Source organism: Jaculus jaculus, chromosome 6 (assembly GCF_020740685.1).
Source record: "Jaculus jaculus isolate mJacJac1 chromosome 6, mJacJac1.mat.Y.cur, whole genome shotgun sequence".
Lineage (NCBI taxonomy): Eukaryota > Metazoa > Chordata > Mammalia > Rodentia > Dipodidae > Jaculus > Jaculus jaculus.
The window spans coordinates 31,567,960-31,709,718 of NC_059107.1; the positions used below are offsets into that span (position 1 = coordinate 31,567,960).

The following is a 141,759-nucleotide window of genomic DNA, read 5'->3' on the forward strand; positions in this document are numbered from 1 at the left end:
GGAGAAAACAATCTTACTCGTTTTCAGCACCGCGGACAGCGCACGCAAGCGAGGCTGTCTAATATTTCTGGTGCTGAAAATGGCGCAAGGGCACTTTAACTTCAGAGTTTACAAACTCTAGTCTACATTTATCATCTCATCCCTCTGCTCCCCCGCCTCGACGGCCACTCCCTCTGCCCTTCAAGGGGAATGTCATTGGCTACATGATATAGAGGAAGCAACTGAGACTTAGGGAGGTTTGCAAGACAGGAAAACTGGAAAGAACCAGCCTTGATTTACAATGTGTCCCCCCGCCCCCTGGATAGGAGCAGAAGCTATGCACAGGAGAGGAGGCTGTAGCTGGTCAGGTGAGGACTGATGATAACTGTACGGTGGCAGCCAGCGTTTGCTGGGATGGAATGAAGGAGACTCCATACCTATTTAGATGTAAATTCAATAGCTTTGGTCAGGAGCTGGGGTGTGGATGTCAAGGGAGAGAAGATTCTGCTGCCCTCCTGAGGTTCTGCCTTAGGAAGTTAGATGGATGGAGGAGATGCCTTGGATGAGCCCTGGAAGAAAGGCAAGGCTTGTAGAAGGACCATCCTGTGACATGAAGTGTCCAGAGCTGCTGGAGGCAGACTAGGATGCCCATCAACAAGGAACTGATGGGAGAGGTCGTGGACGGAAGTCAGCCTATGGAGGGAAAGTATTAACCAAACGGGAGACTAGAAGGTCCTAGGATCTCCCCAGGAACATTAGGCTGGTATGCAAACAGGAGGAGAGACAGTAGCAAGTAAGCATATTTCTCAAGAGGTCTGAGCCCTTAGAAAGAAAAAGAGGGATGTGACCACTGAACATGCCTGTGCGTGCTAGTCATCCCAGCACTCAGGAAGTGGAGGGAGACAGGGGCATCAGGATCTCAAGGCCAGAATGGGCCACAGAAGACCCTGCCAGAAAATCTCAAAGCAGCAGGGCATGGTGGTGCTCGCCTTTAATCCCAGTATTTGGGAGGCAGAGGTAAGAGGATAGCCATGAGTTCAAGGCCATTCTGAGACTACATAGTGAATTCTAGGTCAGCCTGTGCTAGAGTGAGACCCTCCCAAAACAAAAACAAACAAACACATACAAAAAAACCTCAAAGCAAGAAAAGTGAGATAAGTAGAGATAGAAGTGGCCCATGACAGATACCAGTAAGAAACATCAGGAGGGCTGGACAGATGGCTTAGTGGTCAAGGCGTTTGTCTTTAAAGCCAAAGAATCCTGGTTTGATTCTCCAGGACCTACATAAGCCAGATGCACATGGTGGCGCATGAATCTGGAGTTCGTTTACAGTGGCTGAAGGCTCTGAGATGCCCATTCTCTCCCCCTCTCTCTCCCTCTTTCTCTCTCTCTCCCTCTTTCTCTCTCTCTCTCTCTCTCTTTTTCTCTCTCTCTCTTTCTCTCTCTCTCTCTCTCGCGCGTGCGCGCGTGCGCGCGCGCGCGCGCGCGCGTGTGTGTGTGTGTGTGTGTGTGTGTGTGTTAGAAGAAACATCAGGATGCCAGAGGCAGAGATGGAATACAGATTCGGGGGTGGCACACAACAAAGCCTGAGATGGAAAACATGTGGTTTTTTGTGAGGTGCAAGGATGCCAGTAGGAGAGTAAAGAAGTGACCCAGGGATGGATGGATTGCTTAGTGGTTAAGGCATTTTCCTGCAAAGTCAAAGGACTCAGGTTCAATTCCCCAGGACCCACATTAGCCAGGTGCGCAAGAGGGTGCACACGTGTCTGGAGTTCATTTACAGTGGCTGGAGGCCTTGGCATGCCCATTCTCTCTCTCGCTCTCTTTCTCTGTCAAATATATATATATTTTAAGAAAAGAGGTGAGGCCGGGCGTGGTGGCACATGCCTTTAATCCCAGCACTTGGAAGGCAGAGGTAGGAGGATTGCTGAGTTTGAGGCCACCCTGAGACTCCACAGAGAATTCCAGGTCAGCCTGGGCTAGAGCGAGACCCTACCTCGAAAAACCAAAATAAATAAATAAATAAATAAATAAATAAATAAATAAATAAATAAAGGGGGGGTGACCCAGGGAGGGAAGGCAGCCAATGAGAGGTTGTTGCTAAGCCACCTACCACAGCAGATGAGTGAGGCTTAATTCTGAAGGGAGGTCTTAGAAAATAGGGTAACTGTATATTTCTGAATTCCTTTGACCAAAGGCAAGGGATGTGAAGTATACATATTGCAATACCTGGCTGTCCCTGGGGGTGGAGTGGAGCTGCGTGTTAATTCCTAGGCTCTTCCGAGCCGCATGCAGAGGGCAAAATGGTCCCAGTAGCCTGAGTGTCTCTCTGACAAAGGCTGAGGTCGTGGCTACTAAGAGTCCAGCTAGCAACGCAGAAATGACTAGACATCTGAAAGGAAAGACATCCGAGCTCTGGCCACATCTGCCATGAGGGTTCACTCATGACCACTTCCCATCTGTGTCCTCTGACCACTCTTATTCCAAAAGGACTTGCTGATAAAACATTAAAAAAACAATTTCCAGACAGCAAAACACTTGCGAACACAAGGGAGGTGAAGACAGGCAGGGAAGCAGCCGAAACACCGAAACATGCTCTGTGTTGGTTTAACCAGTTGCTAGCTGTGTAGCCTTCCTTGACTGAGGTCCCTGAATCTCACCTCCACATGTACGGCTCAAATGCGCTCAGATGTCTGCAAAGGCGAGGCATCATGTAGTGTTTGTAGAGATGTCACTGTTACACCAAGCCCAGCGCCCACATCCTTTTTTCCTCTTGGCACTTCCATTTCCTTAAGGAACTACCTCCCTGCCAGTCTATGGAGGTGGGCAGTGAGCCAGGTCCAGCTAATCACTTTCCATTTGGGGGAGTGGCAGTGGAACAGGGGACCGAACCCAAAGCAAGTGACTATCATACATTCCTGGAACCCTGGGGGTTGCTGGATTGACCACGGATCGCCTGGAATGGCTGGAGGGTTAGGTGTGTCTGTGAAAGGTCTGCTTATGCCCAGGACTCGGGCTCTCCCTGTGACAACCAACATGGTCACCCGTACCCATGTGAGCGTGTGCGTGTACCTCAGGCTGGCCTGCCGCCGGGAAGCCATCCACATCCTTATGCACCAGAAGATAAACAAGCGCCTGCAGCTTCTTGGCGGGTGCCCAGGCCGGGGGTGGAATAAACAATCCCAGTGACTTTCTGAAAAGCAAGCGTGTGTGGCAACAGGCACCATGGAGACAAGCAGACTGTTCCAGAGCAGAGACAGCAGCCAGCCCCCAGTGCCACCCCACAAGGGCCTGGTGTGCACATGCTCCCAAGCACACACAGTGTGTCCCTCGTGCTTCCCTCCCCCACCCTATTTCATTTTACAAGACCACTTTACACCCAGGCCCAAACACCCTTGGGGGCCAGCCATATATTCCCACCCAGTTTTACTTGAAGCTAAATGTTTCGGAGACAGGTTAAGACTTCTCATTCTCTAGCATCCACAGTCCCTGTCCCCTTCTGCTTTAGGTTGGATTTCAGCAGATCGCAACCTCTAGGGATGGTGTGTGGGCAATGTGTGGGGACATCATGTGGTGGACAGTGGCACACAGATCCAACTTCCTTAGTTTTCACATAAAATCAGAGGGTTTCAGGGATCCACCTGTGGTTCACACTTAGGTGCTCATCAAGAAACATCCAGGCCACAGCTGGGCGTAGTGGCACATGCCTTTACTCCCAGCACTTGGGAGGCAGAGGTAGGAGGATCATTGTGAGTTCAAGGCCACCCTGAGACTACATAGTGCCTGGGCCAGAGTGAGACCCCTACCTCAAAAAGAAAGAAAGAAAGAAAGAGAGAGAGAGAGAGAGAGAGAGAGAGAGAGAGAGAGAAAGAAAGAAAGAGAGAGAGAAAGAAAGAGAGAAAGGAAGGTCACTGGAGATCAGTGATGGAGCATGTGTTGTTTAGCATGCCTGGGGCCCTGGGTTCCATCCCCAGAACCTAAAAAAAAAAACAATAAATGAACAAACTAAAATATTGAAAAAAAAAAAAAGAAAGAAAGAAAGAAAGGTCCAAGCCACGTTCAGATGCTCTATTCTCACCTCTCCTCATGTACATTAGGCAAAGTCGAGGAGAAGATAATAATGCTATTGCTCCCTAAGTCTCCTGTAGTCTTCGTTGTCTATTAAATCCTTTTTTTTAAAAAAAATTCATTTATTTACTTATTTGAAAGAGAGAGAGTCAGATATAGAGAGAGAACGGGCAAGCCAGAGCCTCCAGCCATTGCAAACGAACTCCAGACGTATGCACCACCTTGTGCAACTGGCTCACATGGGTACTGGGGAATTGAACTTGGGTCCTTTGGCTTTGCTGGCAAGAGCCTTAACTGCTAAGTCACATCTCCAGCCTTACTGAATTAAAAAAAAAGATGGGCTGCAGGGATTATTAGCCCACTCAGATATGCACACATAGGCAGCACTCCCTATTTCCTAGAACATTTGGCCCAGATACTTAACACCCTTGAAGCCACCTCCTGAGAGTCCCTGGCACGGGGCATATAAGAACACAGCCAGCTGGACATGGTGGCACAAGCCTATAATACCAGCTACTCGGGAGTCTGAGGCAGGTTGAGAGTTTGAGGCCAGCTTAGACTATACAACTTAGAAAACTTCTCAAGACTATTTCAAGATAAAAACAATAATAAATAATAAATAATAAATTTTTTCTAAAGTCTGGGATAATTCAGTAGCAAAGTGCTCGTGTCGCATACACACGGCCCTGGGTTCAGTGCCCAATACACTGAAACATAAATAAAATAAAACAAAGGCTGGCGGGATGGCTTCGTGGTTAAGGCGTTTGCCTGCAAAGCCAAAGGACCCAGGTTCAATTCCCCGGGACCCAGGATAACCAGATGCACAAGGGGGCGCGTGCATCTGGAGTTCGTTTGCAGTGGCTGGAGGCCCTGGCGTGCCCATGCTCTCTCTCTCCCTCTTTCTCTGTCAAATAAATAAATGTATTTACACTCTTATTATACATAATAAATAAATAAATAATGTAAAATAAAATAAAAAACACAATGCCCACATAGACACTCTCCCCCTCACTCTCTACAGCTCCCAACCCCCAAGCAGCTGTAGACTGGGGTGGCCTAGGATTTGGATGGGTGACTCAGGCTGAATCACAGCCCAGCTGCTCCTTGGCAGCCCCTCCCCCTTCTGTCCAGAGAGCCTATTTCAAAGGCGGGTGGGCCTTGGGGTGGGAGACAGGGGGCAGGTTGGGGGGGGACAAGATGGCATAGGATCTGTGAAGCTAACATAGACACAAGAGGGTCTCACAGGAAGTCCTTTTCATGACCCCCTCATTTTGGCAGGAAAAGTGAACTTTCTTTCTGGAAATGAGCTAGGAGCTCCTTCACTAATCCCAGAACTCATTTTGCCTCCCTCCCCACCCCCCGCAACTTCTTGGGCCTAATAATAATAACAACAACAATCACCATGTTAATGATTCCACTTGATCACTCATAATTAGCCACACCCGCTCTGCAGTTTACAAAGCACTTTTTCATCAGGAGCTGAGGAACCCCAGGCTCTGAGCAAGGTTGTACGAACCAACCAATGTCACAGTTAGTGAAGTGACAGCCCCAGAGCAAATGCTCCAACCTGGGGAAGGTCAGCGTGTCAGCAAGGTGAGGATGCGGTGGGAGCATGTGGTGGCTGTGGGGAAGGTGTGGCCGAGACGGTGAAAAAGCATGGTTGGGCCACGGCTGGGGCATTGACAGGCACTGCAGAAACAGGACTGGCAGCTTGGTGTGTGGCAGAATTGTTAAAACCTGTTTTTCCTTTACCATCCTGCAATTAATCAGTTAGGGAATAATTTTATGTTTTCAACTCTTTCACTGTTCGCACCAGTATCCCAAGGCTAACAAATCCAGAGCACAGAGTTTCTGGGGAGAATGCTTTAGTTGTAAGAATTTTGTTTTCTGAAGCCTCAATTTCTCCATCGGAAAAACAAATGGGTTCAGGCCTCAGACACAGAATGCTATGAAGATGCTCAAATGCATTCACCCATCATGCCCTTTAGAAGCTGTTCACAAAGGGCTGCTGTTTTTTTTTTTTTTTTTTTAACATTTTGTTTTACTCTTTAACAAATATCTGTGGGTGCTGGGCAAAGGGCAGAGTGGGCTTCTGGGAGCCTGGAGGTGGTGCTGGGGGCGGGGAGGGAACTGGGTGACATCTCCTCCTTTTCCCCTGCCTGGGCTCTGTCTGGTCTCCCCCCCCCCCCATCCTCAGCCCAGAGCCCGTTTCTAGGCAACAGGATGGATGCAGAGATGGTTAGGAGGGGAGAGAGCTATAAATAGGGAAGGGAGAAAACAAAAATAAAGTTCCAGAGAAAGCCCTGAAGCCACAATTCAGGGGTGGGTGTGGGGAGACAGCCGAACTGTGGTGACACAAGGGACAGCCCCCAGCCCTCCGTGAGGAGGAGAGGGCAGTTTTCCAGCTGGCTGCCCAGCAAGAGTCCCCAGAGCGCCGATGCCAGTGAACAGGGTGAGGTGGTGAGAAGAGACAGAACGCTCCGGAGAGGAAGGGTTTCAAAACGCAGACTTGAGTGAGGGCCGCTGCCCAGGCAGAAAGGACGCAGGCAAAGAAGGAGAAACTGGAAGGGTGGAGCTGGGTGCCCCAGGGGATCTTGGGAGGCCTGGAGGGTGTCAGCCCCACGGAGAGGAGCCACACATATAGGCAGGTGTTTCCTCTCCCCCTCCTCTCCTGCTCAGGCACCTGACCTGACCTTATTTTATCATTACTCATCACCCCTCCCAATAACCTTCTATCACATTGCTCTCTTCTATGCTTCTCTCTCTCTCTTTTGTTGTTTTGGTTTTTCAGGGTAGGGTCTCCCCCTAGCTCAGGCTGACCTGCAATTCACTATGTAGTCTTAGGGTGGCCTTGTATTCAGTAGGATCCTCCTACCTTTGCCTCCCAAGTGCTAGGATTAAAAGCATGTGCCACCACGCCTGGTTTTTTTTTTAATGCTTTTCTTAAAGCTGGGCATTATCTTAAATCTCCTCCTTTCTTTCTTGTTCTCTTTTTGAGGCTGTTATGGTTTCGCTGTGTTGCTCAAATTAGTCTCAAATGTATATTCCTCCTGCCTCAGCCTCCTGATCGCTGAGACGACGGGAGAGTACCCACACTGGGCTTTGCTGATTATTCTGTGATTACTGAACAGTGAGCTTTCGGATATTGGCCTGGACTGTTCCCTGAAACCCCTCACCTCTAAGAACAGAGCAGGTAGGCAGTGCCTCCTGTTGGGTGACTAAATGAATGTACCCATCACAGGTGGGGATTATGCATGTACACAGAAACATACACAGCACATATGTGACATGGCTAGATGTAAGTGTACACGTAGATCAAAGTCACGTGCCTCCAATAGCACTCCCAGTCTCCATGACACTGTGTATCTGTCATCTCCACGTGTGCCGGCTGTCAATGTTTTTTCATTTATTTGTCTCTCCTCAGCGCCATTGAAAGTTGGTTTTGGAAATTCCAATGGTGTTGGGAGTTGGAGTTGGGCTCGGGGTTCAATGTGCGCAGGGCAGGCAGCTCTGACTTTCTGAGTTCCATTCCCACCTCTGCAGGTTGGGCATTAACAAAGAAAATCTTGAGAGTGGCTTCTGGTGAAATTAATGAAGGTAAGTGTTGTATGCCTGGAATATGCTGGGCACTTGGGGAAAGGGCTTTGTCCCTGTGAGCTGAGTGGGCTTACATGCACAAACAGACCCAGCCATCGGAGGCAGGACTGGCATCTTCTACTGACTTCTGGGCCTGTGCCTGGAAAGTATTTAAAGCGACCCTGGTGGGTGAGACCATTAGTAGCGGAGCAGAACCATTCTCAGTGGGGCCGGGTGCAGAGCTTGGCACCTGGGAAGGAGGAATAAATCTTCCCACAGGCCAGATGGTGAGCCTGGTTTTGGCATCCCAAAATGGGGCTTAGGAACTGGAGATAATGGCTCATTGGTAGAACCACTAAATAAATAATGATAATAATGGGAGCTGGGCGTGGTAGTGCACGCCTTTAATCCCAGCACTTAGGAAGCAGAGGTAGGATTGCTGTGAGTTCAAGGCCACCCTGAGACAAAATAGTGAGTTCCAGGTCATCCTGGGCTAGAGCGAGACCCTACCTCAAAAAACCAAAAATAAACAAATAAATAGAATTTTAAAAAATAAAACAAATAATAATGATGATGCATTATTGGTTGTTCAATCATAGGTCACACCTTTTTTTAAATTGTTTTTTTATGGCACAGAAAGAGAGAGAGAATTGTTGTGCCAGGGCCTCCAGCCACTGCAATCAAACTCCAGATACATGCACCACCTTGTGCACATGTGCGACCTTGTGCACTTGCATCGCCTTGGCACCTGGCTTATGTGGGACCTGGAGAGTCAAACATAGGTCCTTAGGTTTTTTAGGTAAATGCCTTAACCTCCAAGCCATCTCTCCAGCCCTGGTATTTAAAAAAAAATTTTTTTTTAATTCATTGACTTATTTATTCACGGGGCGGGGGTGGTGCACCAGGGCCTCTAGCCACTGAGAACGAACTCTAGACACATGCACCACCTTGTCATCTGGCTTACATGGGTACTGGGAAATGGAACCTAGGTCCTCAGGCTTTGCAGGAAAGCACCTTAACAGCTAAGCCATCTCTCTAGCCCCTGATTTTGTTTATATATATATATATATATTTATTTATTTATATTTCGAGGTAGAGTGTCCTTCTAGCCCAGGCTGACTTGGAATTCACTATGTAGTCTCAGGGTGGCCTCTAGCTCAGTGATCTTCCTACCTCTTGTCTCCCGAGTGCTGGGATTAAAGGCATGTGCCACCACACCCAGCCTGTTTTTGTTTTTGTTTTTTTTTTTTTTAATTGGTTTTTCGAGGTAGGGTCTCATTCTAGACCGGGCTGACCTGGAATTAACTATGTAGCACATCACTACGCTCAGCTTTTTTTTTTTTTTGAGACAAGGTTTGCTGTGTCATTCTAGCTGGCATGGAACTCACAATGGTCCTCCTGCCTCTGCCTTCTGAGTACTGGAATTACAGGTATGTACCACCATGCCCAGCTACAAACTTTTTTTTTTGTTTTGTTTTGTTTTTCGAGGTAAGATCTTGCTGTATCCCAGGCTGACCTGAAATTCACTATGTAATCTCAGGCTGGCCTCAAACGTACAGCTATCCGCCTACCTCAGCCTCCAGAGTGCCACCATGGCCTGGCTACAATTTCTTATCACATATGCATCAGCCGAATGCAGGCTGCCCTGGTCCTCAGGAGGCAGAGGTAGGAGAACTGCCATGAGTTCAAGGCCACCCTGAGACTACATAGTGAATTCTAGATAAGCCTGAGCTAGAGCGAGATCCTACCTCAAAAAATTTTATTTAATTTTATTTGCATTGTGTGTGTGGTCTGTGTATGAATGCACCAGGGTCCTTTGCCACTGCAAATGAACACCAGATTCTTGTACCACTTTTTGCATCTGGTTTTGTATGGATGCTAGGAATTGAATCCCAGGCTAGCAGACTTTGCAAACAAGTACGTTTAACCACTGAGCCATCTCCTCAGCCCCTTTTCTCTCTCCCTTTAAAAAAATTATTTGCATGTGTGTGTGTGTGTGCAAACACACTGTGCACCAGGTCTCTTGCTACTGCAAGTGAACACTAGAGGCTTGTGCCAGGCTTCATGTGTGTGGCTGGGAAATTGAACCCAGATTGGCAAGCTTTGCAGGCAAGAGCCTTTAACAGCTGGGCCATCTCCCTAGCTCTCTCTCTATCATTTAGAGGCTAGGAAGTTCATTAAGATGGTTGAAGTGAATAGGGATGGTGGCCACCGGAAAAGGTATTCAAATTTAGTTAATTTTAAATCCTATTAAACACAGCTAGAGGCCAAATTCAGCCTGAGAGCCATAAATTTGTAATCCCTAGAGGATTGTGGGTTGAAGCGTCTTTTTTTTTTCTTTTTTTCTTTCTTTCTGGTTTTTCGAGGTAGGGTCTCACTGTAGCCCAGGCTGACCTGGGATTCACTATGTAGTCTCAGGGGAGCCTTGAACTCATGGAGATCCTCCTACTTCTGTCTCCTAAGTGCTGGGATTAAAGGTGTGTTCCAAGTCAGGCTGGTTGTAGTGTCTTAATTCACCCAAAAAGGATTCACTCTCAGTGACCCAAGCCTACCCGGTTGTTCTGCACACGTGTGCACGTGCACATACACTCATCAGCCAGATACTTTCCTTTATGTTTCTAAACATAAAAGCTCCTTCACTTCAGGCCAAGATAACCCAAGAACACTGGTCTCCCCCAGAGTTCAAGCCCTTTCCAGGGCCTCCGACGACTCAGAAAAGGAGGCATTAATAACTTAAGGATTTGGGCTGGAGAGAGGGCCCAGCAGTTAAGGCACTTGCCAGACCAGGTTCGATTCCCTAGAACCCATGTAAACCAGATATACATGGTGGCACAGGTGTCTGGAGTTCGTTTACAGTGGCTGGAGGTCCTGGCGCCCTCATTCTCAATCTCTCTCTCTCTCTCTCTCTCAGAAGTGAATAAATAAAATGTTTTAAAAAATAACAAGTTTTAAATAGAGCGAGGTTCGGAACCGCGGCCCCATCCAGGCAGAACAGTGGGCGGGGTCTTGAGCAGGTGAGGTTGCAAAGCCCAAGGTGTCTAGTGCACGCGTAGGGGGCGGAATCCTACGGGAATGGGGCGGGGTCTACTACGAAAGGGGGTGCTGCATAACTGGGGGTGGAGCCAGTGAGCGATTTTGCAGTGTCCTGGGCGGGGCCTCCATGCAGAGCCAGTTGTATCTCGCTGCCCACTTCTTCCTCTTCCAGGCGGTGATGAGGGCCCCCTAGTCCCTATCCTGATGGGTTCCTGGACCGTTTCCTACTTTTCTGTCGACCTTTGCCCCCTTCGGCTGAGATCTCAAACTTTCAGTGGCCCTTCCCTCGAGGGTGGAGTACCATACGCCACAGTTCTGGCAAACTGCCCTCCCCCCTCCCCCCCGTGGGGTTTCCCTGCGATGGGTCGAGTGTAGGTGCACATTTTGGAGTGGGAGAGGTCTGTCAGTGCTTGGCGTCTTTCTGGGCCCGCGAGGCTGGTTTGCGAAGGCTTCTCCGCGGGCGCCTCTTGCATCTGCGGCAGCGCGCCAGGTCTGCAAGAGCTAGCTGCACAGTCCCAGGAGCGCGCGCGCCCGCCCGCGTGTGCGTGCGCATCCGCGCGTTCGCGATGCCGGGGCGGGCGGGCGGGCTGTGCGCTTCCCTGGGTCCTACGCCCGCCAGAAGCGCCCTGTGGCCAGCAGGTGGCGCCGTTAGCCCGCTGCCCGTCTCCTTCAGGTCCCAGTGCAGGGGCGGGGGGGGGGGGGGAGGGAAGGGACACTGACCCCCCCCACTATGTTCAGGGGCGGGAGCGGAGTAAGAGATCGGGAGGGGACGTGCCAGATGGGGTATATTGGACCTGGCCTGAGTGTGCCAGACCCCAAAGAGCAGAGGGACCGTCTGGGACCCGCAAGCCCATCTGCAGTCGCCGCCTGGCGCCCAGCCCAGCCCTGCCCTTGCGGCGCTGGCTACAGACAGATTGGCTTTATTCATGGACACGCGGGGGGCAGCCGGGCCCGCCCGCCCGGGACACGCTCACACGAGGGATGGGGGAAACTCTCCATGCCACAATCACAACACACGACGCCCGCGCTCGGATTGGGCGGGCTGAGGGAGGAAGGGGACATGGCACAACCTGGCTCCTAGTTTGGGGTTTAAAAGAAAAAAAAAAAAAAGAAGTTTTTTGGAGGTCGAAGTGGGGCTGCCCGGGAACCCCTTGCAGAGCTTTGGTTGGGGTTGGGGGAAGGAGCCGTCGCTTTCCCGTCTTCATTTAAAAATATAGAACATGGTGTGTGTGTGGGGGGGCGGGCAACTCTGGTGGGACAGGGCTCCCAGCCTGGGTCCAGTCCACGCCCCAGGGTTGGACGCGGGCAGTTCGGACAGACAAATGGGCAGACACTAACACAGGCTCTGAGGAGGCACCTCGCTGCCAAAGGAAGATCTCGTGTTTGGGGTGAAGGGTAGGTCGGCCCTGGCTCTGGTGGTGGGGCTGGGGGCGGGGAGGGCGGGACAGGGAAGGGATTGTGCTGCTGGTGGGGGGACCCTCCTGGGTCCTTACGCCTCTGGTTCATATTCCTGATAGTCCTCCTGCATCAGAGGGAGGGGATGTAGAGAAGAGTAAAAGGGAGGAGGGGTTGGAGATCAAAATCAAGGTGCTGGCAGATTTCCCCCCCCCACCCACCAAGAAGGAATAAGGCATGTCCCACGCTCTGGATAGAGACCCACAGTTGGGGCCAGCTTGAGATATTCCTGGGCAGCCGGTGCCTGGGGCCACAAGCCCTAGGCGCTATCTGTCCTCTCCTTAGAGCCTGGGTTCTAGAAGGGGCAAGCTTATGCCCCCCCCACCACCAACCTTCCCATGCCAAGGACCTCTCACCTCAGCTAGGTTGGCAGCCATCTTCCCAGAGGGAGGGCTGTGCTCACCCTCCCCAGCTCCGCAGTCCCCCTCACCTGGGGTGTTTCCTCATAACTTTCTCCTTCTGGCTCCATCAGGGGTTCTATCAGTGGTTCTTCACCAGCTTCTTGGGCCACTTCCTCAGGCTGTGGGCAGAGAAGGACAGGACAATGAGGGCAGCTGGACGCTGCGGAAAAATCCAACGCTGATAAACTTCTGTCTGGAAGACTGGGACCCACCAGGGTGGGTTGGCAGTGCAAGGAGAAAGTGTAAATAGTTTAGTTGGAGTGTCTTTGAAGTGAGAAGGAGGTGGGCTGGAGAGATGACCCCGCAGTAAGGCCCTTGCCTGCAAAGTCTAACGACTTAGGTTCGATTCCCCAGTGCCCACATAAAGCCAGCCACACAAAGTGATGCATGCATCTGGAGTGTGCTTGCCGTGGCTAATGGCCCTAGCATGCCCATTCATATTCTCCCTCTCTCCCTCCCTGCCTCTTCTCTCTGCTTGCAAATAATTTTTTGTTTTTTGAGGTAGGGTCTCACTCTGGCTCAGGCTGACCTGGAATTCCCTATGTAGTCTCAGGGTGGCCTCAAACTCATGGCGATCCTCCTACTTCTGCCTCCCGAGTGCTGGGATTAAAGGCATGTGCCACCACACCTGGTGCAAATAAAATTTAAAAAGTGAGATGGAGGTGTGAAAGGGGAGTTCCTTCCCAATCACTGGGTGATGCCATGAAAGTGAGGGATGTGCTGGGTACTTGTGCAGCTGCCTGCATGTCCATCACTAGGACTGGATGGAGGCGTGAGAAAGCACCTTTGAGTCACCTGTTTAGGTGCAGACGGACTCCACTGGTTGCAGGTCCTGAGAGAGGACTCTGGAGGCTCCCTCTAGGGCTAGAGGGAGATGGAGGCTCAGGGACAGAACTGGTGAGGGGTTCTGAGCCATTTCTCGCTGCCTTCCACCCAACCCTTCCCCAGGGCTCAGCTTGGCCTGGTTTCTTCCATGGAGCTATTTTAAGATAAGCTGGAAGCAACAGCTCATGGTGTTGCTTAGATGTGTGTGTGAGCTAAGACTCTCCCCTCCCCCCTGCATCTGCTGCCCAGATGGGCACAGACCAATGAACATGCTCATGGAGGGGGGCTGCCAGACACATGGCTGGCCACCTGCGAATAAGAACACGGATGTGCTTACACAAGCATACACAATAACCCAGAGTGCATGCCTGGTCATACCTGAGACATGCTTGGAATTCTGGAGCAACGGCACTGGGATGTTGGCCTCAGCCCTGTCCAGATAGCTGTCTATGTGGTGCCCTATGGACACAGGAATTTTTAGCTTCTAATCTGACTCACTTCCTTTCCTCCATTGTGAAGATCATTTGGGTCCAGCAGAGACTGAGAAATGTTAGCTTGCCCCCAAGTCATACAGCTATGACCAGAGCCCAGGGATGAAACTGTTAAAAAAAAAAAAAAAAGTCCCATCTTGAGACCTGGTGGTGTAACTTAGTGGTAGGGCATGTGCCTAGCATGCTCAAGGCCTTGGCATATTAAACACCCAACTTGAGCCCCTTGTTTGAAAACAAATGACTCAGGGCAGCAGAAGGGCTGTGTGCATGTGGTCTAATCACACAGTGGTGCCCAGCAGAGATGGAGAAAGACAGCATTAATAGCAGCAAGCTTGAATTTCACATTGAGTGAGAAAAGCCAGGTACAGATGAGATTCTACTATTTATATCATTTATGTGAAGTTAAAAAAAAAAAACAAAACAACAAGCCAGCTGGGAATGGTGGCGCATGCCTTTAGTCCCAGCACTCGGGAGGCAGAGGTAGGAGGATCGCTGTGAGTTCGAGGCCAGCCTGAGAGTACATGGTGAATTCCAGGTCAGCCTGGGCTAGAGTGAGACCCTACCTTGGTGGGGGTGGGGGACGAAGTTTTAAAAGAAAAAGAAAAGCATCAAGTCAAGTTGCCATGCTGGAAGTAAGGAGGCGGGTACTATTGGAGGGAAATTAGTGAGGTACTCAGGATGCCACAGGATGCGAATGTTTGGGAAACACTCAGGCCAGGAAATAGTGCACCCTCTGTCTCACCCTAGCCCTGGTCCTAGGAGGAGGAACTTGGAAGGAGGCACAATGTGGGGACTCTGGAAGCTGGTGTTTTGTGTTGAGCTGGCATGGAGGAGTTTCATTTCTGAAATGTCTTTCTTTTTTGTTTTTTGGTACTGGTGGTGGTGGGCTTAAGACATGGTCTGCTGTAGCTCTGGCTTCAAATTCCCTATGTAGCTGAGGACAACCTTGGGCTTCTGATCTTCTGGCCTCACCTCTCAAGGGCTAGTAAGAGTAGAGGTGGGTGTGCCACCATGGCCAGGTCCTTTCTGACATTTCAAAGAGCTGCAGGCTTCTTGTGCGTGTATGCGCATGCGTGTGTGTGTGTGTGTGTGTGTGTGTGTGTGTGTGTGGTATATGTACCTCTGTGTACCTATGCACCACCCGACATGCTCTCCAGAGCAAAAATTTGCCCTTCTCCCTGTTTCTATTTGAGCGGGAGTCTCTTAGTGATCCTGGAGCTTGTTGGAGGTGAGGGTGCCCTCCAACGATTCTCAGGTCTCTGCTTCCTGGGGCTTGCAGGTGCATATGGCCAAAACCAGCTGTTTATATGGGTCCTGGGGATTAAACTCTAGTGGACTTCCAGGAACTCTTGCAAATTCTCAGGCCTCCTCAGGACCGTATGCCTGCACTGGAAGTGCCGTTTACTGCTGTGCCATCTTTCTAGCTTCCATGGCTGTTGTACTTCAGTAAAACATTCACTGAAGGGACAGCCAGGGGTGGAGCCCAGCAGCAGACGTCAGGCTTAGTCTACTCGAGGCCCTGCAATTCCTTGCTAGAGCGATGGCTCGGTGGGTAAAGGTGCTTGTTTGCAAAGCTTGACAACACCGTGTTCAATTCCTCAGCATCTATGTAAAGCCAGACGTACATGGTGCATCTGTGGTGTATGCACCTGGAGTTTGTTTATAGTGGCAAGAGGCCATGGTGTGTGCCCAGACTTTCTCTCTCTACCCACCCCCTCTCTCTGTCAAATAAATAAATATTAAATATTTTGTAAATTTTTTTATTTATTTGAGAAAGAGGCAGAGAGAATGGGTGCACCAGCGCCTCTAGCCACTGCAAATGAACTCCAGACTCATGCATTGCCTGTGCATCTGGCTTATGTGGGTTCTGGGGTATCGAACCTGGGTTCCCTGGCTTTGCAGGCAAGTGACTTAACCACTAAGCCATCTATTGATCCCTAAATATATATTTTTATATATTAAATCTCAGCTTGACCACTGGCTTTCTATTTGGCACCAGGCAAGTCACTTTACCACTTGACCCAGCTGCAACCTGGGGTGGGAGATGAGGGTGGTGTTGTGAGCTTTGCAAGGATCACCAGGGATGAGAACCAGGCTGGAAGGAGGAGGCTATCCCTAAAGAGCTGCTGGGGGATTCTAACCCTGACCTGCATCTTAAGGGGTCCACATGTATCCGCAGAAGAAAGGCAGCTGGGGATAAGTGGCTCTTTACAAAGGCTGTCACAGTCAGCCTCCAGGGTGACATGACATAGCCTGACCTACTTTCCTGTACCCCAGCACCCAGCACAGGGCCTGGCCTGTGTTAGCATCAAGTGACTCCAGTGACATGGACCCGAGCTGAGGTGGGAAGCAAATAGGAATTGGGATTTTGGGAACCTCCTCGGAGAAGCCCTCCAAGCTCAAGTGGTCCTTCACTCCTCAGCTGCCCCATCTCCTGTGTGATCTCATTTTACCACATTGAGCCTCAGTTTTTCCACCTGTAAAACGGGCTGGTTACATGGTATCTCCCTCAAAGCAACACTGTGAAAATTTAATGAGCATTCATTATAAAAAGTACAGGGACCAATGAGTGTAAAGGATTACTGGTACATAATTATAGGAAATGGGAAGTTGCATGGATGCAGAGATGACTTGAACCAGACTTTCAACTCTGTGAAAAATGTTTGCAGCGGGGCTGAAGAGATGTCTTAGTGGTCAAGTTGCTTGCCTGCAAAGCCAAAGGCCCAGGTACCATTCTTCAATGCCCATGTAAAGCCAGAGGCATGGAGTGGCACATGCACCTGGAATTCGTTTGTAGTGGCTAGAGGCTGTGACATGCCCATTCTCTCCCTCCCTCTGTTCCTCTCTTTCCCACCCCCCTTGCAAATAAATAAAAAATAAAGGTCGGGCATGATGGCACACACCTTTAATCCCAGCACTCAGGAGGCAGAGATAGGAGAACTGCCATGAGTCTAAGGCCAGCCTGGGACTACAGAGTGAGTACCAGGTCAGCCTGGGGCAGAGTGAGACTCTGCCTTGAAAAAAAAATCCAAAAAACAAAAATAATAAATGTCTGCAATGGAGAGTGGTCTGGGGGTCTCACCTGCCTGATGGATACTTCCACAGAATGCACATTGATGACCAAATCAAATATGAAAAGCCACCACACTACACACACCTGTGGACAGACACAGGGCATCCACAGGAGGGACGTCTTGTACATACATGCACGTACAGGTTCACAGGGCACACTGTCATGGCAATACACTTCCACGTACACCTACGGTCATGTGGTTCCCTGGGGCAGAACTGGGCTGCTAGCCTGTTCATTTGGCACAGACTCTGACTGGGCAACCATTCATTACGTGCAATCCAGCCTCTATCTATCTCAGTGGTTCTCGGAGTGGTCCCTGCATTCCCATCACCTGCTGAACTCTCTCTCATCTCGTCACATCTGTCTTTATCCTTGCTGTCCTTTTCTTTTCTCAATTTATTTATTTGCAAGGGCCGGGGAGAATGGGCTCGCCAGGGCTTCTTGCCACTGCAAATGGACTCCAGATGAATGCGCCACTTTGTGCACCTGGCTTTATGTGGGTACTGGGGAATCGAATCTAGGCCATCAGGCTTTGCAAGAAAGTGTCTTAATCACTGAGCCATCTCTCCAGTCCTGTATGTCCTAGCACATCCCATACTGCCTCTCCTTCATCTGCTGGGTGTCAGCGGAAATGGCACCTCTTCAGAGAAGCCCTCTCAGCTCAAATAGCCCTCTCACTCCTCAACTATCCCAGCCCTTGTGTTCACGTCACCCAGCTTAAAATCGTTGTGTTGATTGACTGGCTTTGGGCTATGTTCTCCCACTACCTCAGGCGCATGAGTGCAGAAACCCATTCACCTGGATTCTTCACTGAATGGTGGGGACATTCAGTCAATGAGAATAAATGAATGAATAACCAGTGACATGGACAGATGTGGCCAAGGTGACAATGACAAGTGGGTTGCACACAGACAGCCAGATCGGGGTCTCTGTCACATGCACACCTGCCCACAGCCTGAGTTCTAGCACAGCCGTGTAGGATGGGAAACAAGGAGGCTTGAGCCTCAGGCTGGCAGAGATTCGGGCCGGGGTGGGGGAGGACTGAGGTGCGTGAGCACGTGTGTGCGTGCGTGCGTGCGTGCATGTGCCTGATGTGTGTGCATGTGCCAATGTGCTGGAGGATCACTCACCTTCAAGTCGGTGGGGAATTCCTCTTTCTTCACCAGCCCTGTGGCGGCTGCAATGTTCCCAGCCCCGGAGAACACGGCTCCTCCCAGATGTGATGCCTGCTCCTTGGTTTTCTCGGCCACTGGAGCAGGGAAGGATGTGAGGAGGGGGTTCCAGGCCCGGGGCGAAGGAGGCATAGGTGGCCCTACACAGTTCCCAGGGTCTGCCCTTCACAAGGAGCAGCCCGTATAGAAACCTCAGGCGTACCCCCACCCCAGTAAGGCACTAGGCTAGGGATGGGCTGGTACCTGAGGCCACACCTTGTACCACCCCTTCTCTGGTCTTGTTTCCTGCAGGGAAAAATAATGAGTATATTTAGGGGGTCTGAGCAAGAGGGAATGGGGGGTATGGAACAGAGGCACCCAGAAGGCAATGGTTTTCCTTGCCCCATTATACCTCCCTGCCCCCCCCACCGACATCCCACAACTCCCACCCCCATGCCTAACCACACTTAGCCCCGACACCTTTTTCTATTTCCTCCTGACCCACAACACCCACACCCTCCGATGCGGGCTGAGTGGCCTCGTTTATGCCCCATTCTGGGAGGAGGGAGTTGTTCCTTCGTCACAGATGAGGATCGAGTTTAGCTAAGGGCTCTACAAGCAGTAAGTGGCTGACTGGATATTCATGGTTGGAACTTTCCGACAAAACTCTTGTTACCATTCTGTCGAAGATGTTAGCCAGCGTGGGAGGTGGTGGGGCTGGGAGCATCCGAGTTGTGTTTGCAGGCTGCCCTCAGTGAGCCCCTACCTGGGTACAGTTGCCTTATGCTACTGCCCATTGCTACTAGCTTCAGTCTCTCCTGCTGATCAAGGTGGAGGATCTTTGGTACGGGTGGGTCGAAGGGTAATGTGCAGATTAAGACGGGCAATCATGGCCTGGAGAGGTGGCTCAGTGATTAAAAGCACTTGCTTGCAAAGCCGATGGCCTGGGTTTGATTTCCCAGTGCCCATGTAAAGCTTCCCTCTCTCCGCCCTCCTTCTCTGCTTCCTCCCCCCTCCCCTCTCCTTCTTTCTCTCTGTTTCTCCTTCAAATAAATAAAGAAATAAAGGTTTGTTTGTTTTTTTTTTTTTTGAAGTAGCATGTCTCTGTAATCCAGCCTGACTCACTCTGTAGTCCCAGGCAAGTCTCAAATTCATAGAACTCCTCCTACCTCTGCTAGTGAAAAAAAAAAAAATTAAGACAGGTACTCATGACATTGACTGAGCCTTCATCAAAATGCCAGAGGGTGGGGGAAGCACTGGGAGAAGCAAGAAGGCCTGACTTACAGGAGTCTCTAGGGCAGGGGTCTGCTCTCATGTGGAAGATTAGCAACCTAGGCAATGGTTGATGGGCTCAGAAATGGGCATCAGGGCAGGCCAAAGCCCATGTAGAAAGAGGTGGGTGGATAGGCTGGTTAGAGGTGAGAGTGATGCCAGGGTGGTGCCCAGAGCTAAGGCTAGCCAGAACCTAGAGGCATAGGGAGCAGGAGCCAGTAGGCTTTGTGCCACCTATTCATGCCTTCAAAAACCCTTGTTTGCCTGTGCTTCTTGTAAGGCCCTAAGCCAATGGCTGGGTCATAGTCTGAGGGTGTAAGAGAGGAGCTGGCTCAGTCCCTTGACCTCAAGTACTGGGGAGAGGATGCCTGGCCTCCATAGGCTGCATGAGTGAGGGACAGCGCCCAGACCTCAAGGAAGATGGATATTCTCAAAAGAAATTAGGCTATCTGGGCATGGTGGCACATGCCTTTAATCCCAGCACTCGGGAGGCAGAGATAGGAGGATCGGTGTGAGTTCAAGGCTACCCCCAGACTACACAGTGAATTCCAGGTCAGCCTGGGCTAGAGGGAGACCCTATCTCAAACAACAACAAATTAGGGAGGCCTACAGCCATACCACCCTGAATGTACCCACTCCTGTTTGCTCTACTAAGTTAAGCAAGGTCAGGTCTGGTTAGTACTTGGATGGGAGAAATTAAGGAGGAGGAGACAGGGAGTATGCTCCAGGCAGGTTGTGTGCCAGGAGCATTGACTATGGTGCGAAATCTTGCCGAAAATTTAAACTGACACACACTGGCTCCTGGTGAGGCGTTAACACATAGGTTCCTGCGAGTGGAGGGGGAGAAGGGGGTCAGAAAGTACCAATCTTAGGGGAGGGGCAGCATGACATGGAGGTGTCAAGTCCATTAGCAGAGAGACAATGGAGTGCCAGAGGTGAATAGGTATGAGAGGAATGAAGGAGGGCGCAGCAGAGTTCAGAGCCCTGGGAGATGTAGGATCAAGCTGCCCTTCCCTGAGCTCCATCACTACTAACCTCACACCAGCCACCATGGTGTGGCATCCACAAACTCCCAGCAGACAGACATCCCTGCAATTTGTTCTGTGCCTCCAGGCCTGAGGGACCTTTCTTGTTTATATATACATACATACATACATATATATGTGTGTGCGTGTATATATATGTATATATATACATACACACACACATACATACACACACATACATATATATATTATTTATTTATTTTTATTTTTTGGTTTTTCGAGGTAGGGTCTCACTCTAGGTCAGGCTGACCTGGAATTCACTATGTTGTCTCGGGGTAGCCTCGAACTCAGTAATCCTCCTTCCTCTGCCTCTCAAGTTCTGGGATTAAAGGCATGCACCACCACGCCTGGCTTTTTTTTTTTAAATTTTGTTTATTTTTATTTATTTGGAAGTGATAGACAGAGAAAGAGAGAGAATGGGCACGCCAGGGCCTCCAGCCACTGCAAATGAACTCCAGCCGCATGCGCCCCCCTTGTGCATCTGGCTAATGTGGGTCCTGGGGAATTGAGCCTCGAACCAGGGTCCTTAGGCTTCACAGGCAAGCGCTTAACCGCTAAGCCATCTCTCCAGCCCCTGGCTTTTTGTTTTCATTTTTTAGTTGTTGTTTTTTTTTTTTTTGGTTTTTCGAGGTAGGGTCTCATTCTGGTCCAGGCTGACCTGGAATTAACTCTGTCATCTCAGGGTGGCCTTGAACTCATGGCAATCCTTCTACCTCTGCCTCCTGAGTGCTGGGATTAAAGGTGTGCGCCACCACGCCCGGCTCTCTCTCTCTCTTTTTTTTTTTTTTGAGGTAGAATCTCACTCTGGTCCAGGCTTTTTTTTTTTCCTCAATATTTTATTTATCTGAGAGAGACAGTATGGGCACACCAGGACCTCCTGACACTGCTAACGAACTCCAGACACATAAGCCTGCTTTATGCACCTGGCTTTTACGTGGATTCTAGAATATCAAACCTGGACTGTCAGGCTTTGCAAGGAAGCACCTTTAACCACTGAGCCATCTCCTCAGCACCCCTGAGAAAACATTCTAAACTGGAGTCAGATCCTTTGCTTACCATCTCCCACGGCCTGGCCTGCGAAGGTCCTCTGGCGAACCGGCTCTTGCCCACTAATCTGAGTTCATCTTTTACCACAGCTTCCTGCCTTCCTCTCTCCAGTCCATCCCAGGGCTTCTATGCCTTCTGGTTTTTATTTATTTATTTTTTGCCTCCCTCATCCCCTATCTGGCTCCTTTGTATTGAAGGCTCCACCTAAAACGTCCCCTAAATAATGCTCCCCACTGCATGTTAGATCCCACGGTTGAGATGTGAGCTCATCAGTCATCAGCATCCATGCAGTGCCTAGCACCTAGTAGATGGCCACTAACGTGATTTTGAAACGATCACACTCCAGATCGGCTATGACCTTGGGCACACACACTATGGAGCGCCACTCATACCCCTACACGGCCATCTGAGTCCAAAAGCCCAGCTGTAAGCCTCCCATTCCAGTCCTTGCTTTATGCAAATGACCCGACAAGCTCTTTAAATCACACTGGGAGTGAGAGATTTCTAACCACCTGGCCTTTGTCGTGACAGGGCGGCTGGCAGCTGCAAGGATGGGGAAGCTGAAGGGGAACCCACAGGCACTGGCAGGAGGGGCCCTGCAGGTTGCTGGGAAGACCGTTAATGAACCGGAGGGTGGGGCTTCCCAGTCGTGTAAAGCAGGGTTCAAACCCCAGCTTCAGGTCTCAGCTGATGAGCTATGTGACCTTGCACAGGGCAGTTTCCCTAGGATCCCAGTTTCTCTAATCTGTATAATGGGCTTCCCAGTTAAGGTTCCCCTCCAGGTCACTATTAATGATGACAGAGTTAAGAAAAAAAAAAGAAAAAAAAAGAGAGACTGGTTATCTACACTACAACTATATTGCTTGGTCCCTGGTCTTTAACTGAACCTTGTCTTTACAGATCCCGCCCCACCCCGTTTGCATATATCTTTGATCTGACCCAGGCTTCCACTGGCTGGCTACCTCGTCCCCAGTGACCCTTACTGACCCTGCCCATCTGCTGGCTCATATTCTTCTGCCCAGACCTCTCCCCACCCCACAATTGCCTCTGAGAACCCACTCTTGGTACCCTGGGAGGACACCCAGCCCTATAACCCCAGACGTCCCGCCCCTCGCCCACCAACGTAGAGGACGCCCTCCTTGGTCTTCTCCGCGGCCTCGGTGACCCCTTGCTTGGTTTTCTCCGCTGCAGCCACAACGCCCTCTTTGGCCATGGACAGGCCCTTCATGAACACGTCCATCCCGGCGGCGGCCTGGGGAGGGCGAACATATGGGTGCCTTGGCGCTTGGCTTCTCACCCCGGCTCCTCCCGAGGGACGCGGTGGTCCCTCCCTTGACCTCCAAGACCCCCGGGCACTTTTCGGGGCCCGGAGCCCCCTCCAAGGCGATCCCCACTCCCCCCCGCGGTGCGAGGTCTCAGGGCCGCATCGAAGTGAGTCCTAACGTCCTTGAAACCCAGGGATGCGGGAGGGGCCACCGCCTCGGTTATCAGGAGCCCTGCAACCTGCAATCCCGCCTAACCGTGTGCGGGGCTTGGCGCGCGAAGGAGACCCCGGGGGTCTTGCCTCTACCTACACACGCCAAGTCACACGGTCTGCGCACAACCATCACCGACACGCTCGCGTGCACACACAGGACAAGCAGGCGTTCAGATGCGCACCGACACTCGGACACACATGGGTGCGGACGCACGTCCACACGGCCACCCAGGCAGCGGCAAAATAATAATAATAAATAAAAGAGAGACAGACACAGGCGCCCTCGGGGTGCACACAGTCCCACAGCCCGTAACCGGTCCTCTGTTTTCCACCTCCATCCCCACAACCTGCCCCAGTGCGGTGTCCGCTCCCTGGCGCTTCCCATCCCAGGTCCCCCCCATGTCTTTTCCCCCATCGCCGGCGCGCCTTACCTGGATTGGGGGCCCGGCGAGGGATGGAGCGACTCCTGAGGCTGCGGCGACGGACAGCAGACGCCGGGGCTCGGCTGCGCGGGGTCGGGGAGAGCACGGGGCCAGGGGAGGATCCGGCCGGGTCAGGCGCTCGAGTCACGGACCCAGAGCAGGGGCGCAGCGGTGCCGGGGCCTTGGATGCGCTGCCACCACCGAGGATGCTCCTCGCGCTCTCGGGCTCCGGCTCCGGCTCCGGCTCTGCGGCAGCTCTGAGCTCAGCGTCACCCCCCCCTCCAACCCCCACCCCCGGCGATCGCACCGCCCCCTCGGCATGACTGACAGGAGGCGGGGAGGGTGACGTCTCCCCGGAGCCCGCGGGCCTCTGACGCGCAGCTGGGCACCCAGGGGCTCCAGCCTCCTGGAGTGTTTTCGGGAGTGGGGGAGGCGTGCAGTGCGGCGTGCTAAGAGTAGAGGAGAAATAATGCTGGAGTTCAGCTCGGTTCGAATCCTAGCTGTGCTTCTTAGGAACTATGGGGACTTTTGAACCGCTCGGCTTTCTCTTGCTGATGCCAGTTTCCTCTCCAGTAAAACGCACGGGTTCGGTGCGCCGGGTATCGAGTCCTTGGGCAGGTGGGTGCAGCTTTGAGCGTGGAGACAGTGGGAAAGAGCAAGCAAGGTCCCTGCTCTAAGGGAGGGTAGAGTGTGCACACAAACGCGCGCCCACTCAGAGATGGAAAGTGTGCCAGAGAGTAAGTGATAACGCTTCAACCACAGCAGTCGTTTCAGCCTGCGAGAAGTGCTAAAGAGATAATAAGATGCTGGGGGTGCGGGTCACCAGGGGAGAATGCACGTGACAGAGTGGTCAGGGAAGCAAAGAGCTGATTTGGAGCAGACCCCAGAGAAGCAGCGAGGCCTAGACAGTGGGACCTGCCCCAACAAAGGCCCCAGCAGGACCTCAACTAAGGAACAGTCAGAAACCACGGAATCTCCACAGCCAGGATGGGGAGGCAAGACTACTTCTTAAGGATTTATTTATTCATATGCAAAGAGGGAGGGAGGGGAAGGACGCACCAGAACAAACTTCAGATGCATGTGCCATTTTGTTTTCGTGGGCACTGGGGAATCGAACCCCAGCCATCAGGCTTTGCAAGCAGCAGCATTTAACCCCTGAGCCATCTCTTTCAGTTCAAGACCACTCTTAGTCTTGATTATCCTTCTAGCTCAGACTGACCTGGAATTCACTATGTAGGCTCAGGCTGGCCTCCAACTCACAGTGATCCGCCTACCTCAGCCTCCTCAGTGCTGGGATCAAAGGCGTGTGCCACCACACTCAAGGCAAATGCCTTAACGGCTAAGCTATCTCTCCACTTTTTTGCAAAGTGAGAGAGAATATGAATGGGCACACCAGGGTCTTTTGCCACTGCAAATGAATTTCAGACTCATGCACCACTGTGTACATCTGGTTTTACGTTGGTACTGAGGAATTGAACCCTGGCTGGCAGCTTTTACAAGCAAGTACCCTTAACAGCCCAAGACCACTTAAAAAAAAAGTTTTTTTAATAAAAAAAAAAAAAGAAAGAAATGTCAGTGACAGGTGACTAGGTGAGGGGGAGCCAGCAGCCAGACAGCTGAGCCTGTACAAAGAACATTCACAGACCTCCGGTAGGGCTGTCCATTGGCAGAGTGTTGTTGGCAGGCACTTTGGCAACGTTTACCAAAGCATAGAGCGCTCTGCTTTTGGACTTTCCAGTTCCCCTTCCAGGAACCCATCCTGCGGATGACCCCTCACGTGTGTGCACACAGACGCTTGTGCTGGGTGTGCCACACAACAGCCTGGTTGACTGAAGAACATGCTGGCCATCCAATTGTCCTCTGTAGGGGGTTGGCTATTTCATTATGGCACATCCACCCAGTGGCATGAGTGCCATGGTTAGGGACCACGAGCCAGATGTCTGTGTGTCAACACGAGACCCTGTCAAGATATGGTGCTAGGGGCTGGGGAGATGGCTCAGCAGCTGAAGGCTCCGGCTTGCCAAGCCTGAAGGCCTGGGTTCGATTTCCAAGTATCCACATAAGGCCAGATGTACAAAGTGGTTCATGCTTCTGGAGTTTGCAGGGGAAAGAAGCCCAGGTGTGTCCATTCTCTCCCTCCTCCTCCCTTCTCTGCTTGCAAATGTCTAAATAAAAATCTTTTTAAAGAGTCGGGAGTGGTGGCGCACACCTTTAATCCCAGCACTTAGGAGGCAGAGGTAGGAGGACTGCTACAAATTCAAGGCCACCCTGAGACTACATCGTGGATTCCAGGTCAGCCTGGGCTAGAGTGAAACCCTACCTCGAAAAACAAACAAAAACCTCTTTTTTAAATGTTGTGGCTTTTTTTGGTTGTTGTTTATTTTTATTTATTTGAGAGCGACAGACAAAGAGACAGATAAATAGAGAATGGGCATGCCAGGGACTCCAGCCACTACAAATGAACTCCAGATGCATGTGCCACCTTGTGCATCTGGGGCTTGGAGAATCTAGCCTTGAACCAGGGTCCTTAGGCTTCACAGGCAAGCATTTAACCACTAAGCCATGTTTTGTTTTGTTTTGTTTTTTTTTTCTGGTTCTGGGACGTAGAGGTAGGAGGATTGTCGTGAGTTTGAGGCCACCCTGAGACTACATAGTTAATTCCAGGTCAGCTTGGACCAGAGTGAGACCCTATCTCAAAAAAAAAAAACAAAAACAAAAACAAAAAACAAAAACAAAAACAAAAACCCAAACAAACAAAAGGCAAACAACAATGTAGACATAGTGAGAAAAGCAGAGTGCTGAGGTAGAGAGAGAAGTAGAATGCTGAGGTGTCGAACAAGTCAAATTTGATAGCCAGAAAACTATGTCACCTATTTATATAGTTCATGACATAGGTAAGAACATAATTTTCTATGTATCAAATATATATTTTGGGCTGGAGAGGTGGCTTAGTGATTAAGGCACTTCCCTGCCAAGCCAAAGGACCTCGGTTCGATTCCCCAGGACCCATGTAAGCCAGATGCACAAGGTGGCGCATGCGTCTGGAGTTCCTTTGAAGTGGCTGAAGGCCCTGGAGCACCATTCTCTCCTCCTGCCTCTCTCTCTAATAAATAAAAAAAAGTAAAAATATATTTTATGTTGATGTATAAGAATGTAACACATCCCCATCACATACTCTGTATTATACAGATACCTCTTTTTAAATTATTTGAGTGTGTGTGTGTGTTTCTGTGTGTGTGTGCATGTGCATGCACGCAAGTGCGCCAGGGTGTCTTGCCATAGTAAACAAATCCTGTCCATATTTACATGGGTGGCCAGGAATTGAGTCTGGGCCAGCAGACTTTGTAATCAAGCACCTTTAGCTGCTGAGCCACCTCCCCAGCCCCGTAGACAGCTTCCATACATTTACATCCACACAGGTGATGCTCTCTATTCAGGGCTTCTGCATCCTCAGATTCAGCCAACTACTGACTGATAATATTCAGTAAAAAACCACACAAGTAGGAAGGGGAGTCGTTGGGAAGAAGGGATTTAGTGGAAGCGTGAGGGAGTGAGAGGGTAAGGGAAGGTGAATATGATCAAAATCCATTATATACATGTATGAATCTTTCAAAAATAAACTAAAAAATAAAATTTGATTTTGATAATGTTGATCTTAATGTTATATCTATTAGTTACAATAATATTTAGCCTATATATGTTTAAAAAATTGTAGTGACAATTTTCATACATGTACATAGTGTATTTTCACTATGTAGTCTCAGGCTGGCCTCAAATTCACAGCAATCCTCCTACCTCTGACTCCCCAGTGCTGGGAGTTAAGGTGTTTTGGCACCACACCTGGTAACATAGTATATTTTCATCATAATTCCCTCCTGTTACCTTTTGTCCCCCACTCTCTTCCACTGAATCCCTTCTTTCCAGTTAGTCCTTCTTGTGCTTTGATGTCTTTTTCAATTTTCTTTTCTTTTTTGAAGAAGGGTCTAGTCTAGGCTGACCTGGAATCCACTATGTAGTCTCAGGGTGGCCTTGAATTTACAGCAGTCCTCCTACCTCTGCCTCCCAAGTGCTGGGATTAAAGGCGTGCGCCACCATGCCCGGCTTTTGATGTCTTTTTCTCCCCCTCCTCCACCATCCATGATGGAATGTTGATGGGCCCAATGCTGTACAAGGCTTGCGTAGATGGTGGCAATGGCCGTGACGTCATGAACACAATGGCCACACCGTGTCCAGACGATGACAGCACTCCACAGCATCCTTTCTGTCTTCTGTCCCTTACGTATCTACTCCCTCTTTCGCAATGTTTCCTGAGCCTTGGAGGGTGTGACAGACATGTCTCATTTTTCTCAGCCCTTTGATGAGTATTGACTCTCCCCAGTAGTTATTGCCATCTCCAAAAAGAAGCTTCTCTCACTAAAGATAAGGGCAGGGCTAATCTATGGGCATAAACAGAAATATTCAGAGGACAATTTGATGGGCACAACATATTCACTTAGTCAAACAACAGTAGTAGCTTTCATCCTGTAGCCTATAATTTTATTTATTTAAGATTAAAAAAAATTTTTAAGTGAGAGAGAATTGCCACCCCAGGGTCTCAGCCACTGCAATGGAACACCAGATGCTTGCGCCACCTGGTGGGCATGTCTGACCTTGTATTTGCTTCATCTTTGTGTATCTGGCTTACGTGGGATCTGGAGAGTCAAACGGGGTCCTTAGGCTTGGCAGGCAAGAGCCTTAACCACTAAGCCATCTCTCCAGCCCCCCACCAGTATATTTTATCTATTTGAAGCAGATACAGAGAAAAAGTATGGTCATGTCAGGGCCACTGTGAACAAACTCCAGATGCATGCACCATTTTGCACATCTGGTTTTATGTGAGTACTGGGGAATCAAACTCAGGCCAGCAGGCTTTTGCAAAGAGCACCTTTAACTGATATGCCATATCCCTAGCCCAAGCTTATAATTATTTTTTAAAATATTTTATTCATTTAAATTTATTTAATTGAGAGTGACAGAGAGAGAAGGAGGCAGATATAGAGAGAGAGAGAATGGGCACGCCAGGGCCTCCAGCCACCGCAAACGAACTCCAGACACGTGCGCCCCCTTGTGCATCTGGCTAACGTGGGTCCTGGAGAATCGAGCCTCAAACCGGGGTCTTTAGGCTTCACAGGCAAGTGCTTAACCACTAAGCCATTTCTCCAGCCCCCAAGCCTATAATTCTAAGAAGTACTTTTAATATATCAAAGAAAAGATTACTTTATTAAAACTATAAAAGGGCTGGAGAGATAGCTCAGCAGTAAAGGCACTTGCCTGTGAAGCCTAATGAGCCAGGTTTGATTTCGCAACACCTACATAAAGCCAGATGCACAAAGTGATGCATGTGTCTGCAGTTTGTTTGCAGCGGCTGGAAGCCCTGATGTGCCCATTCTCTCTCTCTCTCTTCTCTCCATCTCTCTCCCTGCTTGCAAATAAATATTTTTAAAAAATAAGAAAAGCACATGTTCAAATAGTTTACATTCAGTTCAATTTATATGATGCAAGTAAATTGGCCTTGGCCAGTGCCAGCCTGAAGCCAGAAAGGTGGGGATCTGTGTTGATGAGGGAGGGAGAGGTGGGGGCAGCCCCTTCTAGTTACCGTGGGCAGCAGTGACTCAACTCTGGACAGCCCAGCGCCAACAGGGCAGGCTGACTGTCCATGCTGTGCCCATGTGTCAGTTGAGCCTTCACGGCTGTGGGGCAGTGGATGTGGGTATCCCTGCAGGATGGTGGTCTCTTTGGCACATTCCCCTCCTTCCCAGAGACTTGCTTTTGCCTGGTCCTAAGTGCCTCGGCTGCTTAAATAAGCTAATGATTTCTGTGTCTTAGAATCCTCCAACCTGAAGGATGGGTTAGAGGTCTGGGTAGATGGCTCAGTGCTTGCTGTACAACCATGGGAACCTGAGCTTAATCCCCAACACAGAAAGTTGGGTTCGGGACTGGACAGATGGCTCAGCAGTTAAGGCACTTGCCTGCAAAGCCTAACATCTTGGGGTTGATCCCCCAGTGCCCATGTAAAAGCCAGATGCACAAAGTGGTACATGCATCTGGAGTTCATTTGCAGTGGCTGGAAGCTTGGCATGCTCATTCTCTCCCTCACCTTGGAAATAAATACTTAAAAAAGATTTTGTTTATTTACTCGAGAGAGAGAGAGAATAGGCACACCATGGGCCTCTAGCCACTGCAAACAAACTCCAGACGCATGTGCCACCATGTGCATGTGGCCTACGTAGGACCTGTAGAATTGAACTGGGGTCCTCAGGCTTCATAGGCATGTGCCTTAACTGCTAAGCCATCTCTCTAGCCTGGAAATAAATACTAAAACAGGAGCTCCAGGTTCAGTGAGAGATTCTGTCTCAGGAAACAAATCAGTAAAACCTATGGTGTGTTGGGGGTGATAAATGCATATGGGGGTGAAGAAGAGGAAGGGGAAGCTGTGGTGGCAGGGGAGGCAGGTGGAGCAGGATGTGGAAGGGGGGGGGGTCAGCAGGAGAGGGACTGACGGAGTGGGGCCAGGGAGGGGCATGTGGGAGAGGAGAGCAGGAGATGCTGGGAAGCTTAGACCTGAACACAAGGCATGGGTATTGTTTTTGTATCTCTTCAGTAAGTGTGTAGGTGTGTGTGTGGTGTATGCACACGTGTTTTCCCCTCTGGCCTCTGTGCATGCCCTTCCTACCTGCTTGCAAATAGATAAAATATTAAAATGTTAAAGTATTTTTATTTATTTGCAAGCAGAAGGAGAGAGAGACGAAGAAAGTTCTGATATTTCCTTCTTAGCACTTAACACAACTCATTGCTCTATTCATCTAACATAAATACTGACTGTTGGCATTGCTTTTTCTGAGGAGATTCCACAAAAGTCTATTTACCCAACAGGGAACCAATAATGGACCAAAGAAAGAGGAGTTGGCCGGGTGTGGTGGCGCACACCTTTAATCCCAGCACTGGCAGGCAGAGGTAGGAGGATCACAGTGAGTTCAAGGCCACCCTGAGACTACATAGTGAATTCCAGGTCAGCCTGAGCCAGAGTGAGACCCTACCTCGAAAAACCAAAAAAAAAAAAAAAAGAAAGAAAGAAAGAGGAGTTGGCTTTTTGTTGTTGTTGTTGTTATCTGTTTTTTTCTTGTTTGTTTGTTTGGTTTGTTTTTTGAGGTAGGGTCTCACTCTAGCCCAGGCTGACCTGGAATTCACTCTATAGTCTCAGGGTGGCCTCAAATTTGTGGCGATCCTCCTACCTTTGCCTTCCAAGTGCTGGGATTAAAGGCGTGCTCCATCATGCTCAACAGGAGTTGGCTTTTAAGGCCTTTCCTTAGTCACCCCGGTCCCAAACTCCAGGGGGACTGCTCTATACTGGAAGGATGGCAGAGTTATCCCAATGTAGGAGGGGGCCAGGACTCCAATGCAGCTGATCTTGCTGCCTGCTCCCATTCCTCATCAAAAGAAATCCACAAGCTGGGGCATGGTGGCGCATGCCTTTAATCCTAGCCATTGGGAGGCAGAGGTAGGAGGATTGCTGTGAGTTTGAGGCCACCCTGAGACTCCATAGTGAATTCCAGGTCAGCCTGGGCTACTAACACTCTGCCTTGAAAAACCAGAAAGCTAGAAAAAGCCACTCTGCATGCAGTTCAATGGGAGAGAGAAATCACCAGTGAAGATACTCAATAGTGGACACTGAAAGCCTTAAATTTGGCCAGCCAGGCCAAATGAGCCAACAGATGCAATAGTGGCATGTCTGTCATGGTGGAAACCAACTGCCCTCTAATTGGACAGGAGGGACGCTCCATGGGAGGGAATACACCCCTGATACTGAAAACTTAAAACAGGGGTAGTCATGAGCCCTAGGGGTATAATGTCTGCTGCTGTCTGGCTAAATGTATATACTATGCTCACCAAACTGCCCAGTAAGCAGTTCTCTTAATGTTCATACTCTTATATTAATGCTACTCTAACTTTTGGTTAGAGAAGCTTCTTTTTTCAGATGACAGTGACCTTGGGATGACTCAGAAGGTACCATGGTGCTGAGAAAAAGTGACAGAGGAGTGCTCAGCACTGAAATATCTCTATCTTACCTTCCAAGGCTCAGGGTCCATTGCGGAAGAGGTGATAGAAAGAATGTAAGAGCCAAAGGAAGGATAGGACTCCTTACAACATGCTCCTCCAGACACAAAATGGCCTGGATATCCATGACCTCACAGTGCCTGACACTACCTACACAAGACCATCATAATAGGATGAAAAGATGATGACATCAAAATAGAGAGACTGATTGAGAGGGGGAGGAGATACGAAGGAGAGTGGAGTTTCTAAGGGAAAAGTGGGGGAGGGAGGGAATTATCATTGCACATTGTCTACAGTTTTGGAAGTTGTCAATAAAAAAATCAATTATTTTAAAAAAGCTGGGTGTGGTGGCATACGCCTTTGATCCAGCATTCAGGAGGCAGAAGTAGGAGGATTGCTGTGAGTTCAAGGCCACCCTGAGACTACATAGTGAATTCCAGGTCAGCCTGAGCTAGAGTGAGACCCTACCTTAAAAAAACAAAAAACAAAAAACCCAAAAAACACACACACAAAAAGGAAATTCATAGGGCTGGAGGGATGGCCCAGTGGTTAAGGCACTTGCCTGCAAAGCCCCAAGGGTTCAATTCCCCAGTATCCACATAAAGCCAGATGCACAAAGTGGTGCATACATCTGGAGTTCATTTGCAGTGGCTAGATACCTTGGTGTGCCCATTCTCATTCTTTCTCTCTGCTTGCAAATCAATTAATTAATTTTTTTTTTTAAAAAGGGGAAATTCACAAGCTGGGCTTGGCGGCGCATGTCTTTAATCCCAGCACTTGGGAGGCAGAGGTAGGAGGATCGTGGTGCGTTCGAGGCCACCCTGAGACTACATAGTGAATTCCAGGTCAGCCTGGGCTACAGTGAGACCCTAGCTTGAAAAACCAAAAAAGGAAATTCACAATGTCTCCCCCCAGCCTGGGCCTCCCCTGGAGCTACCTCTGAACAAGTATCCTGCTCTGCCATTGGAGTGTGCTATATTCCCTGATTTGAATCTGGGCCCATGGAGCTTGTGAGAACACAGCCTGCCTGGGGCTGGGCCAAGTTGCAGGCGCACATCTTAAAATGCTGGCTGCTTCTCCTTCCTGTCTCTAGGGATGGAAGCTGGGGAACCCAGCCACCACACTGTGAGGAGGCCAAGCGGCCCCAGAGAGGCCATGCAGAGTGGGAGGTTCTGGCTGACAGCCAGCATCAAATGTCCCCTGTGAGTGACAGATGCCTCCAGCCCCAAGCTGTGAGCCAGCTCAGCCAGTCTTGCTTTGGAACAGAAATGTGCACCTGCCCAGTGCTGCCCAAATGGCAGATCTGTGAGCATACTAAATGATAGTTTAGGGTGGTGTGTGTGCAACTGGTAAGTGGAACAGCGAGCTCTCTTTTCCTTTTCAATGCCTTGTAAACTCATCGTCTTTTCTGCACCTCCTCTATCCTTCCTTCAGCCATCATTTTAACTTTCTAGTGGGTGGCCACCCACTTACTAGGGCCTCAGGCTCCTACAGGTGTGAGAATCTGGCTGTGGTGGCTAAATGTAATTGTCAACCTGATTGGATTAAGAAACCCCTACGGCATCAGCGAGTCACACTGTCGCAGGTTTTAAGAGTGAAGGAGCCTCTCTCTCAGCTCTGGCTGGACTTAGCTTAGGGGTTAGCGTGCCGGGGACACTCAACAGTCCCTGCAACGCCTGTTGTAGTTAATATCTCGCTGCTTGCACAAAGACCGGACCCAAAGCAGTCTGTGAAGGAGAGGGTTTAATTTGGCTTACAGACTCAAGGGAAAACTCCATGGTGGCAGAGGAAAAGGTAGCACGTGCAGAGAGTGGACATCACCTCCTGGCCAACATCAGGTGGACAATAGCAGCAGGAGAGTGTGCCAAACACTGGCAAGAGGAAGCTGGCTATGATACTCATAAGCCTCCCTGAAACCCCCCCCCCCAAAAAAAACACACTTCCTCCAGCAAGGCTCTAATTCATAAATTGCCATCAGGTGGGAATCAAACATTTAGCCCATGTAAGTTTATGGGGGACACCTGAATCAGACCACCACAACTCCCCTAGCCAATGGCCCTTTGGAGTCCATTGTCTTATAACCTGCAAAGAATTGACAGGTGTATACAAAGCAAGTTAAGCAAAGTTTTTTTGGGTTTTTTTGGCCTAGTGATTAAGGTCTTTGCCTGCAAAGCCTAAGGACCGTGGTTCGATTCCCCAGAACCCACATAAGCCAGATGCCCAAGGTGGGGCACTTGACCCTGGAGTTCATTTGCAGTGGCTAGAGGCCCTGACGTGCCCATTCTATCTGCCTCTTTCTCTCACAAAAAAATAAATAATTTTAGAAACTAGAGCAGGAAGTTCCCAAGCTGAGGAGCCCCCAGTGGGTAACCTACTTGGTGACTGGGCCAGGGGTTTTCATACCCCACAGGGATGTAAAATAGGCATCAGGTCACCATGAATTAGATTGGATACTGAGTGTGTATGTGGGGGGTTCCACTCTGGGGGGGTGTAAATTAGGCACCAAGTCAGGGTGGACTGGGTTTGGCTATGTGTGTGTGTGGGGGGCTCCTGATGAAAAAAGGCAAAGGGCTCGAGGGTTGGCGGTCAGCGGACACCTTAGTGAGTCATAGTGAGTCAGGGCTTTCTGGAATTCTGTCCTTGGACTCTTGTCTGACTTTGATATTAATGATATTCTTTTTGGATTTGTAGCCCTACCTACTTATAATATGGGAGCTGACTTACTCCTAATTCCTAGAAACACTTTTGAGTGTGGCCATGAAGTTTCCACAGAAGATTAGGTGGGGGTCCACTCTGAATCTAGGTGTCATCATTCCATGGGCTGAAGACAAGGGCATTCTCCCCTCTGCTTCCTGATCCATGGACGATGTCAGCAAGCAGCCTTCCTGACCTGGTTTCCCCATCATGATGGACTAGAACCCCTCCACCACGACCGAAAAAGAAATCCTTCCCCTTAAATTGCTTCTTGACTGGTATTTTGGTCACAACAGTGAAAAAGTAATATGTCGCACTTCTCCCCCTCCCCCACAACTGTGCCCATATGTCCTGTGAAGCTTTTTTTTTTTTTCTCTTTTCACTTAGGGTGATGCAAACACATGTCTATTCACTCCAGATGGGGTACAGACAATAGACCAAAGCACAATTACACCAAAATCTAATTTTGGTGAACCAGCAAGTTTATTGGGGTTACTTACAGAGCACGGGTAACACGTCTATGATATCACGTGGGTTGCTATCCACATTGCACCCCACACTGTGCAGTCCCCAGGATCTCTTTGATAGTTCCAGTAAGTTCTGTGGCCAAAGACACTTGACACATCTGTAGAATAATGTTGACAATCTCACTGAATGAAATATTGCCACTGAATTGAATGTTTTTCTGCTTCTTCCTGTCTCTTGCTGGCTCCTTGAGAGCTTTGAGGATCAGGGCAGAAGCAGAAGGCAGCACTTCAATCTGAGTCTGTCTGTTCTGAACGGTCAGCTTCACTGTCATCCTCAGACTCTTCCAATCACCGGTTGCCTTGGCGAAGTCATCACCAGCCTTTTTTGGAGACAGACCCAGGGGACCAATCTTGGGGGGGTTGGCCAGGGCAGATGGAGTGCTGACCTCGCCTCTGGTGCACCTCAGGAACACCACTTTGATCTCGTTGGGGTCGAACTTGGGTGGTATGGTGGAGGCAGCTGCTGTCTCAGATGATCCCGGATTTGGGACCACCGAAAAAAGTTGCACCTTAGCCTTCTCCGAGCCAAAAGATGAAAGCTCTGTTTTATTCTTTTAAAAAGTAACTGATGCCTGGGTGCATGTGTGTGAGCAGATGTGCGTATGTGAGTGTGCATATGTGTGGCGGCCAGAGAACAACCTTAGCCTTAGCCTCAAAACCAAACAAACAAACAAAAATCTCAGGTGCTTCCAGAGGTCAGATAATTGCAGCTGCGTGGCACTGAGGGGCCAAATGAAGGAGGGCAATGGAACCAGATGGCCTTGGTGTTATGGTAGTGTGACTGCTTCTGCCATCTGTGGGGTCAGTCTGCTTTAAATTCAGTGCACCCCCTCAGCAGGCCCCACTTTCCCTAAGGGCAAGTGCCACTCTGAGTTCCCACTACAAGAGGCTGGGTTTGCCTTGCCACAGCTGCCCCTAAGCCTGCATGCACCCGGAAGCATTTTGATTAAGCCCCCATCCCACTCACTGGCTCCTCCCCTTCTCTGTCCTGCCCACGTGGAGCTCGGTGCTTGTGGGTTAAAAGCCAGCAGCTGTGGGCCCTTTAGGTCCCTGTGAAGTCTCAGACTTGTCATGGCTGCCTCTAGCCTTGTGAGTTCTCCTGCCTGGCTGTTTTGTAGGTTTTTTTGTGGGGTGGGGGCAGCCAGGGCTTGCAACCCACCCTGCTTCCTTTTCTTGGTACAGGTTAACAAAACTGAGGGTGGAACAGAAAACCGGGAAGAGGAGGAAAAGAGAGCCGAGGAAGCGGAGGCAGCGGTGGGGATGCCCACGGGAGAGGAGGCTGGGGGTGCTTCTGGGCCCCTGCAGCCTCCCAGGAAGAAAATGCATAGGGAATGCTCACTGGAGGTCAGGCTGGAGTTGCACCCCTTGCAGGACAGGTAGGGAGGGCCAACTGCCCTGGCCAGCTTTTGTGCTGTGTGAAGGTTTAAACCTTAATGCTCCCTCCTCCACACCACCTCCCCAGCCCATCAGGATGACTGAGCTCAGGCACTTTTGGGTGGGGGGGTTGCACCCTAAATCTTTCAAAAAATATATTTGGGCTGGAGAGATGGCTTAACGGTTAAGGTGCCTGCCTGTGAAGCCTGAGGACCTAAGTTTGATTCTCCTGTACCCATGGAGCCAGATGCACAAGGTGGCGCATGCATCCGGAATTTGCTTACAGTGGCCAGAGGCCCTGGCACACCCATCTTCTATTTGCTGCTCTGTCTCCCAAATAAATTTAAAAAAATTGTTTTTTGAGGCAGGGTTTCACTCTGGCCCAGGCTGACCTGGAATTCACTTGGTATTCTCAGGGTGGCTTCGAATTCATGGAAATCCTTCGACTTCTCCCTCCCAAGTGCTAGGATCAAAGGCATGTGCCACCACACCCGGCCAAATAAATAATAATTTTTTTTAAAAAGTTAAGAAAATTTCTAGTTGGGCTGGAGAGATGGCTTAGCAGTTAAGGAGTTTGCCTGTGAAACCTAAAGACCCAGGTTCAATTCTCCAGAACCCATAGAAGCCAGATGCACATGGTGGCATATGTGTCTAGAGTTTGTTTGCAATGTCTAGAGGCTCTGGTGCACCCGTTCTCTCTCATAAATAAATAAATAAATTTCTTTAAATTTATATTTGTGAGGAGAGAGAGGGAATGGGTGCACTAGGACCTCTTGCCACTGCAAAGAAACTCCATATACACGCACCACTTTGTGCATCTGGCTTTCCATGGGTTCTGGGTCCAAGCTAGTACTTTTAATGGCTGAGCCTTCTCTCCAGCCCCCAAATCTTACTTCCTACTTTACCACCTTATTAGCCCAAGTGTTGCGTGGGGGAGGATGTCTGTGGAGGTTAGCTTCCTCTCTCCTCCCTCCCCAGGTGGGCTCTGTGGTTCTTCAAGAGTGACCAGAGCCGGGCCTGGAAGGACAATTTGCACCTGGTCACCAAGGTTAACACTGTGGAAGACTTCTGGGCGTGAGTGTCTGCTCTCAGGGAGCTGGAGTTGTGGCTCTGAGCTGGGGTTAAGAGCAACATGGGCCTTCCCCAAGGACCTCTTCAGTGTTTGCAAAGGGATGGGGGTTGCTGGGTATCAGCCAGGGCCACAGTCACCCTCTTGAAGGCTTCTCAGGCTTAGGGAGAGCCTGGGGCCTGGGGGAGGCAGGTATGAACCCTGTCCCTCTATGGCTTTGTGACTCTAGCTGGGTTCCGTCCTCTCTGAGAACCTGGCTCGGACACAGTGAGGATGAGTCTGTCTGCCTCAGCCTGTGAGTGATCCAGGGAGGAAAGCTGGGGGACTCCTGGGGAAGTGGCCCACAAGATTGCCCACCCCCACTCTGCCCCAGGTGAAGTCTCCACGAGGCTTGGGCAGTTGGGGCAAGCAGGCTCTAGAAGGGATCCTAGGCAATAGCACCCAGGAGCAGAGGCTCTGGGTGTCAGGAACCAAGCTGGGGCAGGTGTGTCTAGTGAGGGATTGGAGGGGTGTGCCCAGCTGGACCAGGACCTACTCTTTCCATGTGGTGTGTTTCCAGGATGTACAGACATATCCAGCTAGCCAGTAAGCTCTCTTCCGGATGTGATTATGCCTTATTCAAGGTAAACTCTGTTCTCATGTCCTCACAAAGGGTCAGGGATGGATTTCCCAGGCTTCTCCATCACAGAAAACTGGGGTGGGCACATGGACAGGTTGGGGTGTTGTTCAAATCATACTGCAGCCTAGATCAAGCATGTCAGGCCGGAGTGTTTTTTAATATTTTTCTTTATTTGAGAGACAAAGAAAGAGGCAGATAGAGAATGGGCACTCCAGGGTCTCTAGCCATTGTAAAACTCCAGATGCATGTACCACCTTGTGCATCTGGCTTATCTGAGTGCAAGGGAGTTGACCCCTGCATCCTTAGACTTCACACTCAAGCACCTTAACCATTCAGCCATCTTTCCAGCCCCCGCTAAGTGTTTTTTCTTTTTGTTTTTTTGAGGCAGGGTCTCACTCTAGCACGGGGTGACCTGGCATTCACTGTGCAGTCTCAGGGTGGCCTTGAACATGCAGTGATCCTCCTACTTTTATCTTCCTAATGCTGGGATTAAAGGTGTGTGCCACCACTACCAGACAGAGTATTTTCTTTTTCTTTTTTTTTATATTTTATTTGACATAGAGAGAGGGAGAGGGCAAGAGAAAATGGGCACGCCAGGGCCTCCAGCCACTGCAAACGAACACCAGACGTGTGCACCCCCTTGTGCATCTGGCTAACATGGGTCTTGGAGAATTGAACCTGGGTCCTTTAGCTTTGCAGGCAAACACCTTAACCGCTAAGCCACCCCTCCACCCCCCCCCCCCAGTGTTTTCTTGAAGGCTGCTTGAGCCTGGTGGGGAGACAGCCTCAAAGGTGCCCAGCTTCCTGGCCTGGGTTCCTTATTGACAAGCACAGGCAACAGAATTAGCCAGGGGACACACTTTTTCATGTACAGCTCCATCCTAGAGGTGTAGCCGTCAGCATTTAGAGATTTCCCCACTTACCTTCTGCCCAGCAAGGTTTGAAGACAGCCAAGCCTGACAACCTGGCCCCAAAGGCTCCCTGAAACCCTGCCCTTTGAATTTTTTTCTCTCAAGGAACTTAGCTCAGCAAAAGCTGACCAGCATACAGATAAGGCCTAAGAGGCAGTGAATAGTGAGGCATAGGCCTGTGAGGGGCTTGGAAGGGGCCTGTCTGGGAGGCCAAGTGGTGGCATCTGTTTATGTGGAGGGGGCACAGGCAAGACAGAAGCTGGCCTTAGGTCTAGGCACAGAGCAGGTGAACCTTTGTGCAAAGGGAGTATGGTTCCCTTTAAACAAGGGGAGGTGGTTGATCTGCTACCCTACCTCACAGGACGGCATCGAGCCCATGTGGGAAGACAGCAGGAACAAGCGGGGTGGCCGCTGGCTGGTCAGTCTTGCCAAGCAGCAGCGCCACAGCGAGCTGGACCATCTGTGGCTGGAGACAGTGAGTGGCGAAGCCAGGGATGTGGAGGGGAAGAGGCCCGGGCTGTATGTGGGGCCTCTAGGAGACAGTAGTCTCAAGGCCTGTGGGGAGTGCCCTGCACCCCAGCTAGAGTTCTTAACCCCTTTTTTGAATCCAGCTGCTGTGTCTGATTGGCGAGAGTTTTGAGGAACACAGCAGGGAGGTGTGTGGGGCTGTTATCAACATCCGCACGAAAGGGGACAAGATTGCCCTGTGGACAAGCGAGGCAGAGAACCAGGCTGGAGTGCTATATATTGGGTGAGAGCTTCTCTGGAGGGGCTTTTAAAAAAATAGTTAATTAATTTAAGAGATGGGGAGGGCTGAAGGGATGGCTTAGCAGTTAAGGCATTTGCCTGCAAAACTAAAGGACCCAGGTTCGATTCCCCAGGACCCAGGCTAGCCAGATGCACAAGGGGTGCATGCATCTGGAGTTTGTTTGCAGTGGCTGGAGGCCTTGGCACACCTGTTGTCTCTCTCCTCCCTTCTTTCTCTATCAAATTAATAAATAAAAACTTTAAAAAAAAAAGAGGAGAGAGAGACAGTGGGAAAGAGGCACACACACACACACAATATGAATGGGTGCGCCAGGGCCTCTAACCACTGAAAATGAATTCCAGACACATGCACCACCTTGTACATCTGGCTTACATGGGTCCTGGGGAATAGAGCCTAGGTCCTCAGCATTCACAGGAAAGCATCTTAACTGCTAAGCCATCCCTCCAGCCCTTAAAACAAACAAACAAATAAAAACAAACCTCTTTATTTATTTGGGGGAGAGAGAGGCAGAGAAAGAGATAATGGGTGCACCAAGATCTGCAGACACATGCACGACCTTGTGCATCTGGCTTATATGGATACTACGGAATCAAACCTGGGTCCTTAGTGGCTTCATAGGCAAATGCCTTAACTGCTAAGCCATCTCTCCAGCCCTAGATGGGCTTTTAAGGTAGCTTGGCCTGAAAGGGAAACTCTTGGAACCCCCGCACTGCCTTTCCCTTCTTCCCTACCCACCTGTACAAATGAGACAGGAGTCTAGATCTCAAACTACTTTTAGCAGCAGACGTCTCTGCACGGAAGCGTCCTACTCTGGGTTTCTTCAGGTCAGACATATAAAACAAGCCGGAACTAGGGGGAGAGTTTGGCAGGCAAAGGACCTGAGCCTAGGTTATGTCCAGAACCCTGCTGACTACATGTGTGTTTTCCTCCCCCTCTGTCCTCAGGCGTGTATACAAAAAGCGCTTGGGCCTTTCCATGAAGACCATCATTGGGTACCAGGCCCATGCAGACAGTGCCACCAAGAGTAACTCCTTAGCCAAGAACAAGTTTGTGGTGTGATGCAAACCTTGGCCGCCACTCTACACTATCTGGGACAGCGCTACTGATCCTGGGCAGGGAGGGCGGGGGACAGGCAATCTGGTTCTTACCTGCCAAAACGTGTGCCTTTCTGTCCTCCCCTCCCTTCCCTTCTTTCTTCTAGGTGTCCCACTCATGGGTTCAAGCCACCTTCCTGGGATCATAGAGTGCACCACTGGGCCTGGACTTCAAAGCTCACTTTAACATGAATTGGGCCCAGGTTGAGATGGAACCAGCTGAGGCCTGATCTCTGCTTGTGACCGTGGGGCAAAGTCCTGAGTTTTCTTGTCTCACCTGGGAGGTGGTGGCAAGATGAGGGAGGACAGGAGAGTCCTGTGGTCCAAGACTATTTTTCTGGGCCGCTCCCAAGGACACAAGGTGGCTGGCCTGAGATAGTCTTTTGTGTTGGGGGAGGGGCTCCAGGCTAGATACTGAGAGTGGGAGTTGCCAGATGGATGTTTGAAACCTCTGAGCCTCCACTCTTAGAACCAGAATGTCTCCACTTTCAAACTCTGATTGCCATTTTATAATTAAGTCTCTGTTTCCCAGAAGTGACCCAGGGCCGCCTATCTCAATTACAAATGAACTGTCATTTCTCTGAAATGGTCCAAATCATTAATTATCTAATTATCATTTCCCTGAAGTGACCCACACCCCAAGATAAGGCAAAAAGCCCTGCAACCAAAGAATTCTAATGACCTGAAACCCCCTTCCCCCTTGATAAGATCCCTCTAGTCTGTAAAGGGAAGTTGCTTCTGACCTGCCTGGCCAGAGCTCTTCTCAAGCTTTCTCTGAATAAAAATCTGTCTCAGCTATTAAGTTTAGTCTTCCCTCTCACCTCATTTTCTGCTTTTTCCCTATTAGGCACTCAATAGATCTGTGATCTAGGCACCCACTCTGTATCCTGTCCCTTCCCTAGACCAGCTGTGGCCAAATCCTGGAGTGGGGCTCCCTGTGTTCATTCCAAAGACTGAAAGGTTCGAGGGAAAAGTGGCATTTGTATAAGGGTGGGGACTGAGCCAGCGCAGCCTCTCACCTTGAGGACAGGCTGAGAGGTCAGTCATGTCTGTGCCTCTCCAGCCTCAAGAGCAGACTAAGGTGGACAGGACAAACAGATCTAAACGGGGAGGGTGGGGGGAGGGCAAGGCTGGGGGTCCTCTACCATCCAGGAGATCTGAGCTCAGAGGTGGGGGACATGTACAACGGAAGGAACTGAGAGCAACCGGCCCCGGTGCTCAAGACCCAGGTCCTGATCTGGCCTGAGCTTGGTAGAGCGGAACTTGTGTTAAATGAAAACACATCTGCTTCGACTCCGCTGTAACTAGAGGGGCTGCACGTGTCAACGCGGGTCGTCCTCTTCCCTAGGGATGGGCAGTGCAGGTGCTCAGCCCGGAGAGGCCGGAGTCCCACACGCCTCCCGCAGGCGCTCGCGCGGGGCTCGAGGCCGCAGGAAGCTCGCTGCGGCAGCTCGGAGGCGGGCTTCAGCGGGCTCTGGGACGGGCTGGGGGCGGAGTCTGGGGCGAGGCTCCAAGGGGACTGAACCAGGCGGAGGCGGAGCTCCGGGAAGAGAAGTCAATCTAGGGGCGGAGCCTTAAGGAAACAGAGCCAATCAGAGACGGCTGAAAGAGGACTTAGCGTGGGGGGCGGAGTCTGAGGCGGAGGTTTGAACCAATCGGAGGAGGGGCCCCAGGAGGATGCGTCAGGGTGAGGGCGGAGCCTGGGCGGAGCTCCGGGGCACTGAAGCGGGGCGGAGGCGGGGCTCCAGGGTTCCGGGCGGGGCGGGGCGGTGCAAGCGCCCGGGGCGGTCCCAGCGGGCGGGCCGGCCGGGGGGCCGGCGCTCTGTGTGGCCGCGGCCTTGAAGCCGCAGCCACCGGGCTAGGCCCGGGGCGGCTTTAGCCCAGGGCGGCCCGCGGAGGGCTGAGCCGGGGCTTTCAGCTCCGGTTCTCCACCGGCGGGCGGGCGGGCGGGCGGCCGGCCGCTCACCATGCCCGGCAAGCACCAGCAGTTCCAGGAACCCGAGGTCGGCTGCTGCGGGAAATACTTCCTGTTTGGCTTCAACATCATCTTCTGGGTGAGCGCGGGGTCTGCTGGGGCTGGGGGGGGGGCGAGAAGGAGATCTAGTCCCCTAGTAGGGGGGGACATTCTCTGTTCCGCGAGCTTTAGTTTCGCTACTGTCTTCTGACTCTTTCCACCACCACGCCTAGTCCCAGGACCACCTCCCTGGAGCCCAGATTGCTGGGGGGAGGGGTCCCCAGTTACGGTGGTGTGGGGGTGGGGGAGCCTGTGCAACCCCGAGTTCCGGCCTAGGGGGAGGCGTTTGTTTCAAGCTCGCCAGGGAATGCTAGTAGTGGGTCGTCTTGTCCCCCCTCCCTCTTCAGCCTCTCTCTCCCGGTGATTTAACGGTGTGTGTGTGTGGGGGGGGGAGGTGGGCGGTGAAAGTCGGTCCCGTCCAGCAACCTGGGTGTGGTGCCTGGTCCTAGGCTGCAGGAAAGTAGGTTGGGTTTTTAACCTCGCTTGCCCCGCGGGTACTTGAAGGGTTGCAGGCTGGGCCAAGCAATTCTAGTTGAGAGCTGGGAGCTATCCCTTGGGAACAGAAATCAACATTCCACAGCTGACAGAACCAAGGCTTCCGGTGGGACTGTCCTTGTTCTGGGACGGGATCCCCCGGTGCCCCTCCCTGGGTGGCATCCGTGTCCCTGGCCCTGCCAAGTCATTCTTCTCCCTCCCCCCATCCCGTCTCCGAAGCTGCGGCGGGCCCCTGCAATCTCTGTTTCCCAAGGCTTTGAAAGGTTCAGGAAGATTCGGCCCTCTCCTCCACGCCTGCGCGGCTGGATTGCCCCCTGTGGTGGGTGTCCTTGGGGCTTAGCCGTTCTCTGGTTTGGAGGGTGCAGGCAGCTGCTGTTGGAACACTGGCCAGGGACGCAGGAGGCTTGGGTGTAGCTGGATTAGCTGTGGGACTTTTGGGCAAGTTACCATAACTCTCTCAGCCTCAGCCTGGGAGGGAGTTTGCCCTTCAGCATTGTTACTTTAAATGAGTTCTTTTTTTGTTTGTTTTGTTATGTTACACAGGGCCTCAGTATAGTTCTGAATCCAGAGGCCATGTTCTTGTCTGGGCCTCCAGAGGGCCAGGATTACTTGTGTGAGCCACCATACCCTGTTCTCCCAATTTACCGTTAACCACAGTGTACAGGTGAGGGACTGAAGGACTAGGCACTGAAGTGAAGTCATTTGCCTAGGGTCTCACAGCCTGGGTGACACGATTGGCAGTGGGCAGAACAGCCAGCAGAGGGTAACCCTGAGTGGCAAGGGGCTTGGCTTTGTTGTGGGGACCTGGGCAGGAGAGTGAGGGTGTGAGGGGTAGGGCTTGGAGATGGGGTGGAAAGGGTAAAGAAAGTTCCCAGGAAAGTTCTCAGTTGCAAGTTCGGATCCAGGTACTCAAGGAAGGCACCTATGCCATAGGCTCAGAGAGTGCTCTGTTCCGATGTCAAATAGACTCCGGTGTTGCTCTCTGCTTGGAACCTTCTGGTGGTATCTCATTGTCCCTTAGATGTAGCCCACATTTCTTTCTCCCTGTGGCCTCTGGCCTTGGCATCCTCCAGGCTATCCCCTATGCTGCAAACCATGGTCTTACTGGAGGGTTTTTGCCTTAAGGTTGGGTGTTCAGCCTGGAATTCTCTGCTTCCTCCCTCTCCTCCTGGACACTCAAACATCAGCTGAACCCTCACCACCACCAGAAGCCAAGCTGGTATCTAACATTTCTGGTTTTTTTGTTTGTTTGCTTTTCGTGGTAGGGTCTCACTCTGGCCCAGGCTGACCTGGGATTCACACTGTAGTCTCAGGGTGGCCTCGAACTCTCGGTGATCCTCCTACCTCTACCTCCCAATTGCTAGGATTAAAGGCGTGCACCACCACGCCCGGTACATTTCCGTTTTGTCTGTTCCTCTATGAAGTGTAAGTGCCACCAGGGCCCAGAAAGCATCTGTCCTATTCATTAGTGTGTTCCCAGTGCTTAACACAGTGCTTGGTACACCAAGGTGTGCGAAACAGGAGGATGGATGTGGGGGTCTAGAACCAGGGTTGGAATAGGAGGAGGAAGAGGAGGAAGGGCGGGAGGTCAAGGTTAGAATGGGTGTAGTGGAGAGCATCACAGGGTGGGGCAGGGGGAGGCTGAGTATGGTAGGAAGCAGGTTATCAAGGAGTGGGGAAGACCTTTCGCAGGAAAGGGAGGATGTTTCCAGAGAGTACACAGGGCCTGGGAGATTGCTTAGCTATTAAAGGTGCTTGCTTGCAAAGCCTGTTAGCCCATGTTTGAGTCTTCAGTGCCTACTTAAGGCCAGATGCATAAGGTGATGTATGTGTCTGGAATTCATGTGCAGCAGTAAAAGGATCTTCAGATGAGTTTTGGCGTGTGTTCAGGGTGGTATGGCTGTCGACCCTATTCTATTTTTCTCTCCGCTCCCCACGTAAAAAAAAAAAAAAAATTAAAAATCTCTCAGGCTGGAGAGATGGCTCAGCAATTAAGGTGTTTGCTTGCAAAGCCTGACAGGCTGGATTTGATTCCTTGGTACTCTTGTAAAGTCAGATGCACAAAATGGTGCATGCATCTGAAGTTCCTTTGCAGTGGCAAGAGGCTCTCTCTTTCTCCTTGCAAATAAATAAATAAATAAAAATTAAAAAACATATATGTTTTAAAAAATTAGCCAGGTGTTGTTGCGCACACTTTTTATCCCAGCACTCAGGAGGCAGAGGTAGAAGGATTGCCATGATTTAGAGGCCATCCTGAGACCACAGACTGAGCTCCAGGTCAGCCTGGGCTAGTATGAGACCCTAGCTTGAAAAAACAAAACCAAAAATAAAAAAATTCTCCAGAGAGAATATAGCAGCAGACAGAACCCAGGACCAGGGAAGGGCAGGGTGAATGGATGGAGTTGTTAGCATGTCTCTCCACTATGGGGATATCTTTATTTTAATTTATTTTTTGGTTTTGGAGGTAGGATCTTGGTCTAGCCCAGGTTGACCTGGAATTCACTAAGTAGCCCCAGGGTGGCCTTGAACTCACAAAGATCCTCCTACCTCTGCATTAAAGGTGTGCACTACCACATCCAGTTTAGGGATATCTTTCTTAAAGACTACATGTTTAGGGACCTGCCCAGGATCAGGCATGAGAGAGTCACTGGCCTTGATACTCCACTCCTCCAGCAAGGAGTTGAGGCAGGATGGTAAGAAAGGTGAAGGTGGTCCAGGGGTTATGGACAGTCCAGTTGAGGAGTCTGTAGCTGGTGTCGAGCAGTGTGGAGCACAGGCCTGCAATCCCTGCCCTTGGGAAGCAGAGACAGAATCAGAGGTGCCATCAGCTATATGTATATGTAGCCTGGACTACACAAGACCCTGTCTCTAAAAACAAAAGCAGCCAAACACCCACCACCCATGCTCATATAAGCAACCCAAATTAAGCTCATTGAGTCAAAAAATAAATAAATAAAAACTAAAAAAAAAAACCTACTCCCCCCAAATCCCATGAAAGTATAAGGGGGCCAAGTTGGGAGGAAGAAGAGGTTTCAGCAGGAATGAGAGGGGATGGAAAAAGGTAATGAAAGGGTGAATATGATCAAAATATATACATGAAGGAAATTGTCAAAATAGTTTTTAATTTTTTTATTTATTTGCAAGAAGAGAGAAAAAGAGAAGAGAGGTGAGAAAGAGAGGACACCAGGGCTACTTGCCACTTCGGACAACTGGCTCTACGTGGGCACTGGGGGATCAAATTCCGAACCATTAGGCCGTGCAAGCAAGTGCCGTTAACTATTGAGCCACCCCTCCAGGCAGAGGCAGAACTGTGGTCAGGTGTTTTCTCGGCCAGGCCAGGAGCCCTCATCAGGTTGCTGCTCTGTGTTGAGATTCCTTGTCACTCGGGGTCACTGGCTGTCAGCTGTGGAGGTGGATCTGGCAGATGGAGATTAAGCTGGTGGGGTGAGGGCTGAAGGTGCCAGTGCTGTGGCAGAACCCATGTTCAGCACGGGCAAGGCTGTGGGTTCCATCCCAGCATCACAAGGAAGAAAAAGGAAAGATGGCGGCTGGCCAGGAGGGTGTTGAGGGCAGGGTGGTGACAGCAGTCCCTGGGCAGCGGGGAGGGCTGGACTCCGATTGAGCCCGAGAGGAGTGTCTCAGTGCCTGGAACTCCAGTGCAGGCGTAGAATGCTGCTGCTGGGTAAGTGTCTCAGCCACTTGGCTCCAATTTGAAGGTCCAGAAAGGGGCCCCCGACCTCCATCCTGAGGCATGGCCCTTTGGGGACTGGGAAGGTAAGTGAGCGTCCTGGTGTTGCTGGCTAGCCCTGAGCCCTTGCTACTTTTGCAGGTGCTGGGAGCCCTGTTCCTTGCCATCGGCCTCTGGGCCTGGGGTGAGAAGGTAAGCTGGTAAGGCTGAGCGTGGGCCGCCTAAGGGGTGAGGTGATGGGAGGGTCAGCGCCTCATGCCCGCTCTGTTCCCCTGGCACAGGGTGTTCTCTCCAACATCTCAGCATTGACGGATCTGGGAGGCCTCGACCCCGTGTGGCTGTTTGTGGTGGTTGGGGCCATCATGTCAGTGTTGGGCTTTGCCGGCTGCATTGGGGCCCTCCGGGAGAACACCTTTCTGCTCAAGTTTGTAAGTACCTCCTCCCTAGATCCACTAGGGGCTCCACCCTCCCCTGCTCTTCACTTCTTACAACATGGTCAGTGCTTAGTAATGTAGCTTTAGTGTGCCATCTGCATCATCATTATATATATATATATATATATGCACACACACATACATACACACATATATATACGTACATATATACACACACACATGTATATATATATACATACATACACACATATACATACATACATATATACACACCCACACACGTATGTATGATATTTTGCTTTATTTATTTGAGAGAGAATAAGTTGGGGGGAGAGAATATGGACATGCCAGGGCCTCTAGCCACTGCAAACGAACTCCAGGCTTATGCACCATCTTGTGCATCTGGCTTGCTTGGGTACTGGTAAATTGAGCCTGGGTCCTTAGGCTTTGCAGGCAAAGTGCCTTAACTGCTAAGCTGTCTCTCCAACTCCATCATTGGATTTTTTTAAAAAAAATTATTTACACTTTGCATACAGAGAGAGGCAGAAGAGAGAGAATGAGAATGGGCATGTCAGAACCTGTAGCCACTGTAAACAAACTCTAGGTGCAGTCACCATTTTATGCATCCAGCTTTTATGTGGTACTGGGGAATCGAACCTGGGTTGTTAGGCTTTTTGGGCAAGCGCCTTAACCACTGAGCCATCTCTCCAGCCCCATCATTTGATTTTGTTAGGATCTTTTCTATTGTAAATGACCAAAGCACAGTGTCTTATGTGACAAAAGCCTGTAGGCATTGCTGGTATATTTGGATCCAGGGGCTGCTACTGTGTCACTTGGCCAGATCACAGTTTCCCTGTGTGGCAGGATGCTCAGGAAAAGGTGCTGCATTGTGCTGGGCGTGGTGCCACATGCCTTTAATCCCAGCAGAGGCAAGATGTAGGAGGATCGCTGTGAGTTCGAGGCCACCCTCAGACTACATAGTGAATTCCAGTTCAGCCTGAGCTAGAGTGAAACCCTACCTCGAAAAGCCAAAAAAAAAAAACCTAAAAAGGTGTTGTATTGCTCTCTACCTTCCAGGAGCTCCTACTGGAGGCCACACCCTTTTCTCTCACCTCTTCTTCCCCGGGCACTTTAAATTGCATCTCCTTGGCTCTTATTGGCTGTCTCTGTGTCAGTCATTGTGGTCTGGGAGGAGGTCGTGTTCTGATTGGTAGGCTGATGGCACCTACTCAGTCTTGTATCTGGGAATGGGGAGTAAACCTGGGACTCAAGTACCATGGTGGGAAGGGGGGTTCTAAGAAAGCGGGTGTGGTGACCAGCAAGGGATGGCCTGGTGAGATTGCATACTGCCTTTTGCTAGCATAAAACAGTAGTCAGGGGCAGGAGGAGTGCTCAGTGGTGGTTGCCTCACATGCACAGGGCCTGGGTTCCAGCCTGCAGAGGTTGGGGACTGAGGACTCTGCACTCCTGTGGGTTTTGGTTGAGGTAGCAGGGGTGCAGGAGGGGGAGTTCTTTCCTATCTTCAGCCCCCACTGTCGGTATGCCCCCAATCCAGTTCTCTGTGTTCCTCGGCCTCATCTTCTTCTTGGAGTTGGCGACAGGGATCCTGGCCTTCGTCTTCAAGGACTGGATTCGAGACCAGCTCAACCTCTTCATCAACAACAATGTCAAAGCCTACCGGGACGACATTGACCTCCAGAACCTTATTGACTTTGCTCAGGAATATGTGAGTACTCCATATGGGCCACATACAGGAGGAGGGGCCTGACAGGTGCATAAAGAGGAAGTAACTTCTCAGTGTGCTAGGTCTAGCCCTGCCCTACCCAAGACAGCAGATACCAAGAAACCTAGGAGAGCCCATGCTCCAGGAGATGCCAGCTCCTGCCAATCTCCCTGGGTCCCTCTGTGCCAAGCCTGGTAGGGACACAGGCTTATAAAACAGTAGCCAGAGTCTCCTAGCCCAAGGCTATACTTCAGTGGAGGAATTGTAACAAAAACACAAACTTTGGGCTGGAGAGATGGCTTAGCAGTTAAGCACTTGGCCTGTGAAGCTTAAGGATCCCGGTTCGAGGCTCGATTCCCCAGGACCCATGTGAGCCAGATGCACAAGGGGGCATGCATGCATGCATCTGGAGTTTGTTTGCAGTGGCTGGAGGCCCTGGCGTGCCCATTCTCTATTTGTCTGCATCTTTGTCTGTCTGTCTGTCTGTCTGTCTGTCTGTCTTGCTCTCAAATAAACAAAAATAAACAGCAACAAAAAAAATTTAAACAAAAGCAAAAAAAAAAAAAAAAAAAAAAGCCTGTGAACTTCCCTGCTATTGAACCTGGGCCTAGAGTATCTGCCAGGGCTATGTTGCTTCTGCCCTTTCACTGGGAAAAGGGGTTCTGTTTGCCACTGTCTCTGACATTTTGTACATTGGTGCACCTGCCAGCATTCTACTCTTTGTTAAGGCTTTACAGCAGGGACGTGTTCTGAGAGATGCATTTCTGTCTTTCAGGCTTGTACACATCACTGCATGTGCTTATTCAACCTTCAGTGGATGAGACCAGTCAGTCATTCAATGTGGTCTCTTCTCGCCACTGAGAGACAAGAGATTCAGTATACAAGAGATGGAGGAGACTGTTGCCACCTAGCACACCATACTGTCTTATAATAATCTTTTTTTTTTTTTTTTTCAGGTAGGGTCCTGGAACTCACTCTGTAGTTCCAGGCTTCTATCTCTGCCTCCCAAGTGCCCAGCCCTTTTTTGTCTTAAATATTTTTTATTTATTTGAGAGAGAGAGAGAAAGGGGCAGACAGAGAGTACATGTGCCTACCAGGGCCTCCAGCCACTACAAACAAACTCCAGATACATCTGCCATCTAGTGCTTATGGCTTATGTGGGACCTGGAGAATTGAACCTGGGTCCTTAGGCTTTGCAGGCAAGTGCCTTAACCACTAAGCAATCTTTCCAGCCCTCCCCACTTTTGTTTTTTTCAGACAGGGTCTTGCTTTGTTGTCCATGCTGAGGCTGACCTCAGATTCCCAGGCTCAGGCGGTTCAGTCTCAGCCCTTTAGCTATTGATGTGTGCCACTGTATCTGCTTAATTTTTTTTTGCTGGGCATGGTGGCACACCCCTTTAATTCCAGCACTCAGGAAGAGAAGTAGGAGGATTTCTCTGAGTTCAAGGCCAGCATGGAACTAGAGTGAGATCCAGGTCAACCTGAGCTAGGGTGAGACCCTACCTCAAAAAAAAATTTTTTTAAAGATTTATTTTATTTTATTTGCAAGGAGTGAGAGAGAGAGAGGAGAGAGACAGAGAGAGAATGGGCATGCCAGGGCCTCTAGCCACTGCAGACAAACTCCAGATGCATGTGCCACCTTGTGCATCTGGCTTACATGGGTACTGGGGAATTGAACCTGGATCCTTAGGCTTTGCAGGCAAATGCCTTAACTGCTAAGCCATCTCTTCAGCACCCCCCCCCAGTAATTTTTAAAAATTTTTTATTAGCATTTTCCATGATTATAAAAAAAATCCTATGGTAATTCCCTCCCTCCCTCCCCCACACTTTCCCCTTTAAAATTCCATTCTCCATCATATTACCTCCCATCTCAATCATTGTACTTACATATATACAATACCAACCTATTAAGTACCCTCCTCCCTTCCTTTCTCTTCCCTTTATGTCTCCTTGTTAACTTACTGGCCTCTGCTACTACATATTTTCCTTCTCATGTAGAAGCCCAATCATCTGTAGCTAGGATCCATATATGAGAGAGAACATGTGGTGCTTGGCTTTCTGGGCCTGGGTTACCTCACTTAGTAGAATCCTTTTCAGGTCCATCCATTTTTCTGCAAGTTTCGTAACTTCATTTTTCTTTACCGCTGAGTAGATCTCCATTGTATAAATGTGCCACATCTTCATTATCCACTCATGAGTTGAGGGACATCTAGGCTGGTTCCATTTCCCAGCTATTATAAATTAAGCAGTAATAAACATGGTTGAGTATAGTATAGTATACTATATAGTATATAAGTATAGTATAATAAGTGCACGTACTTCTAAGGAAATGAGATGATTCCTTCGGATATATGCCTAGGACTGCTATAGCTGGGTCATATGGTAGATCAATCTTTAGCTGTTTTAGGAACCTCCACACTGATTTCTACAATGGCTGGACCAGATTGCAAACGCCTTAACTCCTAAGCCATCTCTTCCGCCCCCCCCCCCCAGTAATTTTTTAAAACAAGTAACAGGCCTCTATGGCTGATTTAAAAATATAGTTGGAAGCTGGGCGTGGTGGTGCACGTGTTTAATCCCAGCACTCGGGAGGCAGAGGTAGGAGGATCGCCATGAGTTCAAGGCCACCCTGAGATGACAGAGTTAATTCCAGTCAGCCTGGACCAGAGTGAGACCCTACCTCGAAAAACAAAACAAAACAAAACAAAAATATATATATATATAGTTGGAGGCTGGAGAGATCGATGGCTTAGCGGTTAAGGTGCTTGCTGCGGAAGCCTAAGGATGCATATTCGAATCTCCAGGTCCCACATAGCCAGATGCACAATGCTGCAGAGGTGCAATGTCGCACATGAGCACAAGGGGGCGCACAGTTCTAGAGTTCGTTCACAGTGGCTGAAAGGCCCTGGCATGCCCATTCTCTCTCTCTCTCTCTTTCTTTGCCACTTTCTTTCTCTGTCTTTCTTTCAAAAGGAAAAAAGAAAAAAAAGTGCAGTTGAACTGGAGAGATGGTTTAGTGGTTAAGGCACTTGCCTGCAAAGTGAAGGGACCCAGGTTCGATCCCTCAGTACACACACAAGCCAGACAAGGTGGCACATCTGTCTGAAATTTGTGGCTGAGGGTCCTGGTGTGCCCATTTTCAAGTATTGTATAGCACTGTGTGTGGTGCCTCACATCTTTCATCCCAGGACTCAGGAGGCTGGGGTAAAAGGATCACCCTGAGTTCGAGGCCAGTCTGGAATGGAGTAAGATCTAGGTCAAACTGGGCTAGAGTGACATTACACCTTGCTTAAAAACATATATATAGCCGAGCATGGTGGCGCACACCTTTAATCCCAGCACTCGGGAGGCAGAGGTAGGAGGATTGCCATGAGTTCAAGGCCACCCTAAGACCACATAGGGAATTCCAGGTCAGCCTGGACTAGAGTGGGTCTCTACCTCAAAAAACCAAAAAAAAAAAAAAAAAAAGGAAAGGAAAAATATAGTATAATAAGTGCAGAACCAGTAACTTGGTTACACACGTGCACTGCGTGTTATCTGTACGTGTCTGTGCTGTGCTTGCGTATGACCAGCAGCTCAGTATGTCTCCACACACATTTGAGTAATATGATGGGCCAAGATGACATCAGACGGTGATAGGATTTTTGCACCCAGCATAATCTCTTTTGGGGGATGGTGGGTTAAAGCAGGGTCTCCCTCTAACTCGGGCTGTCCTCGAACTCATGGCAGTCCTCCTGCTTCATCCTCTGGAGTGCTGGGATTGTAGGTGTGAGCTACCACCCCTGGCTACCGCAGCATAACCTGAAGAGACAGCCACCATTGCCTGGAGCAGTGCTGTGCTCTGCTGTGCATGGTTGATCGGTCATAGCCTGAGGCTCCCACAGCACATCTGCTCTCATGCAAATCTAGCAGCCAGAAGTTCCCACCTGCATGTTCCTGTCCGCTCATCCACCCAGGGTCATGCCCAGTCACCCTCACACAGTCACATACCCCGATGCCATCACCGCCAAGAGTCGGCTCTGGTACCCAGTGGTCAGCCTGAGCCAGTATCTTCCCAGAGGAGGTGTTGACCCAGGGCAGAGACAGTTGTATAGCCCAGGGTGCCCGTCTGCTGCTTTTCTCCATGCAACAAAGTTATGGTAGGCCTACATGTGGCAGACCCTGAGCCAAGTGTGGGGGCAGGAGAGAGGAAGGGAGAGAAACTCAGTGATCTAAAATAGTGAATCTGGGCTGGAGAGATGGCTTAGCAGTTAAGGCGCTTGCCTGTGAAGCCCAAGGGCCCATGTTCTACTCTCTACATCCCACCTAAGCCAGATGCATGAAGTTGAGGCAAGGGCAAGGCCACACATGCCCACTAGGTGGCAAAAGCATCCAGAATTTGATTTCAGTGGCTGAGGCTCTGGCATGCCAATTTTCTCTCTCTGTCCCCCCTCTCCAAAATAAAAATGAATAAATAAAAAAAAATAGTGACACCCAGCACTCACAGGTAAGATGATTGCCTGAGTTCAAGGCCCCCCCGGAGATGGCATAGTGAATTCCAGGTCAGCCTGGACTACAGTAAGACACTTGAAAAAAAACAAAAAAAGAGCAAAACCTGTCCTCTTAGAGATGGCAGTGGGACCGAGGGCAGGATGGAAGTAGCAGTGATAAACAGACAAAACAGGAAGGAGTGGGGTTGGGGGAGGGATGTGAATCAGCAAGGTCTGACATGAGCAAGGTGGAAGAGGGAAGGAGAAGGCAAGCCTGTGTGGGGACCTTGAAGTGTCCCCGTGCAGGAGGAGGAGTGGTGACATGGGAAGTAGGGGCTCTCCTACAGGGACAGCAGGTGCCAGGGCAGGTGCCGGCTCATCTGTGTTCAGGACCTGCACCCAGCCACGTTGTCACACCTTGCGCCCTGGTTTTGCTCACAGGGCTTATGTTTGCTGCTGAGCCGTCCATCATCCACACGGCGCACACCGGCGCGTCCCCCAGCCGGCACCGCCGACTTCGCCGCCATGGCCCTTAGTTAAGGCTCGTGCTCCTGTCTTAGGGGTGGATTGTGAACACCTTTGGTCATACAGGCTCACACTTGTCACTGCTGTGCCCGGGGAGGCAGGCCGCAGACATTTAGGAAGTAGTGCGGGGTGGCGGACAGGGAGAGCTGGGTAGGATTCCCCTCTTGTCTGTCTGAAGAAGTTGTGCAAAGTGTCTGGAACAGATGTGGAGAAGCCCAGTGCAGGTGCAGGGTTCTGGAATGTCTGTCCTCACTCCTGTTCCCCAGGGAGGTCCAGAGGAAGCCACAGTCCTCAAGCCTTGAACTGATGCCTGCACCTCTCTGCCTCTCTTTTTTTCCAGCCTGTCTGATTGGGGGCAAGCGGAGGGCCCTCTCCTGGCTCTGCTCCCAGCCAGCCCTCTCCCCTGTAGCCTTGGAAACGGGGTGAGCAAGGCTTCAGTAGCTGCCGGCCATGGGCCCCCGCTCACCTGGCCTTCTCCCTTCCCTCCCCCAGTGGTCTTGCTGTGGAGCCCGAGGGCCCAATGACTGGAACCTCAATATCTATTTCAACTGCACTGACTTGAACCCAAGCCGGGAGCGCTGCGGGGTGCCTTTCTCCTGCTGTGTCAGGGATCCTGCGGTGAGTGGGGCCCAGGAAGGAGGCTGGATTCCTGCGCTGGCTGGACGGGGTCCCGGGTGGCATTTGCAGCCATGCGCCCTGGAGACTGGGAGAGGGCCATTGCAGTGTCCACCGTCCATGTCTCTTAATGGCTCATTCCCCCTTCAGGAAGATGTCCTCAACACTCAGTGTGGCTATGACATCCGGCTGAAACTGGTAAGAGGATGGCTGCCGTGTTGAGGGTAGCATGGGACACTGTGGTGCCATGGGGGTTTCTCCTAAGCTCCTGTGGAAGTCTGTAGGTAGGAACCGTCCCAGTCTGAGCTTGGTGGGACACGCTTAGTCCTTCCCCTGAATCTTTTCCTCGAGTGCATGGAAAGAGACAGTAAGCTCATAGATACACCGATATAGTCATGTGACAATTTAAGCTGAGACCGTGGAAGCAGTATATTTAATGCCAGGCGTGGTGGCACACACCTTTAATCCCAGCACTCAGGAGGCAGAGGTAGGAGGATTGCCCTGAGTTTGAGACCAGCCTGACAGAGGGAGAGCAAAAGTGGTGAGGTGGGGAGAATGGGTGCACCAGGGTCATTAGCTGCTGCAGATGAACTGCAGCTGCATGTGCCACTTTGCATGTCTGGTTTTACGTGGTTACTGGGCCGATAGGCTTTGCAAGCAAGTCTCTTTAGCTGCTGAGCCATCTCCCCGGCTCATCAGCTGAGAATTTGGAAGGTGACAGAATAGGGCATGGTTTCTGAGGGGAAGGTCTCTTCAGAGGAGGCATCCAGGCTGAAACCCATGAGCAAGCCCTGCATAGGCTGTAGGAGGCACAATTCCAGGGACTAGGTGCCCGTGAAGGGCTCTGGGGTGGAAGTGAGCTTGGCAAGCTGAAGGAGGGAAAGAGGCGGGCCTGAGTGGAAGCCCACGGTGACGCAGTGGCCCACCCGGTGCGCCCACAGGAGCTGGAACAGCAGGGCTCCATCCACACCAAAGGCTGCGTGGGCCAGTTTGAGAAATGGCTGCAAGACAACCTGATCGTGGTGGCCGGGGTCTTGGTGGGCGTCGCGCTGCTCCAGGTATGGCACAGCCCTTTGCCCGCCCTTTGCCCGAGGCCTGCTACCTCTTCTCACCTGCCCTTTGCCTTACAGATCTTTGGCATCTGCCTGGCCCAGAACCTCGTGAGTGACATCAAGGCAGTGAAGGCCAACTGGTGAGGCTTCCGGGGGCCATGGCCACACGCCTGGCCTAAGGGGGGCCTCCCGGGACCCTCTGTCTTGCTCATGACGGGCAAGGCCAGCGAGGCATCTGCTTTCCCCTGAGCCCCGAGGCTTCAAGAGCTTGGTGCTCGTGTCCCCTTGAGGAAAGCACTGTGGCTCTGCCGGAGCTGTCACGGAGCTCTGTGCGTGGGGTGGGTGTAAGTGCACTGGGAGCCACTGTCCTGCTGCTGTGGCATGTTGGGGCCTCCAGGGCACCAGGGAGGGTACAGCCAGGTAGGGCGGGAGGTGCTGCCATGAAGAGCCTGTGTCCCCTGGTCCACCCTGTGTGGCTGTGGGATGCACTCGGGGACTGCTGTTGTCCCGTTGTGTCGTGTGTCCCCCCCCCCGGTCCACCGTTACTCTGCCTGCCTCTTGCAGCTTTAGAGTTCTCGTCCTTACTAGACGTGACATTGGGCCTGCCAGGAGCCCTCCTTGACCCCAGGATCCTGGACTCTGAAATGGGTCCAAGACTTCTCTCTCTTGCTTGCCTCTCAGGATCACACACGGTGATGGCTACAAACTACTCAATAAACAACACTTTGCAAACCACTGACTTATATGCCCACCGTCTGGAAGGGTCTGTCAGCTGTGAGCCTGAACAGAGCTCTCCAGTGAGGGCCCTGGCCTGGACCCAGCCTCCCAACAGGGTCTCATAGGCCTGGGTAGCTTCTGCACTTGAGACAGCCTTTCAACTTAAAAGTCCATCTCTCCTGCTTTGAAGAATGATTTGACAGGCCACACCAGCTCTTCAGTGGCAGCGGCATCCATGACGGGTCCTGCCTGCTCTATTCTCACCTAAGTGTCCTACCTGACCCCCAGGAATGGGGAGTTGGCCTCCCCCATCTCGTGGATCATTCCCTGCAAATACTGTGAGGCTGTTGCGACATACACAAGAAGAATGAAGTGCCGAACCCCACCTCTTAAAAGGGTCTATCCTGGGAGGGGCACAGCTCTGCTGGGGACTGAATTGAGTGCCGGAATACCCAAGAGAGGTGGGTGGGACATCAGGAAGATTGTGCAAAGGAAGCTGCTGTTAAGTCCTTGGCTGGGCACTCCGCCTTGGAATGGAGATCAAACCCCGCATGGCCTGCAGGGATGTCTTGTGGCCACCAGAGGGCGCACCAGCACCACATTCTCTGCGGCTGGCTTCCTGCCTCACAGGCTCTTCACCCTAAAGCATGCTACTCACCTCGCTTCTTGTACTTTGGGACAACTTGAAAACTTCTAACAAAGCAAACAGCTCAGGCATGGGCAGCATGGCTATCCACAGGGGATGTGTGTGGAATAGTCTTGCCCTGTCCTCCCTGTGCTGAATGAATGGACGGGCGGGCTTGGTTCAGAGCTGTCATCTGATGCCTGCGGGGTCCAGTGAGGTCTGTGAATGAAATGGAGTAGTGACGCTTGTCCCATACCTGAACGCTGTTACTGCAGACTGGCTAGGGAAAGACGTAGTTTTGTGACAAGAGGAGTGGATTGTAATCTGGCTGATATCGGTAACTTGCCTTTGAGTATAGTAGGGTGCTGTGGGAATTATGCCCAAATGAATCCCTATCTGAAGGTGCCAAGGCTGTTGTAGCTCATTGCTGTGATGTGGGGATGCAGGTGTGATGTCAGGAATCTATAGGTGATTGTGAGGCGAATGGACTTTTAAGTTGGTGGCAACTAAGTAGGATTTAATCTGCAAGCTGAACAAAGCTTTGGCTCCCGCTCCATCCACAGAGGCTCTGGCTGCTTGCCCATCTAGGGGTGCTGGGAGCGGCATGCTCTGCAGCCCTGCGCCCTGGCACTGGCTGCACAGTGTCCTGGGCTCCTGACAGTGCCCGCCATGGGTGGTTTACACACCGCAATAAATGTAGCTCAAAACATTATCCTGTGTTTCTCATTTCATATGTTTTTGCTTTTAGTTTCTCCCTCAAACCTCACAGCACCTTTGTGAAGTATGGAGAGGAACAGATTCAGGGTGGGGGGGAGGTTGCCTAGAGTGCACAGCCACAAAGAGGCACCCAGACCCTACCTGCCTCTTGGGCTTGCTTCCACATGGGCCAGTCCATCTTTGAGGCTTGTTACATTGGAGCAATCAACAAACTAGGGTTGCAAGATTAACTTCATTTTTAAAACATTTTTATTTATTTATTTACTTGACAGAGAGAGAGGGGGACAGAGAGAGAGAGAAAAAAATGGGCATGCCAGGGCCCCCAGCCACTGCAAACGACCTCCAGATGCGTGCGCCCCCTTGTGCATCTGGCTAACGTGGGTCCTGGGGAATCGAACCTGGGTCCTTTGGCTTTGCAAGCAAACGCCTTAACTGCTAAGCCATCCCTCCAGCCCAACTTTATTTTTTTAATATTAAATATTTTTATTTGAGAAGGAAGGACAGGAAGATAGAGAACGGGCACACCAGAGCCTCTGGCTACTGCAGATGAACTCAAGATGCATGCGCCACTTTGTGCATCTGGCTTTACATGGGTACTGGGGGATTGAACCTGGGTCCTTAGGCTTTGCAGGCAAGCTCCTTAACCACTGAGCCATCTCTTCAGCCCAACTCAGACATTTTTTTCTTTTTAAAATTATTAACATTTTGTATGGATGCATCATGTGTTGATACCCTCTTTCCCCTTGTCCCAGTCCCCATTCCACTGGGGACCCTCCTCAGTGGGGTTGCAGGCATTCCCTATGGAGTTGTGGTTTATGCGTTGTGGGAGCAGCAGTTTTTGACTCAACTTCCTACTTGAACCCCTAGTGGGCAGATCTCTGCTACAAGGGGAGTGTCACTGGAGGGCGGATCTTGATTCTAGCCCAAAGGTGTGGAGAGAGTAGTTTGAGGTCTGGCTGTTCACGGTGGTGGTGCTGGCTGGTTGTATGTCTCTGCTTGGCTCTATGAAAGGGAGCCAGCTTCATCCACCACAGCACTGATGGACCTTCTGGATTTGTAGGCCTGAAATAAACCCCATCCTCCCATAGACTGGCTGGACATTCCCAGCAGTGTGGAGCTGACTCCAACACTATCCTTTTGCACACTCATCCATCCACTCACCTACTTGCCCCCAATCCACTGCCACCCACTCGGGATGCCCTGGCCAGAGGCAACACACTGGGACCATGTGTATTTTGGAGAAGGCAGGGAGCAGGTGTTGGTGAGCCAGCAAAGGCTGTGATGACACTGCTGTGGCAAAATGCCCGAGTAAGGAGAATTCTCTCAGCTCACAGTTTCAGAGGGTTCTTTCCTTGGTTTGGCCCCATTCTATGGACCATTGTTGAGCACTATATCTTCTTTTTAATTTTTAATTTTATTTTTCGAGGTAGGGCCTTGCTGTAGGTCAGGCTGACCTGGAATTAACTCATCTCAGGGTGGCCTTGAACTCACAGCGATCCTCCTACCTCTGCCTCCCATCTTGATGGGAGGAAATGGAGGAAAGTTTCTCACCTCCCAGCAGCTAGAAAGCAAGAAGAAGAGGTGAGGTCTAACTCTCAAGAAAGGACATGCTTCCTCCAGTTGGGTCCCACTTTCCTGTTTTCATCACCACCTAGTAAGTTAGGAATTGAAGGTCAGGCAGGGCCCACAGAGTATAGTCATTTCCCAAAAGTCCTACCTTCAACTTCACTTGGGACCAAACCGTCAATGTGTGAGTCTTTGGGCTGACATTTCAGATCCAAACTTTAACATACTGCTAAGTGTGGTTTGAGCCTGCATAGACCAACTTCCTAGTGCCGAGGGGCCCTTATCCACAGAGGCACCTCTCCATACTAGCAGAAAAACACATGGAGACAGGGAAAGTTGCCTCCTGCTATCCCTGTAGGTGGGTCCATGAACGATAGGGAACAATGAACAAGGCTGCCCTCCTGACAGCCAACCTCAGTGTCCCTCAGGAGGAGCAGCCAGCGTCTGTCCATCAGACTGGCAGGACAATTATCTGTGGCGCCAGGCTACCCAGTGAGAACTGGAGTGAGGATCCTGGAGGGGTCAAGAGAGCCTAAGCGGACGGACAAGCTCCTACACCTCTGATGAGGTTGGCTTCAAAGGGTCCTGCATGTGCCTTGGCAGCAGCTGCTCCACACGACCAGCAGAGGGCAGCAAAGTACAGTCAATGCGGCATAGCCAATCAACTCTAGCCAGGAGGTCATTGCGGGGTGACTGCCCATTAGGGCGTGCCAGTATTTCAGAGACATAGAGGCTCACCTTATTAGAGCTGGACCACATGCGCCTCTGTTTTTTTTCTTTTTTCTCGAAGTAGGGTTTTACTCTAGTCCAGGCTGACCCGGAATTCACTATGAAGTCTCAGGGTAGCCTCGAACTCACAAACTCACAGTGATCCTCCTACCTCGGCCTCCTAAGTGCTGGGATTAAAGGCGTGCGCCACCACGCCTGGCTCCACATACACCTCTTGATACCACATGTACCTCAGTTCATTTAGCCGCATTGTCTGAGCTCGTACCACGTGCCAGATGCTGCTAAGGAAGCTCTTCCAATAGGGAAAAAGCACAAAGACCCTCTGCACCCCCACAGAGCTAGCCAGACCAGGGACCCACAGACGGCAAAGAGCAAATAAGGAAGGATTTTAGGCATTTGAGCTTTATAACCACTCAGTTTTGCCTTCATGGCAGAAAGCAGCTTGAGACAGGATGTAAACAAATACGTGTGGATGGGTTCCAGGGGCATGTTCTCTCAAGATGCTAAAACTGGGCTGGAGAGATGGCTTGATGGCTAAGGCGCTTAATAGCAAAAGCCAAAGGACCCAGGTTCGATTCCCCAGTACCCACGTAAAGCCGGATGCACAAGGTTGCGTATGTGTCTGCAGTTTGTTTGCAGTGGCTAGAGGCCCCGGCATGCACATTCTCTATCTGTCTCTTTATCTCTCCCTCTCTAATAAATAAGTAAATAAATAAAATATTTTCAAAAAGATGCTGAAACTGAAATTTCATCTAGTTTTCAGTCATCATAAACCGTCATCCTTTATGATATATGTTTATTGGGTGGGAGAGAGGGCTCAGGGGTTAAAGGTGCTTGCTTGCAAAGCTTGATGACTTGCGTTCAATTCCCAAGTACCCATGTTAAAAGTCAGATGCACAAAATGGCACATGTGATTGGAGTTTGTTTACAGTGGCAGGAGGCCCTGGAGTAACCATACTCTGTCTAAAATAAATGAAATATTATATAATTTCATTTTAAAAATATATATTTTTTGGTTTTTGGAGGTAGAGTCTCACTCTAGCTAAGGCTGACCTGGAATTCACTATGGAGTCTCAGGGTGGCCTTGAACTCACAGTGATCCTCCTACTTCTGCCTCCCCAGTGCTGGGATTAAAGGCATGCACCACTATGCCCAGTTGAAAAATATTTTTTATTTATTTGCAATGGAGGGGGGCAGAGAGGGAAGAGAGAATGGGCATGCATGCCAGGGCTTCCAGCCACAGCAATCAAACTCCACATGCATGTGCCACTCTGGCTTTACATGGGTACTGGTGAGTTAAACTTGGGCTGTTAAGTTTTGCAGGCAAGTGTCTTAACCACTGAGCCATCTCTCCAGCCCAGTTTTATATATTTTTAAATATCTATTTGCATGTACATGGGCACATCAGGGCCCCTTGCTGCTGTGAATGAATGCCAAATGCTTTGGCTACTTTTCTGCATCAGGCGTATGTGGGTGGCATGGGAATTGAACTTGGGGCAGCAGGCGTTACAAGCATCTGTAACCACTGAGCCATCTTTCCAGTCCCCATCATCCTGTTTTGGTTCTCTACCATTAAAACAGAGGCAGGGCTGGAGAGATGGCTTAGCAGTTAAGTGCTTGCCTGTGAAGCCTAAGGACCCCGGTTCGAGGCTCGGTTCCCCAGGTCCCACGTTAGCCAGATGCACAAGGGGGCGCACGCGTCTGGAGTTCGTTTGCAGAGGCTGGAAGCCCTGGCGCGCCCATTCTCTCTCTCTCCCTCTATCTGTCTTTCTCTCTGTGTCTGTCGCTCTCAAATAAATAATAATAAAAAAAAAAAAAAAAACAGAGGCAACTGGGCTGGAGAGATGGGTGAGTGGTTAAGGCACTTGCCTGCGAAGCCTAGGACCTGTGTTTGACCCTCCAGACCTCACATAAGCCAGACGCACAGGGTGATGCAATTGCACAAAGTGACGCAAGCACGCCACGCAAGGCTGCACGTGTGCACGAGGCGGCACATGCGTCTGGAGTCCGATTACAGTGCGTGGAGGCCCTGGCATGCCCATCCTCTCCCTGTTTTCTCTCTCTTCCTCTCTATCCCTACTCTTTTCTTTTCTTTTCTTTTTGTTTTTGAGTTGGGGTCTCACTCTAGCTCAGAGCTGACCTGGAATTCACTATGCAGTCTCAGGGTGGCCTTGAACTCACAGCAATCCTCCTACCTCTGCCTCCATGCCCAGCTCTTTATCTCTAATAAACAAATAAAAAATTCAGACCAGGTATCATGGTGCACACCTTTAATCCCAGAACTCAGGATGCTGAGGTAGGAGGATTGTTGTGAATTTGAGGTCACTCTGAGACTGCATAGTGAATTCCAGGTCAGCCTGGGCTAGAGTAAGACCCTACCTTAGAAAACCAAAAACAAACAAACAAATAAATAAAAAAAATTAGGGCTGGTATGGTGGTTTGATTCAGGTATCCTCCATAAACTTAGGGTTCTGAATGCTAGGTCTGCAGCTGATGGCAATTTGGGAATTAAAGCGTCCTGGAGGCAGTGTATTGTTGGGGGCCACCTTGTGCATCTGGCTTATGTGGGTCCTGGGTCCTTTGGCTTTGCAGGCAAGAGCCTTAGCCACTAAGCCATCTCTCCAGCCCTACACCTAATCTTTTCTGTTTGTTTTGGTTTTTTTTTCCAGGTAGGGTCTCACTCTAGCTCAGGCTGACCTGGAATTCACTATGTAGTCTCAGGGTGGCCTTGAACTCACAGCAATCCTCCTACCCCTGCCTCCTCAGTGCTGGGATTAAAGGCATGCGCCACCACGCCCAGCACCTACACCTAATCTTTTGAGGCACGTTCTTTAACTGAGCCCATAGCTCACTGTTTTGGTTAGACAAGCTAGCCAGACAACATTTCTGCCTTCCCAGCGCTGGAATCCTAGGCACGTACACACCGCTGTGCTTTTATGTGGATGCCAGGGACCCAAACCGAATCCTCATGCTTGGGCAGCAAGGGTTTTGAACCCAGCCCCATGGTGGAATGTTATCATACCTGTGCACATTGCATGTGTAAAGCTCAGCATATATTTCCTCATTTCTTTATAGTAAAAATGTTCAAAATCCTTTCTTTTAGAGATCTCCCACCCCACCCCGCCGACCTAGAATTCACTATGTAGTCTCAGGCTGGCTGGCCTCAAACTCACAGCGATCCTCCTACCTCAGCCTCCTAAGTGCTGGAATAAAAAGCGTGCACAACCACGCCCAGATTAGAGTTTTTTAAAAATATCTTCATTTATTTGCAAGCAGAAAGAGACAGACAGAAGAGAGATAGAGAGAATGAGCGTGCAGGGGCCTCGAGATGCACGTGCCATTTTATGCATCTGGCTTTATGTTGGGTCCCGGAGAACTGAACCCTGGTCGTTAGGCTTTGCTGGCAAGCACCTTAACTGCTGAGCCATCTCTCTAGCCTTCTAGAGTTTTGAAATGTACATTCTTATCTTCTCTCCTTACCCTGCTGTGCAGAACTTCCTGTTCCTAACTAACTCAGGACCCATCAATCAGCCTTCCCCATCACCCTTCCCTGGATGATTCCTGAACTCTGGGAGCCACCATTCTCCTCTCAGCTTCCAGGAGATTAGCTTTGTGGTTTTCAGCTTCCATTCATGAGTGAGGCCATGTGGTACTTGCCTTTTGGAGTCTGGCTTATTTCGTTTAACAAAATTTCCAGCTTAATCCATGTTGTTGTAAGTGATAGGATTTCATTTTTCCCCTTCTAGGTAAGCAAATACCTTAATTTTTTTTTTTGTTTATTTATTTGGGAGTGACAGAGAAAGAGGCAGATAGAGGGAGGCAGAGGTAGGAGGATCGCCATGAGTTTGAGGCCACCCTGAGACTCCATAGTGAATTCCAGATCAGCCTGGGCTAGAGTAAGACCCACCTCGAAAAACCAAAAAAAAAAAAAAAAAATATATTTAAAAATAAAATAAAAGAACTCCAGATGTATGCGCCACCTTGTGCATCTGGCTTACGTGAGTCCTGGGGGAATTGAACCTGCATCCTTTGGTTTTGCCAGCAAGTGCATTAACCACTAAACCATCTCTCCATCTCCAGACCTTTTACATTGTTTTTTTCGAGGTAGGGTCTCACTTTAGCTCTGGCTGACAGACCTTTTACTTTTTTGTTTTGTTTTGTTTTTGTTTTTCAAGGTAGGGTCTCACTCTAGCCCAGGCTGACCTGGAATTCACTCTGTAGTCTCAGGGTGGCCTCGAACGCATAGCGATCCTCCTACCTCTGCCTCCCAAGTGCTGGGATTAAAGGCGTGAGCCACCACGCCTGGCCCTTTTACATTTTTAAATGTCACATTCATATTATGCACCGCAAGAAAAAAAAATTTTAAAAATATTTTAAGACTATTGGGGGACATGGTCAAGCCTTTCTTGGGGTTCTGCCTGGAGCAGCCACTGCTGCCTCCTTGGGCAGGAGGATGAGGACGCCGGTAGGGGTGGTCAAATCTCAGAAGTGGCCCTAGCAGTCCTTCACTGGATCAGCCTGGTGGCAGAGGTAAACGGTGTCTCATTTCCGCTCCTCAGCCTGACGTTGGCTCGGCAGGCAACATGATCAAATTTGGATTCCTCAGAATATGTGCAGTCCACACAATTAACCCAGGGGCTGTTGCCATGGTAATGTCTCCCAGGTCCCCTTTGTAGTGATATGATGTTGCAGTCAGCTTCACATTGCTGGCAGAAAACACCCAACCAAGAGCAGCTTGTGGGAGGAAAGGGTTTATTTTGGCTTATAGACTCGAGGGGGAAGCTCCATGATGTCAGGGGAAAATGTGGCATGAGCAGAGGGTGGACATCACCTCCTGGCCAACATCAGATGGACAACAGCAGCAGGAGGGTGTGCCAAACACTGGCAAGGGGAAGCTGGCTATAAGACCCACAAGTCCACCCCCAACAATGCACTGCCTCCAGGAGGCTCCAATTCCCAAACTGCCACCAGTCAGTAACCTAGCCTTCAGAACACGCAAGTTTAGGGGGGACTCCTGAATCAAACAACCACATGTGGCGAGATGGAGACACCAACCTCCTGCATATAGAGGGGTCTGTGCTGTGGCCCAAGTATCACTGGAGGTTGCCTTAGGCACCTGGAGGCCTGGCCACACCCACATGTATGGGTCATGCTTGCAGGAGTGATGCTGTTTGAGAATTAGCTGTCTAAATTGGCTTCCTACCCAGAACAGAGCCAGCTCTTCTCAGGCTGTGTCAGTCCACTTCTGCTGGATCTGATCCGTGAGACATGGCCCTGGAATCCTGCTGGGCACCTGGGACTCAGGAGCAGTGCCAACATGGTCTCTGTCCTCAAGGGGTTCACAGTCAGGCGGGAAACACAGACATATCACTGGTCTTTAAAAGTAACTTACGTGAGTCGGGTAGATGGCTCAGCGGTTAGAGGTGCTTGCTACAAAGTCCTCTGGCCCAGGTTTGATTCCCCAGCACCCTCATAAAGCCACATGAACAAAGTGACGTATGCATCTGAAGTTTGCAGCTACAAGAGGCCCTGGCATGCCCATCCTCCAATACCCTCCCCCACATTGTTGTCTTTCCCTTTCTGCTCCCAAATGAATGAATGAATGAAGAAATAAATAAAGATTAAAAGTGAGCTATGGGCCAGGCATAGTGGTGTACACCTTTAATCCCAGCATTCAGGAGACAGAGGTGGAGGATCACTGTGAGTTCGAGGCCAGCACGGGACTACAGAGTGAGTTTCAGGTCAGTCTGGGCTAGAGTGAGACCCTACTTTAGAAAAAAGGGAGATGGCTTAGTGGTCAAAAGAGTTCTATTGCAAAGCCTGCCAGCCCAGGTTCAACTTCCCAGTGCCCACATAAAGCCAGATGCACAAAGTCTGGAGTTCATTTGTAGTGGCAAAGGGCCCTGGTGTGCCTGCTTTTTTTTTTTTTCTCTTTCTCTCTCAGATAAATAAATAAATAAAAATGTTTAAAAGTAAATAAGTGACTTATGTGTTCAAATAGACAGTGTACAGCTGGCTAAAAACTAAAAGCTCATGCTGGGCATGGTGGCACACGCCTTTAATCCCAGCATTTGGGAGCAGAGGTAGGAGGATGGCTGTGAGTTCAAGGCCACCCTGAGACAAGAGAGTGAATTCCAGGTCAGCCTGGGCTAGAGCGAGACCCTACCTCGAAAAACCAAAAACACAAACAAACTCATAGCTCATGGCAGTAACCCTCCCCCCACCCCTTCACCCTGTGTTCCCTACGGTCACTGGTGCTGTTTGCGCATCCTGGTGACAGCCTGTGCATTAGAAAGCACATCTAAGGAAACAAGCAGACCGGACCCAAAGCGTCGCTCCCGGTTCTTGCTGACCTGCAGCTCCGGGAGATAATTAACCCTCAGAATGTGTACCTCTGCAGCCGCCTGCTTGTCTTCGGCAACAGCAAACTGATAATGATTGCACGAACTTGTAGGTACCACAGGGCTCCGCACGGCACTTTCCTTATAGTCACTGACGCACTTGTCACAACTCAAGGGGACAGCTTCCTGCGTGTCCCACATTGCAGGTGAGAAAGCCCCACTGTGACAGGGCAGCTCTGTTGCTATTAGGGTCCCCCGAAATGCGCCCGATGGTTTCCAGGCAGCGATCATCTTATTTCTCTGTGTTTAGACACCGGATCCTTGTAGTTATGATAAGCTCTTGGGAGGGAATCACTGGGTGAAAGGGAATATATATATATATTCATGGCTTTTATTTACCTGGCCAGATTGCCTTCTGGAGAGGTCATACCCACTTATAGTCCCGCGGATAATGTAAGGTGGCACCCTGCCCTGCTCTCCGTGGCCTTTACCCATCCTTTCCGTCTTTGCCAATACGATGGGACCAAGCCAGCCTCTTTGCGGTTCTCCTTGGCGTCCTCCTCCTGTGACAGCAGCTCCAATGTCTTTTCATACACATGTGGAATCCAGCTCAGCCGGAACTATACAGATGGGAGGTGGGAGCTCAAGGCTGCCCCGGTGTTTCTGTCTGGAAGGGGGTCCAGGGTTGCTGTAAGACCCTTGGTATGTGTGGGGTGGTTGCAGGGGGCGGGTAAGAACAGGTAGAGGATCCCTGAAAGCCTTTCTTTCCAGCAGCATCACATGCTCTGGAGTCCCTACTGCCCCAGCCCGACCACCCCACCAGGCTGTTTCTCTGTGTGCCTTCACAGCCCGAGCAGTTCCAGGCAGAGAGGGGGTGTCGCCCGCCCGGCCTGCAGAACCTCCAATAAGGTAGCCCAGGTCGCCTCTTCACAACCCTCCTCCATCCCTTCTACCCAGCAGGCCACCAGCCGGGAGCGTACATCCTCATTAACACGGTTCAATGACCAGGGCTGGTAATTGATCTCCCTCTGGCCCAGGGTGGACAGCGGCTAATGGGGATGAATGGGGCAGGAGGCGCTACTGGGATGATCACTCTCAGGCCCTCCCAGAGGCAGGCAGGAGATGGAGACGTGGAGCAGGTCGGAGACGCTGCCACCGTCTATAGCTGCCTCTGCCCCCACCCGGGCCCTGGTGATCAGAGTTGACCCCGGAATTCAGCTGCCACCTGCCCTGGGGATAAGAGCCAGCACTGGCAGTGGGACTCCAGTTCCAAGAAGGCACTGGGAAGGCTGTGAGGCAGCCAGGGTCTCGGTTAGTCATGGTTGGGGGAACACCCTCTAAATCTGGACAGGGCAAACCTTGGGTCAAGGAGCTGTGACAAGATTCTCCTGTTCAGCCAGTCAACGCACATTCATGTGTTTATTAAATGCTTACTGTGCAAGGCTCTGGGTGGACATGAGGAGGCCGAGGTAGTCAAGACCGTCTCTTACGGGAGGAGGAAGATAGATAGTGATAAATACTCAAAGATGTGAATGGGGTTGTGTGGCGGGGAGGGCGGCTGACTGCTGATGCTATTTAAGAAGGGACCCAGGGCTGGAGAGATGTCTTAGTGGTTAAGGCGTTTGCCTGCAAAACCAAAGGATCCCAGTTCGATTCTCTAGGACCCATGTGAGCCAGATGCACAAGGGGGTATCGTTTTGCAGTGGCTGGAGGCCCTAGCGTGCTCATTTTCTCTCTCTCTGTCTCTCTCTACCCCTTTGTCTCTCAAATAAATAAATAAAATATATTTTAAAAATAAAGAAGGGACCCAGGGGCTGGAGAGATGGATGAGCGGTTAAGGCGCTTGCCTGCGAAGCCTAAGGACCCATGTTCAACTCTCCAAATCCCACATAAGCCAGACGCACAGAGGTGAGGCAAGTGCAAGGTCATACGTGCCCATTAGGCCCTGGTGTGCCCCCACTTCTCTCTCTCAAATTAAAAAAGAAAAAGGGACCCGGGAGGTGTCTCCTAGGAGACCGCATTCATGCTGAGGCTGTTGTAGTCACCTTCTAGTTGCTGGGACAAAGCAGTGACTGAAAGCAGCAGCTCATGGGAGGAAAGTTTTTGTTTGTTTGTTTGTTTTGTTTCTTTGAGGTAGGGTCTCGCCCAGGCTGACTGGAATTCACCATGCAGTCTCAGGGTGGCCTTGAACTCATGGTGATCCTCCTACCTCTGCCTCCTGAGTGCTGGGATTAAAGTTGTGGACCACCACAACCCGGATTTTTATTTTTATTATTATTTTTTTTTGGTGGGAGGAGAGTCTTAATTTTGGCAGGAGGAAGCACGGTGTGAGCAGAGGCTGAACATCCCCTCTGCCATAGCAGGTGGAAAACAGCAGCAGGAGAGCGAGCCAAGGGGAGCTGGCTATAGCACCCCTAAGCCTGCCCCCAACAACATGCCTCCTCCAGCAAGGCTCCACCCCCCCCCCCAAATTGCCAACAGTTGGAAACCAAGCATTCGGATCACCCGAGTTTATGGAAGACATCTGGTTCACACCACCACAGACTTGGATGGTGAGGAAGACGAAATCCCAGGCGAAGGGAACAACAGCCAGTTCATTACCTGAGATAGCAAAGGGCTTGGTGCGTTTGAGGAAAAGGAAGGCATACCGTGGCGGAAATGTGGCTCATGAAGAAGACAAACTGAGAAACTGGATGACAGAAAGCAAGGAGACTCATGGCCAAGACCACAGGCCTACATACTAGGTCTGGGGGTGGGGGACATGATCGGGGCAGTATCCTTCTCTTGATGTGACGCTGACCAATCACCAAGGTGGAGTAAGGTCTTGTTTGGGCTCACTGGGACTGATGACCCTGGGGAGGCCAGCCTTGGGAGATGGCCACAGTGCCTGTATTGGGCAAGAAGAGGCTCCCAGGGGGATTTAGAGTCAGCCTTAGAGATACAAAAGACTCCTCTTTGGTCCCCCAAGGAAAGCCACGCAGTCCTTCTGCATGCACGACACACTGGCCTGCTTTGCCCATCTCCTGGCTGACTTGTGAGTCCAACTTGGATAGTCCTTCTAGCAACTTAGAAACCCTACCAATGCGCATTAAAGAGACATGATAAGGCTTGCTGCTGAAGCAGGAGGCAGCCAGCCTGGCAGGCAAGCAGGAGCATTCTAGAATTCTTTCAGGGTTTCAGACATAAAACCCACGTATGTTTTTTTATGGGCAATTTAAGCAATTTTCAGGGGTAATGCTGACTGTTCTCTTGATTTTTGCCATATGTGCTGATTTCGTTATTGCATACCCGAGTTAGATGTTAGTGTTATGGGTCCTGTGGGGCTGTGGTGTACAAGACCCTGTGGGCAAGTGTTCAAAAACCAGGGGAGGGTATCGTATGAAAGGACCATAGAAGACTAGTCCCCTCCTCCGAAGGTATGCTGACATTCCTATGGCCTTGTTTAGACTGCCCCCTTGACCCACAATGTACCTCCTCATTGATGCCTGGTCCATTTCTTTGCCTTTATTTTTATTTTCTTTTAAAATCATTTCTCTCTCTCTCTCTCTCTCTCTCTCTGTGTGTGTGTGTGTGTGTGTGTGTATGTATGTGTGTGAAAGAGAAAGGCAGAGAGAGAGGGAGAGAGGACACACCAAGGCCTCCTCCTGCTGCAAATAATTCCAGACACATGCACTACTTTGTGCATTTGGCTTTACAGGGGTACTGGGGGATTGAACCAAGGCCATCAGACTTTGCAAGCTAGCACCTTTAACCACTGACTAACCTTTTTTTTTTTTTTTTTTTTTGGTTTTTGAGGTAGGGTTCCACTCTAGTCCAGGCTGACCTGGAATTCACTACGTAGTCTCAAGGTGGCCTCAAACTCACAGTAATCCTCCTATCTCAGCCTCCCAAGTGCTGGTATTAAAGATGTGTGCCACCATGTCCAGCTTCTAGCCTGATTTCTTTTTTCTTTTTTTTTTTTTTCGAGGTAGGGTCTCACTCTGGCTCAGGCTGACCTGGAATTCATTCACTATGTAGTCTCAGGGTGGCCTCGAACTCACGGCGATCCTCCTACCTCTGCCTCCCAAGTGCTGGGATTAAAGGCTTGTGCCACCACGCCCGGCCTAGCCTGATTTCTTAAAAAATATTTTATTTATATGTTTGTGTGTGTGTGAGAGAGAGAGAGAGAGAGAATGGGCCAGGCCTTCTAGCCACTGCAAATGAACTCCAGATGCATGATGCGCAACCTTGTACATCTGGCTGTGGGTACTGGGAAATCAAATCTGGATCCTTTGGCTTTGCAAGCAAGTCCTTTAACCACTAAGCCATCTCTCCAGCCCTTTTTTTTTTTATTATTGTAGAGCGAGAAAGAGAGAGGGAGGGAGAGAGAATTGGTACATCAGGGCATCAGCCACTGAAATTGAACTCCAGATGCTTGCACCACCTAGTGGGCATGTGCAACCTTGCACTTGCCTCACCTTTGTGAATGTGGTTTACGTGGAGTCTGGAAGGAACATGGGTCCTTAGCTTTGCAAGCACGTGTCTTAAGTGCTAAGCCATCTCTTGGCCCTGTTTCTATTTTTTTTTTTTTTAAGATAGTGTCTCACTCTAGTCCTGGACTGTCAGGCTTTGCATAAAAGTGCCTTTATCTGCTGAGTCAGCTTTCCAAAAAGCCCTGCCTTTTGTTTTTAAGAACTCTTGAGATAAGATTTCATGATGTAACTCAGGATGGCCTGGAATTTATGATCCTCCTGCCTCAGCCTAGAAGTACTAGGACTATAGGTGTGTGCCACCATGTTCAGCCTTACTTACGTTCTTGAAGGTCCTGGTGTCAGCCAGCTTCCTTTTGCTGTGCCAAAGTACTTGAAAGTATCATCAGCTTGGAGGAGGAAAGCTTCATTCCGGCTCATGGTCTCAGAGGTCTCAGTCCATGGCCAACTGGCTCCGTTGTTTTGGTTTGGAGGTGATGCAGAACATCTGGGTGGCAGGAGCATGTGATGAAGGAAACTGCTTGTGTTATGCCAGCCAGGAAGAAGACAGGGACAGGAACGACCCAGACAGAGACAGCTCAGAGGCTAAAGGCACTTGCTTGCAAAGCCAGATGACCCAGGTTTGATTCCCCAATACCCACATAAAGCCTAATGCACAAAAATGATGCATGAACCTGGGGTTTATTTGCAGTGGCAGGAGGCTCTGGAACACCCATTCTGCCTCCCACTCCCCCATTTTCTCTCCCAAAGTAAATAAATATAAAAATAAATTTTATTTTAAAAAAGAAGTGGTTCTTAGCCAGGCGTGATGGCGCATGCCTTTAATCCCAGCAATTGGGAGGCAGAGGTAGGAGGATTACTGTGAGTTTGAGGCCATCCTGAGACTACATATACTGAATTCCAGGTCAGCCTGAGCTAGAGTGAGACCCTACCTCGAAAAACAAAACAAAAAAAAAGTGGGGCGGGGGAGTTCTAGCCTGGAGTGGAGACTGATGCCAGCATTTGGGAGATTGAGGTAGGAGGATCACTGTAAGTTTGAGGCCATCCTGGAGCTACAGAGTGAGTTCCAGGTCAGCCTGGACTAGAGTCCCTTCTCCAGTAAGCTCTATCCTCCAATGGATGAATCCACCAGTGAGGCTAGAACTTCATTACTCAATTACCTCTCAGCAGTACCACTAGCTAGGGGCATATTTCAAAAAAAAATTTTTTTTTAATTTTTATTAACATTTTCCATGATTATAAAATATATCCCATGGTAATTCCCTCCCTCCAAAAAAATTTTTAAATATATTTTATTTACTTATTTGAGAGAGAGGAAGAGGCAGAGAGAGAGAAAGAGAGAGGGAGAGAATGGGCATGCCAGGGCTTCCAGCCATTGCAGACCAACTCCAGATGCATGCGCCCCCCCTTGTGCATCTGGCTTATGTGGGTCCTGGAGAGTTGAACCTGGATCCTTTGACTTTGCAGGCAAACACCTTAACTGCTAAGGCATCTCTCCAGCCCTAAGGGCACATTTTATAGCTAAACCAAATGCCCTGCTTAAATGTTTCTTTTCTCATGGTCTCTGATCCTCCATGCTCCTTTTTTAAAAAAATTATTTTATTTATTTATTTGAAAGCAACAGACAGACAGAAAGAGAAAGAGGCAGGCAGACAGACAGACAGACACACACACACACACAGAGAGAAAGAGAAAGAGAGAGAGAGAGAGAGAGAGAGAGAGAGAGAGAGAGAGAGAGGGAGAATGGACACACCAGGCCTCCAGCCGCTACAAATGAACTCCAGACACGTGCGCCCCCTTGTGCATCCAGCTTATGTGGGTACTGGGGAATCGAGCCTCCAACCAGGGTCCTTAGGCCTCACAGGCAAGTGCTTAACCACTAAGCCATCTCTCCAGCCCGCTCTTTTCTTTTTAAATAAATGTCATTTATTTATTTGTGTGTATGCCTTGGCCCTGAGTCTTTTGTCACTGCAAATGAATGCCCATCCAATTTTACATGGGGTGGCTGGGGACTTGAGCCTAGGCTTGCAGGCTTTGCAAGCAAGTGCCTTTAACTGCTGAGCCATCTCCACAGCTTCTAATTGCTCTTTAAAAAAATTTTTTTTTAGAGAGAGCGAGCAAGTGAGCGAGTGAGCATGCCAGGGCCTCAACCACTGCAGTCAAACTCCAGACGCCTGTGCCACCTACTGTGCATATGCAACCTTGCACATGCCTCACCTTTGTGCATCTGGCTTACGTGGGATCTGGAGTGTCGAACGTGGGTCCTTAGGCTTCTCAGGCAAGTGCCTTAACCACTAAGCCATCTCTCCAGCCCTGCTCTTTTTTTTTTTTTTACACTCTGCATACCCTTGCCTAGAGAGGGAACTATCGTACAGTTGGCCCTCTATATCTTGCATCTGTGTTCAACCAATCACGATCAAAAGTGTTTCAAAAATGCATCTGTAATGAACATGTACAGACTTTTCCCTGTCATGATTCTCTAAACAATGCAGCGTAACAACTGTTTACACAGCACTTGTTAAGTATAACACGTAATCTGGAGATGATCTGCAGCATACAGGGGGATGTGCCCAGGCTGTCTGCAAATACTGGGAGAGACAATAGCACCTGCAGAGTTTGATATTCATGGGTGCTGTGGTTTGAGTGTGAAATGTCCCCCACAGACCTGTGCTGGAATACTTGGTCCTCAGTTGGTGGTGCTGTTTTGGGAGAGTGTGGAGCCTTTGGGAAATCAAGCCTAGCTGATAAGACATAGGCCACTAAGGTGTGGGTCTTTTTTTTTTTTTTCCTTTTGTTCTTCAGTTTTTCAAGGTAGGGTTTCATAGTAGCCCAGGCTGACCTGGAATTGTAGACTCAGGGTGGCCTCGAACTCACAGTGATGCTCCTATCTCTGCCTCCCGAGTGCTGGGATTAAAGGCATGCGCCACCACGCCCAGGCTAGGGGTGAGTCTTGAAGATGCTAGGTGCTTCTGGTTTCAGTGAGAAGTCGATGCTTCCTGGCCAGCCATGATGAGAGGATCCCCCAGCATATATTCCAGCCACCACTCAATCAACTACTCCTGCAGCCTCGCCTCTCCATCACAGGGCCCCATACCCCCTGGAACCATGTTCCAGAATAAATGCTTCTTTCCCTTTAATCCCAGCACTTGGGAGGTGGGGGCAGGAGAATCATGAGTCTAACACCGGTTTTGACTACATAAGTAGTCTGACGTCAGTCTAGGCTACCTGAGACACTGCCTCAGAAAACAAAAATAACCGTGACCACCCCCAAATCCTTTCAGGGGCTGAGAAGATGATTCAGTGGTCAAGGGTGCTTGCTTGCAAAGCCTGCAGCCCTGGGTTCAATTCCCAATGTACACGTAAGTCAGATGCAAAAAGTGGCAATAGAATCTGCTGTTCAGGCTGGAGAGTTGGCTTAGCTGTTAAGGCGTTTGCCTGCAAAGCCAAAGGATCCCAGTTCGACTCTCTGGGACCCACATAAGCCACATGCACAAAGGGGCGTATGCATCTGGAGTTGGTTTGCAGTGGCTGGAGGCCCTGGCATGCCCGTTCTCTCTCTCTTTCTGCCTCTTCTCTCTCTCTTTCTCTTCCCCTCTTTCCATCTCTCAAATAAATAAATAAAATTTATTTAAAAAAAGAATCTGCTGTTCATTTGTAGCAGCAAGAGAACCTGGTACACATGCATGTATGCACAAACACATACATCTTTAAAAACATTTAGTTATTTGAGAGAGAGGCAGATAGATAGATAGAATGGGCACACCAGAACCTGTAGCCATTGCAAAAGAACTTCAGTCCTGAGACTATAGAGTGAATTCCAGGTCAGCCTGGGCCAGAGTGAGACCACTCCCTCAAAAAACCAAAAAAAAAAAAGAACTTCAGATGCATGTGTCTCTGGGGAATCAAACTGGGATCCTTTGATTTTGCAGGCAAATGCCTTAACCTGGAGAGATGGCTCAGCCATTAAGGCCTAAGGACCCTGGTTCAAATTCCCAATACCCAGATAAAGCCAGATGCACAAGGTGATGCATGTTTTGGAGTCTGTTTGCAGTGGCTAGAGACCCTGGCACACCCATTTCTCTCTCTCTCTGTCTCTAAATAAATAAATAAAGTATTTAGAAAAAAGAGAAAGCATTTGCTGAATTTCATTGTTATGATTTTAAATGAGAATTTCTTAGCAATTAGAAATAAAAGAATTAACTTGATAAAAGGCATCACTAGACATGCAGGACAAAAATCTGGTGAAAGGCAACTATCAGGCTCGCAAAATGAGCTTTATTTCTTTTTTTTGGTTTTATGAGGTAGGGTCTCACTTTAGCTCAGGCTGACCTGGAATTCTCTATGCAGTCTCAGGGTGGCCTTGAACTCACAGTGATCCTCCTACCTCTGCCTCCCGAGTGCTGGGATTAAAGACGTGCGCCACCACGCCTGGCTAGCTTTATTTCTTTATTGTTAAAATCGTTTTGTTTGTTTACTCAAGAGAGAAAGAGGCAGATATTGACAGAGAGAAGGAGAGAGAGAATGGGCACAGTAGGGCCTCCTGCTATTGCAAGCAAACTCCAGATACATGTGCCACTTTGTGCATCTGGCTTTATGTGGGTACTGGGGACTCAAACCTAGGCTTATCAGGTTTACAAACAAGCACCTTTAACTGCTGAGCCCAACTCCAGGCTTTATTTATGTATTTATTTATTTACTTTTGGTTTTTCAAGGTAGGGTCTCATTCTGGCCCAGGCTGACCTGAAATTCACTATGTAGTCTCAGGGTGGCCTCAAACTCACGGTGATCCTCCTACCTCTGCCTCCCGAGTGCTAGGATTAAAGGAGTGCACCACCATGCCTGGCTCCAAGCTTTATTTTTTAAAACATTGTTTTTTATGTGTGTGTGTGTGTGTGTGTGTGCCACTTTCTTGGCCCTAAGGAAACCCCAAGAGAGAGGAACAATCTGGTACTTAGGAGTAACCAGTGCAGAGAAAGTCCCAGGCTTGGGGAGTGGAGATGAAGATTTGGGTCCTGACTGGTCACTAGCCCATTTTCATCTCTTAAAGGGGAGTACTATCATCCTCGTTTTAGTTATTGTCACTGAGCCAGGCACTATCCCCAGTACTGGGAAGATGGGGGAAGAGAGAGGTGCTTGGACCTAATGGAAGGAAGGGAGACCATTAATTGTCACTCTGGCAGATGAGGAAGTCTCAGTGTCTTGGAGTCCAGCTTGGGCATTGTCTATACCTTGGTCAAAAAACCTTGGTCTAGGGCTAAAGATATGGCTTAGTGGTTAAGCGCTTGCCTGTGAAGCCCAAGGACCCCAGTTCAAGGCTCAATTCCCCAGGACCCACGTTAGCCAGATGCACAAGGAGGCACATGCATCTGGAGTTCGTTTGCAGTGACTGGAGGCCCTGGCATGCCCATTCTCTCTCTCTCTCTCTGCCTCTTTCTCTGTCACTCTCAAGTAAATAAATAAAAACAAACAAACAAACAAAAAAACCCTTGGGCTAGAAATGGACTTGGCTACCTTAAGCAACATTCACTGGAAGAAAAGGACAAAAGTTAAAGCAGCACTGGGGATTTCAGTCTGTTTCTTTAAATTTTTTTTTTTTTTTTTTTTTTCGAGGTAGGGTCTCACTCTAGCCCAGGCTGACCTGGAATTCGCTATGTAGTCTCAGACTGTCCTTGAACTCACGGTGATCCTCCTACCTCTGCCTCCCGAGTGCTGGGATTAAAGGTGTGTGCCACCACGCCTGGTTTAAGTCTGTTTCTTATCTTACAGATCTGTTATAAGTTTGTGGTAGTGTGAGTATGAAATGTCTCCCACAGCATCATGTGTTTGTGATGAAGCCTCCTAACTTGGTCCCCAGTTGGTGGAGCCTTTGGGAGGTGGAGCCTTGCTGGAGGAGGTGTGTCACTGGGGAGGGCCTTGGGAGTTTCTAATCCAGCTTGCTAGGTGTTCACAGCTAGTTTGTTCATCCTGCTACCTTCCGGCTGATGTGACCAGATGTGACACCCTGCTGTGTGCTCTGCCACGCTTTTCCTGCCTTTGTGAAACTTCCCCTTAAAATTGCAAGCCAGAATAAATCTTTCCTTCCATCAGCTGCTTATGATTGGGTCATTTGTTCCGGCAACGAGAAGGTAACTGCTTCAAAGTTGAAAATGCTGTAAAGTGGGGAATGCACCAACTACCTCAACCATATGGAACATCACAGCTCAGCCTAGTATGCTACCCTGAGAAGTGTCGGCGGGCAAATCGTTAACACAAAGCCTATTTAAAATAAAGTGCCGAACATCACAAGTCATTTATTGAACATTACACTGAAAGTGAAAAACAGTATGTTTGCATGGATGTGCTGTCACACCATTGTGAAGCTGAAAAAAAATTTTTAAAAATGTAAGTTAAGTTATTGCCGCTGAGGACCATCTTCCTTGACAAGTTAAGTAAAAGTCTCAGGCTGGAGAAATGGCTTAACACTTAAGTCTCTAGCCTACAAAGCCAAAGGACCCGGTATCCATGTAAACCAGATGTACAAGGTGGCACACGTGTCTGGAATTCTTTTGCAGTGCCTGGAGGCCCTGGTGATGTGATGAGAAATTCTGCTGAAGACTGGAAATCGTAGAGAGGGTCAGCCTGGCCTCCCGGTCCTGGGTCATTACCCACTCAGGTGGAGAGGAGGACTGTGTGACTGACACCTGCCAGGGTGGCCTGGGGTGGGGAAGAAGCCCTTTGTTGCTCCTCTCTGACTGAGGGAAGGATGCAGAGAAGAAGAAATCCCCAGGAGTCCCCTCATTGGGCAAGGGTGGAGAACTGGCATCAAGCAAGCCCGCCACCTCAGGTCAGATGTGCAGAAAACCTCAATGTGAAGTCTGAGGCAGAAGCCACGGAAAGTTCAGCAAGGAGATGGTCAGCCAGAACTCACCAAGAGACTGGTGCCCCAGAAAGGCTTTAGGTCCACCTGCTCTTGCTCTGACCCAGCATCTGAACATGGAGGGGTTCCAGACACATTTAGGAATGCACACTAACTGAACAAAATGGTACGGCGTCCCACCAGGAATTGAGAGTCAGGTGGCTCAGGCAAGCCAAACAAGGCTTTGTTGGTCATGGAGGCTTTTGGCAAGGGTTATAGGAATGTGTGTGGGGGGGGGACCTGGTGGAGAGGGGATATCTGCCTATACAGTCATGGGCCGGAGGCTTCCTGAAGAGGGCTGGGCTGGGAAGGCCAAGATACACAGGCAGGGCGTAGCAGTTACCTTCTTGTGTGGCTGGGACAAAGTGCAACTGCCAGGCCAGAAGCAGCTTATAGAGAAAAGAGTTTATTTTACCCTACAGTTTCAAGAAGTTTCCTCCTGGCGGGACAAGCATGGCAGAGCAGATCGCAAGGTGTTGCATCTTGTCACATCAGCTGAGAAGCAGCAGCAAGAGTGAGCTAACACTGGTAAGTGAGCTGGTTATACAATCCTAAGGCCTGCCCCCAGTGACACTTCCTCCAGCAAGGCTGCCCCTCCCAAAGGCTCCACCAGCTCGTTATTGAGCATGAGGATTAATCCCAAACATGTGAGCCTATGGGGGACATTCGAAAGGATTTTAAAAAATTTGTTCATTTATTAATTTATTATATGATTAATTAATATATAACTTATTAATTAAGTTACTTTGAGAGAGAGAATGGGCAAACTAGGGCCTCAAGCCACTGCCAAAGAACTCCAGACCACATGCAGCACGATGTGCCTCTGGCTTACTTGGGTACTGGGGAATCAAACCTGGGTCCTTAGGCTTCACAGGCAAGTGCCTTAAACCACTGTAACCTCTAAGCAGTCTCTCCAGCCCCCTGGGGGGACATTTTTATATCCAAGCTGCCACACCGTGGGTAGGGAGGAGGGCATTCTCGGGTGATCATGGCTTTTGAGTGTGCCCTGCAGACCTTGGGAGGAGCAAGGGGCTGGGCGGACAGGTGCATACGGTCCCACTGCTGAGTTGGGGATGTGCGTGTCAGTGAAGATAGGGAGACTGACCGTGGTGTGTGGAGCAGCTCTTGGCTGGAATGAAGGGGGTGGAGGATGCGGGAGGGGTGGAGTTGGAGGCTAGAAGGGGTGGGATGGGGGGGGGAACGCAGGTCTCAGTGGAGGACACCCCAAGGTTACCTTGGCCCGTGGCTGGAGCGGCTGGCAGGGATGACAACAGCGAACCAGCAGCCTCTCCGAGTTTTATTATCATTCAAATGAGGATGTGGAGAGGTATTTCATTTGATTGGTAGAATAATAGGAGCCATTTATCTACGTTCTCTCAACCTTTCATATCTGTTTCACTATTTTATGGGATCGCATACATCATAGTAAAGGCAAAAATGTATTTTTTTTTTTCCCCTTGACTTGGGGCTGGTGGTGTGGGGTGGGGGGCGTGGAGCAGGGAAGGAAGGAGGCGTTCATAGTGGCTGGCTGGAGCTGAAGGAAATGAAATCCAAAGAGACTATTACTGGTGACAGACAGGTACATGTGAAAGGGAATAAGAAACTCCCCGGTGCGGTAAGGATGAGGAGTTTTAAATGGAAGCTCTAACAGCCTGTAGCTCTGGGTCCTGAGAGAGACAGAGGACTGGGAAGGGGGGGGGGTGGCGAGGTGAGGGAGGGAGAGGGGCTGGGGCTTGTTGGGGAGGGGGTGGTGGGAAGGGGAAGCCAGGAGGGTCTTTGAGAGTGACAGTGGCAAAGGGCTCTGGCACAGCTGCTGCTGGAATTCCGTGTCTTTCTTTGCTTTTGATAAATGACACGTGTCATACAAAGATCTAGTCTTCTTTTAAAAACACTGTAGTGAGGCCCCTCCCATGGTCACCTCCCCTCCGAACCATTCCAGCTCCCAACCCTTCCCCGCTGCAGATTCTCTTTCCTCTTGATTTTATATTCATGCAGATACTTTATAAGTGGCAGTAGTGTTTTGTGGGTTATTTCCCCCCTTTTTTTTGTGTGTGTGTGTGTGTTGTTGTTGAGGTAGGGTCTCACTCTAGTCCAGGCTGACCTGACATTCACTATGTAGTCTCAGGCTGGCCTCATCCTATCTCTGCCTCCTGTGTGCTGGCTGCCCTCCCCTTTCCTTTTTTTTTTAAAGATTTATTTTTATTTATTTGTTTATTAGAGACAGAGAGAAGGATCGAGAGAGAGAGAGAGAGAGAGAGAGAGAGAGAGAGAGAGGGAGGGAGAGAGAGAGAGAGAGAGAATGGGCACACCAGGGCTTCTAGCCACTGCAAACGAACTCCAGATGCATGTGCCACCATGCGCATCTGGATTACATGGGACCTGGAGAACCAAACCTAGGTCCTCAGGCTTTGCAGGCATGCGCCTTAGCCGCTAAGCCATCTCTCCAGCCCTGCCACCCCCTTTCTTAAAGATGTACTCTATCATTCAACCTTTTGGTTTTCCTCACTCATTATAGTTTCAGGTTCTGTGTAGGTAAACGTGGGTCTTGGTGGTTCCTGGAACTGCCACATGGTGCTTCTGGGAATACCGTGTCCCCTCAATGAATTTAATGAATACTTGAGTCACTTCCAGTTTTTCACAAGTACAAATTCAACTCACGGCACATCTATGTCCTCTTTTCAGGTATAAGGACAAGGCTTTCTTTTCTTTTCTCTTTTTTGGTTTTCTGAGGTAGTGTCTCACTCTAGCTCAGGCTGACCTGGAATTCACTATGGAGTCTCAGGGTGGCCTTGAACTCACTGCGATCCTCCTACCTCTGCCTCCCAAGTGCCTGGCTTAGGACAAGGCTTTCTTGAGAGCAGGTGAGAAGTGAACTTGCTGGCAATGTGTACATGCATACACATACATGCATGCACACACATACACACACACAGCTGCAGATGACACTGTCTGATCGCAGTCCAAAGTTGATTCCACTGGGTGGCTCCAGCCAGCTTCCCTGCTTGGAAGCACTGTAAGAGGTTCTTGCTCACAGGTGTCTTGGGGCCACAGATGGCTGGCAGCAAAGACCTGGTTGATTAGGGTGTCAGAGCAGAGCAGAGGACCGGGTCTGAGTAGCGGCCTTGAGCTCCATCAGGTAGGTGTCATGTGATTCTAGTGGGGCCGATAAAAAGCAAATGGGCATAACCTGGGTGTGGGAGTGGAGCCTAGCCTAGGTTAGACCGTGTGTAAGAGTCAGAGACCCACTGTGTGGCCAGCTGAGGAGTCATCCAGCATGGCCTGTGGTAGGAAGTAAGCAAAACCTATTCCTGCCAACATAAGGCAGGGGTATGCAAAGCTTGGGCATTTAGGGGTCTCCAGTACCCTGGCTTCCTGATGGCAGTGCAGAGACCAGGAAGGTCTGCTAAACACAGGAGGCTGAACCCTGAGGTCTACAGGGTGTGGGACTGAGGGTCAATGCTTGGGTCTTGGCTAGTGGCCACTGGGGAATATCCTGTAGGAGATGTAGGGTGGGGCATTGGGCTGGTGGGAACTAGGCTTTCTTTCTGAGGAGACACTTAAAGCTTCCAGAACTCTCTAGGGAGTCAAGTTCAAGTTGTTGCCACTTCTCTTCCTCCACATTGTGGTCATTGGTACCTTCCTGTTCCTCCTCCTCCTTCTCTTCCTCTCCCTCCTTCTCTTCTTCCTTCCTCCTCTTTTTGTTTCACAGCCTCATTGAAATGTAAATGTGATACAGATATAATACAATTCTCCCATTTATACACAACGAACAGCTTTAGTATAGTCACAGATATGAACCACTGTGATCACGGTCAATTTAGATCATTTTCATCTCCTCTGAAAGAGGCCCTTATAGCTGAGCTTGAAGGCACATGCCTGCAATCCTAGCACCTGAAAGATGGGGAAAGGGGATTCAGGAGTTCAAGGCCAGCCTTGGCTACAATAGTAAGTTCGAAGCCAACCTGCTACATGGGGTGGTCTGTGGGAGGCTCTTAGGTCATGGCAGGCATGTCCTCCAAGGCTGGTCCTCTTTGCTCCCTGTTGGCTTCTGGCTCTGCCATGGTGTGTTGCCCATGCCAGAGGTTCAGAGCAATGGGGCCACCCAATCTTGAGTTGGAATTTCCAGAAGTCAGAGCTAAACAAATTGATTTCTTTATAAATTAATTGCCTCAGATATCTTATTGAATCAGATTAATATACTCCCCAATTGCTAATCTACTTTCTTTTTAAAATATTTATTTAAGAGAGAGAGAGAGAATGGGTATACCAGGGCCCCTACCACTGTAAATGAACTCCTTATGCACGTGCCACTTTGTACATCTGGCTTCACATGGGCACTAGGGAATTGAACCTGGGTCATTAGGCTTTGCAAGCAAGCACCTTCAACCACTGTGCCATCTCTCCAGCCACATCTACTTTTTTTTTTTTTTTTAATGAAAAAGAGAGCAAGTGAGCTATAGAGAGTGAGAGAGAGAGAGAGATTTGGTGGTCCAGGGCCTCCAGCCATCGCAATTGAACTCCAGAAGTGTGTGCCTCTTTGTGTGCATGTGTGACCATGCATGCTTGCATCACTTTGTGCATCTGGCTTTGTGGGACCTGGAGAGTTGAACATGGGTTCTTAGGCTTCTCAGTCAAGAGCCTTAACTGCTAAGCCATCTCTCCAGTTCACATCTGACTTAAAAAATATATATATTTATTTGAGAGGGGAGGGAGAGAATGGGCACACCAGGGTTTCTAGCCATTGCAAATGAACTCCAGATGCATGCGCTACCTTGTGCATCCTGCTTTACATGAGTACTAGGGAATCAAACAAGGGTCATTAAGCTTTGCAGGCAAGCCCCTTAACCACGGAGCCATCTTTCCAGCCCAGTTCACTACATTAAAAAATTTTAAACTTTTTTAATTTGAGAGAAAGAAAGAGGGAGAGAGAGGGAGAGAGACAAAGAGAGGGAGAGAGAGAGAGAGAGAGAGAGAGAGAGAGAGAGAGAGAGAGAGAGAAAGAAAGAAAGAAAGAAAGAAAGAAAGAAAGAAAACTAGCTAGCGCACCAGGGCCTCAGGCCACTGCAAACAAACTCCAGACACATGCACCACCTTGTGCATCTGGCTTACTTGGGTCCTGGGCAATTGAACCTGGGTCCTTTGGCTTTGCAGGCAAATGCCATAATTGCCAAGTCATCTCTTTAGCCTTAAAACCTTTAATTTTATATTTATTTATTTATTTATTTATTACAGAGACAGAGAGAGGGAGATAGGAGGGAGAGAGAATGGGCATGCCAGGGCTTCTAGCCACTGTAAACTAGCTCCAGAAGTATGCACCACTTTGTGCATCTGGCTTATATGGGTTCTGGGGAGTCAAACCTGAGACCTTAGGCTTTGCAGGCAAGCACCTTAACCACTAGGCAATCTCTCTAGCCCTCACTACATTTTTTTTTTTTTTTTTGAGGCAGGGTCTCTCTTTAGCTCAGGCTGACCTGGAATTCACTCTGTAGTCTCAGGGCGGCCTCGAACTCATGGCGAGCCTCCTACCTCCTGCCTCCTGGGTGCTGGAATTAAAAGCATGCACCTCCATGCCCGGCTCTCACTACATTTTAAAATTGCTATAGGAGCTTAAAAGGCCAACAGTTCTGTCTGGATGCAAAAGAGAGAAGAGCATTGAGGACAAGTGGAGTAGTGGGTCTCACTGGAGCTCTCTTGTGCTATGGGAGCATGGGGGTCCCCTGTTCCCTAGAACAAATCTCAGGGAGGTACTGGGGGACCGTAAGTCCCTTAGGTATGGCTTCTCAAGGGCCCGGGTGCATTAGACTTGCCACCTGCTTTTGTGTGTGTACGTGTGGTGGGGGAAGGTTCTGGGGTTGAACCGCAGACATCACACACTCTAGACAAGAACTCCATCGCTGAGCTGCATCCCCGGTGGTCCGTTTTCACTTTCTGTTTTGAGACAGGGTCTTGCCAACTGGCACAGGCTGGCCTTGAACTCACACTATAACCCAGGCAGGCCTTGAATTTCTAATCCTCCCACTTCAGCTGCCAGAGTAGCTGAGATGCAGGCCTGTACCACCAGGCTTGTCTCTGTATTGCTGTTGTTTTGTTTTGAGACAGGGTCTCCCTCTAGTTCAGGCTGACTTGGAACTCTAGCACAGGGCAGCTTCAGACTCATGGCAATCCAGCGGCCCTCCTACTGAAATATCATGGGATTATAAATTTGAGTCATCACACCTGGATGCACTTGTTTTTCTTTTCTTTTCTTTTCTTTTTTCTTTCTTTCTTTGTTTGTTTCTTTCTTTTTTGGTTTTTTGAGGCAGGGTCTCACTGTAGCTCAGGCTGACCTGGAATTCACTATGTAGTCTCAGGGTGGCCTTGAACTCATGATGATCCTCCTACCTCTGCCTCCTGAGTGCTGGGATTAAAGGCTTGTGCCACCATGCCCGGCTTTGTTATTCTTTTTTTTTTTTTTTAAATATTTTTCTTTATTTGTGAGGACATAGGTAGATGGATGGATGGATAGATACATAGATAGGTAGGTAAGTAGGTAGAAGTGTGCATCAGGGTCTCCTGACACTACAGATGAATACCAGATGTGTGTGCCACTCTGTGCATCTGCCTTTACCTGGGTATTGGGGAATGGAACCCAGGCCACCAGGCCTTGTAAACAAGCATCCTTAATCCCTGAACCATCTCTCCAGACCCCACACTTGCTGTTCATAATAGTCTGTAGCATCACCTGAAAGGAATACTTGCAATTTCATTTTTCAACTTTTGTGTGGGCCATTTCCTTCCTCCTCCTCCTTGAATGTCATTGTCCAAGGGACCGAGTCTGTCTGCTCACTGTGGCCTTCAGCCCCAGGGCTGAGTCCGGCACAGCACAGACACAAGTGATTGGAGGTGCCCCTGCACCGGGAGTGGGGCCTCACCTTGGTACAAGAAGGGGCAGGTAGTGGAGTGTGACGGCTCCCATATGCAATCCCAGCACCTGGGGAGGCTGAGGCAAGAGCATCTCCAGAGGCTAAAGCCAGCCTGGACTATGTAGTGGGGCCAAGGTCAGGTCAGGACGAGCCACAGAGTGGAGCTCTCTTTAAAAAACAAAACAAAACAAAAGCCCCCTAAGGCCGGGCATGGTGGCGCATGCTTTTAGTCCTTTTAATCCCAGCACTCGGGAGGCAGAGGTAGGAGGATCGCTGTGAGTTCGAGGCCACCCTGAGACTGCATAGTGAATTCCAAGTTAGCCTGGGCTAGAGTGAAACCCTACCTCGAAAAGCCAAAAAAAAAAAAACCAAAAAAAACCCCACAAATTATATATATGTGTGTGTGTGTGTGTACACACACATACACATAATGTGAGGTGTGATAGTGTGTAATTCCAGCATTTGGGAGGCAGAGGTAGAAGGATTGCTGTGAGTTCATGGCCAGGCTGAGACTTCATAGTAAATTCCAACTCAGCCTGGGCTAGACTGAGACCCTACCTGGAAAAAACAAGAACAATAAAAAAGTATCATCAAAACCAAAAACCCAAGCCGGACGTGGTGGCGCACGTCTTTAATCCCTTTAATCCCAGCACTCGGGAGGCAGAGGTAGGAGGACCGCTGTGAGTTCGAGGCCACCCTGAGACTGCATAGTGAATTCCAAGTTAGCCTGGGCTAGAGCGAGACCCTACCGGGAAAAACCAACCAACCAACAAAACCCGCCAAACACAGCCCCCTGTTCCCTGGACCCAAAACAAAAGCGCGGCAGGACGGGCTGGATTTCTGACTCAGCCGCCGGGAGGGGAGGCTGTGTCGCAGGCCCCGCCCCGCCGCAGCAGCCCCTCGCTGGGCTGGGTCTCCTGATTCCCCGCAGGATCCCCGCAGGATCCCCGCAGGACCCCGCAGCCCGCGTCCTCCGCGCCCCCCGCCCACTCTGCGCCGCGTCCTCTCGGCGCTGCTGCAATTCACCGCGTCGGTCCGCAGAGCCAGCGCGCCGCAGCGTCAAGAAGACCCGCTGCTCCGGCCCCCTCCCGCAGCGGCCGCCCCAGGGTCCTGCGGGACCCGCTGGCTGGCATTCAGCTGGCTCTGGAGCCCGGAGGTTTGGGATGTCCTAGAGAGGTGTCTGTACCGCGCTGATTCCAGGGACAGGCCATCTGGTCAGGGCCTGTTCTTCCAAGGGTGACCCTGAGTCCCGCACACCCGTGGAGGCGGGTCTGCTCCCCCCTCTCTTGAATTCCAGCAGCAGAGGGCGCCATGCAGCCTGGTGGATTTGTATACTCCGCAACCCCCGCCCCACCCTCGCCCCCACACCCTACCCTCAGCCCCAAGGAGGGTGGATTCGTTTTTCTTTTCTTTTCTTGGAGGTAGGGTCTCACTCTAGCTCAGGCTGACCTGGAAGTCCCTATGGAGTCTCAGGATGGCCTCGAACTCATGGCCTCTGCCTCCCAAGTGCTGGGATTAAAGGCGTGTGCCAACACACCAGGGTGGAGGGGAGGGGACGACAGTGGATTTAGAGTAAAACCAGAGTTACATTTGAAACCAGGGGTGTTCCTAGCCATATCCGAAAAGCTGGCTGATACTGATGGCCTTCCACGAGGCAAACCTGGTTGACAGCCCCATTAAGAATAGGCTTGAGGGGAGTGGGGGAGGGAGGGAATTACCATGGGATATTTTTTTATAATCATGGAAAATGCTAATAAAAATTAAAAAAAAAAAAAAAGAATAGGCTTGAGTCTCAACTGAGCCCCAGCCCTGCCTGCTTCCGCCCTCACCTAGTGACTTTGGGTTTGAGACCTTTGCGTGGGGCACAGTGGAGGTCTGGATGTCTGTCCTGTGGCATTCTGTGGGGCAAGAATTCTCTCTCTCTCTTTTTTTCCCCCCTCTGCAATTTGGATATTGCTTTATTGTAATGCCAAGCACAGTGTCTGGCATATAAAGGTGTGAATAAATACATATTCAACACATAGCTGAATAATGGGGGCTAGAGAGGTGGTTCAGTGGTTAAAGGCGCTTGTTTACAAAGCCTGATGGCCCAGGTTTGATGATTCTCCAGTACCCATGTAAGGCCAGATGCACAAAGTGGCACATGGAGTTCATTTTCAGGGGCAAGAGGCCCTGTTGTATGTTTTCTCTCTGCTTAATAGATGTATATTATCTCCAAATAGCTGAAAAGCCGGACATAGTCACTCATGCTTTTAATCCCAGCACTTGGGAGGTAGATCACCGTGAGTTTGAGGCCACCCTGAGACTACATAGTGAATTCCAGGTCAGTCTGAACTAGAGCGAGACCCTACCTCGAAAATTAAAAAACAAAATGACAACAACAAAAACAAACAAACAAGCAAAAAAACCCACAAAAAACCAACCCCCCTCAAAAAAAAAAAAACCCAAACAGCTGAATGAATGAATGGTAATGACTGCCCAGAGTTTTGAAGCTGTTGGGATTTTGCTGTTTGAAGAGGAGCTGGGATTGCAGCTTGCTACTTACTTTGTTATCTAATCACAGGAGCAGTAAAAATCAGGTTGGGGACCCAGTTCACACCCCAAGATCAGACTTTAAAAAGGGAGGGTGGACGGTGTTTGAAGAGTTGTCCCGTCCATCCCCACGCCTGGGGCCAGGCCTTCCTGGGCTGAGGAGCTTTCTAAAACCACTTGTCACCCTTCCAATGGTGGCTAAGTCCTGTGGGTTTACCTAGCCATTCACCATATTTTACAATAAGTTTAGAAGGAAGAAAAAGTATGAAATGACAGCTTATTTGCTCAAGCAAAATCCATTTATTAAGTACTGCACTTGTTTAAGAAAACACACACACATAACAGCTATTGACAAAATATAAGAAAATAAATTAAAGCAGCAACTCTTTAAAAGGACCCTGTCCAATAATTTGATTTTCCCCCTTTCTTCCCTTAAAGGCCAGAGCAACACAATCAATCTTGCTGTTCCATAGGCCGTCTTCTTACAGCTTTTTCTTACGTGAAATAAAATAAAAAAAGGAAAGAAAACACAGCCATCTGAGTCCCATTACCCCTCTCATCATGTGCACCACTGGGCTCCTCTGTGTCTTTTGCCCCAAGTTTCTTCTCATCAAAAGTCCAGCCCTCACGGAAAGAATGTAAGAGCCAAAGGAAGGGTAGGACTCCTTACAACGTGCTCCCTCCAGACACAAAATGGCCTGGATATCCATGACCTCACTGTGCCTGACACTACCTACACAAGACCCTCATAAGAGGAGGAAAAGATCATGACATCAAAATGAAAGAGAGACTGAGATGGGGAGGGGATATGACGGAGAGTGGAATTTCAAAGGGGAAAGTAGGGGGGGTAGGGAGGATATTACCATGGGATACTTTTTATAATCACAGAAAATGTTAATAAAAATTGAGAGGAAAAAAAAGTCCAGCCCTCATTCTGCCTTACTCCAGTGAAGACCTTGGGATAGGCCATCACATCTCAGGCTCAGGCCTCCTCCTGCCAAATGTCATGATTCACAGACCTCGTGGGGACCCTGTCATCCCAGCCACAGCCAGGTGGGTAATTTTAAAAATTAAATTAATAGGGCTGGAGAGATGGCTTAGTGGTTAAGCGCTTGCCTGTGAAGCCTAAGGACCCCGGTTCGAGGCTCGGTTCCCCAGGTCCCACGTTAGCCAGATGCACAAGGGGGCGCATGCGTCTGGAGTTCATTTGCAGAGGCTGGAGGCCCTGGCACGCCCATTCTCTCTCCCTCTCCCTCTATCTGTCTTTCTCTCTGTGTCTGTCGCTCTCAAATAAATAAATAAAAAATTTAAAAAGTTAAATTAATAAATTTAATTAATTTATTAAATTAATAAATTAACTTGCGTGTGTGTGTGTGCATGTGCACATGCATGCTGGGATCTCTTACCACTGCAAACAAATGTCCATCTGGCTTTAAATGGGTGGTTGGGGATTAGAACCCAGGCTGCAGGCTTTGCAAGCAAGCAAGGGTCTTCAGTTGCTGAGCCATCTCACCAGCTGTGATTTTCTTTTCTTTCTTTCTTTCTTTCTTTTTTTTTAACAGATTTCTCATCCGGATGGTCGCTTGCAAACAATTAATGTTTTTCATGAGAATTCAGAGCCAAGAGCAGACACACTTCATAAATGCAAGGGGATCCTCTGTACAGCACCTTGCTTCAACCTACATAGGATCTCAGATGGAGGGAACTCCTACCTCCCCCTCTTTACAAGACCCTCCTCCCAAAAGCTTGCCCTGGTATCAGTGCCATTCTCTCTGGTCCACTGCTCACATAGGGTACCTCCCCCCACAGCAGTGGTCCTTTGAATACCCTTCCCACATCCATATCTGATACTGTTTATAGGGGAATAAACCAGATTTCCATGCAGGACCTGTGTTTAGATCCAAGGTCTTGTGTGTCCTTGATCAAATTAATGCATCCCTGTAAGTTTCTCTATCCAGAGAGTAAGGTCAATAACACCCAGGGGTTGTTGTGAGGATTGAACGAGCAGCCAAGTGTAGCAATAATAATAATATTTTATAATTGAGCATTAGCTCAGTGCCTGATCCCAAGTTATATTTCTTTTCTGACATTGTTGGATGAAATCTTCAGTCCATATTACTCTTGGCCTTATTTTTTCTTTATTTCAAACTTTTTTTATTGATAACCTCCATAAATATAAACAATATTTCTTGATCATAATCCCCTCCCACCAGTCTCCCTTTCCCCCTCTCAAATCCTCCCTTCCTCTCTCTCTTTCTCTTTAAAATTTTTTTGTTTATTTTTATTTATTTGTTTGAGAGCAACAGACAGAGAGAGAAAGAGAGAGAGAGAGAGAGAGAGGGAGAGAGAGAGAGAGAATGGGCATGCCAGGGCTTCTAGCCACTGCAAATGAACTCCAGATGCGTGCGCCCCCTTGTGCATTTGGTTAACGTGGGTCCTGGGGAATCGAGCCTTGAACTGGGATCCTTAGGCTTCACAGGCAAGTGCTTAACCGCTTAGCCATCTCTGTAGCCCTCTCTCTCTCTTTTTCAAGGTAGGGTCTCACTCTAGCTCAAGCTGACTTGGAAACCACTCTATAGCCCCAGGTTGGCCTTGAACTCATGGTGATCCTCCTACCTCAGCCTCCTGAGGGCTGGGACTAAAGGCATGTACCACCATGCCCCACTTGCTTTCTCCTTTATTTTATTTTTTTATATTTTGGTTTTTCGAGGTAGGGCCTCACTCTAGCCCAGGCTGACCTGGAATTCAATATATAGTCTCAGGGTGGTCTTGAGCTCACAGTGATCCTCCTACCTTTGCTTTCCAAGTGCTGGGATTAAAGGCGTGTGCCACAATGCCCAGCTTGCTTTCTCCTTCTTATATAGTTCAGGATCCCCAGCCCATGGAATGGTGATGAGCAGGATGGGTTTTCTCATCTCAATTAATTGAATCTAGACTATTCCAAACAGATATGCCAAGAGATTTGTTTCCATGGTGATTCCAAATACTGTCAAATTGACGAGCAGAGATTAACCATCACATACCTTAACCCCCAGTGGATTTTGAGGGCCCCAAATATAATCATCCTTTTTTCCCTTTTGGTTTTTCAAGGTAGGGTCTCACTCTGGTCCAGGCTGATCTAGAATTCACTATGTAGTCTCAGGGTGGCCTCGAATTCATGGAGATCCTCTTACTTCATGCACTTGTTTACAAAGCCAAAGGACCAAGGTTTGATTCCTCAGGACCCACATTAGCCAGATGCACAAGGGGGCGCATGTGTCTGGAGTTCATTTGCAGTGGCTGGAGGCCTTGGTGCATCCATTCTCTCTCTCTCTCCTCTTTCTCTCTCTCTCTCTGTCTCTCACTCTCAAATATATAAATTAAAATAAAATAAATATTACTGATTTGAGAGTGAGAGGGGGTGGGGGAGAAGGTCCTCTTACTCCTCAGAGGATCCTGAAGTCTACTACTTTTTATTTTATTTTTTGGTTTTTCAAGGTAGGGTCTCACTCTGGCCCAGGCTGACCTGGAATTCACTATGTAGTCTCAGGGTGGCCTCAAACTCACAGCGATCCTCCTACCTCTGCCTCCCAAGTGCTGGGAGTAAAGGCATATGCCACCATATCTGGCAGGTCTACTATTTTTATTTCCTTCTTTATTTGTGTGTGCATGTGCGTGTGTGTGCAGGTGCTTATGTGTGTGGACATGTGTGTGTGCAGGTGCCTGTGCTCTTGTGTGTGCATGTGTGTGGAGGTGGGAGGCTGATGTCAGATGTCTTTCTAAATTGCTCACTGCCTTATTTATTCACTTATACTATTTATATGTTTGATACAGGGTCTATCACCAATTTTGGAGCTCACTGATTAGGCTATTTTAGCTGACCAGCAAGCTCTAGGCATTCTCCTATCTCTGCCTCTCCAGTACGACCATACCTGGCTTTCAAGTGGGGGCTGGGGATCTGAACTCAGGCCTCATGCTTGTATAGCAAGCACTTTGCCAACTAATCCGTTTCCTGGCTTCCCTCCCTCCCTCCCTCCCTCCCTTCCTTCTTTGTTCTCCATTTTCATTTTCATTCTTTTTTTTTTTTAAGATTTACTTTTTTTAATCAATTAATTTTTTTTTTTTTTTTTTTTTTTTTAGGTAGGGTCTCACTCTAGCCCAGGCTGACCTAGAATTCATTATGGAGTCTCAGGGTGGCCTCAAACTCATGGCAATCCTACCTCTGCCTCCCATGTGCTGGGATTAAAGATGTGCGCCACCATGCCCGACTATTTTTATTTATTTATGAGAGAGAGATTGGGCACGCCAGGGCCTCCAGTCACTGCAAACAAACTCCAGACGCATGTGCCACAATGTGCATCTGGCTTACATGTGACCTGGAAAATCGAACCTGGGTCCTCAGGCTTTGCAGGCATGCGTTTAAACTGCTAAACCATCTATCTCTCCAGGGCAAAGGCTCCTTTTTTTTTTTTTTTTTTTTTTTTTGAGGTAGGGTCTCGTTCTAGCTCAGGCTGACCTAGAATTCACTATGTAGTCTCAGGGTGGCCTCAAATTCATGGCAATCCTCCTACCTCTGCCTCCTAAACACTGGGATTAAAGGCGTGAGCCACCACGTCCAGCTCCATTTTCATTTTCTCCAACCTCAACTCCCAAACAGTCACGTGGTAGAAGGAGTGAGATTCTGAGGGATGGAAGATTTCCACCCAAGTGAGGGAGGCATGTTCCTGTTTGCTGTCTCGGCTACTTGGTTCACGCATGGCCGAGTGGAAGGACATACAACGCAGCTTTCAGCCTGAGGACTACAAAGGGGGAACTTCAGTGAAGTCAGAAAGTATGGGGAGAGTGCGGACAAGGACAAGCTAGGCAAATGACCCCTTAACGTTGCCTGTGAAATCTGGGGTCACCCAACGTGTTCTTGTCCTGTACGTGATCAAACCCTAAACAGCACACCTAGATTTGAGAACCAAAGCCTGGGTAGAACATTGCCCAGATCCTGGACTGGACATGGGCTGCACACCTACAAATCAGATCAGAGGTGTTAGCTTGCTAAAGCCTTGAGAATTGCAATGGGAGCAGAACCGGCACCCACAGGTGATTAGTGGGAACTCAGACTTGAGCCCAGCTGGGTCACTTGGTTGCTACCCAAAATATACCAAAATGACTCTGTACAGGCAAACCGGGGAAATATCACCTCACTTGGGAAAGCCAAAGCTAAGATCCCTTTGCTGAGACAGCAAGTGAAGATGTTACAGCAGCCATTATTGTAACAGAACAACATGCAGGTTTAAAGCCTCCAGAGCCAAATGTACAGACAAGAACATCACAGCCAAGAAACAGACAACATGGAGAACCAAATGGACATTTAGAGCTGAGTAATATCCTAATAGATTTTAAAAATGCCATCCCCAGCCATAGAGCTTGACGATATGCCTACAGAGGTCAAGCAATCCGAATATCAAAGGGAGAGAGAGAAAAAAAGATGGCTCAAGGGTTTTAAGCACTTGCTGCGCAAGCGTGTTGAGTGGAGTTTTGGTCCCCAGAACCCAGGCAAAGGCAGATGCAATGGCATGAATGTCTGCAATTCCAACACCCCTACGGCCATGGGAAGCAGAGTCAGGAGCATCCTGGAGCTCATAGTCCAGCAAGTCTGGTGTTAGGGAGCAACACACAAGACAGACCCTGTCTCATAGTAGAAGGCAAGGACCAACCTTACTCTCTGATCTTCACACACGCCATGGCCCCATGTGCTCATACACACACAAAACACACACACATACACACACACACACACACACAGAGAGAGAGAGAGAGAGAGAGAGAGAGAGAGGCAGAGAAAATGAGCAGATCCTCAGAGGCTTGTGGCACATCACCCAAAGGTCTCATATTCATGTGCTGGAGTCTTAGAAGTTACAGTAGCTTAAATGTCAAAATGTCATCATGAACTCAGCTGTTGGAATGCTTAATCCTTAGCTGGTGGTACCGTTTGGGAGTTTGTGGAGCCTTTGGGAGGCAGACCTACCTGGAGGAAGTATACATCAACAAGGGCGGACCTTGGGGTGTTATAAGCCAGCCCCACTCGCTGCCCTCAGTCCCTCCTGCCGCTTCCTTCCTGCTGACGTGGGGCTGAGACAGCTGGCAGCCTGCTTTTGCCATGCTTTTTCTACCACGATGAAACTTGTCCCTGAGACTGTAAGTCGGAGTAAACTCTTGTCTTTCCACAAGCTGCTTCTGGTCGGGGTGTTTTTGTCCCAGCAGCAAGAAGGCAACTGTACCAACTGGGGAGGACAAAAATGGGGCCTGGAGAGAATTTTTGAAGAAATAATGTGGAAAAATTCCGAATTTGGTAAAAACCACCAGCCTACAAATTTAAGAAGTTCACTGAATCGTAAATAAGATAAACAGAAAGAAATCCATGTGAGACATGTAATAACTAAATGACTGGAAACTAAAGACATAGAAAAAAAACTTGAACGCAGAGAAATGTGACGTGTTGTCTAGAGGGGAACAATAATAGGAATGACTACGGATCTCTTCTCAGAAGCCACAAAGGTCAGACCCAGTGGATGAATGTAGCATTGAAAGAAATGAACGGTGGTCTCAGCCCCGTTAGAGGGAAAGAAGACATGCTTAGAGGAAAGAATGTTAAGAGATCTGTTGCAGGGATCCGCACTAAAAACTTCTAAAAGAGATCATTTAGGCAGAAAGAGATAATAGTAAAAGTAAACTTGAAGCCTCAGAAATAATAAACCCTGGGAGAAATGTTTTTCTTTTTTCTTCTTTCTTTTTCTTATTTTGGTTTTTCGAGGTAGGGTCTCACTCTAACTCAGGCTGACCTGGAATTCACTATGTAGTCTCAGGGTGGCCTCGAACTCCTGGTGATCCTCCTACCTCTGCCTCCTGAGTGCTAGGATTAAAGGTGTGCGCCACCATGCCCGGCCTAGAAATGGTATTTTAAAAAATATTTTATTTTTATTTATTTAGCAGGGAAAGAGGGACAGAGAAAGAGAGAGTGAGAGAGGGAGGATAGGTATTCCAGGGCCTCCAGCCACTGCAAATGAACTCCAGATGCATGCTCCCTCTTGTGCATCTGGCTAACGTGGGTCCTGGGGAATCAAACCTGGTTCCTTTGGCTTTGCAGGCAATTGCCTTAACTGTTAAGCCATCCATCCAGCCCGGTGTTTTTTTAAAATTTTATTTGCAAGCAAAGAGGATACAGAGAAGAAAGACAGACAGAAAGGCATGCCAAACCCTCCAACCACTGCAAATGAGCTCCAGATGAATGCGCCACTTTGTGTATCTGGCTTTATGTGGATACTGGGAAATTGAACCACGCTCCTTTGGCTTTGCAGGCAAGCACCTTAACGGCTGAGCCATCTCTTTAGCCCTGGCAATTATTTGGATGAGTGTGATAGACTGTTTCCTGTTATATCTGTGATGGTTGAAGGAGTTTTCAATGAATATACTGAAGATGACAAATATTACAGGGGAGGGAAAAGGGGTGAAATATGAACTGTAAGTAGATTAGGAAATGTTAGTGTGTCTTATATTTCCCAGAGCAAACACCTACACACTACTCAAAGTGATCTAGTAATTCCACATAGAGGCAGGAGTGGTGGCTCACATCTATGATCCTAGTAGTCTTGGAAGCTGAGGCAGGAGGATTGCTGTGAGTTCAAGACCAGCCTGGGTTACATAGGGAAGGCATTGCCTCAAAAAAAAAAAAAAAAAAGAATCCGCAAAACAAAACAACAATCAAAAATCCAAGGTGGGGCTGGAGAGATGGCTCAGCAGTTAAGGCACTTGCCTGCAAAGCCTAAGGACTCAGGTTTGATTCCCCAGTACCCATGCCAAGCCAGATGCACAAGGTGGCACATATGCTGAAGTTTATTTGCAGTGGCTAGAGGACCTGGCACACCCATTCTTTCTCTTTCTCAAATAAATAAATAAATAAAAATATTTTTAAAGGTTAAAAAACCCCAAAGTGGATAGAATATACTTATAGGTAAAAAAAAATAAATCTTGACTTAAGCCTTTTTCCTTTATACAAAAATGAATACTGGGTGGATTAAAAAGTAAAGAAGGCCCGGTGTGGTGGCATACGCCTTTAATCCCAGCACTGGGGAGGCAGAGGTAGGAGGATCACCATGAGTTTGAGGCCACCCTGAGAATACAGAGTGAATTCCAGGTCAGCCTAGACTAGAGTGAAACCCTACCTCAAAAAAAGCCAAACCAAACCAAAATAAAACAAAAAGAAAAATTTTGGAACACCCAAGTGGAAATATTTGTGATGAGGGAGCAGGCATGGAATCATTAGACACAGCATTCAAAGCACAATCCACAAAGGGGTAAACTGAACTTCCTCAAAGCAAAAACTACTCTGAGAAAGAAGAGACGAGCTCCAGACTTGAAAATATTTGCAAAGCACATATCAGGCAGAAGTTGTTTAACTTTATGTGGGTACTGGGGAATTGAACCTTTGCAAGCAGGAGCTTTGAACTGCTGAGCCATCTCCCTAGCCCAGAAGGAATAACATATCTACACATAAACTTGGATGAATTTCAGAATCACTGTGTAGAGAGAAGCCAGTCTCAAAAGGTTATATGCTGTGGGGTTCCATTTGTGTGGTATTATTTTCAAAGCAAGGTCTGGTGAGGACTCAGTGGCTGGCAGCATTGTGAGAAGACCACATAAGCACTGGACCCTCTCTTTATATTAATTCCGGTATATGTGTATGAAAATCCAAAGACTATGTCGTCTCTTTTTTAAAAAAAGTTTTTATTTTTATTTTTTTATTGGGGGGGGGGGCATGCCAGGGCCTGCAGCCACTGTAAACGAACTCCAGATGTGTGTGCCACCATGCACATCTGGCTTACATGGGTACTGGGGAATTGATCCTGGGTCCTTTGGCTTTGCAGACAAAGGCCTTAACTGCTAAGCCATCTCTCCATCCTCCATATGGTTTTCTTGTACCACACAAAAAGACAGCCAGGTGTGGTGGCATACACCTTTAATCCCAGCCCTGGTGAGGCCGAGGTAGGAGGGTAGATGTGAGTTCAAGACCACATAGTGAATTCCAGGTTAGCCTGGGCTAGAGTGAGACCCTACCTCCAAAAAGAAAAAAAAAAAAGTCAATTATACTTTATTTTAAATTTTTATTTAAAAAGCTTTTTTAATTTTTAAAAATTTGTGTATTTACTTGAGAGAGAGAGGGGCAGATTGAGAGAGAATGGGCATGCCAGGGCCTCCAGCCACTACAAACGAGCTCCAGATGCATGCACCACCTTGTGCATCTGGCTTACGTGGGTACTGGGGAATCAAACCTGGGTTATTAGGCTTCGCAGGCAAGCGCCTTAACTGCTAAGCAATTTCTCCAGCCCTTCAATGTTTTGAAAAGGTATTTTTATCTGTTTACTTGCTAGGAGAGAGACAGAGTGGGTGGGAGAGAGAAAGGATGCACCAGGCCTTCTAGCCACTGCAAACAAACTCCAGATGAACGTACCACTTTGTGCAGCTGGCTTTACGTGGGTACTGAGGAATAGAGCCCAGGTCATTAGGCTTTGCAGGCAAGCACCTTAACGTCACAGGTTAATGCTGCGGGTCTTGCACAGGTGGGTAATGACGGTCATGGTGAGGCCATGAATGCACTGGCCACGTTATGCCTGGAAGATAGTGCTCTCCTCCAGGCTCTGTGGCTCTTAGATTCTTCCTGCCCTCTCTTCCACAATGAGCCCTGAGCTTTGCAGGGGGTGATAGAGATGTCACACTCAGAGCTGATCCCTTAACAGCCACTTATTCTTAGCACTTTGGTGAGTTTTGAGCCTCCCCAGTAGTCACCTCCAACTGCAAAAAGATGCTCTCCAACCAAAGCTGACCGAAGCATTAATTTAATGTACGGGCACTGACATAAATTTTTAGAGGGCAATTTGATGGGTATAGCATATCCATTTAGCCAAATAACAGTGGCGGCTTCTCTTCTAGGGCTACTGACCTACCTCCCCAGCCATAGGCTTTTGACTAAGTTTTCCACACTAGGTGTGAGTTCTTTCCTGTGGAGCGGGGCTCAGATCCGATCAGAGAGCTGCTGGTTACCTCCATAACAGTCGAGCCACTACTGCCCCGGTGGGAACCGCTGACTTGGCTGTTTATAGCACACAGGGAGCACCACTGGTGAAGACTGTAGACTCCCTGCACCTCACCAGCAACCTTGCTAGCACCTCCTAGTATGATAAAAGCTAGGCGACAGGGAAGGATCTTCCAGATTGATTTCTCTGTGTCCTGTACCCAAAGTGTGCAGAGTTTTCAGCGGAAGGGTCTTACCATCTCGTTCGGGTAGGGAACCAAATGCAGTAGCAACAGTCTATAGTCAGGGGCTTCTCTGATTAACTGCTCTCTGGGAGGTAGCCCACTGCTGCCTAATCCTTTATTGTATTTAACCCTAACTCCAGCTTCAGCCTCACCACTTTGGCCATGTAATGCCTCTACAGGTTTGGGGATTAGAATGTGAACATCTTTGGGGGACCCCATTCTGCCTATCATAACTTCCCAGTCAGACTCTCATTATTTTGTTTTCATAATAGCGAACCTCCTATACACAGCCTTCTTTCTTTCTTTGTTTCTTTCTTTCTTTTTTTTTTTTTTGAGGTAGGGTTTTACTCTAGCTCAGGCTGACCTGGAATTCACTATGTAGTCTCAGGGTAGCCTTGAACTCATGGTGATCCTCCTACCTCTGCCTCCCAAGTGTTGGGATTAAAGGAGTGAGCCACTGCACCCAGCTTCTTTTTTAAAATAATTTTTAAACATTATTTATTTATTTATTTATTTATTTATTTATTTATTTAAGAGAGAGAATGGATGCATCCAGCCACTGCAGACGAACTCCAGATGCATGCACCCTCTTGTGCATCTAGCTTACGTGGATCCTGGAGAATTGAACTGGGACCCTTTGGCTTTGCAGGCAAACGCTTTAACCGCTAAGCCATCTCTCCAGCCCACACTGCCTTATTTCTTTTGTTGTTTGTCTATTGTCGGTCTCTCCCTCTGAACTTAAAAAATTTTTTTTTTTACTCTTTGATTTTTTTTTAAGGTAAGGTCTTGCTCTAGCTCAGACTCGTCAGACATAGGCAGGACCCTGGATCAAAGCAAACCTAAGCTGTCTGACACGAAAGCCCCAGGCTATGGTGAGATCTCAGCAGCCTGAACTGTGGGTCATATCTAGGGGACCAGACTGGCAGGGGAACTCCTCCCCCAGCCCATTCTCGGGTGTTGCAGTGAGCCAGGATCCTCCCCCCATCCTTGGGGGTCACAGTGAGCCTGGACCCCTGGACAAAATCTCGAATCCTGAGATTGGCAGGAAGTAAGGCCACTCCCTCTCCAAGCATGGGATACCTGGACATTCAGATAAGACTTAGGTTTTGCCTGTCACCCTGTGACCTTGCCAGTTGCCTAGGAAACTCCTTAAATGGCATCAGCCAGCAACCTTTGCACAGCCCCTCCCCTGTAACCTACACCTTCCCTTTGCCATTGCCTATGTGCTGGAATGTATGTCCCCATATGCTAATTAGGCACCAGCAAGCAACCTTGTACATCCAATCCCCATAGGACCCTCAACTGCTTATAAACCCATTTCCTTGTTGATCAAACTGAGCTGTTCATAGAGACTGTTTCCCAAAAGTGAATCTTTTGTCATCACGCTCACCACCACAGTTGCTTGGGTGCTTTCAGGGGAACCATGGTCTGGCCCAGAGGACCCACACAGGTTGACCCAGAATTCACTATGTAGTGTCAGGTTGGCTTTGAATTCACTACCATCCTCTTACCTTGGCTTCCCAAGTGCTGAGATTAAAGATGTGTGCCACCATACCTGGCTCAAAAAACAAAACAAAACAAAACAAAACAAGATATTTATTTACTTATTTGAGAGAGAGAGAAAGAAAATGGGTGTGCTAGGGCCTCTAGCCACAGCAGAGGAACTCCAACGCATGCACTGCCTTGTGCATCTGGCTTCACGTGGGTACTGGGAAATTGAAACAGGGTACTTAGGCTTTGACATCAGGCACCTTAAACGCTGATCCATCTCTCCAGCCCTCCCCCACACCCTTTCTGGACTTTCAAGTCTGAAAGAACAAGGCCTGGCACCTTAAACTGTCCCAAGCATATTGTGAGTGCCACGTGACTGGGAGGGTGAAAAGCCAGAGGACTTGATCTCTGAGCTGGACTCTTGCTCAGAGGCTGATATAGGATGAGCAGGGCTCTGGATCACAAAGATCAGATGCAGGGATGGGGCGATTGCTCAGTGGTTAAAGGCTGTTTCTTGCAAAGCCTGCCAACCCGGGTTCAGTTCCCCAGCCCGTATTAAAGCCAGCTGCAAAGGATGGTGTCTGTGCTGGTGTTCATGTGCAATGGAAAGAGACCTTGGCACACCATTTACACACGTGTGTGAATAAATCAATATTGACCTGGGTTAAAAACGCTTGCTTGCGAAGTTTGCCAGTAGTACCCACAAAAAGCCATCTGGAGTTCATTTGTAGTGGCAAGGGACCTGGCACGCCCATTCTCTCTCTCTCTCTCTCTCTCTTGCTCTCTCATGCACACATACAAACCATATATATATATATATATATATATATATATATATAGATAGATAGATAGATAGATAGATAGATAGATAGATAGATAGATAGATAGATGATGGATGGATGGATGGATGGATGGGAGGCAAAGGTAGGAGGATATATGTATGTTCAGTTCAAGGCCACCCTGAGACTACATAGTGAATTCTAGGGCAGTGTGGGCTAGAGTGAAACCCTACCTGAAAAAAAAAAAAAAAGGCTGGAGAGATGGCTTGGCAGTTAAGGAGCTTTCCTACAAAGCCTAAGCACAAATGTTCTAGTCTACAGATCCCAGGTTATCCAGAGACACAAAGGTGAGGCAAGCACAAGGTGGCACATGCCCACTAGGTGGCGCAAGCATTTGGAGTTCAATTGCAGAGGTGGAGGCCCTCTCTCTTAAAAAAAAAAAAGAGAGCAAATGCACTTGGAGAGAGGATGTTGTTTGAGGATTGCCATGCCAAGAGCGCAGGGCTGCCCATGGGAGGAAGGGGAGCAAGATGATGAACAAGGCCAGCTTAGACATAGCTGAACATGTGGGCCTCAGGCTGGCTGACTTGCTCTGATGCCTTTCTCTTTGGAGGTCAGTAAGCCAGCACCAGGGTATGACAGATGAAGTGCAGACCCATCCTGAAGTCAGACAGTTCTGCCACTTACACTTGTGGCCAGAACAGGACACCTCGGCTCTCTGTGGCCATCATGGAGGTTGCTCACTCAAAAATCTTGTCTTGCCCACATCGCTTTTAATTTCCTCTACTATGGGGCCGGAGGACTTGGCTTGCCAATCTCCTTTGCAGCAAGTGACTCGGAACTGGCCAATGAGCCAGAAACAGAATCTTGGTGAAGGGTGTCCTGGTAATGAAAAAGGCCTTATAAAGAGAGGGACAAGCTTGATAGATCAGGATTTTATTCTTTAAACTCTTTCTTGCTTTGAATGCCAAATACTTGCACAGTGGCTAAGAGTAACCCCGACAAAAGCTGGGCAGACAGAAGCAAGGAGCCTCACTCAGTCCATGAGGACCTAAGTGAGCAATCATACCACTGCCAGCAACCAACCACCTTTGGGATACTGGTTGGGGATTTGGTTACTTACAGTCAAATGCAATTTTAGTGGGAACACTTTTGAAGTCTTGCTTTACTGTTAACTGGGGCTGAGCACTTTTTTTTTTTTTTTAAAATCAAGGTTCTTGTATCATGTTCTGCACCAAGAACTCCTCTTGGTGGGAGCTGTGGTGATGGCTCAATAGTTAAAGGCACGTGTTTGCAAAACCTGCTGGCTGGGGTTTAATTCCCCAGTACCCATATAAAGCAGATGCAGAAAGTGGCACATGCATCTGATGTTCATTTACAGGGGCAGGAGGCTGTGGCACACCCATACTCACTCTCTTTCTGCCTGACTCTTTCTCTGTCAAATAAATATATGTATATGCATACATGAATGCATGCATGTGCGCGCGCACACACACACACACACACATTTCTAGGTGAAAACAATGCCATGAACATGGCCTCTCTTTCCTTTCATATTTATATTTGGGGGGAAGAAGGAACAAACTCACACATAGATGAGAATACTTAAAAAATTTTTATTTTATTTTGACAACTTCATACAAGACTGTTTTTTTTGTTGTTGTTGTTTTGTTTTTCAAGGTAGGATCTCACTGTAGCCCCAGGCTGACTTGAGACTCACTCTGTAGTCCCAGCTGATCTCAAACTCACAGCAATCCTCCTGCCTCTGCCTCCTAAATGCTGGGATTAAAGGCATAAACCACCATGCCTGGATTTAGACTATATTTTTTTAGAGTTAAAAAAATTATTTATTTGAGAGAGGAAAGGAATTGCATATGTGTTTGGGCATGTGTGTGTGTGTATGTGTGTGTGTGTGTGTGTGTGTGTGCACACACACACATGCATGCCACAGTCTCTTACCACTGCAAATGAATACTGGTTTGGTTCAGCATTATGCAGGTGGCTGGGAAATTGAACCTGGGCCAGCAGACTTTGTAAGCAAGCACTTTTAACCATTGCGCAATCTCCCAAGCTCCTAGAATTTTTTTTTTTTTTTAAAGAGAGAGACAATTTGGCATGTCAGGGCCTCAGCCACTGAAATCCAACTCCAGACTCATGCGCCACCTAGTGGGCATTTCGACCTTGCCTCACATTTGTGTGTCCGGCTTATGTGGGATCTGGAGAGTTGAACCTGGGTCCTTAGGCTTCACAGGCAAGTGCCTTAACCGCTAAGCCATCTCTCCAGCCCTAGAATGTGTTTTAATCAAATTCACCCCCTCACTATCCTCTCTTATTCCCTTCCCACTCCTGCCAAACTTCTTCCTCCTCCCAATTAAGCCCTTTCCCATATTCATGTCTTTTATTGGGAGGGGCAGTGCTAAGTTTAATTAGTTGCTTACATGAGCATGGGCAGAGGCGTATTTTCTAGAGCATGGGCTATACCATTGTAGTACACTGTTCCCCTCCACCAGCAACCATAAACTACCAGTAGCTCCTCAGGGAGAAGTAGGGGCATCATGAGCCCCTGCCCAAGCCATGATAGACTGCTAATGGGTTCAGTCATACACAAGAATATTTCTGGGAGTTAAAAACAGAGTTGTGAGGGATTGGAGAGATGGCTTAGGAGTTAAAGTGCTTGCCTGTGATACAGTGAGGGAAGGAGGAACGGGGGAAGGAGACCAGCTGGTGCATGCAGAATTATTTATTTATTTTTATTTATTTATTTATTTGAGAGCGACAGACAGAGAGAGAAAGACAGATAGAGGGAGAGAGAGAGAATGGGCACGCCAGGGCTTCCAGCCTCTGCAAACGAACTCCAGATGCGTGCGCCCCCTTGTGCATCTGGCTAACGTGGGACCTGGGGAACCGAGCCTCGAACTGGGGTCCTTAGGCTTCACAGGCAAGCGCTTAACCGCTAAGCCATCTCTCCAGCCCTATTTATTTATTTTTATTTAGGAGAGAGAGAGAGGGAAAGAAAGAGTGGGTGCACCAGGACCTCTGGCCACTGCACACATGCATCATCTTGAGCATCTGGCTTTATGTGGGTTTTGGGGAATCGAACCTGGGTCCTTTAGCTTTGCAGGCAAGTGGCTTAACTGCTAAGTCACTTCTCCAGCCCCAGAATGGATTTATTTTAATTGCAGTAGGGGAGCCATTGGAGGGTTTTGGGGTGGAGGGAGTGTGGGACAATGTCTGAGTACCTGGCCTACCACAGGCACTTAATAAATGTTCATAATCTAGAGGGAGGATATGTCCAAACTTCCTCTTCTCAAGCCGCAGCAGCTCCCCTTCCCCAGCTTTTGAGCAGGAGACCCCTTGGGTTGCCTTTGAAATCTTCCCCTTGGGGCCATTTGCGCCCTTCAGAGCAGGCGACCATAATTGCTGCTTTCCACAATGACATAAAAATCTAAAAGGCACAATCAATACAGCATGCACACATCATCGTCTTTCATTGCAGACGATAAAAGCGTAAACAGCAGGGGTGTGGAGCTCTGAGGTTGCAGGCTGCAGTGGGGGTGGGAAGCTGCCTCTCCCCCCCCCCATGCCCTCTACTCTGATGCTCAGAGTCCCTCCAGGAGGAAGGGTGGGCACGAGCGTACCAGGGAGTGAGTGGTACCTGCAGTTAAAACCTACTGGGGAAATGGTTTTTCTTTTCCCTTCCAGATGCAAGAACCTCAGCTATTTTATCCTGGATGCCTGGAATCCAATCTGTCCTCCTTGACTATTTTATCGGTCTTTTCCCTCCCTCCTCTCCATCCTCTATGTCTCCCAGATTATGAAGTTAGGAAGTGGTACTAGGACTTGCTGAGGTCTGGGTGGTCACAATCCGCCAGCTTGTGTTGCGACAGTCTCGTGTGTGTGTGTATGTGTGTGTGTATGTGTGTGTGTGTGTGCACGTAGAAACCATGATGTCTCCAGCTCTCACATCCTCCGGCTTCCTCAAACTAGTTCCTTAATGAACGCCATCCAATTCCGACTCTGTCTCGCCATCGCCTCATTTGAGAAAGCCAATCTGCTTTATGATTTTGACCTCTGGCTAGTAACTGCTCCCAATTTCATGTCATCCATAATCTTGATGAACGATTAGCTGAAGTCATTCATTCACTCCAGCAGCATTTAGTGAGCGCCTACTGGATGCTGGGTGCTGGAGAGAGAGCGGAGGGAGATGCTGGTCCAGCCTTCTCTTCGCAGCCAGCCCACACCATGGCTCCTCTTCTTGTGATCTGTGCTCACCTGAGGCAGGGGGTGAGAGCTGGCTTCTTCAGGGAAGAGACGGTCTTTAATGCTTGAGGATCCCTGGACAGGTTTTGGAGCATGGAAGAATGCTGTTGCAGCCTCTTTATCTGTTGCTATCTATGTGCCCAGGAAACATCAGTAGGCTTGGAGCCTCTTAGAGCCAGGCGGCCTTGTCTTCAGTTTGTTTATCCTGAGGCCTTAGTGTGCCAGAAAAATTGGAACAGCAAGTCTGCACCCCCAACAAACACAGTAAATCTCTTTGATAAATGTTACTGGGTCATGTGCTCAACCATGAACCAATCAACAGGCCCAGGAGGAATGCAAGTCCTCTGGTTGGCCAGGCGTGAATCACATGGGTGGAGCCAGCTGTATTTAAATAAAGCCGTGGCTGGGAAGAGGTAGATTGGGCCTGCTCAGAGATGAGGGGTCTTTGTGCTCCGAAGATTTACATGGATGCTGGGCTGCGAAAGTGCAGGACATCCCTGGGCTCCATCAAATTGGCTGTACCTTCCCGGATGGCGGAAGGGAAGGAGGACAGGTGTAATAACTTAATAATTATTCTCAGTCGGGTTTAATCTCAATTTTGGGGGGTGAAAAACAGACTTGAACTCAGGGTGTGAAGTTCAAGGACCTTCCTGAAACCCAGTAGATGCTCACCAGGTTGGTAGGTCTCTCTGCTGGCTTTCCTGAGCTTCAGGGTCGTGGTGAGCGTCGTGTCCCCGCCCCTGGAAAAGACTGTCTGCCCCCTCCTGCCCTCCACACGGCAGGAGCTCTCTGCGCTTTCTCCTCTTTCCTCTGTAAATGCCTTTTCAGGTTTCAGGCCCGTGCTCTCTTCTTACATGGACTCTGTTACCACTTCATTGGTCTTTGGGCTCTCACCCCTCCTGAATTTAAAATGTAATAATTGGGGCTGAAGAGATGGCATAGCGGTTAAGGTACTCACTTGCAAAGTCTGAGGATCTAGGTTCAATTCCCCAGTACCCATGTAAGCCAGATGCACATGCATGTGCCTGGAGTTCGTTTGCAGTGGCTAGAAGCCCTGGCATGTCCATTCTCTCTGCCTCTTTCTCTTATTTTTATGTTTTTATTTGAGAGAGAAAGAGGAAGAGAAAGACACACACACACACACACACACAGACACCAGGGCCTCCAGCTGTTGCAAACCAACTCCAGATGCAAGCGTCACACTGTGCATCTGGCTTATGTGAGTCTTGGGGAATCGAACCTGGGTCCTTTGGCTTTGTAGGTAAGTGCCTTAACCACTAAGCCATCTCTTCGGCCCAAGTGTTTTTAAAATGTAATAATTTAATAATTATCCTTCTCAGTCTGGTTTATCTCAATTCTTTGGGTAAAATGGACATGAACTCAGGGTTTGGAGTTCAAGAACCTTCCTGAACCCCCCAAATCCCATTACACAAGCAAACAGGGACTATGTGCTGTAGAGATGAGGGTGGGCCCCTGAGCCCCGTAGCGTGTTGCAGTGGTTGTCAGCTGACGTTGAACCTTCCCCTCAGGGTGAGTCACTGCCGATCAGTCCCCTGTGCTCAGCCTTTCATTTTTATGCTCTTAGTGTCCTGAGAACCCCAGCCCTCCAGCCTTCTCAGAACCTGCCAGAGAACTTGTCACCTCCAGGTGTCTTTCCTGGGCTGCAGTACTCCTCCACCCACTGACTAAAGGCTGGAAGAGTTTCTTTGTTTTCCCTCCCCTCCCTTTCTCTCCCCTCCTAGAGTGGTCACACTACGGCTTCTAGCCACTGCAAATGAACACCTTGTGCCTCTGGCTCACGTGGGTACTGGGGAATTGAACCTGAGTCCTTAGGCTTTGTAGGCAAGCATTTTAACTGCTAACCCGTCTCTCCAGCTCCTGTTTTTGTTTTGTTTTTCGAGGTAGGGTCTTGCTCTAGCTCAGGCTGATCAGGAATTCACTATGTAGTCTCAGGGTGGCCTTGAACTCACGGCGACCCTCCTACCTCTGCCTCCCAAGTGCTGGGATTAAAGGCCACCATGCCTGGCTTCCTGCTTGTTTTTTCAAGGTAGGGTCTCACTCTAGCCCAGGCTGACCTGGAACTCATTTTGTCTTCTCAGGCTGTCCTTGAATTCACAGCAATCCTCCTAACCTCTGCCTCCCAAGTGCTAGGATTAAAGACATGTGCCCCCATGCCCAGCATGTATTTCTCTCTCTCTCTCTCTCTCTTTTTTGGGGGGGGGGAAACAAAGTCTCAATACACAGCTCAGGCCGGCCACTTCAAGTTCTCAGTCTTCCTGTCTCAGCTTCCCAAGTGCTGGGCTTCCAAGTATGCCTCACCACTCCAAGCTCCTTAATTTATTCTTACCCAAGTGTGTGGAGGGGGTCTTTTCTCTCTCCTCTGGGTGTTCAGGTCACTGGAAAGTTGAGCCACCCTGAGAGACTGAGAGGACGCTCTTCCCTGCATCCCCTGCGGATATTCCTGTGGGCTTGTGGAGCCTGAGCCCTTGGCAGAGTCAGCAGCAAGGTCTAAAGCCTTGTTTCCTTGGAAGACTTATGAGTCTCATTTGGACTGGGCCTATTTATTATTGATGTGGTTTCAGACCCAGAAAATGTGGGCTCTGTGACTCAGTGCTCCTGAAAAATGTGTGAACCTTTCTGTTTGCACAGCCCATCTGTAAAGCAGGGCTAAGCCACGTCCTTCAGCTCTCTCAAGGGTTACTTGACGGATATCGAGTGAAAAAGCACCGGTAATGTGTTCTGGGAGACTTGGGGGAAGTTGCTGTGCAGGGAGGGACAGAAGTAGGAAACACTGGCGGGGGACGGGGTGGTGTTTTAATCTAGAATGTTCCCTGTTCACTAGTGGAGCAGGTGGGAACTCTCCAGGGATACCAGCTATGGAGAATAAGAATGTTCTCCAGCACCAGCCGAAAGAGGAGGGACCAGGGAGGGTGTGTGTATGTGGGTAAATATAAGCAAAATACAATGAAATATATGTATGAAAAGGTCATAATAAAACCCACTATTTTATATGCTAACTATAAAAACTTATAGAGCATATTCAAAATATGCAGTGCTGGGGGCTGGAGGGATGGCTTTGTGGTTTAAGGCGCTTACCTGCACAGCCTATCAACCCGAGTTCAGTTCCCAAGTGCCCACATAAAGCCAGGTGCGTAAGGTGGCACATGTATCTGGAGTTTGTTTGGAGGCCCTGGTATGCCCATTCTGTCTGTCTCACTTCTCTCTCTCTCTCTGCTTGCAAATAAATATAAATTAATAACTTGGGTTGGAGAAATGGCTGAGCAGCAAAGGCACTTGCCTTCAAAGTCTAAGGACCTGAGCTTGATTCCCCAGTATCCATGTAAAGTGACACGTGCATTTGGAGTCCATTTGCAATGCCTAGAGGCCCTGTCATACCTATTCTATCTCTCTTCTCTCTCTCTTTCTGTGCTTGCAACTAACTAAATAAATAGAATTTTTTCTTTTCAAGGTAGGGTCTCACTGTAGCCCAGGCTCACCTGGAATTCACTATGTAGTCTCAGGGTTGCCTCGAACTCACACGACAATCTTCTTACCTCTGCTTCCCGAGTACTGGGATTAGAGGCGTGCACCACCATACCGAGTATAAATGGAACTATTAAAAACAAAAAATGCAGTGTTGAGTGAAGCCGGGTCTAGGAAAATGTTTCAGCAGTTAAAGGCGCTTGCCTGCAAAACCTGCCAGTCAGGATTCAATTCCCAAGCCACCCATGCAACTTGGATTCAAAAAGTGGCACAAGTACGTGGTATTCATTTGTAGTGGCAGAAAGCCCTTGTGTAGCAACACACACATTTGAATAAATAAAAACATTTTTTAAAAGGGCTGGAGAGAGGGCCCAGTGGTTAAGGTGCTTGGCTGCAAAGGAACATCTGGGGCTAGAAGCCCTGGTGTGCCCCTACTTTTTCCTCTCTCTCTCTCTCTCCTTGCAAATAAATTAAAAAATTTTTATTTTACAAAAATATTCCCTAGCAGGAGGTGGTGGGTAGGGATGGTTGACACTGTGGTCACGTGGAGCCTTAATTTAATTTAATTTTGGACAGAGTCTCACTGTGTGGCTCACCTGCCACTGAGCTTCTGGGCTCAAGCAATCCTTCTGCCTCAGCCTCCCTACTCAGTAGCTTTGTTTAGGATTAGAGCCTGGAATGATGCGGGCAGGGGCCGGTTTTAGGCAGGGAGAGGAAGGTGCCAACGTTTCAGCATGCACACAGGAGAGCACACAGGAGTGTCAAGTACCAGCATCTCCCATTAGGACAAAGGAAGCAGCCCTAGCTGATCTCTAATCTGCTGGCCCCCTTCCATCTCCACACTGTAGGCAGAGGTTGAAAAAGCTCCTCTGTGCCCCTGCACTGACCTTGAACCCACCACAAAGTTCTTCTTTTTTTTTTTTAATTTTTTTGTTCATTTTTTATTTATTTATTTGAGAGTGACAGACACAGAGAGAAAGACAGATAGAGGGAGAGAGAGAGAATGGGCGCGCCAGGGCTTCCAGCCACTGCAAACGAGCTCCAGACGCGTGCACCCCCTTGTGCATCTGGCTAACATGGGTCCTGGGGAACCGAGCCTCGAACCGGGGTCCTTAGGCTTCACAGGCAAGCGCTTAACCGCTAAGCCATCTCTCCAGCCCAAAGTTCTTCTGTTATGACGCAAGAGCCCCCTGCTTAGACCTCTGTGGGCCTCTGTACCTCACCTCCTCCACCTTCTCCTGGCTCATCTCCCTCCTATTACAAAGGCTCCTCAGATCCTCGGTGCTCAATACTCAGTCCACTCCATAACCTCCAAGCGCTGTTCCCTCTGCCTGGGGTCCTCTTTCCATAGGTCTTTGCATGGCCACCCCTTCCCTGCCTACCACTCAGAACAGCCTGTCACTAGTGTCATCCAGGTCCCCTGTTAGCTCTGGATTTAGGATGACATATAGCGGTGTGATAGTCTTCTGCCTTGTAGCCTGTCCTCAGGCCAGCCTACCTTGTTTCCAGTGCCTGGCAGAGGGCAGCCTTGGCTTGGGCTACCCTAGATGCTATCCCTAAGGCAAAAATTCAGGTGCTGCCACTTAATGTGTTAAGCAATAGGGGAAGAGGGATGTGGACTGGAAAGGAGAGGTGACAGTTAAAGGGAGTCCTCTCATATAGGCTCCATGTGTCCTATAGTATGAGAGCCCACTGGGGAGATGGTTCAGCAGTTAAAAGACATTTGCTTGCAAAGCCTGTTGACCCAGGTCCAGTTCCCTAGCACTCATGTAAAGCCAGATGGGCATTTGTTTGCAGCAGCAAGATACACACACACACACACATGCACGCACGCACACACACACACATGCACGCACGCACGCATGCACAGTCCAGCATAAACACTGGCTGAGGGCTGTTCTGGGGGCCTTTGATTTTTAGCATTTCTGGCCACACAGGCAAGTGGCCTCCATATTCCAGAGAAAGACCTCAAGTGAGCTCTGGTGTGTGCTGGCTTCTGGAAGTTGGGTGTGGGTTCATGACAGAGGGGTGACTGATTCAGGGGCTATGGAAGAAAGCACCGATGTGGGAAGACACTGCAGTCTAGGCCTTGGGCACATGCCAGACCAGGGAATCACGTGGGATCAGGTCAGGGACTGCATTCATTGGATGACAGCATGCAGCTTTTCTTCTTTATCTTCTTTCTTTCCTTCTCCCTTGCTTGTTCAGCTTCAGGCAACCAGTCCAGCTCAAAGAGGATAAGGGCCTTTATCATGTCACACTACAAGAGGTCTAAAGAAAGAGCACTGCGGGCTGGTGAAATGGCTTAGCGGGTAAGGTGTTTGCCTGTGAAGCCTAAGGACCCCGGTTCGATTCCCCAGGACCCACATAAGCCAGATGCACAAAGGGGGTACACGTGTCTGGAGTTCTTTGGTAGTGGCTGGAGGCCCTAGCACACCCATTCTCCCTCTCTATGTGCCTGCCTCTCTCTCAAATAAATAAATAAATATTAAAAAAGAAAGGATACTTTTAGCTGTGGGGAGTCAAGAGATCTAGGGACCTCAACACTTCTCCCACTTTTCTGTCCTTGTAGTTATGTCAGCCCTGCCCTCAACCCGGCACCCTTATGGTCGCAATGACTGTAGCGGCGTCAGGATTCACATACACTTACCAATGTCCAGAGCTAGATAGATGTATCCCTCCCTGGGGTTCTTTCATAGCAACAAAGAAACAAAGAAATGATTTCCCTTCATGTATTGTTTGTTGTGATGGGACTACACATCAGAGGGTCACCCAGTGTCAACCTGAATGACATCAGGTACAAAGGACAGGGAGCAGGTGACCGATGGTGTCTTCCAAACACACTTGCCATCCCCGTGCCAAGGAGAAGACAGCTCAGAGCCCCGGGGCAGCAGCCTTGGGAGGGAAGATGCACGTTGGCATGGCAGGGCCTGAGCGTGCCAGTCTTGAAAGAGCCACCTTGGCTTTTGATCTGTGAAGAGCCCCGTGCCCTGGCAGATGGTTTCCCAGCCTCCTTCTGTCCCTCCCTGGCAGCTGCAGGAGGCGGGCTAGGGTGGGGGAGTTTGTGGAGGCTGGTGGGGGTGGGGAACCTCCGCTCCCACTGGCAGGTGCACGTCGTCTCTGGCAGCTAATTACTTAGGATGGATGATCCTGACTGGGGTGGAAGACCCTCTGCCTGCCCACCGCCCTCCAGCTGGGACAGAGCAGGCGGCGGAGAGAGCAGAGGGCTTAGCTTCACGGCACAGCTGCTTGTGGGGGCCATTGATCACTGGAGGTGTTTATGCCCCGCCTGGGGCCGGAATCCGAGCAGAACAGGTGGCACACCGAGAGGCAGGGAGAAGAGAGGAGATGGGAGTTAACCCTTCTGCCACTGTCCGTGAAGGGTCCTGGCCTTGGGACCGAGAGAGGAAGGGGCAGGGACCTGCCAGAGGGTGGCCAAAAGAAGCAGAGAAAAGTATCAAACTGCAAGAGAAATTTCAACTTTTCTGCGCGCACGCACGTGTGTGTGTAACACACACACACACACACACAGAGAGGTGTGTAAAACCTTACCTGGGTCTCTTTATACATGGAGAGTGGGAACAGACCTTCTCCCCTCTCCAAACCCTAAGGTTAAAAATAACAACTCAAAACATAGCAGCCCTGGCTTCAATCCTCAGCACCAAACAAAAAGGCAAACAAACAAACAAACAAACAAACCCTTGAAAAAAACATGAAGGTGTTGTGAGCTGTGACAAGTTCTACAGATGTATTTAGACGCTAGGGTTTACGTTAACCTGTTGGTCCAGCGACTCTAACCCCCTTTTTAGGTTTGCACCTGGGAGATTTCTGGAACAATCCTGAGGCCCTTAGCAGGGGCTTCTTGACTTTCTGGGAGGGGTGCAGAGTGATACTTGCATAGCTGTGTTTCCTCGAGCACTATGAAGACACACAAAGGTTTACACTATTTTCTCTTGCACCTGAATCTTTAAGTCGCTGTTGTCTCTGGGCGAGCTGGGCTGTGGAGGGAAGCTGTTAATAATAGATACGAGGGACTGGCTGGTAACGAATTGCTGGAGATGGTAATTAGCATTTTAATTTAGCCATTTTCTTCCCACTCACCTTTGGAGACCTGGGTTCGAATATGAAATTGGGGTCACCAGTGGAGGTTTGCCTGTGTCCCCCTAATCTCCCCCATGGGTATTTGTCTTTGTCACACAAACAGCCACAGCCCAGGGCTGAATTTGGCCTGATGAGGGCACTGTCTGTCCAGGTCTGCAGAGCGGCAACATGGAAACTGCAGGGCCAACGAGTGGACTAGTCAGCTGGGGGGCGTTTGGAGCTGCGCAGAGACGGAGGCTGCGGGGGGGGGGGGGCTGCTATGGTGGGGATGTGGCAGGGTCATGCAGAGAAGGTGCTGAGGGCTGGGAGAGGAAGAGACAGTGGGTGGCCTGGGGTGAGCCGGGGTTTCAGAGAGCACCCTCAACCCCAAGCCAGGCTTGTCAGTTTTTCTCTTTTCACAAGCACCAGCTTTCTTGATTTTTCTTCCAGTCCAGACTTAACTGTTTAACCGCCCTGCTGTCTGCGAAGGGGTAAATTACCTCAAGTAAAAATTCGAAACATGGGCTGGGGAGATGGCTTAAGTGGTTAAGCGCTTGCTTGTGAAGCCTAAGGACCCCGGTTCGAGGCTCAATTCCCCAGGGTCCACGTCAGCCAGATGCGCGCGGGGGGGGGGGGGGGGGGGGGCGCACGCATCTGGAGTTCGTTTGCAGTGGCTGGAAGCCATGGCATGCCCATTCTCTCTCTTTCTCTGTGTGTCGCTCTCAAATAAATAAAAATAAAACAACAACAAAAAATAAATTAAAAAATTCGAGACATTAGGAGCAGTGAAAGCTCTGTGATCTCGGGGGGCTGAGGGACGGGGTGACATTGTGGGGTGTGGAGAGGCGGCAGCTCAGCTGGGTTCCTGCCATGGGGTGAGGCGACCTCTTCCGAAACCAATCCTGATTCAGCCAGTCCTGTTGCCCACATGCAAATGCGGCTGGTTATGTACCAGGTGGCAACTCTGGGCCCAGTCAGAGCCTCATGGTGATCAGGTGTGGATAAAGACGGTGGTGATGTGGGTTCTGAAAGCCCACAGTGGCTACAGAAGGTTCTGGGCAATGGTTGACTATGAAGGCTCAAAGCAGCTAACCAAGCTCCAGTGGTGCTCCTAGGCTCAGCTCGTGGGGTACCTCAGGGGTACAGAGGTGACCAGAGCCAAGGAAACCTCTGCTCTGAGCTCTGTCGTTGGGAATGCGGGCCATAGAGCTGAGCCGGTTTTGGCCATAACAAGCATCTACCCCGAGGTAAAAGGTCAAGGGTGGCTGTGTTCCATCACCCAGAGCTCTGATTTCTTTCCAACTCTGGTGTTGTCTCTTCTTCAGACCACTGCTCCTCAGAGTTACAATTGGCTACCAAAAGCTCCGTACACTCCATGTTTCCTTATTATTTCCTGTAAAAAAAAAAAAAACAAAACAAAACATGGGAGTATGGCGGTTTGATTCAGGTGTCCCTCATAAACTTAGGTGTTCTGAATGCTAGGATCCCAGCTGATGGAGAATTGGGAATTAATGCTTCATGGAGGCGGTGTATTGTTGGGGCGGACTTATGGGTGTTTTAGCCAGTTTCTCCTTGCCAGCGTTTGACACACACTCCTGTTGTTTTTGTCCACCTGATACTGGCCGGGAGGTGATGTCCACCCTCTGCTCATGTCATCATTTTCTCCTGCCATCATAGAGCTTCCCCTGGAGTCTGTAAGCCAAAGCAAACCCCCTTTTTTCCCCACAAGCTGCTCTTGGTCAGGTGATTTCTGCTAGCAATGCAAACCTGACTGCAACACGGAGGGACTTTCTGGATTCATTTAATTTTTTTTTTAAAATTTATATTGAGAGAGAGAGAGAGAGAGAGAGAGAGAGAGAGAGAGAGAAAGGGAGAGAAAATGAGAATGGGCACACCAAAGCCTGCTATTGCAAATTAACTTCAGACAGACAGACACACATACACTCTACTTTGTGTATCTGGCTCTATATGGGTACTGGGCAATTGAATTAGGGCTTTTAGGCTTTGTAAGCCAATGCTTTTAACTGCTGAGCCATCTCTCTAATTCTCTGGATTCATTTCTGGAATTCAGGGTCCTTCCTGGATGAGAATAAAGTCACAGGCTTATCCTTGAATCAAGGTGCTGGTCATTGGAAGGGTGTCAGATGGCCTGGGTCTGCCTCCAGAGCTGGACACGGGGAGTATGTGGCTGTTCCCAATGTGAGGTTGAGCCCCTCCAATGGCAGATGGGCTTGAAGACATCACCAACTTCTGTTCACCACAACTCTATCCCATTTTTCGCAGCTACTCGCTGCCTATGATGGAATTACAGGGCTGCTCCCTCTGCTATCTGACTGCTGTTCTTTTCTGTTTATTTAGGCTTAGACTTTGGGATGACATATGGCTGTGCAGTGTCTACTCAAATGGGCTAAGGAAACTTCCCTGCCCCATCGCCACCCCCACTGATCTTGTGCTTGGCTGAGTGACTCAACTTGGCCAATGAAATGCTGGCAGATGTGACCAGAGAAAAGGCTTTACATTTGAGTGGTTTAGATGACCCTCTTGTGTTCTTCCAGTGACATGAGAAGAACAATACCCCTGGGAGCTATTGGCCACCAAATACGAGGTACATGGAACAGAGCTGAACCCAACCCGTGGCCTGAAACACAGCCACTGGAGTTGACCCTCAGCGATGGACTAATGTATGCACAAAGAGCTTGCTGGATTTAGAGCTTTGTCACTGCAGCTGCTGGGTAGCACCATCAGATAGGAAATTCCCTTAAAAAGTCACCTTTGCCCTGTGGAATGAAAGGACAAGTTATCTTTGGTTATGGCTTGACTATGTCCCCCAAATTCATCTGGTGGAACCCCCACACGTGGTCCCCAGAATGATGGCCTTGAGACAGCCACAGGGAAACCCTGGGGACCTTAGTCTCACAGCAGTGTAGCAGACAATGACTGACTTGAGTTGGTTTGGGCTCTGGCATGGCTGCCTGGCTTTATGACGCTTTGTATAGTTGGCTTATTCTTATAAAACTGCTTCTAAATCAGAGTTTCATAATTTAATCTCTACTTTACTGCCTTTGAGAGAATGCAGTGGAAGGTGGAGGAAGGGGGTACAGCAGTCAGTGCTGGTCTAATGTACCTGAGTCTGTCCCACGCCTAATCATGAACGTGGGCTCATCTTGGTTAGAACAGACCTTTTCCAGTGCCCTTGGGCCCCCTAGGAATGGGGAGGTGTTTGTTCCCATTCTGATGAGGAGGTCACAGTGATGGCAGCACATGACCCCCTTTTAGGGGTTGCAAGCTGCCTCAGTGGCCTTCCCAGGCTGGAGCATGGTAGTGTTTGGAGAAATGGGGTTCCTGCAGTCCTGTGACTGGCTGGGGTGGCCAGGCTAGAGAGATTGACTTGGCATTGCATATCCAGGTCCTGTTGATGTCAGGGAATGAATGTGAAGTGTGGACTGGTGTGCAGAGCCAAACTCTACCACTTGGGTAAGTGTTTTGAGTCAGTCAGGGTTCTCCAGATGAACACAATCAATAGAGAAATAGAGAGAATGTGTGGCACAAAAGGTACTGACTGGATTAGTTGACAGGATGTAGGTTGGGCACTCCAACAGCAGCTGTTTACAGACTGGGAGAGCCGGAGAACCCAGTAGCTGCTGATCCCACTGGGCTGGAAGCCTCGGCAGTCTCAACCTGGCACTGAAGGCCTGGAGGATCCCTGGAGAGCCGCTGGTCTTCAGTCCACATTGGAAGGCTGAGAAGACTCAGTTCCGACGTCCACAAAGGATAGCTAAAACAGGGTAGATGTATGTACCAGCAAGTGGCATGGGCAGCCAGGAAGAAGGCCCTGTGTTCTCTCAGGAATTCATTCATTCATTCATTCTTTCTTCCTCCTCCTCCCCCTCCTTCTTTTAATTTTAGAGAGATATGTGTGAGAGAGAGAATTGGTGCACCAGGGCCTCAGCCATTGCAATCGAATTCCAGACACTTGTGCCACCTAGTGGTCATGTGCGACCTTGCCCTTGCCTCACCTTTTGTGCATCTGGCTTATGTGGGATCTGGAGAATGGAGCATGGGTCCTTAGGCTTCTCAGGCAAACGTCTTAACTGCTAAGCCATCTCTCCAGCCCAGAAATTCTTTATATATCGCCCACTACTGGAAGGGTAACCCACTCTGGAGGAAGGTCCTCCCTCAGTTAATTTCTTCTGGGAAATAGCTCATGGACCCACCCACGAGGCTTGTCACCTAATCGGACCCAAGTTGACCACAGAACTTAACTCTATCGAGGCTGGGAAGATGGCTCAGCAGTTAAAGGTGCTTGCATGCAAAGCCTGCTGGGCCAGGTTCAATTCCCAAGCAACCTCCATAAACCAATGCAAAAAGTGGTACAAGTGTGTGGTCTTCCTTTGCAGTGGTAAGAGGCCCTGGTGAACCCATTCTCTCTCTCTCTTTCACACACACACACAAATAAATTAAAAAGAACCTAACCACCCCATGCTTCTACCCCTGTTTCCCAGTAGCAACAGCAAAAGCACTTCGGTGACAACAAGGCTGACCCATAGCAACCCTCCATAAAAAGAAGCCACTAGATTTGTTTGTGTTGAGAATTTCCTAGATGGCAGTGTGGTCATGAGCTTGAATCCTGCATGTGGTCTGGATGTGGCCCCTGTGAAGTAAATCCCTGGAGTTTCCTCTCACTGGGGGTAGCCTCTCTGAGACTTGGTTTCTCTGTGCATGGCATGAGGAGACGCCTGCACACTGCCCTTGTGGCTGGGTGAGCCTGGAGTCCCTGCCAACTCCTCGAAGCATGGGTCTGATGTGCAGACTGCCACACCTCATCTTGAATAACTCCCTCTTTGGGTCCACATGCCTAGGATGACCCCAGTGGGACCCTTGGCTTTCTTTAGCTCCTCTCCCTTGTTCCCCCTCGGCAAGTTCTGTTTACTTCTCAGACAGGAGCAGGTCGGGGACAAGTGAAGAGACGGAGGAGAATTGGCAGACAAAGCTTAGGACAGGTGGAGGTGACTTGAAAGTCCTTCCTTGTGCACAGCTGAAGGCCCCACAGCTATTGGTCAATACCTCATTGATTCGCTCCATCTCTCCTTATTACCACATCTCTAACTTTAAGGGGGGGGGGGATTCTTTGCAGCACAAAGAAGTGTTACCATGGCAACCTCCTGGTGACACAAAGCAGCTTTTCCTCCTAGAACCAGCCTGTCTCAGAAAGAAACCTCTCTGGTGGGACATGGGACACCCTAAACCAAATGTCCAGGCCAACTCCCTCTTCTAACACTTGGTCTTGGTCTCTGGCTGTGGAGGAGCCAGGTGGGCACTCAGTGTAATCCGTTGTGTGTCTGCGATGCTTTGTGACGAACCAGGAGCTGGTTGGGGGTTCAGCAGTGGCGAGGACAGACAAGTCCCTCCACTCAAGGATGAGAATTCTTTCAAGTAAATGGAAAAGGAACAAGAGCTGGAGCTGGAGAGATGGCCCAACAGTTAAAGGCACTTGCTTGCCGGGCGTGGTGGTGCACGCCTTTAATCCCAGCACTTGGGAGGCAGAGGTAGAAGGATCACTGTGACTTCAAGGCCACCCTGAGACTACACAGTGAATTCAAGGTCAGCCTGAGCTAGAGTGAGACCCTACCTCAAAAAAACAAAAACACACACACACACACAAAGACACTTGCTTGCTAGGGCCTGGGTTTGAGTTCTCAGTGCTTACCTAAAGTCAGATGCACAAAAGTGGTACATGCATCTGGAGTTCACTTGCAGCAGCAGGAGGCCCTGGTGCACACATTCTCTCTCAAATATATATATATAATGGTTTTCCAAGGTAGGGTCTCACTCTAGCCCAGGATGACCTGGAATTCACTATGTAGTCTCAGGCTGTCCTCAAACTCAGGGTGATACTCCTACCTCTGCCTCCCAAGTGCTGGGATTAAAGGCATGCGCCACCATGCCCAGCTCCAATATATATATATTTTTAATTTTTTATTTATTTATTTGAGAGCGACAGACACAGAGAGAAAGACAGATAGAGGGAGAGAGAGAGAATGGGCGCGCCAGGGCTTCCAGCCTCTGCAAACGAACTCCAGACGCGTGCGCCCCCTTGTGCATCTGGCTAACGTGGGACCTGGGGAACCGAGCCTCGAACCGGGGTCCTTAGGCTTCACAGGCAAGCGCTTAACCGCTAAGCCATCTCTCCAGCCCCAATATTTTTTTAAAAAGATAAGGAACAAGGCAGTTTTTTTTTTTTCCCCCAGGGTTAAGGAGTATAAAGAGAATGAAATGAAGTCACTTGATAGAGAGACAGAAGTGAGGGTCAGAGGAGCTCTCTCTGGAGATGCCTTATGAGGCAAGCTCAGGCACAGAAGACAATGACCATGTAAACCCCTGGGAATGGGTGCACAGGTGGAGGGCAAGAGTGGTGAGGCTCGCACAGACTTCAGTGTGTGAGGATCCAGCAGAGGCTGGGGGACTGGAGTGTGGCCAAGGGAAGGACACCAGGGTGTTGCAGATGAGGGAGGGTAGGACTCCCCAGAGAGTGTCTAATAGTCACCTCATTAGTGGCTCGAAGCACTGACTAAAAGCAGCTGATGAGGGGAGAGGTTTTGTTTTTCTCAATTTTTATTAACATTTGCCATGATTATAAAAAAATATCCCATAGTAATACCCTCCTCCCCCCCGCTTTCCCCTTTGAAATTCCATTCTCCATCATATCCCCTCCCCATCTCAATCAGTCTCTCTTTTATTTTGATGTCACGATCTTTTCCTAAGAGGAGAGTTTTTATTTTGGCCTTACAGACTCAAGGGGGGCTCCATGACGGCAGGGAAGCATGGCATGAGCAGAGGCTGGGCGTCACCTCTGCCACAGCAGGTGGACAACAGCAGCAGTGGAGTGAGTTGGTTATAACACCCCTAAGCCCATTCCCAGCAACACACCTCCTCCAGCAGGGCTCCACCTCCCAAATTTTGCCACCAGCTGGGGACTAAGCATTCAGAACACAGGGATCTGTGGGAGACATCGGATTCCAACCCATCACAGAGCGCTCTGTAAGCTGGGCCAGGAGCAGAACCTTGAGGGTAAGTATAATGGGAAACTGTTAAGCAGGTTGGCGATGTGTGTGACACACATTTTAAGGAGAGTTTTGGTTGCTTTGGGGTATGCTGCTCTTCTCATCTTTCTTGGCTTGGTAATTACTAAGTAAACTGTGTGTTTGACTGAGAAATATATATGCCTACAGCTTTCAGAGATCCTGTACCAAAGGATTGCCCTTGATGGAACTGGGTGTCTTCTCTGCTATTAACACCACTCTCTTCACCATGACTTTGGTATTTCTAGCTGCTGACAGCCAAACTTTGTCCCCTGTCCCACCACACCCCAAAAGCCATGGGGAGCTGTCCCTGATGAATGAGGCGTCTCAGACCATGAATCATTCAGCCAGCTCAGGCCCGGGCACTCATTCTCTCATAACTCTGTGTTAAGGGTGCACAACGACACCCATGACAGCTGGATAAAGGATGAAATGAGATGTCTGATAAGAGGGATTGATGGCTATCCTTGCCCAGGATGGGCAGGGGGAAGGGCAAAGGAGGTCCAGTGTGAGTGATTGTCCTCCCCAGGGTTTCTGGGGCTACAGCTCGTCCCAGCCCACATGCCTGACAGACTTCCATCAGTCCTTCATCCCACGGGAATCTCACATCCAAGGCCTCAGAGAACCCTGCCTTCTGCTGACTCAAGAATTTGAGAGGGATGTAGTGCTTTTTCTGGAGGCTACTGGGTGCATCCTTGCGGGAAAGAACAGCAGGTATTGGCGTGGACCTCTGCGAGGGGAGCACATCAGAAAATGGGGGCCTCCCCTTGCATGCCATAGGCAGCAGAAAAGATTTGTTAAACATGTGGCAGAAAGTGACGCCAGGCAGGGGCTAGGGAGATGGCTTAGTGGTTAAAGCATTTGCCTGAAAAACAAAAGTATCCAGGTTTGATTCCCCAGGACCCATGTAAGCGGCACATGTGACTGGAGTGTGTTTGCAGTGGTTAGAGGCCCTGGCATACCCATTCTCTCTCTCTCTCAAATAAACAAAAAAGAAAGAGAAAGTGATGCCAGTCTTCCTAAGCCCAAAGAGACTGTCCTGAGGTTGGAATGACTCCTCTTTCACGTATGGCTTGATCTGCACTCCAGCAACGTGACCAGTCTCTGTGATTCCTGGCTTTATATTGGAGCAAGCTCCTTCCTGGCAGTGGTATGATGGCTTGCCAGGAACTTTCAAGGCTGCCTGTTTCCTTACCATGCCCAGTGGAAAAGAATGTCAAACTTGAATTAAAGTCGTGGAATGGAATCTCACTGGCCCGGATCATGGACATTGGGTCACGTGCTCTTTGATTCATTAATCTATTGCTGTGCAATGGAAGACGGGGAATGCTGGCTAGCTAACCCTGAAAGTATATGTGGGGTCAATCCTACCTAGTTGCATGGCTGGAAAACTTGGGGCTTTCTGGGGAAGGAGGAGGGGAAGGAGTGACTGCTGGGGAGGCAGCAAGCATGTGTGTTACCGTTTCTGACCATTCCTCATCTGTCCCTAATTGATCACATACCTCATACCCATACCTGGATACACCAGCTCTGTTACTCTACATAGAACTCTGTGTTTCTTTCTTTTCTTCCTTTCCTCCCTCCCTCCCTCCTTCCCTCCCTCCCTCCTTTCTTTTCTTCTTTCTTTCTTTTCTTTTCTTTCTTTCCTTCCTTCCTTCCTTCCTTCCTTCCTTCCTTCCTTCCTTCCTTCCTTCCTTCCTTCTTTCTTTCTTTCTTTCTTTCTTTCTTTCTTTCTTTCTTTCTTTCTTTCTTTCTTTCTTTTCCAAGGTAGGGTCTCACTATTGCTCAGGCTGACCTGAAATTCACTATGTAGTTTCAGGGTGTCCTCGAACTCACAGCGATCCTCCTACCTCTGCCTCCCGCATGCTGGGATTAAAGGTGTGGGCTACCATGCCCAGGGGAACTCTGTGTTTCTGTCAGTACTCTGGCCACAAACAAAAGAAACCCAATTAAAATTGGCAAAAGCCAAAGGGAACTGCTTCACACAACTGTAGCGGGCAGAGACTGTGCTGTGGGTATTGTACCTGAGTGGTTCCAGGGCCACCGACGGCATCATTGAATTTTGATCTCTCTCCATTCTTGTCCCCATAATGTCACTCTCAGTAGGCCTCCCCAGAGATGGCAGGATGGTACCAGCAGTTTAGGTCCCCACGCAGCTGGTTGAACAGTCTATAGTAGGAGAAACTTCTGCCCAGCGTCCTCCAAGGCCCTCGGGCGATTCCCACTGGTCTTCCCCTGGCCAATCACTGTGGAGAGACAGGACTGGCACAAGTTGGTCAGGGCTGGGCCCTCCATGTGCCCCTGCCGCTGAAGGGCCAAGGGAGAAGGGAGGGGACCCTGATGGAAAGAAGACCTGGGGACTGGGCAGACAGATGGCAGCCTGTGGTGACCTTTTCCCATGAACTTACCAGCATTTCGGTGGTCTGCTGCTGTCTCCACAAATACCTTCCCCAGCAGGCCTAGAATGCAGGTCATCTTCCTTTGCTGAGAGTTACCTGCACTTAGTAACCTGCAGAACAAACCATAGAGTGTGGTTTGAAATTTGATGTTGCAGTCCCAATGAATAACATTAAAATTTTATTTATTTCTTTGAGAGTGTGTGAGAGAGAGACATACAGACAGAATAGGCACACCAGGTCCTCCATCCACTGCAAACAAACTCTGGACACAAGCGACACCTTGTACATCTGGCTTATGTGGGTTTTGGGGAATTGAACCTGGGTCCTTAGGCTTCACAGGCAAGTGCCTTAACTGCTAAGCCATCTCTCCAGCTCCCATGAATAGCATTTTTTGTTTAGGAGTAACACCTAACCAGCAAGAGATGGGTGAAGAAATGGAGACCCACAAGTGTGAAGCCATTTGCCCAGGTTGCTTAGCTGGTGAGTGATGGAGCTGGGCTGCCATCCATCTCTGTCTGGCTGTGGAGCCCTTCACTTACCTTTCTCCCTGTGCTCTTTTTTTTTTTTTAAATATATATACAGGAATTGTCCTTCCAAAGTGAGCTCCAGGGAACTGCAAGTAGAATGAAATAGTAATGTGTCACTTAATAATGGGAATATAGGGCTGGAGAAATGGCTTAGCTGTTAAGGCACTTGTCTGTGAAGCCTAAGGACCCAGTTTCAATTCCCCAAAATCCACATAAGCCAGATGCACATCACATATACATCTGGAGTTCATTTGCAGTGGCCAGAGGCCCTGGTTTGCCCATTCTCTGTCTGTCTACTTATCTCTATCTCTAGTAAGTGAATAAATCAAATAATAAAAAATAATAATGAGAATACAGAGGGCTGGGAGGTGACTTAGCAGTTAAAGACACTTGTTTGTAAAGCCTACATGCCTGGGTTCAATTTCTCCAGTACCCACATAAAGCCAGATGCACAAAGAGGCACATGCATCTGGAGTTCATTTACAGTGGCTAGAGGCCCTGGCATGCCCATTCTCTCTGTCTGCCTCTCTTCTCTCTCTGTCTGCTTGTAAATAAATAAATAAATAAACAAACATTCTGAGAAATGCATTGTTAGGCTATTTTGCCATTTTATAAACATTAAAGTATATCATATAAACCAAGACTTTAAAAAATTTTATGTGTGTATGGCCTGTGTTCATTTGTGTATGGATGTTTATGCACTGTGTGCGGGTGTGCATGGAAGCCAGAGGTTGACCTCTGAAGTCAGAGCTCAGGTGTCTTCCTCAATAGCTCTCCACCGTATTTATTGAGACACTTACTGAACCCAGAGCTCTCTGATGCAGCCAGTCTAGCCAGCCATTTGTCCCAGGGATCTGCCTGTCTCTGCCCTCATAGCACTGAGGTTACAGGTGCATGCTCCCATGCCCACCACTGACATGGATTCTGGGGATCTGAACTCAGGTCCTCACACTTATGCAATAAACACTTTACTGACCGAACCAACTCCCCAGCCCCAAACTAAGACTTTAAAAAAGTTGTGTGAGTGGGCTGGAGAGATGACTGAGCGGTTAAGGTGCTTTCCTGTGAAGCCTAAGGACCCATGTTGGACTCTCCAGATCCCACATAAAGCCAGATGCACAAAGGTGAGGCAAGTGCAAGGTTGCACATGCCCACTAGGTGGCGCGAGCGTCTAGCGTTTGATTGCAGTGACTGAGGCCCTGGCATGTTTATTCTCTGTCTCTCTCTCACTCTAAAAAATAATAATAATAAAAAGGAAAAAGAAAAGAATTGTGTGAATGTATATGTGTGCTTTTTCATATGTGTGTGGGTATGCGTGGGGGGGCTGGAAGTCAACATGAGGCATCTCCCTCTATGACTTTCCATCTTATTTACTGGTAAAGTCTCTTTAAATGAACTTAGGGCTCAGTCATGGCTAGTCTAGCCAGCTAGCCAGCTTTCCCCAGAGATCTGCCTATTTCTACCACCTGAACATGCACTACTGCTCCCACCATTTAAGTGGAGTTTGGAGATCTGAACCCAGGTCCTCACACCTCCTTAGGATGGTAAGTTCCAGGGAAGCGGGGACCTTGACTGATTCACAGATATGAGGTGGTTGCCAGAACATAGTATGTGTCCAGGAAATAGTTTGAAAATGGCAAGGCCCTTACAGCGTTCACAACCCACCTCTGAGCACATTAAGCTCTTCTGTGTTGCATACCCCACCTTCCGAGGTTGGACTTCTGACTTACCGTCTGCCCACTAGCCTGTGAGCTGAGAGTGGCTAGAATGACACCTGTGACTTGAAGTACCCTGAAACACACACACACACACACACACACACCTGTGCTAAAGTTGTTACAAGGATGATTGACTGATTAGAACTTTGGTGAGTGTGGAGAGTTGCAGAGCCAAAGCCAAATTACCTTGGGCTATTTTCAGTCCACTTGATAGCAGAATTAGTTACTTTTCTCATTACTGTGACCAAATTACCTGACAAGAAGCAACCTGAGGAAGGAAGGGTTTATTTTAGCTTACAGTTCAAGGGGGTACAGAAAGGCACAGCAGTGGAACATGAAGCAGCTGGTCTTTATTTAGTTATTTATTTATTAACAGATTATACTTTTATTCCCTCTTCCCTGTTCCCACTTCCCTGAGGCCCTCCTCCATGGGGTTATGAGATTTACTGTGGGGTCATGAAGGCCTCAGTCATCCCAATGGGATAGTGGGGGGAGGGGACTGTGCCTCAGGGTATTCCCACTCACTCTGGTTCTTACAATCTTTCCACCCCCTCTTTCACAATGTTTCCTGGGTCGTGGGAGGCCTGTCGGCACCCTGATTTGGTGTTGAGTTCTCCGTAGCCTCTGCATCTCTGCTTGGATAGGTTGTGCTTGGTTACTGTATCTGCCGTCATCACCCTGGAGCTGGTTGTCAGGTTAGCAGTAAGAGCAGTGTCCATGGCGCCGCTTCCACTGCAAGTTCCCCTGGGCCTTGGCAAACGTGGAAGAGGTGGCAAGTCTCGTGGTGGGCAGTTAGTTATCTACTTATCTTGGCAATGGATCTTGACTCTCTTCTATTTTCTGTCATCTGTAAAATAAAACATTCTCCAACCAAGAGTGAGAGCAGCTTGGGTTAAAGGGGGTGTGCAAAGTTGTTTGAGAGTTTTTTTTGTTTTTTTTTTTTGGTGTGCCAGCCCACTCTTCTTCTCCAGAGAGCAGTGGGAGGGCTTCTGTCTGAAGTTGAGTTTCCTGACTATGGGAATCTGCCTTGGTTTCCAGTACCAAGTATGAGCTCTTGCCCACTGAGCAGGCCTCATGTGTAGTCAGAGACTAGCTGGTTACCTGCAGAGGCTGTGTGCCACGAACGCACAAGTGGGCACTTCTTGCCCGGCTGGTTGATTCTGTAGTCTTCAGGTTCCCCTATTTATTCATGCCGTTGGTGACCATTTTCCTCCAGCAGCTCCCACAGGGCTCTCCAGCACTGTGGGGGTCAGCCGGGAGGGAGTTGGCTCCCTTTGAGTTCCAGCATGGTAATTCAATGTCCTGTGACTGTAGTCTGTGGCGTCTTCAGCAATAGGCTCTTACCTTTTAGCTCTGGCAGGTAATCAAGTGTCTTGGCCATGGCCTACATTGTTTTAGGGACCTCATGGATTTCCCTGGCCAACAGCTCACTGTGTATGTGTGCGGGGGCAACCCAACTTTGGGTCTGGGAATTATCAGCCAGAGTTCATGATTTTTTACATCTTTAAAAAAATATTTTATTTGGGGCTGGAGAGATGGCTTAGCGGTTAAGCGCTTGCCTGTGAAGCCTAAGGACCCCGGTTCAAGGCTCGGTTCCCCAGGTCCCACGTTAGCCAGATGCACAAGGGGGCGCACGTGTCTGGAGTTCGTTTGCAGAGGCTGTAAGCCCTGGGGTGCCCATTCTCTCTCTCTCCCTCTATCTGTCTTTCTCTCTGTGTCTGTCACTCTCAAATAAATAAATAATTGAAAAAAATTTTATTTATGAGAGAGAAAGAGAGAATGGGCACCCCCCAGTCTCCTACATCTTTTTTTAATTTAAAGTTTTATTTTTACTTGTTGATCAGAGACAGAGAGACGGAGAGAGGGAGAGAGAGAGAGAGAGAGAGAGGGAGGGAGTGAGAATGGGCACACCAGGGCCTCTAGCCACTGCAAATGAACTCCAGATGCATGTACCACCATGTGCATCTGGCTTACATGGGACCTGGAGAGTCGAACCTGGGTCCTTAGGCTTTGCAGACATGCATCTTAACCGCTAAGCCATCTCTCCAGCCCCAGTGTCTGTGATTTTTAAGAAGGTTAATTTTGGGCTGGAAGGATGGCTTATGGGGCTGGAAGGATGGCTTAGCAGTTAAGGAGTTTGCCTGCAAAGCCAAAGGACCTCAAGACCCAGGTTAGCCAGATGCACAAGGTGGCACATGCGTCTGGAGTTCATTTGCAGTGACTGGAGGCCCTGGTGCACCCAATCTCTCTCTCTTTTTTTCTCTCTCTCTCCCCTTCTTTCTCTCTGTCAAATAAATAAATAAAAATAAAAATATATTTTTTTTCAAGAAGGTTAATCCTGCTCTACCTTCTGTCCAGGCTGTCCCCCCTCCACTATTGGTGGTTATATCTTGTATAATGCTAGTAAGAATTAGGATTTATATGGGACTGATTCATGTTGTCTTAACTTTTTTTTTAAATTTTTTATTTATTTGTTTGAGAGAGACAGACACAGAGAGAAAGACACATAGAGGGAGAGAGAGAGAATGGGCGCGCCAGGGCTTCCAGCCTCTGCAAACGAACTCCAGATGCGTGTGCCCCCTTGTGCATCTGGCTAACGTGGGACCTGGGGAACCGAGCCTCGAACCGGGGTCCTTAGGCTTCACAGGCAAGCGCTTAACCAATAAGCCATCTCTCCAGCCCTTGTCTTAACTTTTGTGTAATTCCCTCCCCACCTTCCCTACCCCTATCCCTTCAAGACACCCTCATCCCCAATATTCTTCCCTCCCCTAACTTTTCAGGTAGAGCCTTTTTCTTATCTCTCTCTATAGTTCTTTCTACTGGTCTCATTCTAGTTTTATGCCCATATTTCTGGGCATCTGGTCATGTTTGACCCACAGTCAGGAAACAGAGAGAGAAGAATGCTTGAACTCAGCTCCCTCTCTCCTTTTTCATTCAGTTGGGGACCCCAGTTAGGGTAGGTCCTCCTACTTCAATTAACCTTATCTAGGAATCTTTAACAGACATGCCCAGATATTTGTCTCCTAGGTGATTCTAGAACCAATCAAGTTGGCAATAGAGATTAGCCATTGCAACAGCCATGCATTGCCTCCCTTGTAGCTATCCTTGTAGCTATCGGGTAAAATGTTGGAAATCTATTAACTTAGCAAATCACTAACTTCCACCAACCCCAAAGCTAAGTGTTATCAGATAGCATCTGAAATCTCTGTCAGAGATTTCCCTGGTTTGCTACAACCCACTCTCCGATGCTCCCAACAGTGTATTAGAAAAGTGCCTTCATTTATGACTTAATTTTTTTTTTATTTATTAAAGAGCATGAGTGAGAGAGAGAGACAGAGAGAGAATGGGTGCACCAGGGCCTCTAGCCGCTACAAATGAACTCCAGATACATGTGCCACCTTGTGCATCTTGCTTGTATGGGTTCTAGGAGTTGAACCTGGGTCCTTAGGCTTTGCAGGCAAGTGCTTTAACTGCTAAGCCATCTCTCTAGCCTCCTTTTATGACTTTTTTTGTTCTGAACTTACTAAAATCTTCATGAAACTGTTATACATTGGAACATGATATTTGGAGTAACCTAAATCTATGTTCCCCAGCCAAGCCAAGGCCACTCATATTTGACTACAGAATAAACAATTTCTTATTCCCTTTAACATGAGAGCTGAGTTTTCACCTGAACGTAATAAGGGCAGGAGGCAATTTTGCAACGGGTACTGCCCTGCTGCTGAAAGGAGTGTCCATACAGAGGCCTCAAACAATGGCCTGCGGGACAGTAGGACGACTGGATGGAGTGGGAATGGTATGGACTGGACACGGTCTCTAGCAGCCAGTCAGATTGGTGTGGAGTTCTGCGGCTTTCACGTCTCCCCAGGTGCTGGGAGAGTAACACCATCTGATCTCTGCTTAGCTCCTCCCAAAGCCCTGCCCAGTCACTCCCAGCACTCTGGCTTATGTGGTGGTTGGAACATAAAATGTTCACCTTAGATTCATGTGTTTGAACACTTGATCCCCATTTGGTGGCGCTGTTTGTGAAGTTTGTGGAACCTTAGGAGGTGGACTCTTGCTGGAGGAGGTGTGTCCCTGCCCGCAGGCTTTGAGGTGTTATTGAGTCCCACTCGGTGCTTTTTCCACGCTCTACTTCCTCCCTTTGATGTGAAGTGGAGACACTGGATGCCTGTTCTTGTCATGTTATTGCTGTCACGATGAAACTTCCCCTCAAGGCAGCGAGCTGAAATAAACCCCGTTTTCCCCCCACAACTTGTTTCTGGTTGGGTGTTTTGTCCCGACAAGGATAAAGTAATTGCTATGGCTTTTTTGTTCGTTTGTTTTGTTTTTCCTGGAGCCTCCCAGCCTTCCCTTTTGCAGCCTCCCTCCCTCACTGTCTCCCCACCTAGATATCTAGCTCTAGACACTGCAGCTTCTCTCCTACCAGTTCAGACGGAAGGAGAAACATGATCAGTTCACCCCGTTGGTGTACAGGACAGAGCCTGAAAACTTGGAGAGATGGTACAGAGATGACAGCCCGAGCTTGCCTTTTCCCCAGAAAGACAGAGTGGCATACCACAGCCAGTGAGGCCAGAGGGCAGGTGGGGCAGACAAGAGGGGCACAGGATCTACATACTATACAAAGGCCCTCAAAGCGCCTGCCAAAGGCACCGTCACCTCCCTGGTCTCATTGTTCTGTCTTCCACATACTCTTCTTGGCACAGGATCTTGCTGAGCTGTCTCTCTGTCCAGGACACATTGTCAGGTCTCACCAGTTTTTGTCATTTAGGTCCCAGGGAGGCATGCATGCAAATCTGGAAGGCTTGTTAAATCCAGGTGGCTGGGCTGCCCCCCCCCCCAAAGTCCAGATTTCTAGTAAGTCTAGGTAGGGCCTGGAAATCTGCATTTCTAACATATCCTCAGAGTTTCTGGTTGTGGGTCCAAACTTTCTGTTTAGCTCTCTCAACCCTCACACGGCACCCGTGTGTATGTGTTTCCTGGGTCTTGCTTGCTGGGTATAGAGAGCTCTAGAAAGGTAAGTATCATGTTGTTTTCACTCTGAATATCTGAGCAACTCTAGCACGTAATAGGAGCCTGGTAAGAATGTGCTAAATTGGGGAACAAGGTCACACCCCCACCCGCAGGTTAAACAGGTCCTCTGCCCTGTCCTGTCAGCTGGTTGAATGCAAGGGCTCCCTTTGAGCTCAGGGGGAAAGGTCTCAAGAAATCTGCTTGAGGGCTGGAGAGATGGCTTAGCGGTTAAGCACTTGCCTGTGAAGCCTAAGGACCCCGGTTCGAGGCTCGGTTCCCCAGGTCCCACGTTAGCCAGATGCACAAGGGGGCGCACGCGTCTGGAGTTCGTTTGCAGAGGCTGGAAGCCCTGGCGCGCCCATTCTCTCTCTCTCTCCCTCTATCTGTCTTTCTCCCTGTGTCTGTCGCTCTCAAATAAATAAAGAAAAAATGAAAAAGAAATCTGCTTGAATTCAGCACGCAGCGTGCCAATGCTGTGTGATCAAAATTTTCGGAGTTTGAATGAACGTTCCTTGCCCTGGGGCACACACCCCACTAATGAGCCAAAGGAGGCTGTTTTACAGCAGCCAAATGTTGCCTTTGCGCCAGCCTGTAACTGTGCTTCTGACACTCCGCGTCGACAGCACGGGAAATACAGGCAAACTTATCATTGCGGTTGTTGTTATCTAATATTTATTACACACACGGTGCAGGATGAGACATTTCACTCCTGCTCTCAATCACTTTTTGGTCCCCTGAAAACCCAGCTAAGCCCGCACAGTGTTGCGGGGAGGGCGCTATCCAAGGTGCTACTAGGCAGGCAGCGCGGAATCTCCAGCACCCTTGGTCTGTTTGGAAAGGTCTCGTCCAAAGCGCAGGACCTGGAAGGACTGAATTCACCGAAGTAAATTATTTCTGCTCTCTCGCTGCTTTACAAATGCCTGGCTCTAATTATACTCTCCAAAATCCATCCGAAAGCATGGACATAAAGCCATCCTGGAAACCAGGATATTTGTGAGCAAGGTGTCACTGGGTGGGGGTTGGGGAGGGCTGAGGGAACCGAGCCCAATCTACAGTCACTAAGATTAAGACCCACTTGTCAGAGCGCCTCGTCCCCGCACCTCGCGCCTTCTGCCTAGCCCCACCCACCTTGCACACAGCCCCCACCCACTTCCCGGGAGTGATGGGAGATGGCCCCAGGTTTTGGGGGCAGGTTCCACAGGGAAGGCACATTTCCTGTTTAATGGCAGGCGGCTGCTTTGGTAATGAGCATTCCTGCTAATTTGGAGGAATGAATTAACACCAGGAGGAGCTTAGGAAAAGATCTAAACAGAGTAGATCCACCTCCACCCCCACCAGGTGGCAGTTCAGAGACCTGGAGCTGCCTCCTTGAGACACCAACTGAAGGGCGGCAGGTGGCAGGCCCAGGTTCCCCCACCCCTAACAGGGTTAGATAGAGCCACTGTGGACCACCTGACCCAGCTGGGCGCTCAACTCCTGGCTTTCCCAGCTACCGGGACTAGATGGGACAACGTGTGTGTGCGCGCGCGCTTTTGCGCACAGTTGTCTGTTCTACGCTGTTATAAAGCATTTATGTGCCAAGCATCTCTGTGTGCCATCAGGGACTGGTGGCCAAGTCCATGGGGGTTCCTGCTTATGTTCCTGTAGGGCAGCAGGAGAAAAGTAGTCAGGTGGGCAGATAATGAGCCAGACAGCATCAAGGTAGTTGTAGGTGCAGAGTGTGAACCAGGCAGATGTACTGGAGCATGGCAGGCCAGGAGAAGGAAGGACTTCAAAGAAAACCAAACGATGATGGGCACCTGGGGGAAGAACACAGCAACAAGGACCCGGGTCTGAGGTGGCAGCTATGTGAACTGTTCACAGGGTGGGGGAGGACTGAAGCAGATGGAACAAGGGAGTGAGGGGCAGAAGATGTCTCTGGAAGGCAGCTGGGTTTCGCTCTAGAACTGGGAAGTCATCACATGACTTTAAAATGGAAACTTCCCCAATCTGATTCACATTAGAAAAAAAAAAAATCATCAGGATGCTCTTTTGGAATGGAGGCAATGGGTAGGAAGTGGCAGAAAATGCTGGAGGCTGTAGTGAAGTGAGATGGGAGAGGCTGGGGATGGGGGTGGTGGTGGCAGCCAGCCTCTGCAGGGGGACTGTCATGGCTGGGGTTAGAGAGAGCTGTTGGGAAGGGTCCTGGAGTACAGAGGCCTGGGAGATTGGCTGACACCTGGATTGGGGGAGGGTCTGCCTTTTTTTTTTTTTCTTTTTACATTTTATTTATTTATTTATGGGAGGAGAGAGAGAGACAGAGAATTGGCCTATCAGGGCCTCTAGCCACTGCAAACAAACTATAGACACATGTGCCACCATGTATATCTGGCTTATGAGCTTTAACCACTAGGCCATCTATCTCTCCAGCCCAAGGATCTGCCTTTTTTTTTCTTTTTTGAGTCCTGGTTTAGGGTTTCACACAATAACCCAGGCTACCTTGGAAATCACTATGTATCCCTGGCCGGCTCCAAACTCATTGCAACCCTTGTGCCTCAGCCTCCCAAATGCCGACTGCTGGGATTACCAGAGTGAACTACCACAGAGACCCCCACCCCCACCCCAACCTGGGTATCTGTTTTCCTTGGTTTTAAATAAGCTTACGCCTCACCCCTGGTGATTTCTGGTAAAGCTCTGAGCTCTCAAGTTTCACCCCTGTATATACAGAACCCATAGTATGAGGTTCCAATCACCATGTCAGAGCTCGAGATCTGGAAGTTGGAACCTGGAGAGCTGCTTGTCAGTCCGCTCTGCTAGTGGCCAGGCAGGGAAGCCTCCGGCACTAAGGAAGCAAGCTCCCTTTTCTCAGTCCTCCTGTGCCTCAGCGGCTCCACTCACGCACTCTGAAATTCAGAAGGCAGCAGGACTCTGGGCTGCTGTAGCCTGTGTGCAAATAAGGACAGGAGTAGACCATACACTGACGCTCCTGAATATCTGTGACTTCCAGGGTCTGCTGCAAGGCGTCCATTGTAACTGGAGAGTCTCACGAGTCAGGTTGGCAGCACAGAGGTTCATTTCTCTTCTCTTGGGGCTCCTAAGACCCTGGGTGGCCATGGGGACCAGGGTTCCTTCTGTGTTTCAGTTGTCTCTCTCTGGCACGTAGCCTCTCTCTCAAGATCTTCTCAAGGTCTAGGCTAGCTGTAGCTGGACTTCCAGTCACCATGTCGGGTGGTAAGAACAAAAACACAGAGGTACAAAGGGATTACAGCTCCCCCTTTTTAAAGGAGTCCGCCTAGAAGGGCCGCATGTATTTCCTCATATTTCATTGGGCAGAATTTACTGCATTGACCACACCTAGTTGCAAGGGAGGCTGGGAAGTGTAGTTTTGGAGACCCCTTTGTTGAGACAGACATGGGGGGTTATGCAGGTGTTGTAAGGCAGGGGCCACACAGTCCCAGGACATTAATAGTGATGACAAGTATATAAGACCACGACAAACACCTGCTTAAAACGCCCCCAGAGCCTCCTGCCACCCAAAGGCACGTCACCATGGTCCCACAACTCCACTCGCTCAGCCTATGCCCCTCCTTCCTCCTAATTCATCTTCTCCTGCGGCTCTCCTTCTCTGCTCAACATTCGAGTTCATTCCCACCTCAGAATCTTTGCACTTGCTCCTGTAACCCTTTACCCCAAGACCCTTGCACCACTGGCTCAATTCCACCCACACAGGTCTCAGCTCAGACACCACCTTGAAACCTGTCCTGACCCTCGTTACTCTCAACCTGAGCACTTGGAATGATCTCTGCCCGACGGTGAACCTCGGTGGAGCTGTCCATGTTAGGCGCGTGTAGCCCTATGCCACGTAACTGTTCAGCAACAGTTCTTGCAGTCAGATATGGCTAACCTGTCTCCAGTTTCCCAACTGCATCGCTGCTGCCTAACCCCCTGCCCCATCTCATTTACCAAATTGAGGTCTTTTTTATATGTGTGTGGGCATGTGCACAGGTGCATGTGTGTATGCAAGTGTGCATGGATGTGTATGTACACATGGATGTGTACAGGACAATATAGAGCCTGAGTGTCACTCTCCTCAGAAATGCCATCCATGGGCTGGAGAGATGGCTTAGCGGTTAAGCGCTTGCCTGTGAAGCTGAAGGACCCCGGTTCGAGGCCCTATTCCCCCAGACCTGTGTTAGCCAGATGCACAAGGGGGCGCACGCATCTGGAGTTTGTTTGCAGTGGCTGGAAGCCTTGGCGTGCCCACTCTCTCTTTCTCTCTCTCTATCTGCTTCTTTCTCTCTCTCCTTCTCTGTCACTCTCAAATAAATAAATAAATAAATAAATAAATAAATGGAAAAAATATTTAAAAAGGAAATGCCATCCACTTTTTAAATTTAAAAAATTATTTATTTATTTATTTGACAGGAAGAGAGCGAGAAAGAGGCAGATAGACAGAGAATGGGCATGTCAGGGCCTCCAGCCACTGCAGACTCCAGACGCATGCATCGCCTTGTCCATCTGGCTTATGTGGGTCCTGTGGAGTTGAACCTGGGACCTTTGGCTTCGCAGGCAAGCACCTTAACCACTCAGCCATCTCTTCAGCCTACTTTTTTTTTTTTAATTTTAGATTGATCTTTCATTGGCCTAGAGCTCACCAATTAAGCTGGACTGGCTGGCCCCAGGGGTCTCCCTGTCTCTACCTCCTCAGTGCTGAGATTCCAGGTGTGCACCCCCATGTTTGCTTGTTTCTTAAACATGGATCCTGGGGATCAAACTCATGCTTGATAGGTGAACACTTTACCAATGAAGTTATCTCTCCTGCCCTGATGTCTTTTAAAAAGTAATTTATGGGCTGAAGAGATGGCTAAGTGGTTAAGGCACTTGCTTACAATCCTGCTAGCCCAGGTTCAAATCCCCGTACCCTTTAAAGCCAGAGACAAAAAGTGGTGCATGCATCTGGAATTTGTTTGCAGTGCTAAGAGGCCCTAGCGCACCCATTCTCTCTCTCTCTCCCTACTGATAAATAAAAGTTAAAAATCATTTATGTCAATTTAGGGGGCAGGGTGGGGTGGAATTGGATGTGTGTGTTTCATCTGACATCCTGGCTTACCATCTACCTCTTACAAATGAAGGCAGCTCAGGGGCTCCTGAGCATTCACTAAACACAGACTCCTGGCTGTGTATGGGAAGATCCATTTTCATGAGGCAGGAGCCTATCTCCCACTGTAGGAACTGACAGTGCCATACATATGCTTACCCTGCCTTCACTAAAAGCTAGGCTGGGGCTGGGGAGATGGCTTAACAGTTAAAGGTACTTGCTTGCAAAGCCTGCTGGCCCATACACAAAGCGGCTCATGTGTCTGGAGTTTGCAGCAGCAAGAGGCCCTGGCATGCCCATTATCTCTCTAAAATAAATGAATAAAAACATTTAAAAAAATATACAGGCATGGTGGTGCATGCCTTTAATCCCAGCACTTGGGAGGCAGAGATAGGAGCATCGCCATGAGTTCGAGGCCACCCTGAGACTCCATAGTGAATTCCAGGTCAGCCTGGGCTACAGTGAGACCCTACCTCAAAAAAACAAAAAAACAAACAAACAAACAAAAAAGGCTAGGGCTGGAAAGATGGCTTAGTGGTTAAGGCACTTTCCTGTGAAGCCTAAGAACCCAGGTTTGATTCCCCGAAACCTACATAAGCCATGTGCACATAGTGGCACATGCGTCTGGAGTTCATTTGCAGTGGCTAGAGGCCCTGGTTTGCTATCTGGGCATGGTGGCATATGCCTTTAATCCTAGCATTCGGGAGGCAGAGGTAGGAGGATTGCTTTGAGTTTGAGCCAGCCTGAGACTACATAGTGAATTCCAGTCAGCCTGGGCTAGGACAGAAACTCCACCTCAAAAGAAACCCAAAAACCAACCAACCAAACAAACAAACAAAAAAAGAACTAGGCTATTAGTCTGTGTCCAAGCCCAGCCCAGTATGGTGATCTTGCTGCACCTGTGTTGGGAGTTTCTGACCAAAGAAGCAAGGCAGGGGCTTTTGGGGTGAGCAGTGTGGACCATGCCATGTCCCTCCTGCAAGCAATGTCCTCATAGACTGGGTTCATGAGGCTTAGGATCATGACCAGCAGAGATCTCTGTCTGGGTGGGGTCTTGCCATGTGTCACCATGCCCTCCCCTCATGCTGCCAAGGCCTTCTAGCTTTTCAGAAGCTACATCTGGAACCCCCTCCAAGGGGCCCCTCCCCACAAACCTTTCACGATGTCTGTCCTGCTGCGCTTCTCTGGGTGTATCTTTTCCTGCCCTCCTCAATCCTGGACGCCTTACTGCCTTTATCCAAAGATGAGTGCGCCTTCATCCATCCTGTAACTTTAACAAAACATTGCAAATTGGGTAATTTGTACAGCACAGAAATGTCTCTCTCACGGTTTTGGTGTCTAGAAACTCCAAGATCAAAGTCCTGGCAGATGCGGTGTGGCGTTAGTGGTACAGTGGTGAGCAGAACTGCCTTCCAAAGTGCTGGCAGGTTCACTGTCTGCTGAGGGCCTGGTCTCTTCTTCCAAGATGGTGTCTTGGGACTGTGTGTCTTCTAGCAGCGCAGAAACACTGCGCCCTCACAGGACAGGACAGCGGAAGAGCAACAAGGGCTGGCTTATGCGTAAAGATTCCAGTCTATTCATGGGAGAGGTCTTGTAACTTAATCACCTCTCAAAGATGGCCTCCTCTTATCATCACCTCAGTGAGGATTAGGTTTCAACATAACTTTGGAGGGGCCACACACCACCCCGTAGCAGAGACCCATGACGATGTGACCGACCACTTGTCCTCAGCTCAGTACATGGCCTGGAGCCTCACCTTTGCTCTTTATTTTTTTAAAAAGTATTTTATTTATGAGACACAGAGAGAAGAGGCAGATAGAGAGGGAGAGAGAGTGGTCATGCCAGGGCCTCTAGCCGCTGCAAACTAACACCAGAAGCATGTGCCACTTTGTGCATCTGGCTTTTGCGTGGGTACTGGGGAACTGAACCTGGGTCCTTAGGCTTTTTAGGCAAGTGCCTTAACTGCTGAGCCATCTCTCCCGCACCCTCGTCTGCTCTTTGCATCTTTTTTTTTTTTTTAAAGGTAGGGTCTCACTCTGGCCCAGGCTGACCTGGAATTTACTATGTAGTTTCAGGGTGGCCTCGAACTCATGGTGATCCTCCTACCTTTGTCTCCCGAGTGCTGGGATTAAAGGCGTGCGCCACCACACCCAGCTGCTCTTTGCATCTTTGCACCCGCTGTGTGTCAGCCTGGTGGACCTTCTCAGACACCTGCAGAATGTCTCCAAGTTCTATTTATTTTAGCAAGCAGTTCCTGTTTCATATGTTTATACCTGTTCTTCCCATGGAGCAAGAAGTGCTTCCCGACTTCACTGCAGAGCACAGAGCCAGGCAACATGCAAAGCAGGTTTTCTCCTTCCAATGTTCAAGAAATATTTCCCCGCTTTCCTCCCCTGCCAAGGAAATAAAGTGCTTATGAATTCATATGATTTACAGGTACAAATGGTAGTGAAAATTATTCACCTCTATCTGGGCTTAGTTTTCAACTAGATTTTATTGTGTAAAAACAATATGACATGAAAGAGGTTTTGGAGGAAAGGAGAAAAATTACTCGTGTTTTTTTTTTTTTTTTTTGTCTTGAAGCAGAGTCTCACTTTAACCTGGCTAATTTGGAACTTACTCGATAGTCCAGGCCAGCCTTGTACTCATGGTGATCCTCCCACCTCAGCCTCCAGAGTGCTGGGATTAAAGATGTGCTCCACTATACCTAGCCTCTCCATAATTCTACCTAGACAACCTTCTCCTCCCCTTTCTCTTACTCCTTCTCTTTTTCCTCCTCTTTCCCCTCCTTTCCTGGTCCTCTTCCTTCAAAAGTGTCCACGTGGGTGTGGGGAGAAGACTCAGTGCTTAAAGGTGTTTGCTCTGCAAACCTGCCAACCAGAGTTTGGATCCCAGTGCCCACCTGAAGCTGGACATGAAGCATTACAGGATCTGTAACCCCAACGCATCTGTAGCAATGGGGGGGTGGAGTCAGGAGAATCCTGAAGCTCACAGAACAACTAATCTGGCCAACCCACTGGCAAACTGCAGACGAGAGACTCTATCTTAAAGTAGAAAGAGAAGGGCTAGAGAGATGGCTTAGCGATTAAACACTTGCTTGTGAAGCCTAAGAACCCCGGTTCAAGGCTTAACTCCCCAGGACCCACGTTAGCTAGATGCACAAGGGGGCGCACGCATCTGGAGTTCGTTTGCAGTGGCTGGAGGCCCTGGCACACCCATTCTCTCTCTTTCTCTCTCTCTTTCTCTCTCTGTCTGTCTGTCACTCTCAAATAAATAAATAAATAATTTTTTAAAAAAAGTATAAAGAGAACAACACCCCAAGATTGTCCTCTGACCTACACATGCATGCTTTGGCACATGTGCATCCATACACACACACACACACACACACACACATGCACACACTCACACACACACACACACACACACACACACACACAGAATACACACACAAAACCGTATCCACATGGTCACATAGTTTACTCCTTGTCATACTGCCTCTGTCATTGTCCTTCTCACCCCCAACTGTCATTATTTGTTTTCTGTCTCTCATGCCCTGACAGGGCTAGAAGTTTCTCCGGGGGCAAGGCTGGTGTCCTGTGTCACTAGCTGGCAGCTGAGTGGATGGTTTGTGCCCCTGACAGCCCCTATTTGTATTCCGGGCTGTCACTGTGCATTAGGGCAGACGCCTTTTCCCTGGTTGCTCTGTAGTTTCCTTAACGATCATTTTTAACGACTCCCGAATATTTCATCAAGTGGATGATCCATAATGTAGTTAACCAGTCCCCTTTTGGGGAACATTTGGGCTGTTTCCAGTTGTTTTCTTTTTTTTTCCCCTATTACAAATAATGCTGCAACAAACCTTTCTTGCGCAAGATAGTTTATTTCTCCCTTTGAGAAAATTCATGGAATCCCTGGGTCAGGACAGGCTCCAGGCTCTCAATCCCATTTCAACGTGTAGCAATCAACTCCCCTGATCTCAGCTCCTGGAGGGACACAGGTGCCCCCCACAGCCTTCTCTTCCTTCAGCATAAGCACATCTTATGACACCATGAATCTATCTGCCTGCTCTCTGGAGTGGCCAGGGATTGAGTTGTCCTCATTCATCAAATGTTTATTAAAGCGTTATTTATCTTGCACTCTCCAGAGCTGTGTTTGACTCTGTTCTGGCTGGGGTAACAAAGTCCCATGGCTAGATGGTCCATAAACAATAGAAACGTTTTTCTCACAGGTCTGAAGGCTGGAAGTTGGAGTGGGGTATCTGCACAGGCTGGTTATGGGGAGGGTCCTCTCTGGTCACAGCCTGCCAACTTCTCACTGTGCATTCTGTAGCAGTTGCCGTCTTGTTGCTGGGACCAAAGACCCAACCGAAAGTAGCTTATGGGAAGACAGGGTTTATTTCAGCTTACAGTTTCGAGGGAGAGTTTCATCAGGGCAGAAAAAAAAAAAAAAAAAAAAACACAGCAGGAAAGCCAGGCATGGTGGCGCGCACCTTTAACCCCAGCACTTGGGAGGCAGAGGTAGGAGGATCACTGTGAGTTCAAGGCCATCCCAAGACTACATAGTGAATTCCAGGTCAGCCTGAGCCAGAGTGAGACCTTACCTCAAAAAACCAAAACCAACCAACCAACCAAACAAATCACATCAGGAGCAAGACAGGGAGTGGAGTGGGGCTGGTAGTTAACTACTATTGTTGTCTGACTAAATGGATGTTATATCCACCAGACTACCCACTAAGGACTTATGTTTATGCCCATATAGTAATTCTACTCTCATTTTTGGTTAGGGGGGCTTCTCTTTTCAGATGGCAGTGACCACCGGGGTGACTCAAAACTCACCAAGGTGCTGAGAAGAAGTGACAGTGGGGTGTTCAGCAGTAAGTGAGACCCTCCAAGGCTTAGGGACCATTGTGCCATTGCGGAAGAAAGAATGTAAGAGCCAGAAGAAGGGGACAAGTGCTTTGCAGTACTGTCTTCCAGACACAAAGGGGCTGTGGGTCATGACCTCACAGTGTCTGACACTACTTACATGAGACCTGCATAATAGGAGGGGGAAAACGGTGATATCAAAATAGAAGAGAGGGGCTGGAGAGAGGTCTTAGCAGCTATGGTGCATGCCTTCAAAACCTAAGAGCCCAGGTTCGATTCTTCAGCTCCCACGTTAGCCAGATGCACATGGTGGCATATGCATCTGGAGTTTGTTTGCAGTGGCTAGAGGCCCTGGCGTGCCCATTCTCACTCTAACTCTCTCCCTTTCTCTGTCTCTAGTAAATAAATAAGAATAAAATCTTTAAAAAAATAGAAGAGAGGGCTGGAGAGATGGCTTAGTGGCTAAGGTGCTTGCGAAGCCTAAGGACCCATGTTCTGCTCTACAGAACCCTTGTAAGCCGGACGCACAAAGGTGAGACAAGTGTAAGGTCTCAGTGTCCACTAGGTGGTGCAATCGTCTATAGTTCGGTTGCAGTGGCTGAGGCCCTGGTGTGCCAATTCTCTTGCTCTCTCTCTAAAAATAAATAAATAAATAAATAATAAAAAAGAAGAGGGAATAGTTGGAAAGAAGGGATTCAATGGGGGGGGGAGTTCAGGAGGGGGAAACAGGAAAATGGAGAGAGGGGATTATCATCATTATATATTGTCTATATGTATGAGAGTTGTCAATAGAAAGTTAAAAAAAAAAAAAAGATAGCAGAGCATCACCTCTTGTGGTGTCTACATCAGCTGGGAAGAAGTGGTCTAAGTACCAGGCTTGGAGCTGGGTTATGTTACCCCAAAGGTCCTGGAGATGCATCTCCTCCAGCAGCTCTACCTCTCAAAGGCCCTACAACTTTCCCAAATTGCCACCAGCTGAGGATGAAGCATTAACAGCACATGAGTCTATGTGGGGCCACCGCATTGAAAGCACTACACTATCACATACTGGCAAACAGCTTGCTAAGCTCTCTGGTCTCATCTTACAAGCACCCTTAGCTCATTCATGAGGGTTCTACCCCGACAACCTAATTACCTCCCCAAAGTTCCACCTAGACATGCCACCACTGTTAGATGATAGGACTTCCATATCGGCTTGGATGACAGTGAGGATAACAATATTCAGCTCCTCACAGCCCAGTACAAAATCAAGACCGCTTGAGATGCTTGCGGCCTTTGTCTGATGTATCTGTGGGTATCAACTTCCTTGGGTATCAACTCTGATTTTCTTCTGAAGAACCAGCTTCCTCTACAGTGGCCCTGAGGTTAAATTTTTTTTTTTAATTTTTATTAACATTTTCCATGATTATAAAATATATCCCATGGTAATTCCCTCCCTCCCCACCCCCACACTTTCCCATTTGAAATTCCATTCTCCATCATATTACCTTCCCATTACAATCATTGTAATTACATATATACAATAACAACCTATTAAGTATCCTCCTCCCTTCCTTTCTCCACCCTTTATGTCTCCTTTTCAACTTACTGGCCTCTGCTACTAAGTATTTTCATTCTCACACAGAAGCCCAGTCATCTGTAGCTAGGATCCACATATGAGAGAGAACATGTGGCGCTTGGCTTTCTGGGCCTGGGTTACCTGACTTAGTATAATACTTTCCAGGTCCATCCATTTTTCTGCAAATTTCATAACTTCATTTTTCTTTACCGCTGAGTAGAACTCCATTGTATAAATGTGCCACATCTTCATTATCCACTCATCTGTTGAGGGACATCTAGGCTGGTTCCATTTCCCAGCTATTATAAATTGAGCAGCAATAAACATGGTTGAGCATGTACTTCTAAGGAAATGAGATGAGTCCTTTGGATATATGCCTAGGAGCGCTATAGCTGGGTCATATGGTAGATCAATCTCTAGCTGTTTTAGGAACCTCCACACTGTTTTCCACAATGGCTGGACCAGATTGCATTCCTACCAACAGTGCAGAAGGGTTCCTTTTTTTCCACATCCCCGCCAACATTTATGATCATTTGTTTTCATGATGGTGGCTAATCTGACAGGAGTGAGATGGAATCTCAATGTAGTTTTAATCTGCATTTCCCTGATGACTAGTGACGTAGAACATTTTTTTAGATGCTTATATGCCATTCGTATTTCTTCCTTTGAGAACTCTCTATTTAGCTCCATAGCCCATTTTTTGATTGGCTTGTTTGATTCCTTATTATTTAACTTTTTGAGTTCTTTGTATATCCTAGATATTAATCCTCTATCAGATATATAGCTGGCGAAGATTTTTTCCCATTCTATAGGTTGCCTCTTTGCTTTTTTCACTGTGTCCTTTGCGGTGCAAAATCTTTGTAATTTCATTAGGTCCCAGTAGTTAATCTGTGGTTTTATTGCCTGAGCAATTGGGGTTGTATTCAGAAAGTCTTTGCCAAGACCAATATGTTGAAGGGGTTCCCCTACTTTTTCCTCTAGCAGTTTCAAAGTTTCCGGTCTGATGTTAAGGTCTTTAATCCATTTGGACTTAATTCTTCGCCTGGGATTTTGTCTGTCAGTCTTATTTTCCAAGGCATCCATGGCTTGCACAACCCTGTTCCAGTCAGGATTGAACATTTGCTCCTTCTTCACGTGCCTAGTTGTTTCAGACTGTTCTGACTCTGTGCAGATTCAAATTTCTTCATCCTGATATGCTTTTCCTTCAGCATACACAGGCCCAGGGGCCCTGTGGGACCACTGGCTCCAGCATCATGATCCACCAATGTCAAAGCAGTGGGAAACAACTGCTGAGGTTGGACCAGTGCTTTGTAGCAATTAAAGCATTTCCTCCTGGAGGGGGGAGGGCAACAGGAGACTCAAAAGGTCAAAATCAAAATGTCTACCATGCAGCTCTACCCTTCGCAGGCAGATGGACACATATACCCTGAGGTTAAATTTTGACCCCAGTGTTGGACATAGGCTTTAGGCCCTGTCATTCAGATAGCACTACATGCCTGCTTAGAAGGATTCGGTCAGGGACAGTCACATGACCCAGCTAGAGCCAATGACTTGCAACCTTTTCCTACTTGAGAGAGAAGTCCTTGCTCCCCATTGGCCTGTGAGCATGATGCAGCCCTGGTGATGGGCTTTCTTGCTGTTATACTGATTGTGACTCTACCACGGACATGGAAACTTGCAGCTGCCTGCAGCCAGCCGTTCCTGCCTGGAGAGCCCCTGCCCAGGAATGATGCCAGCACAAGGCCAGTAGAATAGAGAGAGGCTGAGAGAACAGCCTTAATTTCTTCCTTTGTCTACATGTTAAGCCTCTCTGGCGCTGGGGAAGCCACAATCAACAAGGTAAGTCCCAGTTTTCACAGAGTAACATTTCAGCAGGGACAAGCAAGCACTAAAGCACATGAGCATACTGTAAACAGGCGAACAAACAGGCCAGTGCCAAGGTCCCAGTGTCCCCTTCAAGGGCCCATCCTAGCAACCCAACTTCCTCTCACTACAGGCTCTGCCTCCTGACGGTTCCTCCACCTCCCAGAAACACCATGGCTTGGGACTGCGCCTTCATAATCATTTGCCTGAGTTTTTTGCTTTGCTTTGCTTTGCTCTGCTTTCTTGGTGTTAGGGATTGAACCCCGGGCACTCCTGCACATTCCATGCACTCTCACTTTGTGTATCTGCTTTTATGTAGGTATAGGGAAATTGAACCTGGGCCA

General features: G+C 49.1%; 3 protein-coding genes and 1 pseudogene across 4 annotated transcripts; 2 read left to right on the plus strand and 2 right to left on the minus strand.

The window, feature by feature from the left end:
• Positions 1–11,560: 11,560 nt before the first annotated feature.
• Positions 11,561–23,567, minus strand: Sncb (synuclein beta). Its single transcript, XM_004665040.2, has 6 exons — positions 23,326–23,567; positions 22,537–22,669; positions 18,317–18,358; positions 18,032–18,150; positions 12,542–12,631; positions 11,561–12,178 (listed from the first exon to the last, which is right to left on the minus strand). Exons 2-6 carry the CDS (start codon positions 22,655–22,657, stop codon positions 12,146–12,148), a joined length of 405 nt encoding a protein of 134 aa, XP_004665097.1. The 5' UTR covers positions 22,658–22,669; positions 23,326–23,567; the 3' UTR covers positions 11,561–12,145.
• Positions 23,568–34,596: 11,029 nt separating this feature from the next.
• LOC101610646 lies at positions 34,597–35,704 on the minus strand (annotated as a pseudogene).
• On the plus strand, positions 35,703–40,432 carry Eif4e1b (eukaryotic translation initiation factor 4E family member 1B). The gene is made up of 7 exons (XM_012950256.1): positions 35,703–35,720; positions 35,814–36,007; positions 36,984–37,079; positions 37,634–37,697; positions 38,966–39,079; positions 39,216–39,355; positions 40,318–40,432. Exons 1-7 carry the CDS (start codon positions 35,703–35,705, stop codon positions 40,430–40,432), a joined length of 741 nt encoding a protein of 246 aa, XP_012805710.1.
• Positions 40,433–42,360: 1,928 nt separating this feature from the next.
• On the plus strand, positions 42,361–57,497 carry Tspan17 (tetraspanin 17). Of its 2 annotated transcripts, XM_045153285.1 has the most exons (9): positions 42,387–42,521; positions 46,806–46,856; positions 46,946–47,092; positions 48,615–48,785; positions 54,269–54,394; positions 54,542–54,589; positions 55,333–55,449; positions 55,522–55,583; positions 56,125–57,497. In XM_045153285.1, exons 1-9 carry the CDS (start codon positions 42,435–42,437, stop codon positions 56,180–56,182), a joined length of 867 nt encoding a protein of 288 aa, XP_045009220.1. In that variant the 5' UTR covers positions 42,387–42,434; the 3' UTR covers positions 56,183–57,497. The 2 variants fall into 2 exon arrangements, with proteins under 2 accessions (XP_045009219.1, XP_045009220.1); XM_045153284.1 differs by lacking the exon at positions 56,125–57,497 and having other exon boundaries at positions 42,361–42,521; positions 55,333–55,587.
• Positions 57,498–141,759: the final 84,262 nt, after the last annotated feature.

Bases quoted from the DNA above. Each gene is read 5' to 3' on its own strand.
- Tspan17 (XM_045153284.1), top strand. From the start codon at position 42,435: ATGCCCGGCAAGCACCAGCAGTTCCAGGAACCCGAGGTCGGCTGCTGC. The intron at 46,857-46,945 runs GTAAGCTGGTAA...CCCCTGGCACAG, and splicing joins TCTGGGCCTGGGGTGAGAAG to GGTGTTCTCTCCAACATCTC. The intron at 54,590-55,332 runs GTAAGAGGATGG...GTGCGCCCACAG, and splicing joins ATGACATCCGGCTGAAACTG to GAGCTGGAACAGCAGGGCTC.
- Sncb (XM_004665040.2), bottom strand. From the start codon at position 22,657: ATGGACGTGTTCATGAAGGGCCTGTCCATGGCCAAAGAGGGCGTTGTG. The intron at 18,359-22,536 runs GTGGGCGAGGGG...TTTTCCCTGCAG, and splicing joins GGAGGGCGTCCTCTACGTTG to GAAACAAGACCAGAGAAGGG. The intron at 18,151-18,316 runs GTACCAGCCCAT...TCCCTGCTCCAG, and splicing joins GGTACAAGGTGTGGCCTCAG to TGGCCGAGAAAACCAAGGAG.
- Eif4e1b (XM_012950256.1), top strand. The intron at 36,008-36,983 runs GTAGGGAGGGCC...CTCCCTCCCCAG, and splicing joins TTGCACCCCTTGCAGGACAG to GTGGGCTCTGTGGTTCTTCA. The intron at 37,698-38,965 runs GTAAACTCTGTT...CCTACCTCACAG, and splicing joins GTGATTATGCCTTATTCAAG to GACGGCATCGAGCCCATGTG.